Source organism: Castanea sativa, chromosome 5 (genome assembly GCF_040712315.1).
Source record: "Castanea sativa cultivar Marrone di Chiusa Pesio chromosome 5, ASM4071231v1".
In the NCBI taxonomy this organism is placed as follows: domain Eukaryota; kingdom Viridiplantae; phylum Streptophyta; class Magnoliopsida; order Fagales; family Fagaceae; genus Castanea; species Castanea sativa.
In genome coordinates, this window is record NC_134017.1 from 14527535 (window position 1) to 14671713 (window position 144179).

Here is a 144179-nt window from a genome sequence, read left to right on the forward strand (position 1 = left end):
TGAGTGGTTATTGGTAAATATTAAATGATGCAAGTGTGTAAACCAATAAGAATTTGCTATTTTAACAGTTTGTAAAAATGTTGTTGAAAAGTTTGTGACCATAATATTACTTTTAAAAGAATTGATAGCATTGTTAAGGTGAGAAAATGTAATTTTATTGAACAAAATTGCTAAAATTAGTATCTAATAATATACTAATATTTAAAAATATATATATTGGGGCTGGGGGGAGGGTCATTGCCCCCCAACCCATATATAGCTTCCTCCCTGGTTGAGATTGTTAATTAAAGATATTGAAGCCCAATATAATTTTTTTTTCTAGGATAAACCAAAACCTCCTAACTTATAGAAACAAAAAATCATTAAAAAAAAAATTTAACACCAGGTTAGTGTCCAAAGAACACTTGTTAGGTATACAAGTGTGAGTGAAATCCCATATTGAATATTAATGATAAGAGTAAGTGATTAATATAATATAATTAAACAATATTATTTTAACTAATAGGCCAAGAATGTATTAACTCATTGTGATAAATTAACCAATTAATTAGCCAAGTTGATTAATTAGTCAGATTAACATACAATATGCTTGGCAGTACAAACAAATCACCAACTAAAATAAAGTGCAACAAAAAATAAAGTTGACACGGTGATTTGTTTACAAATGAGGAAAACTTCCAAGGCAAAAACCCCACCGGATGATTTTAAGGTCACCACTTTCGAGAATCCACTATTATCACAACAAGCGGTTACAAATAAAGGAATCTCAGTACCTTATACCAACCTACAGTTGAGCCCTTACCCCAATACACAATTGGACTTGTTCTGTAGTGACAATCTCTCCTTTTAATGCACGGCTCCTAGTACGTGACTAACCAATCGATACTCAGATCCCAGTACGCGACTTAATCACCAATTTAAGAAAGATGTTAGCTGTAAAGTTCTTCAGTTCATCAACACGATAAAGATCACAAAGCTGCTTGGTCACAAAATCCAACGGCGTAAAAATGCAGTAGTTTCTTCAAGAGAAAGATGAACTAAGGCAAATTAGGTTTCCAGTCACAATTTACATGAACACAACTTTGCTTCACACTCGTGCAATTATGCAACCTTTGAAGGCCCTTAAAATAATCATTATATATGTTTAGAGTTGTGAGAAAAGAAATCTCAAACATCTATTCACGGATTGGATAAAAATCAAAACTAAAAATCTATTTTTCATAACTCTCGATAAATAGCTTATCTATCCAGAAGCTGTCGAACTTCAGGCTGAAATAGCTTTTTAAACCTCGATAGTTACTAACTGTTGAGCTTTTAAATCTAGCACTTCTTCACTTGTTTCTTGGACAGATTTGCATGGCTTTGACACTTGATCTTGAAACCTTGTTCCTTGAAGTATTACACACATCCTAAATTTACCCAATTACAAGTAAAGTGCGTTTTGTCAAAAGATTAGCCAATTTTAAATAACATATATTCCTAACATGAATCACATATGTCCTAACAATCTCCCCCTTTGGCAATCCGTGATAAAACCACAACAAATAAATGAATATATGAGAGAATTCATAAATTACTCAACTCATATTCACTTGTTAAGTACAATAAAATCTATCCTAACACAAACTCTTGAAAAACTTTGCAAGAAGAGAGTTCATGGTAAGAAAGACTTTGACAACTTGTATTTCTAAAACACTTAAATAAAACTCATCAAGACATCTTTGTGTGAAACAGAAATAAAAGATTGCATATAATAAATAAAGAAACATGTGTATAAAGATAGAAAAGAAACAACACATGGAAAGATAGGTGTAAGAATTGTAATAATAACTTCAAATGTATATATATCAACAAGTACAAGGTTTGTTATTACAATATGATCACAAGATCTAAGGTACAAGAGTAATGTATCTAAAATAGAAAGAAAAGAAAAAGATACATCAAAATCCTCACTACATCCCTTTTAAAAAAAAAATATGAACACTTAAGAAAACTCCCTCTATCTCCTAACTAATCCTCCCCCTATGAGTATGACTACTCTTATCTCAAAACTACTCCACATTTTTGTCACAGGTGACAAATGGTAAGTACATCAAGTAGACATCTCATCATCATTAGGTAAGCCAGCATCATCATCATCATCCTCATCAACATCATCACTGCCGAAGCCACCATCACTCTCATCCTCGGACATAGGTGGAGATGGAGAAGAAGCAACCGTGAAACCATCCATGACAGCCTGTCATTGTGAGATATGACCAACACAGGTATTCACTTGACATAACTCATCACTAAGTGTGTCAAGGGGAGCATCCATGTGCACAAGCTGTGCCATGATGGTCTCAAGAGTCACTTCACTTGCTGAAGACAAAGGAGCAGAGGAGGATAGAGCGGTAGAAGCTAGAGGAGTAGCCGTCTCGATTTGAGTCTACCTCAAGCAAAGTTGTGCAAAACTCCGCTTAACGGTAGTGGCATCAATGGCACACATGAAAGTGAAGTGGGGAGACTTAGGATAGGAGATAGAAAAATGGCGAAGGAGCCGCATGATAGCAGAAGGGAAGATGAGCTTATCACAGGTCGTCGTATCCCTATACATATTTATGAGGTAGAGAATGAAGTGAGAAGGGAAATCTATGGTAAAGTCCTCAATGAGGGATAACAAAAATCAAGCACGAGGCTCTGTGATAGTGTTATAGTGAGAAAAAGGATGGAGAACAAAGGTCATAACCATGTTATGGAACCTCGGACCTTGAGCAAAGGCTAAGAAACGGGTGAACTGACGATCACCCCAAGAAGAGGGTGTCTCACAGAAACGAGATGAGAGTTCATCTTTGGACATTGTCCTCAGACGCTCACAACTAGGATAGTTAGGATGCGCTACCCTAGGAACGTGTAGTACCTCATATACAATATCCGGAGTAACTACCATGCGTATACCCTGAACACGAGTGACAAACTGGGGTATAGAGTAATTAAATCTGTGTATATTGGAGTAGAACTCCTGTATGATCACAGAAGGGCATGTGACAGGAATGCTACAAAGTGACTCCCAACCCCTACTGTTAATGATAGTGGGAAGGTCAGTGTCAGAAAAATCAGACAGAATGACTTGATGTTCCGAATGAATGCCTCGTCTTAAAAAGTTCTCAAAGAAGTCCAATTTGGTCTTCTCATCAGAGAACCGTACGTGAAACGGAGTGGGGTCAGAAGGAGAAGAAGATGAAGATGCCCCGGAACAAAGAGGATTCCTAGATAGAATAGATTTACTTTTAGATGCAATGATGCAACTAACGTAAGAGGGAGATAAAGAGAGAGACAATCAGAAAAGTATCAAGAAACAGATATATAAAAATATATAGAATTGAAGGTATGTATGCATGAGCATGCATGAACATGTGATATGCTAACATAAATTCATCATAAGCTCAGCCCAATCTAAACCTACCAGCACACAACACAGCAACAAAGTAAACACACATCTAAAATGCATGAAACATTTTTATAATGCACATGTGATGCAATGCGTGAAGTTTAAAAGATCGTTGTGACACAAACCCATCCCAAAATTTTATTAAAAACCTAAAAATTTTGAAAAATCCCAAAAGATTTCAAAAACCCCAAAAAGTTAGGTCAAAAGATATGAAATGCATGATTAATGAGTGAGAAAGCATCATACCAGAGAGGAAAGAAGATCTTGAGACCGAAAAATGAGTGGGGAAGAGGTTAGAAGTGAGTGAGAGAGGTTTTGGGAGGTGAAGAGTCTAAAAGTGTCGAGAGAGATTGAGCAAATGATAGAAAAAATCGCGACGCCTCTTTATATAGAATCTTCATAAAGCTTGATCGATCGAGAGCTATCGAAATCTATTGAGCTTTAAAGAGGTGCTTTTTAGCTGTCGAGCCAGCAATTGAGGATCTAACGAGAGGTTTTCACATCAAAGAAGTTTGATGGATCGAGGTAGCTATCAAGAAGACAAAAAGTTTCTCGATTGATCAAGCTAGCTATCGAGAGCTATCGAGATTGCGATAAAGAAAAGCTGGAAAGTCACGATAGATAGCCTAACTATCGAGAGTTATCAAGGAGCTGTCGAGAATGGTTAAAAACATTTTTTCAAAGAAGAAAAAAACACAGATACGAATGCAATTAAGCATGCTACTCAACCAAATATCCAAATAGCATTTGAAGCTCTTAAAATCATCTCTCAATGAAGAAAAATGTCATGCATTTAGATCCAAAACACACACACACACACACACACACACTCTAAACAAGTCTAACCAATTTAATATTTCAAAAACAAGTTAAGATAGTTTAGTGAGCATACATTAGCGCATGTAAATCTCGTGATGGCTAAATCACATTTTTCCTGTACATGTATCAAAAGTAGCAAAGAATATTGTGTGTTGTATATGAAAACATCACAAGATTCCATAAGTGTCTCTATGTTATAACGATTTGAGATATGAGTAAATCAATTTGACTTACACACGATCATAACTGTTTGGTGGGGACTATCACCTTCGAGGTACATCCTATAACTCCCACATCTCCTAGAATACACACTTGCAATAATGTTTTAAAGCATTTTGATCTTTTTTCTTTTGTTTTTCTTTGCATATTTTTATTTTATTTAGCATATCATGCATGGGCATATAAAAGAGAGAAAATAAATACCCAATGATGTTAAGCCTTTTGACATTGCACTTTTGCTATGGTGAAGCATACAGATGTCATTTCATGATTGGCAGGCAACAGTGGTGAGATGGTTATTTATGTCTTTCTCTTAGAATTTTCTAGTCCTTCCCGTCAGAAAAAGTGATACGAGTGTTAAGTACAAGAAATCACTTAACCTTACCCATCACAAACACGAGCCACAAAGCTCACTTGCTTAGTTGTGCATAGAGATGCTCATCTAAGTTACAAAAGATACAAAGTTTTGAAATTTTTGTTTCATTGGCTATTCAAGGTACATAAGTACCAATGTATACAAACACACACTGTTTTTGTATTTTTCTAATTTTTCAATTTTTATAAATGAAAAACAAAATAAAATCACTCAACTTATACTCACTTGTTGAATACAATAAAATCTATCCTAACACAAACTCTTGAAAAACTTTGCAAGAAGAGAGTTCATGGCAAGGAAGACTTTGACAACCTGTATTTCTGGAACACTTTAAACAAAATTCATCACGGCATCTTAGTGTGAAATAGAAAAAAAAAAAATATTGCATACAAGTAATAAGAAGAATGTGCATAAAGAGAGAAAAAAAACAACACATGAAGAGATAGTTGAAAATGTAATAACAACCTCAAATATATGTATCAATAATAAGTACAAGGTTTGCTATCACAAAGTGATCACAAGACCAAAGGTACATGAACTAAGTATCTAAAAGATAAAGAAAAGAAAAGATACATAAGTCCTCACTACATCCCTAAGAAAGTATTGTCATAAAGACCAATATAAAAAGTATAATTCTATTTTCTTTTTAGTATAAAAGTGAAGTCTTTAAACTCTCATTGTATGACAATTTCCTATTGAGTTTTATGCAATATTCTTTGTATGAAAGAATAACGTCTGATTAAATTCATAATGTTAAGAAATAAAATTCTTAATGTTAAGAAGTTATTTATTGAAAAATTACATATAGAAATAAAAAGTTCATAAGATAAATAAAATCAATTATCTTCATATGGTATTGAATTATTCCTTTCTCATAAAACATGATTTTTTTTTTTTACTTATCAAAAAAAAAATAAAACATGAATTTTTTTTTGTTGACATTTAAACAAAATATATACTATTGTAAATAATATCTTATTAACACAAAATATGACATGCATGTTAAGAATGTATTAAACATGTAATCAAACTATGAGATTTTAAGAATATGAATTTCGGTATAAAGTTTTTAGGTGGTGTAAAATTTCTTAGAGTTACACTATATATAAGTTGAACTCAATCTTATATATATTCAATCCATAAACTCAATATTTATGAATAATTTTATGCTACAAAAAATTAAAATTAAAATATTTAATTGATGAGCTAAACTATTTTACAAAAAAAAAAAAAGGAAAAAAGAAGAAGTTATGGTAAAAAATTTAATACAAAAGTTATGGTAGTAGAACACCCCCCCCCCCCCCCTTCCAACCCCCAAAAAAAAGAAGAAGAAGAAGACACTTTTGACATTTTTAGATTTTTCTATTCCTTCGTTGATGTCATATTTTACAACAAATATTCTAATCCCTCCTTTCACTTTTTATCCTGAATGATCATAATCTAATTTGGTGCAAAAACATATAAATAGACAGTTGATTTCTTAATTAGAGTTGAATAATTGTAATAAGCTTTTTTTTTTCTTTATTCTTTTTTCTGGCTTTAGTGGATTGTGAATCATCCGAAAATCTGCACATATATTTAGGCTTTGGACCATCAATTATGTAAATGCTTCATTCTTTGATATAGTTGAGATTCTAGGTGCTTCGTTCTTTGAAATAGTTGAGAATATCATATTTACTAGAGCAAAGCATACTATTTAGTATTTAGTTCCACAACCAAATTTGGCAATTCATCTGTGATACCTTCCCCTTTTTGTAGCGCGTTTCTTTACAATCATATACATGTAAATCTAATATTCTCAATCATTTCAAAGAAAAAAATATATCATAAGTGTTACAAATTTTATTACATGAAGAATGAAGCATAAGTGAAAGAAAATCATTATTGAGGAATTGTTGTGACACGGATAATATACTTCCTTAATCCAGCAATTGGTAAGTCTAATTACTTCATGCTCAACTTATATATCTATATATATATATATATATATATATATATATAGACACACACACACACACACATATATATAAGTTGAGCACGAAGTAATTAGACTTACCAATATATATATATCTATCTATCTATCTATCTGTGTGTGTGTGTATAATTTTGTTTTTAGAGTTGCAAATCCTTTTGGTTAAAAAAAATCATGCATGTTACTTTATCTAATAATTTGAATTTATAAGTTAGATAATTAAAATTATTGTCTGTTTGGATAAAGCATCTCAGCATTAAATAAATTTGGTTAAATTAGGCTTGATCTTGGGTACAAATTTTGGTAATTTTTTTGTCTCTCTCTTTTTTTTTTTTTTTTTTTTTCAAATTCTCTAATTTGACATTGTAGATATTAATACTAATCAATTAAAAATTTATTATATATAAATATTGTCAAACTTTCTTCTGCACTGCACTAGTTAGCAATTATTGTTAAACTATAAAATGAAAACTTTTGATTTTTTGTTAACTTTTATAATGTAGTGGCAAAAGCTTTTGGAGATTTACCATGTACTTTCCACATCATCATTCTAATATATAATTTTTAGTTTGGTTTTTTGAGTTTCAAATAGTATTCAACTATGTTTGTTTAAACTAAATAGAATTCACCATATTTTTGGACAAAGCACCCAACACTAAAAAAAATCTAATTAATTTCTTTTGATCTTTTCTAAGTAAATTATAACTAAATTAGGTAAGTTATTTTTATACAAACTCTCTATTGACAGATTTATTTATTAATAAAATATTTATCATGTATAAAATCTTTCATAGAATTTTCTCGTATATTGCATGAGTTAGTAACTAATACAACAGTATAATAAAAGTAACAAACTAGAAGTCTGGTTACGTAAAGTGGTAATATTTTCTCTATGACAAGTGGTTATATTCTCTTAAAGCCAAGGTAATTCCCTTTATTTAAATTGTATAATTATTTTAAATTTTTGGAGTGTTTTCTAATTAAACCTTAACTTATAAAACATATTAATTAAAATCATTAAATTTTAAATCAATTAAATCCACGCACTCAATGAGTAACTATTAACTAAAATCAACCAATATTCACAAAAGTTGTGACTAAAACCTATATAAAGGTATACCAAAAAAAAGACCCTCTATTGTACGATATAAGAATTGTGAAATTATTTAATAATATCAATTGTTGTCATCAAAATTTAAAATAAAATTAACATTATATAGGTTCATATCCAAATCATATTATATCATATATTAGATTAATATAACTTCTACCATACATGGTGTAGTTGCAGCAAGTCAATTCCTTCTTTTTAAATATTTTTTTTCACTTTTGATTTTCCATTATTTTATATAGAACACAGTAATTAAGTAAAATAAAATAATCAACACCGTTGCTCAAATCAAACATTATTGTCAAAGTTTAAAATTAAAAAAAAAAAATACAACTCGGATTAAAGTTTTACAACTAAGAGTTTTTATAAGTTTGAAATTTAATTTGCTACTTTATTTTATATTATTTTAACAATCTACTATAATTTTTTTAAAAAATTATATTTTGAGTTGTACATGTCATCCTTTCACTATATAATTGTATGTTAGTATTAGAAGTCATATAACATAATTTCTCTATATGAGGACGAACTGGTGGCGAGCAAATAAGCGGTGGATATGGCTCATTCTGGCGCTAGGGGGAATCATCATCGCCTTTTTGTGCTTATTATGCTATGCAAAAGTGAAAAAACACATAGCGGAAGGTAATTGCTATTCTTACCATAGATTTTTCAAATATATTATTGATGATAAAGCAACACAAAATTTTCAAATTATATTTTGCATATTTGTTAATTAGGGGAGAGAAAGAAGAAACAAAAGATACTTCTACAAGAACTTAGAGGTAATACAATATCGTCCACTGTACGTGACAAAGTGAAGAAATGAAATAATGATAGGCAAGATAGCCATGAATTGCAAATCTTCAGCTTTGAAACCATTTCTGCTGCCACAAGAAATTTTTTCAACTAAAAATAAATTAGGAGAAGGTGGTTTTGGACCAGTTTATAAGGTCTCTCTCTCTCTCTCTCTCTCTCTCTCTCTCTCTCTCTCTCTCTATATATATATATATTGTGTGTGTGTGTGTGTGTGTGTGTGTGTGTGTGTGTGTGTGTGTGTGATACACCAAATTGTGCTGATTAGATTGGATTGAATTGTTTGAGTTTGTATTATTCGGGTGTGTGATGAGTCGCATATTGGGTTTTTACAAAGTGGATCTTGGGTTTTTGCAACCTCGATTGCAACTTAACTAACCATTTTGGAGTGTCAAATTAAGTAGATGTGACTAGTGCTTTTCTCGAGTTGTTACCCATGATATTAGAGAAACTAAGCAAACTTGATAACATCATGTGGCTTGGGGTCATTGCAATACAATGTGGGCCTTGATAAGGTAATCAAAAATTTAAGTGAGGGAGATTGTTATTTCCCAAATTGTGTGGATTTGATTTGATTAGATTTTTTGAGTTGTGTTATATGGCCATAGGCTGAGTCGCATATCAAGTTTTTGCAAGATAGATGTTCAATATACAAGTAATTACAAGGAGCCCTAATTACAACTTGACTAGTTTTTTTGAGGTATAATTGCAAATGTGACTAGCATTTTCTTCGAGCATCACACATGATTAAATTTGAATATGATTAAACAATTAAATTATTTTTATGTTTTTTAAATGGGTGGTATGATAAAAAGTGGAAATAAAGTTTGAAATCAAGACAACACATTTTAATACTATTATAAATTATCAACCATACACAAAGCTTATGCAGAAATCTAAGAATTTACACCATCTAAATATTATTCAAACTAAATGTACCACCTTGACCCAATGCTCTCTTAATTTATTTTTCTGGTACAAAATTTGCACTTAAGAACTAGCCCAGCTCACTAATACAATATGTCAAAATCAACACTTGAGTTTTGGCCAAGGGCAAGGTAGAATCTTGATAGTAAATTAAATAATAAAAATGGAAACTGGTTTAAGATAATGTAAGTGAGATTTCACTATTGAAATATATTTTCAGGCTGAATTATATGATGGGCAGAAAATTGCAATAAAGAGACTCTCAAGAAGTTCTGGATAGGGATTGGTAGAGTTCAAGAATGAAGCTATTCTTATTGCCAAACTCCAACACACAAATCTTGTAAGACTGTTAGGGCCTGGCATTTAGCAAGAAGAAAAAATGCTAATCTGTGAGTACATATGCCCAACAAAAGCTTAGACTTCTTCCTCTTTGGTAGGGTGTATGTTCATTACAAGGAAATATTTTCTTATTGGATATTTGTTTTTCTATTATACACAATCAATTACTACTTATCATTTGCTTGCAATTATTTTCTACTTTTGAGTTAGATTCTACTAAAAAGTCTTTATTAAATTGGAAAAAATGCTTCAACGTCATTAAAGGCATTGCTCAAGGACTTCGTTATCTTCACAAATATTCAAGACTAAGAATAATTCACTGAGACTTAAAAGCAAACAATATTTTTCTTGATGAGGATATGAATCCAAATTTTTTTGACTTTGGCTTGGCTATAATATTTGGGTTGAAAGGATTAGAAGAAAACACAAATAGGATTGTTGGAACATAGTAAGTATTCATTGCATTTCAAGTAAGCTAAATTTAATTCTATTTGTGTGTATGCGTATATGTTCTTATTCATACACTAAATTTTATTGGTCAATTATTATTTCAGTGGTTATATGTCTCTAGAGTATGCCATGAATGGTGTTGTTTCAATAAAAACTCATGTATTTAGCTATGGAGTCCTACTATTGGAAATCGTGAGCAGTAAGAAAAATAATGGTTGCTATCACTCTGAGTATCTGCTCAACCTTATAGGATATGTAAGTTTCTCAATTAACTCTTCTAAATTTATACACGAGATTTTGATTATAATAGTTAACATTGTGTGTACAACTGGTCTTGTATCAGGCATGACAGTTATGGAATGAAGGGAAATGTTTGGAGCTAATAGACCCAACAATAATAGATGAGTCATTCCCTTCATCTGAAATATTCATGTTGGTATTTTATGCGTACAAGACCTGGCAACAAATAGACCTACCATGCTAGATGTTGCAACTTGCAACTATGCTTTCAAGTGAAACTGTTCAACTCCTTCCTCCAAAACAACCTGCATATCTTATCAACATTGTTCAAGAAAAATCATTAGAGGTTTCTAAAATTAAGCCAAAAAATTGTTCCATAAATGATGTTACAATTTTAGAGATGAAAGCAAGATAAATACTAAACAAGGGTGGTTACAAGACCACCTTGACTTGCCAAAAAAAAAAAATCATTCTTGTAAAAAAATATTTTATAGAAACATTTTGTTTTAAATTAAACTGTTTTGTCTACCCTACAAAAAGTTATTGACCACCCAACTTGAGAATCTCAAGAATTTGGGTTCAACAAAAATAGAATAATGTACGTCCATAGTACTTTTATAATAATTTTACAAAGAATTATAGGTGACTAGTTGTTACTGATTTTAAACTGGGCCAACAATTGACATTACTTTCTTACCTGTCAATAACAACTTGTCACGTAGGATCGTTGAAAAATATTATAGACGTAGCATTTCTCAAAAAATAATTTTGGCCCCTCAAACATAATCCTTAACCCTTTAAATAAATAAAAATAAATAAAAGCCTAAATAATAAAAATAAATTCTTTTTTGAGTAACAATAAAAATAAAAATTATTTAGCCTATTCCAAACCTATGTAAATCCTTAACCTAAGATAGCGGACTGAAGCAAAGAAAGTCAGAAAATTGTGATTTTCTCCCGCCTAAGATAAGATTTCTCCCCTAAATTTCAAGATCCAGTTCCTCTCTCTTATCACAATCTTACCTCTTCTTCTTCGTTGTGTTTTCTTTGTTGCGCACCTCTTCTTTTTGGTTTTCTCTAGCCACTGTTCTGCATCTTCTTCATTTCTCTCTCTCTCTCTCTCTCTCTCTCTCTCTCTCTCTCTCTCTCTCTCTCTCTCTCTCTCAGTATCTTATTTAGCATTTTGTTTCTTTTATTTTATTTTTGTTTTGTTTTGGGTGTCTTTAAACTAATTACACCATTGAATTCAAATTAGTTTTTAATACAAAGATAGCTACCCTCACGTGAAACTGAGTAGTGAGTACTAATGAGCAAGGAAGTCAATACCGTACCGGAGGCTGTACCGGTTTGGTTACCGGTACGATATATTTCGAATACCGGTCAATACCGGTATACCGTTTCGGGTTTACCGCTATTTTATATATACACACATACACACACACACACCAAAATCTCTAGAACCATGTTTATAAACATATAATATTTCACTTATATTATAGTAAATATAAAAGTTTATTATAAAACATTACCTCAATTCATAACAAATTATTCATAGTTTTAGACTTTAGTATCAAATAAAAGAAAAAATAACACAATATAAAAAATAGAAAGCTTAGTTGTTCATTGCATACTAAGAAAACAAATAATACTAAGAAGTTAATGTAAATAAGTTACCATTATGCCTTTAAAAAAATTCAAAAATTATAAAATAAAATAAAAAAAAAAAGCTTTTTTTGTACCGGCCGGTACACCCGGTACCGGCCGGTATTGCCCGAAATTTGCCGGTATGGCCGGTACACGGCCGATACGACCAGTATTTTTTCCGGTACAATATAGAAGTGTACCGGTACCGGTACGGTATCGGCCACACTGCTAATGAGTCTTCCATTAAGGAAATAAATTGAAGCAAAGTAACAAGAATTAAAGAAAGCAAAAAGACCACCACGCACCCTTGGTACGGTGGTCACTCCACAAATATAAATGCTTGTGGGATGTAAGGGGCAATGGTCGGGGTTCAAGTCTCTAAGAGGGAGTTTTACACACATATACACTTAGATTAGGTTAGAGTAAAAATTATCTTGTATAAAAAAAAAAAAATAAAAAAAGAAAAGAAAGCAAAACATGTAGAAAATAAAATTGAAAGCAAAAAATAATGATAATAAATAAAAAAGAGATAAAACATAATCAAAAGGAATGCTAACCACAGCACGTAGACTAAAGTAGACATGTGAAGGCTTACGTTTTAACATTTGAACTAGTCGCTAACCCGTGCTATGCACGAGATTCTACCTATTTGTGAGATAGACTAAAATAATTTTATAAAATCTTAAATTGATAAAGAAACTACATCATTGCATGATTTGCTATTGTATGACTTCAATTTGTGTAAAAGTTTGATGAAGAAGCCATTGCTTGAAATACCAAAAAATATTAAAGAATCAGATTATTCACTACTTAGAAATTATTGAAACAAAACAAAATATATATGACTAAACAATATAAAAATATAAAAGAATGATGGGTTACATTCAAAAGAATAATTTCAATTAATGCAAGCTTTTTTATCTTGTACAAAACGGCTAAAAAGAGTTTGGTTGTTCATGTACAAAAATTACTTTTTAAAAAATAAATGAAAGACCATAAATTTTTTTTTTTTTAACAAAGTAGAGGAGAAGAAAATAATATAAGAAGAGCTCATACCTCTACTCAGCTTTAAAAAAAAATATTGGGGTTTGCATTGCTTTTATAGTATTCATGATTATCCTTGCAAAGTTTGAGTTTAAGTTGGACTTGTTAGAGAGATAGAGTTTTACTCCTTGTTAAACTTGGACTAAACAAAAATAATTTTGTTTTAAAAAAATGATAATGATGCCTACGTTGTTGTATAAGAAGTTGCAGTAGAATTCTTCTATTATCCTAAGAAGTTGAACTTTATCAATAATTGATGACTTTTATATTTATCCAAATAAAGCCACGTTTAGGATAATCTTAATATAGGATTTATTTCAAGTTTTTTTTTTTAAATTTTTATCAACGTTTGAGTTTGAGTTTAAATTAGACTCATTAGAGAGATGGAGTTTCACCCCTTGTTAAGTTTGGACTAAGTAAAAATAATTTTGTTTAAAAAAAATGATAATGATGAGTTTAAGTTAAGTTGGACTTATTAAAGAGATAAAGTTTCATTTCTTGTTCAATTTTGTACTAATAAAAATAATTTTTTAAAAAATGATGAGTTTGAGTTTAAGTTGGACTTGTTAGAAAGATAGAGTTTCATTCCTTATTAAGTTTGGACTGAACAAAAATAATTTTATTTAAATATTGTGCTAACATGGAAAATTGTGAGAATTTCAAAGGTTTCGGTTACATATATATAAATATAAGGGAGTTTAGAGAGAGAGTTAATAAAATTGTAGAGTTAACAAAATTTGCATGGGTGGTTGAGATATCATTAAAAAAATATTTACATTCCGTGTAGTGATTTATGAAAATTCTTTTATATATATATTGATAACTCCAAAATAATATATTGATATTAATCGGTATCAAAATATATCATTCATTTAATTAAACCGAAACAACCTCCACTATGAAATTGACTCTTTATTGTTCATTTGGACTTTTTTTTGGGGGAGGGGGGGCTTGTACCTTGAAATCTTAGGTCTGTCCTTGCAACTACCTACCTAAAAACAATTAGCCTCTTTCATGAAAACAATTGTAGAAGAGCCAATGGTAGCCAAAAGGAAGATGGAAAGCATTTCTATCAATGACGTTACAATTTCAGGGATGGATCCTGTTAAGTTACGGTTTTTCACATAACATTTATGTTGACTTTATCTCATGACAAAAAATGTTGTAATTTCGTTAATTTATTTCCTTTTATTTTGAGGGATTTAATTGTAATAAGTTTAGTATTAAGTTGGTAAAAATCTAATCAAGACAGTTAAAGGTCACATGAAGAGCACATGCCAGAAGTTAAAGAGTCAATGAGTTTCGTGACTCATCTCACAACTTGGCCAACTCGCAAGATGACCCATGAAATGCACTGATAGCTACACACCCACCTTGTTAGAGAGAGCTACACATCCTCAAGAGAGAAATCCTTAGTCTCTTCTCCTTTCCTCTCCCATTGTTATACCATTGAGAGGAGGTTTGTACCCAAACACAACTCACACCTATTCATAATGTAAAGAGTGCTTTGAAACTTGAGAAGCACTGATATTTGCCAAAATAAGTTGGTGAGGCTTGGCAGTGCAATCAAGCGGTATTGCGGGATCTGGGAAGCTAGTGAAGACAAGACTCCAAGAAGTCTGTTGGTAGTTGGAGCTTGGAGGGCTCAAGTACTTTTGGTCGATTAGGCTTAGAGGGTCTTTTTGGTATCCTTGTATTACAACTTATTCACTAGTGGATCATTTTGACTTGGAGGGTCGCAGAGAAGTTTTTTGCCAAGTTCTTCTATTTCTTCTTTGATAATGCATTGTTGTGTTATCTTAGGTTTGCTATTCTTTTATCCACTGCCCTTTCCATTTTAGTTTGCACTTATTTGTTCATCCGTGCAATTGTTGAGTGCTTTGATTAATTAATTTTCTAATCACATATATTCCGCATCAAGTGTGTTAACCATAATATTAATCAATCCATAATTAAAATTGGGGGTCTAAATAAGCTCTAGTTATTTGCAATATCGAGCTTTCAGATCCTAGATAGATGCACTAGTCATTTACAAATGTATGTTCATTTAGGGATAGACATGATGGTATTTTTTTTTTTCTATATATTTTCAAATGTAGAAGGATTTCTAGTAGGGACTATGTTTGTTCGCTTAGACCCCTTAAGCCAGATTGTTTAACCTAATTAATTAACCAAGTTGATTATTAGGTTTATTATTTAGATCTAGGTTAAACAAGCATATATCATATCATGCACAATAGTGGAAAAGTAAATAACACTATGATATGGTGACCAAGGAAAACTAATGAAACGAACCATTTTAAGGTAAAAACTTAGGACAGATTTGATCTAGCTATCCTCAAGGTAAAGCAAATCCACTATAAAAAAATCGAAATTTTTACAATAAGATTTAACCCTAAATTTATTGCTTTCCTCCAATAGTAACTTACTGACACGACTACGTGCAAGCTCTAAATCCACAAACTCTTTCTCTCCTTGGATTTACTGCAAACCAAGCACCCACGCTTGTGACTTTGAGATCCTGCTCAAAGGTTTCAGATCACCATCAGTATTTGATCTTATAGCAGCAACTATGTTCTACCACGGCTTGATTGTAGATCTTGCTCTAGTAGATTCTTGTATAGTTAGAAGATACAAAACCTATTAGATCTCACAAAGAATAATAAACAAGTCTTTCAAAAGTCTGAAAAACGTAGCTAGGATTTCCCTTTTATATGTGGATATGTTAGAATGAAACCCTAAACGTTTTCGCGGATTAGGGCTTGATTTAAAATTCTGCAGAATTTCTTTTTCTGCGATTCTTGATCGTTCAAGCCTAATTCTCGATCGATCGAGCTTGGCAGATTGTGAGTTCCCTTTTTTGCAATCAGCTCAAACTTGAATTTTGAAACCTATACCTTTAAGCATTGCCTAACACATAGACTAGACATGTTTTATTCTCGGTTTGCCAACACATACAAAATATGATTATAAACATTTAGTCCTAAATCTTCAAAACCTAATAGACTATATGTAATTAATTTTCTCATTCTATGCTAAAAAGAAGAATTATTTGATAAACTTGAACACAGATACCTATCACCGTCATGTGTGCTTGGTCTCCCCCAACCAAAATCGAGCATCAACAATAAGGTTATATCTTTTGCAACACTAATTTCACCAATTAATTTTATTAATTTAGATCAATTTAATTGGAAACCATAATTTTTTTTTTCTTATGCCATGCCAAAGAATTTTTTTTTAGAGAGAGTTTCAACTTATAACGTCTACTCCTAATGATAGTACTTTATCATTAGATTAAGACACTAATCGATTTTTGCTGTAGGCAGAGATTGAATCATAGAGCTCTTATTCAACCATTAGAGACTTTACCAGTTGAGCTAATTAGAACCCACATGCCAAAGATATTTGATATTGCGATAGTTGGTATATGTATCATGTCTAAGGTCATACCATTCAATATTATTACCAACTGATGAGTCCAAAAAATAACGGCATCGTCATTGTATAAGGACAAACCCGAGATACATTATGCATTAGTAAATGCCCACAAGCCAAACGCCAATGCAAAAGTTAACCACATCATAGAATTTGAAGACCATTTGTTTCCATAGATGACACCCATCTACTCTAGACTCTGGAGATCTAAAATGAAATGAAAAGAAGCATGCAGTAAATTGATGAGTCTTTCAAATTGGTTACAGAACTGTTAAAACGAACAAGGAATAGGTTATTAATCGACTAGGAAGCATAGATACAGATACTAGCACGGGTACAAGTACAGGTAAGAAACAGTGACACGACAATTTTTGAAAAAATAGGAAGCATGTATGGTTCTCCCTCTTCTGTAAAAGAAATGGTGCTCCCTCCTCTATAAAAATTAGGACTAGACAATTTTTGAGAAATGGTGCTTCCCTTCTCTCACATTCATAGTGGACATCATCATGAATTTAATGAGTAAACATTAATTTTGATATCATGGTTTTACAATAATTTTGAGCCAGCTCTTTAATTTTTTTTTTTCTTTTCGTTTTTTTTTAAATTGGCTCACTTACTTTTCTTAATGTTTACTTCATCGATTGTCTTTTATTTGATTTAAAACGTTTGTCATTGTACTCATGTATTGTAACTTGTAAGGTGGAGTTGTGGATCACTCTTTCATGAATTATTATTTGCCAATCAAGTTTGTTTGGATGTTTGTCACATGGAGTGATGGACCTGGTGTCCCCCCTAGATATTTTTCTCTTTCTATTTCCTTTCATTATTTGGGCAATGTTTTTTTTTTTTTTTTTGATGTTTTTTTGATAAATTTGATAGTTCTCATTAGGAGGGGGATTTTATATGTAGACATTTCTTCCGAAAACATTAAAGATGTTAGTTGTTGATCTACTAAACTCTTGTAGTTTTCTATTAGTTCTTGGTCCACTATGTGAAACATTTTTTCTAGTTACTTTATGCCCTCAAATTAAGCTCTCCTTTATTCATTTATCTCTTTGTTTAATATTTTTTAATCTTAATAAAAGATACACTGGATTAATCATATTTTGAATGGAAAAGGGAAATATTAACAAATTTTGAATAAAAATAATAATCAACAATTTTATATCTCAAAAGACAAAAGGAATATATTAAAAAAAAACATATAAAAGTTTAAGTGAGTGTTATTTAAGTGATATTAAATATATAAAAAAATACTTCAATAAATTTTTGTTAATTTATATATTTATGTTATACAGTAAACATAAATACATTTTATGTTAAATTTATATCATACCAAAAAATTTGTTTATTCTTTAATTATTATTTTTACTTATATTAACTAACATTTGAGGATCATTTTTTATGAACTTTGTCTTTTAATCTTACTCCTGACCCCAAACTAAATTCTTGGCCAATTCTGACAGGTGTATTAAATACTTTAGGAATTAGGAGTAATGCTCCTTCTCTCATCATACTCATAGTAAGTCTCGCTAATTAAATTTATGAAAAAAAATATTAATTTCAATGTGATTGTTAGAAAAATGTGTTGCCGTTATGACATTGAATTGTAAATGTCGCGTTATATCAGACATATGAGATTGAGTATGTTCTTGTGATTCGAAAATAGATCTAGTCAACTAAGTCTTTGTCTGTCTCTCTCTCTCTCTCTCTCTCTCTCTTAACATGACATTCATTCTTTTCCTCTTAGAATTTGTGTGATGTGTTGTATGACTAGGCATGTATCATCAACTCACTTGACACTTAACAATCAGGTTACTCACAAAGATGAACAAGAAAATCATCTTGAAAATATACTCAAAAGCAAAGGATCAAAATGAAACTTTTAAAATATAGTTTTTCTGTTAAGAAACATATGTTAACTTAGCGACAATTACGGGCCTTATCACTATTAATGATCTGGATCAGCGAGCAATAGGTAAAATTTTAATATGTTCGGTGTTAAAATTATCTTTTTTCGGGTGAATTTTGGGGCTCATACTTAGAAGGCTTTTCACACATTTTAAAATTTTTCGTTCCAGTTGAAATTAATGAAACTTTAAAGTAACAAAATAGAAGTTTACCAAAACCAAAAATTTTTGACATTATTGACTAGGATGAGTCATGTTGTCTCAAACAGTGGCTCTTCCACGTTTAGTTGCAGAAGTTGAAGCTGTGGTAGTGGTGAAAGCTTTGGAATTTTTTTTGGAAATAGTTACCATAGAGATTCTGAGGGAGACTCAAAGCTAATAATGAACGCATCTCTATTGTGACCTCTTACATAACTTAATTGAGTTCTCCTATAAAAAGACAAAAAAAGTTTGGACTTTATTGACTAGGTTAAATTATATCACCAAAAAATTTGAAAAAGGAAAAGCCAAAAAATTCGTTGCAGGATTCAAATCATTATTGTCTATAAGTTTTTTCTTGCATAGGCATTGATGCATTTAAAAATAATTACGCGCGCGCGCACACACACACACGCACGCGCACACACACACACACACACACATATATATATATATATATATATATATATATATATATATAAGTTTAATACAAGGTATATTTGATTTTCATTTATTTTTTCCAACTCCTGAGACATCTTGTAAAGATATCGATTGAGATAATATGCAAATAGCTCATTCCTAGTTGCATCCTTTTTGTAAGTTATTAAAAAAAAAAAAAAAAAAAAAGGTTAATTTGGAGAAACTTTAATGAGTAATGACAAAGGCACGCACCTCAAACGTGTAATTCATAGAGGTAATGCTACCTTCTAATTACTATAACAAAAATTAGAAAAGTAACCTAAAAATGGAAGTCAAGTGTGAGCTAGTTCATGGACGTTCAAGAGAAAAAGTAATGCCCCAATGAAAAATGCATATTCTCCTTGATAACAAAAGGAGGTTTGTTGTCAAACTTTATGGTGTCCCAAATATTAATTTGAACATATGGATAAAATTCTTGCTATTGGTTCTGCTCATCATAATTGCCATACATGAGAGAGGGTTTGGTGATGTAGGTAGTATCTTTGCCTAGCTTCTAGAGGTCTTATGGCTGAGCAACTCCTGTTTCCTTGATGAAAACTTTTCACATTCCATAGATATTTTGTCCATTAACTTGGATGGAAAAGAAGATCATGTGTAACTCTCGTGACCTTTTGCGTATGTGGTACCACATGAAAAGACCAAACTGCTGATTTTTAATCCCTTAAAGCAAAGTTTTCGTGGTACCACAAGAATTGAATTTGTTAAATGATTTTGTTTTAAGTTTTGAAGCTTCTAAATAGGCTGTAAAACAAAAATGATTCACTCTCCATAAAATTGAGATTTTCTTTATTTTTAGTATATTGGAGAGTTTATATTTGTGGATTCAAAACATCTCTTTTCTTTTATCTAGAAAAAATACTAACCCATTTTTTCTACACTTTACGTTCTGCATCACATGTCTCGCTTTTGAAATTAGTTCCCAAGAAAAAGAAGCCAATATAGATAAGGCTTCATTAGCTATGTGGCTTGGCTAGGTGGCCATTTTATAGTGGTGATGGCCTGATGGGTGATTATAGAATAATGTTATAGACACAAAATATTTACAACAATTAAATTTGCAAGTTTTTATTGCTCCTTATTTTGACCTATTACTAATGTTACTTTATTATCTATCATTAAAAACTTAATGACCTTAACATTTGTGAAATATTTTATGATGTCAAATTACCTCTTCAAAGCCTTTTTTTTTTTTTTTTAATTTTTATAATGGTTCATAGTTCACAATCTTGTATTGACTCTCAACTCCAATCACTTAAAATATTTGAAAAGTAAACTAAAATGATGTGTTTCTATCATTACTTAACCAAAATGTCAAATAAATTCACATTTTTTACAATATGCTTAGGATATTTTTTTTTTAGGGGGGAATCCACTATGCTTAGGAGATTAAGCCATGATAGTTCATTTTTCCTTTTACACTTTGTTTTAATTTTGGTAGGTAAAAAAAGTAATATTTTTGTTACTATTAGCACATTTATTAAGCTTAATATAGGGTTTATACATCTATCAATTTATAAAATACTTCTTTGAATGTTGAAGATGTTAATAATTTTTTTTACAAAATTATAAAACCTAACATAATATATAGCATGTAAAATAAATTTGAGATCCAGACCTCTCCTTCTCATTTGTAGTCCCTACTCAACGTCAAATTTCAAACTTCTAACAATACCCTAGTCCGTTTCTCAAAAAAAAAAAAAAAAAAAACCACACCCTAGATTCAATGACCCGGTCAAGTTATATAAGGGCCCCACAACAATTTCAACTTAAATGCGTAAATGTCGGGCTGAAAGCTACTCTCTGGGCCTGGGGCCTAAAGTCAAGAATTGATGTTTGCTTCGTATGACTTTTATCCTACTCTTGGACTCGGACTCGGCATTGGCATTCAAAAAAAAAAAAACACAAACAAACAAACAAACAAAAACAAAAAGAAAGCAAAACATTGTCCTATACTCTTCAAAAAGTTCCCAAATCACGCTAAACCCCCAGCGTTTGGGATTTATCCTCAACATTGTGATATGGGAATCTTGAATTTAGAACACAAATAGACAGTTCAGCTAAAAAAAGTAAAATAAACCATATTAAGAAATTTAAAATTGGAAGTCCCCATTTAAAATTGACCGATATACGTAGTCCTCCAAGTAATACTAACACAAATAGACAGTTCAGCTAATAAAAATAAAATAAAATAAAATAACACAAATAAATAATTATTTTTTAAAAGTCATGTTAACGAGTATTCTTAGAGAAATTAATAATAAACCACATTAAGAAATTTTTAAAACCACTTTCATGGAAAAAAATTAATTACTATATCATTTTTTCCATAAAATATTTTTTTAAATAATTCTTAAACCAATGTCCTTATGACATTTATTAACATTTTCTTTTTTTAATAATAAAAAAATAGACAGTCTTTTAAACAGCATTTTGTTAACTACGAAGGATTTTATTTTTAAATAAAAAAAACTAATATATATTAAGAGGAACATATCATGTAACGAATTCAAAACATTAAAACTCGTAGAATGAAATTATAAAACTTTAATTTATTTGCATGCATATTTTGTGATGTGGATATATTAATTTTTTTCTTAAATTTTTTATAATTTAAGTTTTTTTAATGATCACTCTAAAATAAATTTCTTAGAGACGCGATAGAAATTAGAAAGATATATGGGTAGGGTGAGGGGTCATCCTCTATCTCTTTCCTATGAATAAAAGCAGGCAATTGATTGACAATGACTAAAAGTCTTTTGTTAGTAACACAAGTAATCGATGTAGCTAATAAATTGGGCCTTAAATAGTAGACATCTTCCTTCTGAGTAGAGCATAATATGCCAATAAAGATCATCATGGATTACGCCCTAGAATTAATTCTCTTTTTGAAAGCATGGTGTGTGGTTGTTTTCATGATTGGTATTCTTGGCAATTGGAAACTAGCTAAAGGAGACAATGAGCATGCTGGAAGAAAACTTGTTGATCATGTTCCAGGTATGCCATTCATCTTGAAACCTCGTTGAGTTCTTTATCTCTCTCTTCAGAAACTAGCTTTTAGACATACTTGCTTGAACATATTCCCAAAAATAGCCATAAATATTTCATTTTATTTTTGCTTCTAATCGAATGGCAGAAAGTTAAACCCATGAGATTTTTTAAGATTTTTTTTCCCAAATTTTATAATTCAATAATACAATGGATCAGGGAAGATTTAAATCTTGAATTTCTTAATAAAAGAGGGTAGGCTATATATGTGTTAAATTCCTCTTCCAAAAGCTTAAACTATTGAAAAATAATTTTTTTTAAATTATTTAACCACATAATTCTAATAAATGGATCAGAGAAGATTTAAATCTTGAATTTCTTAATAAAAGAGGGTAGGCTATATATGTGTTAAATTCCTCTTCCTAAAGCTTAAACTATTGAAAAATAATTTTTTTTTAATTATTTAACCACATAATTCTAATAATATGCCACTGACTTACAAGGATGTTGACAACTACTCAACAATCTTACCAAAATGATAGAGATATCATATATTAGCGCGAGTTTGTTAAAATTAATATCCTATGTCAAATCATTGGAGGGTCGGATTAGATTGAATCATGGATCGTAAGATCCTGCAAAAAACTCGTTAGTAACTTTGTATGTTGATTATAAATTTATCTAAAAATAATAATAATAATAAAGTTTTGCATCAATATAATGTAATTTGTATATTATACATTGCTACAACTATAATAACAAAACATATAAACTTAATTTTTTTAGAGCCGAGAGACTCCATTGCATAGCAGAATATGAATAGTTTCTTATCATGTACTTTCCTTCAAACTTTTCAAAAATTAGAAAGCTTTATATATACAATGAATTTTTCACTCAAAATAAATAAATAAATAATATCACAAACTCTCTATCACACACTCACTTCATGTGCCTACATACTACAATCTTGTTTTTGTCATTGGACCTCTGTAATACGTAATCAAGAAGAACACATAAGTAAATGTTGCTAGTTTCTTTTCTTATCTATCTAAACACGTGTAGCAGAAGCCAATACAAATGACGACCCGAAAGTCACTTTTTTATTTTAAGAAAATAATAAGTGACCCTGAAAGAGAAAATGGTGTTAAGTGTGACTATGATATTATGTGAGAGGGACGTTATCATTGTTGCATGACCCAAAAAAAATCCGTGAAAATAATATAATTTTTCAAATTAAGTGCTTAAAACTTAAAAAGGGATAGCAAATTTTCGCAAAGAGCATATGGAAGGCTAGGTGCATAATCTATCGCAATTTTTTTTTCTTTTTGTCAATTTAATTATTTGGAATTTCAAACTCAAATTCTTCTTGACTTTTCCATATTGATTGGCATTATAAATCTAGGATTCATAAGCATTGATTGTGGGGCAACCAAAGATTACTTGGATGATGGCACTGGTATATTTTACAAGTCAGATACGGATTTTATAGATACTGGGACAAATTCCAACATATACCCTGAGTACCAAATTTCAAATCATGATTATGGGCGGCAAATAAGAAATCTGAGAAGCTTTCCGGAAGGAAAAAAGAATTGTTACACTTTGAAACCTGAACAAGGCAAAAATAGTAATTATCTTATCAGACCTTTCTTTTATTATGGAAATTATGACAAGAAGAATGAGTTTCCAAAATTCGACTTATATGTCGGGGTTAATTATATCTACACAGTGGATTTCAATGGGGTAGATTCTACAATTTATGATGATACGATTCATGTTCCCACATCTGACATCATATATGTATGTTTGATAAACACTGGGCTTGGAATACCTTTTATTTCTGCCTTGGAATTACGTCCTTTGGACAAGTCCCTTTATCCACTTGACTTAGGAGTGTTAGAACAGGGCTGGCGATATGTCCTGGGCACAACCACAGGTCAACAAGAGGAATTTATCAGGTAAGTCAATTACAATTTTGTTCTTTGATTTTCTTTTTATTTAAAATGTCAAAGTACAAAAACTATACCTGAGATTTGGCTCAAAGCCAACTATATCAAAACTATTAAAAATATTCAATTTGTTCTCTACCCACTAAAGTCACTTAACACTATTTAAAAATTCTTCTGATCTTCATTCTTCCTTCTCTATCTTTGGCTTCTATTTATTTATTGTTAGCTAAAACATTCCCTTACAGTGGTGGAGTTTGAAAATTTTTCTGCGAGGCAAATTATGTCACTTTTTTTTTGGAGAAATAAACAAACACACATACACAAGGGAGAGGGAAGGGGTTCTAACTTTAATATTGCCTTAACCTATGCAGTGTATATAAGAGAAATATTATAATAATAAAAATTATCTCGTTGGCTTCTATTTATTTGTTGTTGGCTAAAACATTCTATCGTAGGAGAAATTATACAGTTCTCATAGTGGACCATGTTATTTTTCCATTGTTCCACTAAAAAATTCTCATATATTTAAAATTGTTGAGTCAGTAGTTAATGTTTATTTTAAAAAATTTCTAACTTAGCAATTTTAAATAGGTGAAAATTTTTTAGTAGAATAGTGGACAAATAACTTGGTCCATCATGAAAATATTATAATTTCTCCCCTTGTAGAGTGGTGGAGCTAGAAAATTTTTCCTGGAGACAAGTTATGTCACTTTAATATGCCTTAACCTATGCAATATAATATAAGAGAAATATTATAATAATAAAAATTATGAGAAAATATATATTAATGAATGACAAAGATAGAATATGTCCCAAATTTTTTACCATAAAATTCATAGCATTTTTTCAGAACCAAAAAAAAAAAAAAAAAAACAATTATGCATTCACATATCTCTAAATCCAAAGCTGTACATGCAAAATGAAAATGAGTTGTAAGCCTAGAAAGAAATAAAAAGTTTTCTATCTATCAAAAAAAAAAAAACTTTTTTTAGGAAATAAAAATAACTTTTCTAAAGAGATTTACTTTCTTAAATATTTTCATAAACATATGCTCTAAATACTCCTAAAATGGATGAGTTATATTTGGCAAAAAACAAATTGAACATTGGGGGAAAAAAGAGAGACATAAATACTTTAAATGAATGTTATTATAATATTCTTTTAATATAAAGAAAGTCATTAATACTTAGATCAGTGTTAGTGCTTCCGGGGTGTGGGAGGTAAGGGCCGGGATCCAATTGTCCATATGGAAGTTTCACATTTATATATACTTAGATTAAGCAAGAATAAAATTCTATCTCAGATATTAAAAAAAATTAAAATCAATAAATAAATAAAGAGAGTCATTAATACTTATATGTTTTTATGAACATATGCCCTAAATACTCCTAGAATTAAAAAATTATAAGGTAAAAAAGTAAATTTAGATGCACAAAGTGTTTGAGGGTTTAGGGAGAAATGATTCGAGTTATGAGGTTAGTAGTATATTGTAACTATATATATATATATATATATATAAAGCTTTCCTATAATTATATATATAGCCAATTTAGTAAAAATTTAATCAAAATTATAATTTTTTATCAAAATTACAATTACTATGAGACTTATGCTATCAAAACAGGTTGTTGGAAGAAAGCAAAAAATTTAGAGTATGAAAATTTTGAAAGTATTAAGTGTCATTTGTGCTAAGGGAACAAATTAAATATTTTAAAAGCCTTGATAATAATTGATATTATTGTATAAACTCAAAATTCAGGTTGTTCACAGTTTCTTATATTTTACCCTGTATATATTGTTCATATTATGTCAAATTTGAACATTGTTTTTTAAAATGTCTCGTCTCTGAAATTTTAACGTGACAATCAACTTTTTCATGTCCTATCTAAGGTACAAGAACGATGTTTATGATCGCTTGTGGTATGCTTATGGTGCGTTATCAAACTCAGTTCCGATCAATACCTCCTCAGTTAGTGACATACAAAACAACAATGATAGTTATAAACTACCATCAGAAGTATTGAGAACTGCTGTCCAGCCATCTAGTGGTTATCATTCCTTAAGCTATAGTGACCCGCCCGGTTATAACTCTGGAAACTGGTGTGTTTGCTTTCACTTTGCTGAAATTGTAAAACTTACGCAAGGAAAGAAAAGAGAATTCATTATTTCTGTGAATGGGGGAACCTATACCTATACCTCAGAGCCAATAACGCTTGACCATTTAAAGCCACTGTCCATATGTCTCAATCGGATATTCAAAGGCCATTTTAGTTTTGTTATTAATGCAACAATGGGGTCTGACCTTCCTCCCATCCTCAACGCGTTTGAGTATTACTACGTATTTCCTTTATCTAGTCTACTCAAACCAACCAACTCAAGAGATGGTACGTACCTTTATCTAATTATTCTCTTTCTTGAGTTGTGGTGTGTCTTCATATTAAAATCATTTTCTCTTTCCATTATGTGTGTTTGTTTCTAAAAAAAAAAATTATTCTCTTTCTCTTTTCCTTTTAAAAGTATTTAAAAGTTTGAGATTAACAGAGATTTATTTGATTTGAGCTAAACAAAACAAAAGTTGAATGGAAATATTAAGGGATACATGAGCCAAAAATGATATGTCTGTCAAAAATGAGAATATTAAAAACTACTATAAAGTTTGTCATAAAGACAATATAAGAAGTATAATTCTATTTTTCTTTTTAGTATAAAAGTGAAGTCTCTAAACTCATTGTATGACAATTTCTTATTGAGATTTATACAATCTTTTTAGTTTTTATGAAAGAATAATATCTGATTAAATTCATAATGTTAAGAAATAAAATTCATAATGTTGAGTTATTTCTTTCTCATAAAAAGTTTATATGTTTTTCTTTCTCAAAAAAATAAAAAGTTCATATGTATTGAATTATTCCTTCATCATAAAATATGATATTTTTTTGTTAACATTTAAACAAAATGTACATACTATTGGCACCAAATTTGACATACATGTTTAAAACATAGTAGTTTGATTCATAAACTTATTTTTTATATATAATTTTATACTCAAAAAATTAGAATTTAAAATTTTAATTGATGACATAATTTAAAATTTTTTACCAAAAAAAAGTTTTGGTAAAAATTGTAATACAAAAGTTATGGTAGTAGAACACCCCCCCCCCCCCACAAAAAAAGAAGATTTTTCTAAATTTTGGATTTTTCTATTCCTTTGTTGATGTCATATTGTACAACAAATATTCTAATCCCTCATTTCACTTTTTATCCTGAATGATCATAATCTAATTATAGTGTAAAAACATATAAATACACAGTTGATTTCTTAATTAGAGTTGAATAATTGTAATAAGCTTTTTTTTTTTTTTTTTCCTGGCTTTAGTGGATTCTGAATCATCCGAAAATCTGCATATATTTTTAGGCTTAGGACCATCAATTATGTAAACGCCTCATTCTTTGATACAGTTGAGATTCTAGGTGCTTCGTTCTTTGAAATAGTTGAGAATATCAGATATACTAGAGCAAAGCATACTATTTAGTATTTAGTTCCACAATTAAATTTGGCAATCCATCTGTATCATAGTTGTCAAAACGTGAATCGTATCATGAATCAATTTTTTATTTTTCTGTATCGTGTATCGTAAGATACACAAACACTTAATAAAATTTATAAAAATTATAGAGATACATATATAAATGGTATATTCATTATAAATTTTAAATATATTCAAATAATGACTAATATATTCATCACTTATGTAATAATATTTAACAAGCTAACTAAATAAATCAAACTTGCATGTGTTTATAACATACACATTCAAATTGCTAAAATTCAAAAGTGATAATATATTACAAATGACCCAAAAATAATAATTTATTTTCATCATATTGCCTAATAAACATCATCTAAGTCAATGCTATCATCATGTTTATCATTTTGCAAATTTATTTCTTCATTAAAATTTTCTTCATCATCATTAACATTTACTATCTCTTCTTGTTCTTTTTATTTTAATAATTATAAAAAAAATATTTTTTCTTGGCATTCTATTTTCTTGGACTTATAACAGTAATGAGAAAAATAAAAAATAATTATACTGTCAATTATATCTTATTCATAGTATAGAAAATAAATTTTCAAATATTAAAGTGAAGTGTAAATGTGTACTATGCAGTTCAAATATTATAAGAGAAAGAGAGGGGAAAAAACTTATGAATATGTTATTTTATTATGCCAAATTAAGTAACCTAATAATTTTGTGTTAAAAACAAATCTAACAACTAGTTAGATTCAAATAAATGTACAAATTTTAACAAAAAATCTTATTTTAAAGTATTTGTCTATGTATCATATGATACGTACGATTTTACAATACAATATGATTCATACGATATGCACACTACATCGTACGATTCATAAGCACTTACAATACACCAATACAATATGGAACTTTTTAAACACGATATGTATCGTATGATACTGACAACTATGTCTGTGATACTTTTCCCTTTTTGTAGCGTGTTTCTTTACAATCATATACATGTAAATCTAATATTCTCAATGATTTCAAAGAAAAAATATATCAAAAGTGTTGCAAATTTTATTACATGAAGAATGAAGCATAAGTGAAAGAAAATTATTATTGGGGAATTGTTGTGACACGGACAATATACTTCCTTAATTCAGCAATTGGTAAGTCTAATTACTTCGTGCTCAACTCTTATATATATAATTTTATTTTTAGAGTTGCAAATTCTTTTGGTTAAAAAAAACATGTTACTTGTTAGGACATATGTGAATCATGTTAAAACATATATCATTTAGAATTGACTAATCTTATGATAAAATGCACTTTACTTGTAATTGGGTAGATCTAGGATGTGTTTAATACTTCAAGGAACAAGAGTTTAAGTCCAAGTACTAAAGCCATGCAAATCTATCCAAGAAACAAGTAAAGAAGTATTGTATTTTAAAGCTTGACAACTAGCTCGACAGATTGTATCTATCGAGGTTTAAAAGGCAAATTTACCCTGATGCTCGATAGCTGCTTGACAAATACCTTGTCTATCGAGAATTACGAAAATCAGTTTTTCAGATCTGATTTCACGCATATCTATGTGTATGTGTTTAGGTTTTCTTTTCTCACAACCCTAAACATATATAAGGATTATTTTAAGGGTTGTCATAAGGTTGTTGCACTTGTTGCAAGCATATTGTGACCAGAGATAATTTGTCTTAGTTCATATTTCTCTTGAAGAAGTTACTGCGTTTGTACGTTGTAGGGTTTTGTAACCAAGGAGTTTCGTGATCTTTATTATGTTGATGAACTGATGAACTTTGCAGTCAACATCCTTCTCAAGTTAGTGGTTAGTCACGTACTTGGATCCATACATCGATTGATTAGTCACGTACTAGGAGCCGTGCATTGAAAATGAGAAATTGTCACTACAGAACAAGTCCAATTGTGTATTAGGGTAAGGGTTCAATTGTAGGTTGGTATAAGGTACTGGGATTCCTTTACTTGTAACAACTTGTTTTGATAATAGTGGATTCTCGGGAGTGGTGACCTTAAATTCACTCGGTGGAGTTTTGCCATGGTAGTTTTCCCCATTCGTAAACAAATCACCCATGTTAAATTTAATTTCTACTACATTTAACTTAGTTGGTGATTTGTTTGTACTACCACGCATATTGCATGTAATTGAATCTATTTAATTCACTAGGCTAATTAATTGGTTAATTTATCACAAGGTGTCAATACATTCTTGGTCTATCATTACTTTTATCTAATAATTAGAATTTATAAGTTAGATAGTTAAAATTTATTGTTTGTTTGGATAAAGCATGGTCCTCACGCTTTGAATTTGGTTAAATTAGGTTTGATCTTAAATAAATGTGGTTAAATTAGGTTTGATCTTAAGTACAAATTTTAATTATATTAGATAAATTTTTTATCTTTGTTCTTTTTTTCTTTTTTTTTTCACAAATTCTCTAATTTGACTTTGTAGATATTAATACTTATTGTGGCGGGCAAAAATAAGTCAAACCAAAAATGGGTCAAGTCTGTTATTTTTGCTCACACAATTAATTTTTAGAGGTTCGATGCCTATCAACCTTGAATACCCCTGTTTAGATGAAAAGTACTAGTTGGAATTGGAAAAATTAAGTATACTTGTGCGAATATTGGTTAAAGATAGCCTCGGAAGGCTTGTATTATGCTCAAGTTTGGTGCGAGAAAGTGATTGCAATTGTTCTCAGTTTACAATGGTGATTTTTTCTCTCCCTTTCTCCCACATAGGCTTCTTTGTCTTATATAGTGTGTGTTTGGCTCCATCTTAAAAAGCCAGCTTGTTTTACTATTTAGCTTATTTTTGCTACTATTCATGAGCTCCACTGTACTTTTTGGTACTATTCATTGGTCCTACTGTACTATTTCAGCTAAATTTTACCTTTATCTATAGTACTTTTAGCAAAAGATTTTCAGTTTCAACAAAATAAGCGGATCTCAAACAGACCCATAGTCACCTAAGTTGTATCTTAGCCTTCCATTTGGAGGGTCAGGGTTCATTTCCCTTGATACTTGTCCCATCAGGGCCTTACTAGAAGGCTTCTAGACCAGGCTATAAGTTCTGTTGACACTATTTTTAGGGGTCATTTTCTCATTAATGCGGCCAGTTAGGTGGGTTCAGAGTATTGAATGTGGAGGTGATGGATACTTTATTTGTCTTCTTCCCTTCCTAGCTCGACGACAAATCCTCATTCTCTTCCTCAATTTGTGCCCGACGGCCCTTAGCATTGGTCCTCGCCCCCCTGAGGACATGTCGGTATCTCGGGGTCCTCGGGTGTTATAGTCTCCTTGTACCAGTGGTGGGTTGTTTATATTTTCCCGAGGTCTTACTATCAGTGCTTTCCGAGGTCTACCCTCCCTGACATTAGCCTTATCCCATCTATCCATATTCGCAGATTCTTGTCCTCCCACAATAGCCCCCCAAAACCTCATTTCCCATTCTTTCTAAGGAAGGGCAGTTTTGGTAATTGTGGGGAGGCATTTTGGCACGCTCCTGATGCGTTCCCATGTAGGGCTATCTTTTCAACTGACTTAAACATGGTCCTGACGCTTTGAATCCACGACACAACAGTAAATGCTATGGACGGCTCCCTATTGCCTACGTTCTACGGTAAGATTACGATCCTACAGTCCTTATTCTTAAAATTAAAGGAGTGGGAAAATTGCTACCCCTTTCTTAGCCCCTATAAAAAAAGGGGATGAGGGTGACTTTTCCCTATTTTTACCTTTAGCAAAGAAAAAATTAGTCCCCTTTTTAGATAACTCGTTCGAGGAGTCCCTCTTCTTCTGTTTCTTTGTAAGTGTCTCGTAATTCTTCTTCTTATTAGAATCAATATCTCTTTTCTTTCTTACTTTTCTTAAAAATGGATAGGTTCTTTAGCTTAGTTGATACCCCCGAGCATAAGGAAAAGTTTAAGAAACGGTTTAGGATTCTTGGTGGTGTCAACACAGAACATTGCCACTTAGGAGAGTGGTATGAGAGAAGACCTTCTGAGGCTACAGTAATTCCAATGATAGCATTTATAGAGGGAGGGAATGAGGATTCCCATGGGTAGAGTAACTAGGGACTTTTTTTGTGTCTTTTTAGACTCTGTCCCACTCAGTATGCCCTCAACATGTTTAGGATATTAGGTAGTGTAGACGCGCTAAATGAAAAAATGGGTGTAAACCTCACCCATCATGATGTAAATTGGGTATATAGCTACCAGAATCATAAGGAGGCAGGCTATTACCTGAAAACTGGGGTCCATGCCACTAAGTTAATTTCTTGTCTCCCTGACACAAATAAGGGCATGGACGATGATTTTCTTATTATTTCAAGGAAGTGGCAAATGGACTGCACTACCCGACCAAGGATGGCACATCAGGTGGGGTGGTTTAGGAATATCCTAAAGATCTTAAACTTGTAGTTGCTTGGAGAGGATATATATATATATATATAGTTCTCCATCTTTTTCTTTATTCTTTTCCCTACCCTTGTTTCTATTATCTTTTCTTCAAATAAGAAGAACACTGCTAAGAGACGAAGCTTGGTGAATTTCGATGAGCTTAACTGTATCCTGAGATCCGAGATATTTCTCCATCGCTACGACCAACTCCAAGTTGCGCACATCATCCTTGGTTTTAAGCACATCTCCATTTTTATATGTTATGTTGCCAACTCTTTGGAACAAGTACTCTTGTTGCCTTGAGACATGGCCGAGCTTCGTAATCTAAAGAAGCATGAGATGTTCCTATGCCTAAAGAGGGACTTGGCTCTGGTATGTACGCGTCCCATTTTTTTTATATGTAGGTATACCCCTTTTGACGTCTGCTTGGAGGCTTGACTATTAGCCTTTCCCTTTTCTTTTTCTTTTTTTCAAAGGCAATGCAAGCTACACATGTTGCTGAGAAATGGGGGGACCAGACTCTTTACAAGAAGAAAGAGGAAGAGTCCAAACGTTATACTGCTCAGAAGACCTAGGCCCAAACTGACAAGAAGCTAAAGGAGACTCTTCTCAAGTTGACTGAGTGTAATAAAGCTCGAAAAAGTGTAGAGGCCTTCATAGAGAGCTTTGAAAGGCAAGCCCAAGAGTAGCTTCGTCACCTAAAGAAGGCTGAAGATCAACTGGCTCTCACCCAAGTAAAAATTGAGGAGTTGACCAAGGAGCTAGGGAAAAAGCTGAAGAGATTGCCAAAGTCGAGTAGGCGGCCTACAACTTGGGGTAGAAAGAGACCCATCTCAAATCTCAGATCACAACTGTTTGTCGGGGTTTACACCTTAGGACCTAGATTGAGGCTCTGAATGCTGCAGGGGTAGATTAGTCCTTGGAGCTAAGGGATCTGGAAAAAGTATTTTACCCCGCAAGTCCCCAACTATTAGGGTCAAAGTTGTTAGCCCTCAAAGTAGCACTGCTCTTTCAACCCAACTGACTTGTACTAAGGTCTCTAGTCCTGCTCCATGTGACAAAGCCCCAGTAGCTCCCTTAACCTCTTCTGAGAAGGAGGTCTCTGCCTCAGACAAGAGTTCTCCTTTGGTGCCACACCCCTCCACTAAAGGGCAAAACTTCCAAAAAGGCCGAGAAGGAGAAAGAGCCAAAAGAGTAGAGGAAGGAGTTGCCGAAGTAGGGACTAGGCATAGATTTTGAACTAGGTGGCTGATTGTACTCCTTTCTTATAGAGGGAATTTGTCTATATAGGGCTTTTTTGCCGTCATTTTGCTTGTGTTTTGCTTCTTCTTTTTTGGGTACTTTTCTGTATTTTTCACCTATTAATGAAGATCTTTATTTTGATGTTGAGTGTATGTGTTCCTTTAATAATTCTAGCCCTTTTTGGTTAATTTGATTTGTGTTACTTTGCTTCTAAGTTCATACCAATTATATTCTCTCAAAATCGCTCTTTGGCTTTGCTTAATGTCCCAACGAACCTAGTATGGAGAAGGTCCTATCTTCAGTTAGCAAAATTAGGCCTTAATTTACCCAAGGCAAGTGATCAGAGGAATCAAATCTTATCGAGGTTCTGTTTAACCCTTAAAAAAAATTAAGCATTAATTTACCCAAGACAGGTGCTCTGAGGAGTCGAACCTAGCCGAGGTTTTGTTTAACATTTAGAGAAGTTGGGCATTAATTTACCCAAGGCAGGTTATCCGAGAAATCAAACCTTGCCCAGGTTTTGTTTAACCCTTAGAGAAGTTAGGCATTAATTTACCTAAGGCAGGTGATTTGAGGAATTGAACCTTGTTAAAGTTCTGTTTAATCCTTAGAGAAGTTAGGCATACATATACCTAAGATAGGTGATCCGAGTCAAACCTTGCCAAGGTTCTGTTAACCCTTAAAGAAATTAGGCATTAATTTACCCAAGTCAGGTGATTCGAGGAGTCAAACCTTGCATAGGTTCTGTTTAACCTTTAGAAAAGTTAGGCATTAATTTACCCAAGGTAAGTGATCTGAGGAATCAAACCTTGCTGAGGTTTTGTTTAACCCACCCTTAGAGAAGTTAGGAATTGATTTACCAAGGCAGGTGATCCGAGGAATTGAACCTTGCCAAGGTTCTGTTTAACCTTTAGATCATTTGCTTTGAATACATAAAAAAGAGTAAGAGAGAAATTCTATAAATACATCAAAATCATATATACGAATGTTTCCATATGTAAACTTTCACATTAGTAATAATATTTTCATAAGTTATTTACACTCCACGGTCGTGGGATTGAGATCTCATCTAAGTCTTTTAGACGATAAACCTCAATTTGATTATCGAGGTCACCCGATAGGGTCCTTCCTAATTAGTACCGAGCTTTCCCCAAGCAGGATTCTTCATATTCCCAACCACCCTTCTTAGGACAAAGTCCCCTAGTACAAATGTTCTTATTTTTACACCCTTCTCATACCCTTGCCTTAATTTCTGCTGATATTGCGCTAGCCTGATAGCAGCGACTTCCCTTCGCTCTTCGACCAAATCTAGGTTGTTGGAAAGAAGTTGCTCATTGTTGCTACTGTCAAATTGTTTAGTTTAATGTTGGAAAACCCATTTCCAAGGGGATAACTACCTTAGAACCAAATGTCATGGAAAGAGCGGTTTCACCAATGGATCTTCTCGGTGTCGTGCGATACACCCATAACACATAGGGTAGCTCATCCACCTATTTACCCTTAGCTTCTTCCAACCTCTTCTTCAATCCATTCACGATAACTTTGTTTGTAGCCTCTGCCTGGCCATTGCCCTGAGGTTATGTTGGGGTGAACTATCTATTCTTTGTGCCTAAATCACAACAATATCTTCGAAAGGCCTTGCTATCAAATTGGAGCTTGTTATCCAATATGAGAGTGTTCGGGACCCCGAATCTTGTATATTTCGCCATACAAATCTCTTTATGCCCAGATCTCGGATGTTGGCAAGAGGCTCAACTTCTACCCATTGGTGAAGTAGTCAGTCGCAATGAGAAGGTACCTCCAATTTTCTATAGCCTTGGGGAACGAACCAACGATATCCAATCCTTATTGCACAAAGGGCCACGGGCTAGTTAGAGGATTGAGCACTCCACTTGGTTGGTGGATGTTTAGGGCATTCCTTTGACACTGATCACACTTTTTAACAAACTCTTGGGAGGACTTCTGCATGCTCGGCCACCAATAACCTTGTGTCAGAGCTCTATGTGATAAGGACCTACCCCCCGTATGACTACCACAAACTCCTTCATGAATCTCTTCCAACAAGGTTTCAACTACCTTAGGGTGGACACATAACAAATACAGTCCTGGGATATGAGCGTTTGTACAATTTCTGTTCTTTTGAAAGCCAATACCTCGGCACTTTTCTGCGAGTTTTCTCTACCTCAATTCTGTCCTGGGGCAAATGTCCATCCTTAAGAAGTGAGACTATCGGGTCCATCCAACTAAGACCTACTCGTGTAAAGTTCATTTCCACTGTTGTTTGTTTGTTATAGGCAGGAGTTACAAGGTTTTCTACCAATCTAATCTTCGAAAGTCTCTCTCCAACTGAGGTAGCTAGAGTTGCTAGCGAATTAGGATGAGAATTTTGACTCTAAGGTACTTGCTCTAAAGTAAAGGATTCAAAGTTAGCCAGCAACTACTTCACCTACTTAAGTACCACCGCATCCTCAGATCCTTTACCTTAAATTCACCCCAAACTTGCCCAACTATGAGTCTTAAATCACAATGAACTTTCACAGGTTTTCTCCCCAGCTTCTGAATGACAACTAATCCTGCTTTGAGGGCCTCATACTCAGCCTCGTTGTTTGTGGCCGTGAAGCTTAATCTTCAGGATTTCTCTGATGTAATCCCTTTTGGGGAGATTATCATGATTTTGGCCCCCGAACCCTTTTGGTTAGCTGCCCCGTCTACAAATAGCTGCCAAGTTTGTTGGGATGAGATCATGTTTATCCTTAATCTTTCTTCGGGCATTGCTACCTCTTTCTTCGGGCATCACTACCTTTTTGGAACCAACCTGGTTTAGGTTTTTGGTAAACTCCGTTATCAAGTCCGCAAGGACTTTTCCTTTCACAACCTTCCGAGGTAGATATCAAATATCAAATGCTCTTAACATAGTTCCCCACTTGGTCACTCTTCCAATGTAATCAGATCTCCAAAGCAGCGCCTGCAATGACAACTGGGTGAGGATAGTGATTGTATGAGCCTGGAAATGGTGTGGAAGTTTTTTGGTGACATAAATGATGGCTAGGATGGCTTTTTTCTAGAGGGAGATACCAAGCTTCGGCCTCTAGGATGGCTTTTGGATCCTTTCTTCAATTCATATCAAGACCAAACTTACTGCATGTGATGTAAGTGCTCTATAAGCATACAAGACCTCCTTTTTCTCTGGCCTGGACAGAATTGGAGGGTGAGCAAGATATACCTTTAGATCCTCAAAAGCTTTGTCACATTCCTCAGACTAGGTGAAGTCCTTCCACTTATGCAATAGTTGGAAAAAGGGCCTGCATCGGTTGGCTGACTGAGATATGAATCTATTCAAGGCCACCGTCGTCCTAGTCAAACGTTTGACTTCTTTAGGATTCCGAGGTGAATGCAAATTATGAATGGCTTTGATCTGGTCGAGATTTACTTCAATTCCTTCATAGGTAATCATGTAACCTAAAAACTTTTCTGATCTTATACCGAAGGAACACTTGGAAGCATTTAAGCGAAGCCTATGCTTCCTTAGGACTGTAAAAACTTCATCCAAATCAGTCACATGCTCCAAAACCCTCTTACTTTTCACCACCATATCATCGATGTAAGCCTCTACACTTTTACCCAATTAATATTCAAACATCCTAGTCACCATTCTTTGGTACGTGGATCCGGCATTTTTCAAGCCAAAAGGTATTACCCGATAATGGTAATTCCCTGTTGGGGTAAGGAAAGCATTCTTTTCTTAGTTTGACAGTGCCAATGGGATTTGATGATATCCCTGGAAAGTATCGAGGAAGCTCATTTTGGGGTGGCCAAATGTCACATCAACAAGTTGGTCTATCCTCGAAACAAGGAATGGGTCTTTGGGGTATGCCTTATTAAGGTCCATGAAATCAATACACATTCTCCATTTCCTGGATTTTTTCTTAACAATTACTGTGTTGGCCAACCACTCAAGGTAAAAAAACCTCTTTGATAGCCCCAGCTTGCTTAAGTTTGCGGACCTCCTCCTTAACCCCATCGGCGTGTTCCTTGGAAGACTGCCAAGGTTGTTGTTTCCTCGAGATTGCCTTTGGATTTATATTCAGGTTATGGAATATGAATTCTAGATCAACTCCAGTAGTTTCGTACGCATTTCAAGTGAAAACATCTAGATTTCTCCTCAAAATATTCACTAATTCCTCTTTCTCGTTTGGTGGGAGCTCAATCCCAATTTGGAAGTACCTCTTCTTGTCTTCATCGATGACAATCTTATCCAACCTTTCACATGAAACCGAACAATTGAGGAGGCTGGTAGGATGGGCAATGATTGCTATGAGGTAGGAGTTGACTCCGAGGAGCCTATTTCAGATGCTTGGTGCCTGATTGCCGCTACCATGCACTACCTGGCATCCTAACAACTCTCTAACACCTTCCTCGGTAGGATTCTTCAACATCACATGCGGAGCCAAAGATATAGCCCCCATAGCATGAAGCCATAGCCTTGCTAGGATGGCCGTATAGGGTAAATAAGCCTCCACCACAATGAAGTCCACATTCACCACCTGCTTTCCCATTTGAACAGGTAACCTGATCATGCCCTAGGAACAATGGTTTTTCCATCAAATCCGACTAAGGGGGTGTCATATTTACTGCGACCTTTGGGCTTGAGTCCTAGGCCTTTGTACAAGTCTGGATATGTGATCTCGACCCCATTTCCCTAATCAATCATTACCCTCTAGACATTGAATCTTGTAATTTACAAGGTTACTACGAGTGCATCATCATGGGGCTGAATCGTTCCCTCCTTATCAGCCTCGGAGAACCCTAGGATTGGCTAGTACTGCAGCATGAATCTCTTAAATGTCACACCTTCCTCTTCTGCCTTTGTCTATGAAGATATCGTCATCACTCCCCTAACAAAGTTGGGATCAATTCTTGGTACCACAAAAATAACATTGATTATTCCAAGGGAAAACCGAGGAACATTGCCTCTCTGAGACCCTAATGTGGGCTGGTCTCCTTGAGTGGCAGGCTGGTGCAAAAATTGCCTCAATTTACTAGCTCTAACCAAGTGATCGAGGAAGAGCTGCAAAGTCCTGCAATCCTCCATTATATGACCTCGGTCATGGTGGTACTGATAATACAGATTCTGATTTCTTTTGGTGGGGTCTCCTCTCATTCTATTGGGCCATTTAAAGTAGGGCGCACTCTTTATCTTTTCTAGCACCTGGTAGATTGGCTCTTTAAATACTGAGTTTACCATTTGGGGTCCACCGAGGTTGTGGGGTGCCTGATTGAAAAACTCTCTCCTTGGACAGGACGGTGTATACCAACTAGCTTGATTATCTCTTCGGTCAGGTGTAAAAACTTTAGCATTTCCCTTACTTTGATTTTGATCATCTTTGAACCTTTTGTACTCTTCAATTCGATCCATTAACTGATGCATGCTTCAAGGAGGCTTCATGGTAAGAGACTTCTAGAGATCGAACTGCGTAGGAAGACCCACCTTGAAGGTTATGACAGCTACATCCTTGAAAATCCTCCTTAATTTCACTGTAACGCTCCAAGCATCTATTAGAATAATTTTTGAGGTTCCTTCCTTCCCTCATAGAGATTAAGAGCAAAGAATGTAAAGGCCTCAGAACTCGACTACATGTCACAAACCTTGCTTCAAATGCCTTGTTTTCTCCTCAAAAGAGCTTATAGATCCCTCCTCAAGGCCATTAAACCATCTCATGGCAACATGGCCGAGGCTTGAGGGGAAGACTTTACACATCAACGCCTTGTTCTTAGAATGGATGGTCATCCTATGATTAAAATGGCTTACATGTTCAACAGGATCTATCTTGCCATTATATATTGTGAAAGTGGGTTGATTGAAGCGACGAGGGAGCTCGGCTTGCTCAATACATCTGGAAAAGGGTGTGCAGGATATTTGAATAAGTCAGTTTCTCATGGCATCATTTCCTTGGCTTCTCCTAGGTGGGGTCCCTGACCTCTTACGATGATGCCTTTCACTAGAAGTGTAACGGGATAAATATGTGAAAGACTTACTAGGTGGAGTTTCGCTTCTTCAATGGTAACTTCTGTCATCCCCAAAGCTAGAACTTTGGCTTGGGGTGGGAGTCCTCTCTTCCCTTATCCGACCTCTTGATGGAGCCGTTGGCATAATTGGTCCACTTTCCTCTAGAGATTATATACCTCCTCGTCATGCGAGTTATGACTAGCATGGTGTTAACCGGTGTGTTCAAAATGTATAGGTGGAGCTCTTTCACTGTGAGTGTGGGCCATATCATGGTCCCTTCTTTGTTCAAGATTTATGAATTGGTCCCTGTGCTGGGACCCCACAGACTCCAATGAACCACTTCTTTTGGGATTGACCATACTAACAAGGTTTTTACTTAAGGGTACTTAGAAGATATTCCTGCAGACGAGACAAATTGTGGCGGGCAAAAATAAGTCAAAGCAAAAATGGGCTAAGTTTGTTATTTTTTCACACACAATTAAATTTTACAAGTGGGATGCCTATCAACCTTGAATACCCCTATTTAGATGAAAAATTCTAGCTGGAATTGAAAAAATTAACATTAAGTATACTTGTGCAAATATTGGTTAAAGATAGCCTTGGAGGGCTTGTATTTTGCTCCTCGGGTTTGGTCTGAGATAGTGATTGCAATTGTTCTAAGGTTACAATGGTAATTTTTCCCTCCCCCTCTCCCACAGAGGCTTCTTTGCCTTATATAGTCACCTAAGTTGTATCTTAGCCTTCTGTCAGGGTTCATTTCCCTTGATACTTGTCCCATCAGGGCCTTACTAGAAGGTTTCTACACTAGGCTATGAGTTGTGTTGACACTGCTCAAGGTTCATTTCCTCATTAATGCGGCCAACTAAATGGGTTCAAAGCATTGAATGTGGAGGTGATGGATGTTTTATCTGTTTTCTTCCATTCCTAGCTCGACGACAAATCCTCCTTCTCTTCCCCGGTTTGTACCCAACGACCCTTAGCATTGGTCCTTGGCCCCCCGAGGACATGTCGGTATACTCAGGGTCCTCGGGGGTTATAGTCTCCTTGTATATGTGGTGGGTTGTTCATATTTTCCTAAGGTCTTACTGTTAGTGCTTTCGAGGTCTGCTCTTCTGACATTGGCCTGTCCCATCTGTCCATATTCTTGGATTCTTGTCCTCCCACACTTATCAATTAAAAATTTATTATATATAATTGTCAAACTTTCTCCTGCATTGCACTAATTAACAAATATTGTTAAACTATAAAATGAAACTTTTGATTTTTTGCTAACTTTTTATAATTTAGTGGCAAAAGCTTTTGAAGATTTATCAATTTCCACATCATCATTCTGATATATATTTTTTAGTTTGGTTTTTAGAGTTTCAAATAGTATTCAACTATGTTAGTTTAAACTCATTAGAATTCATCATATTTTTGGATAAAGCACCCAACACTAAAAAAATTCTAATTAATTTCTTTTGATCTTTTCTAAGTAAATTATAACTAAACTAGGTAAATTATTTTTATGCAAGCTCTCTATTGACTGCTTTATTTATTATACTTATTGACAAAATATTTATCGTGTATAAATTTTTTTTATAGAACTTTCTTGTACATTGCATGAGTTAGTACCTAATACAACAATATAATAAAAGTCACAAACTAGAAGTCTAGTTACATAAAGTGGTCATGTTTTCTCTATGACAAGTGGTTATATCCTCTTTAAGCCAAGTTAATTCCCTTTATTTAAATTATATAATTATTTTGAATTTTTGGAGTGGTTTCTAATTAAACCTTAAATTATAAAACATATTAATTAAAATCATTAAATTTTAAATCAATTAAATCCACGCACTCAATGAGTAACTATTAACTAAAATTAACCAATATTCACATAAATTGTGACTAAAACCTATCTAAAGGTATACCAAAAAAAAAAAATCATTCTAGGTGAAATTATAAGGCCTACATTGTACAATATAAGAATTGTGAAATTATATAATAAAATCAATTGCTGTCATCAAAATTTACAATAAAATTAACATTATATAGGTTCATATCCAAATCATATTATATCATATATTACATAATATAACTTCTGCCATACATGGTGTAGTTGCACCAAGTCAATGGCTTTTTCTTCTTTTTTTCCATAGTAACATAGTAATTAAGTAAAATAAAATAATCAACACGGTTGCTCAAATCAAACATTATTGTCAAATTTTCAATTTTTTTTTTAAAAATACAACTCGGATTAAAATTTTACAACTAAGAGTTTTTATAAGTTTGAAATTTATTTTGCTATTTTATTTTATATTATTTTAACAATCAACTATAATTTTTTGTTTTAAAATTATATTTTGAGTTGTACATGTCATTCTTTCACTATATAATTGTATATTAGTATTAGAAGTCACATAACATAATTTCTCCATATAACTAATCATAGGTATATTAAATTGATTATTATCATATTATTGACTAAGTCATATTAATGTAATGTAATTCTATTTTGGAACATCTCATGATGAAATAGGGGACCAGCCAGCTATGTGGGATGGCAATACGGACGTGAGGACGAACAGGTGGCGAGCAAATAAGTGGTGGATATGGCTCATTGTGGCAGTAGGGGGAATCATCATCGCCTTGTTGTGCTTATTATGCTATGCAAAAGTGAAAAAACACATAGCGGAAGGTAATTGATATTCTTACCATAGATTTTTTAGATATATTATAGATGATAAAGAACCACAAAATTTTCAAATTATATTTTGCATATTTATTAATTAGGGGAGAGAAAGAAGAAACAAAAGATACTTCTACAAGAACTTAGAGGAAATGCAATATCGTCCACTGTACATGACAAAGTGAAGAAACGAAATAATGATAGGCAAGATAGCCATGAATTGCAAATCTTCAGCTTTGAAACCATTTCTGCTGCCACAAGAAATTTTTCAACTAAAAATAAATTAGGAGAAGGTGGTTTTGGACCAGTTTATAAGGTTCTCTCTCTCTCTCTCTCTCTCTCTCTCTCTCTATATATATATATATATGTGTATATGTATGTGTGTGTGTGTGTAAGATACACTAATTGTCTGATTTGATTGGATTGAATTGTTTGAGTTTGTATTGTCTGACTGTGTGATGAGTCGCATATTGGGTCTTTACAAAGTGGATCTTGGGTTTTTGGAGCCTCGATTGCAACTTAACTAACCATTTTGGAGTCTCAAAGTAGATGTGGCTAGTGCTTTTCTCGAGTTATTACACACGATATTAGAGAAACTAAGCAAACTTGATAACAACATGTGGCTTAGGGTTATTGAAATACAATGTATTGATAAGGTCATAAAAAAAATTTAAGTGAGGGAGATTTTTATATCCCAAGTTGTGTGGATTTGATTTGATTAGATTTTTTGAGTTGTGTTATGTGGCCATAGGCTGAGTCGCATATCAAGTTTTTGCATGATAGATGTTTAATTTACAAGTAATTACAAGGAGCCCTAATTACAACTTGACTAGTCTTTTTGAGATGTAATTGCAGATGTGACTAACATTTTCTTTGAGCATCACACAATTTGTGTGTATGATTAAATTTGAATATGATTAAACAATTAAATGATTTTTTAAGTTTTTTATATGGATGGTATGATGGATCGTGGAAATAAGGTTTTAAATCAACACAACATATTTTAATACTATTATAAATTATCAACCATATACCAAGCTTATGTAGAAATCTAAGAAATTACACCATCTAACTATTATTCAAACTAAATGTACCACCTCGACCCAATGCTCTCTTTAGTTATTTTTCTGGTACAAAATTTGAACTTAAGAACTAGCCCAGCTCACTAATACAATATGTCAAATCAACACTTGAGTTTTGGCCAAGGGCATGGTAGATCTTGGTAGAAAATGAAATAATAAAAATGGAAACTGATTTAAGATAATGTAAGTGAGATTTTACTATTGAAATATATTTTCAGGGTGAATTATATGATGGGCAGAAAATAGCAATAAAGAGACTCTCAAGAAGTTCTGGACAAGGATTGGTAGAGTACAAGAATGAAGCTATTCTTATTGCCAAACTCCAACACACAAATCTTGTAAGACTGTTAGGGCTTTGCATTCAGCAAGAAGAAAAAATTCTAATCTATGAGTACATGCCCAACAAAAGCTTAGACTTCTTCCTCTTTGGTAGGGTGTTTGTTCATTACAAGGAAAATTTTCTTATTGGATATTTGTTTTTCTATTATACACAATCAATTATTACTTATCATTTGCTTGCAATTATTTTCTACTTTTGAGCCAGATTCTACTAAAAAGTCTTTATTAAATTGGAAAAAACGCTTCAACATCCTTGAAGGCATTGCTCAAGGACTTCTTTATCTTCACAAATATTCAAGACTGAGAGTAATTCACCGAGACTTAAAAGCAAGCAATATTTTACTTGATGAGGATATGAATCCAAAAATTTCTGACTTTGGCTTGGCTAGAATATTTGGGTTGAAAGGATTAGAAGAAAACACAGATAGAATTGTTGGAACATAGTAAGTATTCATTACATTTCAAGTAAGCAAAATTTAATTCTATTTGTGTGTATGAGTATATGTGCTTATTCATACACTAAATCTTATTGGTCAAATATTATTTCAGTGGTTATATGTCTCCAGAGTATGCCATGAATGGTGTTGTTTCAATAAAAACTGATGTATTTAGCTATGGAGTCCTACTATTGGAAATTGTGAGCAGCAAGAAAAATAATAGTTGCTATCACTCTGAGTATCCGCTCAACCTTATAGGATATGTAAGTTTCTCAATTAACTCTTCTAAATTTATACACAAGATTTTGAATATAATAGTTAACATTTTGTGTACAACTGGTCTTGTATTAGGCATGGCAGTTATGGAATGAAGGGAAAGGTTTGGAGCTAATAGACCCAACAATAATAGATGAGTCATGCCCTTCATCTGAAATATTGAGATGCATTCATGTTGGTCTTTTATGCGTACAAGACCAGGCAACAGATAGACCTACCATGCTAGATGTTGCAACTATGCTTTCAAGTGAAACTGTTCAACTCCTTCCTCCAAAACAACCTGCATATCTTATCAACAATGTTCAAGAAAAATCATCAGAGGTTTCTGAAATTAAACTAGAAAATTGTTCCATAAATGATGTTACAATTTCAAAGATGGAAGCAAGATAAATACTAAGCGAGGGTGGTTACAAGACCACCCTGACTTGCCCAAAAAAAAAATCTTTCTTGCAAAAGAAGATTTTATATAAACAATTTGTTTTAAACTAAACTATTTTGTCTACCCTACAAAAAGTATACTAATGTATTCTCTTCTACTAATGTGTTGTTGTGTGACGTGGCGCTTTATTATTGGTGGCGTAAAGCAGCTCTTTTACGCCACCTCCGGACAGAATGTATTCTCAAAATAAGAAAACAGTCTATCAGGCTGTGGCGTAAAACACTGGTTTTACGCCAGCCAATAGACTCCTGCCACGTGGACAATTACAACAAAAATAAATATTTCAGCTCAAGAATTGATAACTCAAAGCCATTAAATGTATGGTTACTTATCTCTATCATTATTGTCCATATAAGCAAAGGGGTATCCTAATAAGAAACAATTACATATGAAAGCTCATTCAAGTTGCAACTATGATCCTGATGATTACCAAACTCACATTAGGCATTCAAATCAGCCAATGTTCTGAAATTTGGAACTTACTCTCGGTTAATGCCAAAGCCAAGAGACCTATACACACACCAACTACAAGCAGGTCACTTTCAGTTCAATCACTGCACATACGGCCGTAGCCAATATCCCAATTTTAAAACCCAAGCAAAATCAGCAAGCTTTATACTTAACAATAAAACTTAGTCATCAGATAGATCAAAATTGAAACAAAATGAGATCCAAGGGTTCTGTAAACAAAAATAAAAATTAAAGAAAAAAACAGAGGGACCCGTAACACCAACTATAGTTACCACAAATCTATGGCAAGGAAGAGAAACAAATTAAAATGAATAAGCAGCCTCCAAGCTTGAAAGACCAACCATCACATAAGGAGAAATTTAATTGGTATAGTATTTTCTTACCAGATGAAACAAAATTTCCCTAAACCATTGAAGACTATTAGGAATAAAAATACGTTCAAGATTTTGAACGTATGCTAGATGTTTTGAACGTATACTATTATAAATTTGGAACCGATGTTTCTCTATTATAAGTTTATACATGATAGCCAATGTAAATTCTACAAATAAATAACAAAATTAGAGGTCACAATAACTCAAGCATAAAGTTTTGCAGTAAAACTACCTTCTGATACCTTTGGCTAGTAACCATCGCTAGATGTTCTTGGGAGAAGTAATAAGTTGGCCTGTGATAATGATTGCATTGCCATCAAGTGCAAAACTGACAACACCTCATACCAAGCATTAGACATGCCTGTTTCCTGCAAAAGTATTGATTTATATAAAAACATCAATTCCACTGAACGGAGGAGGGATGTAATGACAACTAGAAATGAAAGGCAGAATAGAAATTTGAAAATTGATAGATTAGTCCTATACTCCCACCTCTGCGTCATCCTCCTGATTTACGCATACAAATTGTACCTTGTATTGTAGATGGCTTCCTACAAATAACAGATACGCACCACTATTATGAATTATCCAAAACAGTTAAAACATTCAAATCATAGTGGCACTAATACAGCTTTACCATCTTTAACTAGTCCTAAAGAACAGGCAAGTAATCTTCCAGAGCCTGCTGAAGATCAGCTAAGGTTGAACCTCCTACAAACAACAAAATTATCCAATGTTTCAATAACTGAGGTCTTACAATTAGTAAAGCAATATCAAGTTTTTTCTATAACGATACGAGTTCTCAGAGCAGATAGGCGCTCCACTAAATTATTGGACAAGTGATCACCCAATGAGTGGGAGAAATCAACAGGTTTAGGAATCCGAAAGCCAGGAACATACACAGAAACATCCCCAATATTCCCTGGCCTCCTCAAACATCCACAGGTTTGATAAACCCATAAACCCAGAAAAACCCATCAATAATGTTTTCTCTTCTCAAAATCACACCCAGCAATAACAAGTCAAAGACTAATAATATTAGCACAAAACCTCAAGCTATTAGTAATGACTAATATTAGCACAAAACTAGCAATACCCAGAACCCTTAAACTCCAATTCCAAAACCCAAAATCCCAAACACAATTGTACTGAACTCATAAACCCAGAAAACAGAAAAACCCATAAACCCAGAAAACAGAAAAACCCATCAATAATTCGAAATCCAAATTGGGGAAAAGGGAAAATCATGAAAAAAAAACCTTTGGATCGTGGCTCACGGCGGCTCCGGCATGTTTCCAAGCTCCACGCACAGCTCCGACGACCTCTGTGGCGGTGAGCTTCGGTGTGTGGTGTGGTGGAGGTTTGGACAAGCAAAGGACGACACAACCCCAGAGGAGGAAGCAAAGGGCACGGCGAGAACTCTTTCTTCTTCAAAATTGTTCTGCTCCGACGATCTGTGTGGTGGCGGTGGAGGTTCGGCGTGAAGGAAGCAAAGGTGAATGGCGTGAGATTTTGTCTGAGGTGAATGGCGTGAGCTTTTGTCTGTTTGGAGAGGGATTTAATAAATTGTCCACGTGGCAGGAGTCTATTGGCTGGCGTAAAACCAGTGTTTTACGCCACAGCCTGATAGACTGTTTTCTCATTAAAGAAAGCAAAACATGTAGAAATTAAAAATGAAAGCAAAAAAATAATGATAATAAATAAAAAAAGACATAAAACATAATCAAAGGGAATGCTAACCACAGTACGTAGACTAAAGTAGGTGTTTGAAGGCTTAAGTTTTAAGGATTCAGATCTTCTAGAGTTCTTAGGGTATTCTACCAGGTAAATTTTTTAAAATTCTCACCCCTCATTTAAAATTAATGGTTTAAGATGCTACCACATCATCAATCCACTAACTTACTCTTTTAAAAACACAAATAAGAGATAACTTTAAGAAACAACCGTGAACCTTAATGTGAGGAAACGGATCTAAACTTTTTTTTTTCTTTTCTTTTTGGATGGAACAAATCATCAACCCACAAATTACTCCCGCCATTTTTCCCATCAGAATCCAAAAGACATTCTTGGGCAAGAAGGAAACCGGACTTGAGATTAAAACTCTCCTACATCCTTGAAATATTCAATACTTTCAATCACAAATGATGGATTCACCTAGCTCAATCCCTTCAAACCGTCCATGGATGACCATTGAAAGCCCAATGGAGGCCAGGTATATTAGCTATCTTACTCTCTCTTTTGCCTTTGTTCTCTGTCTATTGTCTACTGTGCTATCTTACTCTTTCGTTTTTTTCGTTCAAGAAAGGCTGTGTTTTTTTGGGGCTATATCCTCTACCTACAAGGTGTTTGATAAATGTTCTAGATAAGAAATAGAGCAGATAAAGAAGATAGTTGTACTAGTTTGGGCTCTATGGTATTGTTGATTTTTAAAATTATTAGTCTTTACTTTGTGTTTGCCCCACTCTGTTTATAATTAAAAAGCCAATGCCTGGTTGCTAATGATTTGCATTGGACAGATAAGATACTATCTCCTATTTAAGAGTTTAATTATTGGAAGTCTTTGTATCTCATTATCTTTTGAGTCTGAGATTGTGGGTTGAGTAGTGACTTGTTCTATTATTTTTTAGGTGATCGTGTACTATGTCAAATTCAGGTTTAAGTGAATCGGGATTGTGACTTAAAAAAATATATATTAAAAAAAATAAAAGATGAGAGGATAACGTGCCAAAGTCCATACATGTCTAGACTCTAGAGTATTAAAAATCCTTCATGATCAGATTTGTCTTGTACTAGTACACAAGAATTTTGTTTTTATAGTTTTGTTTGCAAACTATAGTAGTGGCTTTTTTGCTTATGAGGTATCGTTTATGATTAAAATATTTGTTTACGTTGTTGTTTACTTGTTTTGTTCAGTATCGACATTGTGAAATGTGACGTGAGGCTTATCATTGAAATATTTCCTGTGCGCATTGTTGTTGTTTTGTGAGGTAAGGTTACTTTACCATTAACATATTTGCACCAAGCAGTTGTTGCGCATAAAAAGATGGTGGATAACTTATCATTCAAGAGGCGAATTATTGGTAGGAAGTCGTTGTGTCACATTATCATGTGATTTTGAGATTGTGAGTTTGAGTAGTGGCTTGTTTTATTATTTTTGAGGTGATCCTGTGCCATGTCAAATTCTGATTTAAGTGAGTCAGGATTTTAAATTACAAAAAAAAAAAAATAATAATACATTAAAAAAAGGAGGATAATGTGTCAAAGTCCAAGAGACAAGAGTACTGAAAATCCTCCAAGATCAGATTCATGTTGTACTAGTACACAGGAATTTTGGTTAAATATGGTTGAGAAGTGCTATGGATATAGTATTTCTTCAAATATGGTTGAGTAAAATATAGATTTGACTACAATGATTTGCTTTGTGTTTTTGCTAATTTTTCTAATGATTTGCAAGCTGTTGGATTTGGAAATCTGCTTTGGTGCTTTTCTTTTCATGTTATTGGGTTTTGCTATTGCGATGATTGTTTCAAACTTGTCTATTTAGTTTGAGTATATTAGTAATGGGACCTTGGTATATTAGTAATATTTGAAATATTCAGTTTCAGTTAATTGGAAATGAGTTTTATTTTTTATTTTTGTTGTATTTTTATAGGATGATGGACAATCCTTATCAAAGCAAGGATACCATGAATGATTGTACCCCAAAGATTGGTATGGAGTTTGATACGTTAGAGGCAGCTTCGATGTTTTGGAAAAATTATGGAAACCAAATGGGGTTTAGTGTTTGAAAGCATTATACTATTCAGTTACCTAATTCAATGGCATGGATGTCATATGAAGGTCTCCAGGATCTTAGATGCCAAAATAGTTTCATTGAATCATTAACGGTGAACTTGTTCATTAAGCTTTTTTAAGCTATTAATTAGTGGCATGTTCTTTTATGCAATGACATAGATGACACCAAATCATTATAATTTCTTGTAGGGATTGGATGTTGGGTTTGATCAAGCACAAGTTCCTTTGGGTGACAGAACAAATAATTATGATGCTCACATGAATTTTCTTGGTAAATGATTAACAAATGATGGAAAGTGTTTTTTTTTTTTTTTTATTTTTTGCCTTTACTAAGTTGTCAAAAGATAACCTTGGGTTTTTGAAATATGTACAGGTATGTGATTTTGATGCTGTCAATGCTATGGACGTTGTAAAAAGAGAAGAGGAGACAAACCTTTGTTAATGCCGCCAATGTTACATTTTTCTTTTGTTAAGATTTTCCTTGTTGTAAAAGAGAAGAGGGGATAGACCGTTGTTAATGCTGCCAATGTCACATTTTTCTTTTGTTAAGATTGTCTTTGATGTAAAAGAGAGGAAGGGATAGACCATTGTTAATGTTACCAATGTTACATTTTTCTTTTGTTAAGATTGTCCCTGTTACAAAAGAGGGGATAGGCCTTTGGTACGTAGCATTTTCCCTTTAAAACAATTGTACCTTGTGCAAAGTTGAAACTTCTAGATTTTAAATCAATATTATTGGCAATTTGAATGTTTAGCAATAAATTACATTATATTACATGTATAGTTTACAAGCACCTATGAAATAACAAAGTAAGATAAGAGTGATAAAACCGATATTATTGCCAATAACCATTCATTACATATCTATAACTATTGAAACATTGGTAATACATGAAGCATTTTAGCCACTATTGACACATATTCTTCTTAAATATTGTGATCTCTACTATTGTCTTTTTTCCAAAGAACTAAATCCTAAAAGCCACTGTGAATGCTACTCAGTGATAGCCACCCGCATAACTAGTGTGCAACCATAGATCATCAACATCCAAGCTTTCAAGTGAACCTGAAATTAGAAGCTGGAAAAAAAAGAAGTGTCAAAGTGGGACCGTATGATACATTAAAATAAGTGTCAAAGTGTCAAAGAAGACTCAAAATTATCATTTGAGTGAAAATAAAGGGTAATAAGCACTTATCAAAAAAATTTCATCATACAAATTTCCCCAAAATCATCATACAAATTTTATTGAATCCATGTGAAGAACCAGTCAATTCAAAAGTTCTAGATTTAATTAAAAGTCATGAAAAACATGTTTTTGTATAGATTGAGAAGACTGAACCCGGGTCTAAGGTTGAAATGCAATTTTCAAGTCACCACATTGACAAAAATTGTTGAATAGCTCCCTCTAAACCTTTCACAACATTTTCATTGAGTGCAATTTCAGCACGGCTAACATATATATATATATATATATATATATATATATATATATTTGATAAGTGAAATAGCAGTCCTTTTTTTTTTTTTTCAGGTTTTAATAACAAATGCAACTAAAACCCAAACAGCATCTGTCAATAATATATTCCCACATAGACCCATCCAACCCTTATTGAAACCCCAATTGGTCTTCTTTCAACAGAGGCCAACCAATTTCTTTCCTCCATAACATCCACCACCAAACGCCAAAAGCCCCTACCAAAAAAAATTCAAAACCTAACATCTTAATAAAAGTCATAAATTGTAAAATAAACCATCACGCCGGTCCAAATATCAAATATATTGGTTTTCTCGATATGCCTTGTTTTCTTGACTCTTCTAAGTACTTGTAGTGAGCAGGCTTGTATGGACCCTCTACAGGGACACTAATGTAGTCAGCAATGGGATGATGCCTACAACCAACTTCCCAACTTCTTTCCATTTTTACTAAGAATCATTCTCATATTGCTGGAAAATTTGCAAATTTATTATCATATTAAGTAATGGATAAATTTCCAAATAGTAGCCCATAGTAAAAATCACTTTTCATAATTTTCTAACATTGATATAGCAGCTAAAAGAGGTGAGATCTTAAGCTAAAACCATCACCTGGCTTCCCATAAACAGAGGTCCATAAAAAGGGGGCACAAAAATAGATCAAATTGTACATCAATATCTTACCAAAGCAATTAGTGAACTAGTGACTTCGAAGTTATATGATTATAATGCGAAAGCCATATAATACAATTAATTAATTAATTATACCATCCATCCTTTCCAGTCACTCCTTTGCTTGGCAATGGACTGAAGTCTTCAACAACCAAACGAGGATACTGGCTCTGTGTAAATCCATAGATTCAGGATAAACTATAAATTCACTTTTTTAGAATTTTCAACGGTCAAAGGGTACTTAGTAAAGCAGAAAATTCAGAACTAGTATTGCAGACCTGATTAAAAGTATGAATTTCTACATTTGTGCCAGAGTATCTTATCTGACATAGTACATGATCACCTAAAAAATAATAGAACAAGTCACTACTCAACCCACAATCTCAGACTCAAAAGGTAATGAGATACAAAAACTTCCAATAATTAAACTCTTAAACAGGAGATAGTATCTTATCTGTCCAGTGCAAATCATTAGCAACCAGGCATTGGCTTTTTAATTATAAATAGAGTGGGGCAAACACAAAGTAAAGACTAAGAATTTTAAAAATCAACAATACCATGGAGCCCAAACTAGTACAACTATCTTCTTTGTCTGCTCTATTTCTTATCTAGAACATTTATCAAACACATTGCAGGCAGAGGATATAGCCCCAAAAAAACACAGCCTTTCTTGAACGAAAAAAACGAAAGAGTAAGATAGTACAGTAGACAGTAGACAAAGAACAATGGCCAAAGAGAGAGTAAGATAGCTAATATACCTGGCCTCCATTGGGCTTTCAATAGTCATCCATGGATAGTTTGAAGGGATTGAGTTGGTGGATCCATCATTTGTGATTGAAAGTATTGAAAATTTCAAGGATGTAGGAGAGTTGTAATCTCAAGTCCGGTTTCCTTCTTGCCGAGGAATGTCTTTTGGATTCTGATGAGAAAAATGGTGGGAGTAATTTGTGGGTTAATGATTTGTTCCATCCAAAAAGAGAAGAAGCAAAAAAAAAAAAAAAAGGTTTAGATCTGTTTGCTCACGTTAAGGTTCACGGCTGTCTCATAAAGTTATCTCTTATTTATGTTTTTAAAAGAGTAAGTTAGTGGATTGATGATGTGGCAGCATCTTAAACCATTAATTTTAAATGAGGGGTGAGGATTTTAAGAAATTTACCTAATAGAGTACCCTAAGAACTCTAAAAGATCTGAATCCAAGTTTTAACATTTGAATAAGGGAGTTTGGAGAGAGAGTTAATAAAATTGTTGGTGGGTGGTTGAGGTATCATTAAAAAAAATATTTACATTCCGTATAGTGATTTATTAAAATTCTTTTCTATATATAGTGATAACTCCGAAATAATATATTGGTATTAATTGATATCGAAATATATCATTTATTTAATTACACATGGCATGGAGTTATAGAATCATCCACGTAAAGCTCCTTCTATGCACTTTACTGCATGGACGGACTTATTCAGGACGAGGTTCTTGCAATCTTTGTCTACTTGGTTTTTCCACGGGCGACCTCTATGGATGAAGCTGGAGTTGTATTTTTATACAACATCAAAATTAATTAATCATAACATTTTAATTCCTCCATATGAATTTTTAGCTTTGTCATAGTACAACAATATGATACTTCCTCTTTCACACAATAGTGGGTATAATAATATTTTCTATTAGAGTACTGAATAAATAATTACATTTAAGAGTGAGAGTTGACTCTTCTTTAGCAATCTTGGAGCTCTTTACTTGTCAGAGTCTTTATTTTATTCTATAATTTTTACAAAATTTGAGTTTTTATTTATAACTAGTTGCTAACCCGTGCGATGCACGGAATAGTTATATAAAATATGCAATATCAATAACTGTTCTAAATTCCTAAAAACGAAAATTAAACTAAAATGTAAGTTAAAATATATACTTCGCCATATATATTTAACTATTAATAAGACCACACATTACATATGCAAACTTATCATGATTAGCAATTATGTTGCAAAGAGAGCATGCAAGATAGGAATAACAATTAGATCAATATAAATTCGAAATATGAAGATGCACCAACAGGGGGTGGTTGAAAGAAAATTTTAAAATATGTCTTTCTTCACTTGAGACAGTCATAATCCTAATGCATTTGGAATTCAAGAAGGTATTCAACATTGACGAAAATAACTACAAGTGAAAAAAATCAAATCAAATGCAAACCTATTTTAGCTATCTTGTAAAATTAAATTTAATGCAATTACCTATGTTGGGTAACTTTTTCTTTCCTTTTTCAACTAAGAATAATATCAACACAAAATATAAATAAGAAGAACCATTAGGTGAGGCGGCTATGATCACATGTATGGGTTTTGAAGGTGTTGAAAGCTCTACCAATTGATGTAATCCACAAATCCACTGAAGTACCTGTAAATTCCAATCGCAAAAACAAAAACAGTTTTATAAATAAGCAAGAGACTCATAGTTACCACATTAAAGTAGAATTCCTATAACAATTATTAACAAAAAATTAAAAATTATTAAGAAAGTTGCTATGGAGGCGTAGTTGTACCAAAATTCATACACTAAGCCCAATACAGCTATTGAACTTCTATCTTCAAAGGCCACAATATCAAACCTCCCCCACACTACCAATAACTAAGCCTTCACTCAGCAAACGAAAATCCATAGTAAAGAAGTCATCGGCGAAATCCATAGAGATTTGCAAAACTGAATTTATAACAAAGGGCACAAATCAATGATTAAAAAAAATGAATTATTGATTTATAATCACAGAAATTTTCATCATGTAATAATATTAATACAATCAGGTCATGGTAAACAAATATATAAACTTGACTGCAAGATTTAGAATTGTACGCTATCATTGAAGGTTGAAAAATCAGCAATCATAAACACTTGCACCACTCATAAACATGTATTGTCAGTTGCACAAATTTGTAAAAATCAGCAATCAAGTATTATTCAACACTTGCACCACTTATAAATATGTATTGCCGGTTGCACAGATTTGTAAAATTGCTAATGTTTATTGAACTAAACCCTAGAAATCAATATAAAAAAAATTAGCAAATAGAAAAAGCCTAACCTTGATTTGATTTTTCAGATGGAGCAACCGGAGAAGGAGTGCTAAAGAAGGAGAAAAGTATGAATGGCTGAAACCCTAGCTCAAAAAGGAGAAAAAGGAACGTGTAGTAAAATAATTTTGTTAAAAAAAACGCGAAGTTTAGTTTAGGGTTTCGATGTGATAATTGCTAGGGTTTTGAGGAGGGAAGAGAATCCTAACAGGAGTCTCTTTCTCTCTTTTTCTCAATCCTAACGTTTTTTTTTTTATGTGAGTTTTTTTTTTTTTTTTTTGAATCCTAAAGTGAAGTTAATTTTAAGATTTGAGATGGTAATTGCTAGGGTTTTGAGAAGGGAAGAGAGACTCCTAAAAGGAGTCTCTCTCTCTCTTTTTTTCTTAATCTTAAATTTTTTTTTTTTTTTTTTTTTTTGTACGTGAGACTTTCTTCTTCTTTTTTTTTTTTTTTTTTTTAAAACCTAAAGTGAGTCTTTTTTCTTTTTTTTTTTCAAATTCTAGCGTGAGGGAATTTTTTTTTTTTTTTTTGAGAAATAATGATGCCCATTCTCTTCTCAATATTTTGCTTTATTATTATCTATAAATAATAATAATGATGTGGCAAGTTCTGAAGATAATAATAATTTTGTTTTTAAAAAAATGATAATAATGAGTTTGAGTTTATGTTAGACTTGTTAGAGAGATAGAGTTTTGTTAAGTTTGAACTAAACAAAAATAATTTTATTTAAATAAAATAATAATTTTATTTAAATGTTGTGCTGATGTAGAAAATTGTGGAGCTAGCAAAGTTTCTATTTTATATATAAATATATAGACTATAATTCTGAGTTTATCTAACTTGATTAATGATGTAGCATAATCTTACCAATTTTTTATAGGCATAATCTAATCATTTTATTATAAAAGAAATATTAAAATTTAAAGAATTCATAATATTGTAGTAGTAGAGTTCCCTAAAAACTTTAAAAAATGTTAATTAGCATATTCATTCTCATTCAGAAGACCCATTGACCCGGTAAAGTCATATAAGGGTCCCCACAACAATTTCGAATTCAATGCATAATTGTCGGGCTGAAACCCAGTCTCTGGGTCTGGGCCTCTGGAGCCCAGAGTAAAGAATTGATGTTTGCTTCGTATGACTTTTATGATTTTATCCTATTGGACACGGCAATCGAAAACAAAAACACAATAAAAGCAAAAAATTGTCCTACTCTTCAAGAACAATTTTAAAACACAAATAAAGGTGGAGTTTGGATAGCGCGTTTTCTATGTCCGCGTTTTGTTTTTTTTTTTTTTTTTTTCCTCCAGCCGTAAGTGTTGACCCAATCTTCTATGAACAGTGTATTCGTGCACTGTTTACGGATCCACAAATTTCACTTTTCAGCAACTTTTTTATTAAAAATGGGTCCTGCGGTACTATTCACACATTTTAAAATTATTTTACTACAGTGTTTTCAGTTTTCAGTTTTTAGTTTTCAGCAATAAGTTCTATCCACGTTTGAAATCCCACCATCCCATGTGAGGGTATAAAAGTAAATCGATCTTCAGATATTTAAGGGACATTTAATTTGAACTCAAAAAAAAAAAAAAATACTCGTTTGAATTCTCACTATCCCATGTTTCACTTTCACTCCCACACAACTTTTTCACTCACAAATTTTTAAATTTTAAACTACTCTTAACTTCCTACTTTATCTAACCTGTATTGTTAATCAAATTCAAAACAAGCAATCCCAACTCTTCCTCCTAAACTCACGCCTTATCCTACTTTCAAAAAGTTTCTGATAAATACTTCTAAAAAAAATTAGGAAGTTAAAAATCAAATTATATATTTTTCTCTCCATCCTTCCACGTTTTAAACAGTTAAATAAATAGAGATATGCTATGATGAGAGGTTGGCAGGGGTTTGTGGCATAATACACAAGTTGAGGCTATGGAGGATTTTTGGTTGGGATTTTACAAAGGCTGTTGTGATGTGGCCCGTGGCCGTGATGGCTTTCGTTGGAGAACACACCTTGGGATTGCACTTTTTTTGGTTTTGAGATTTTGTGTCTTTTAAAAAGCAGAGCTGTTAATTTTCTATCTACAGGCTTTACTTTCAGATCTAAACATTTTGTTCTTATGGGTGTCACGTATTTTTAATTAGGAAACTGAAAAATATATTTACTAGAGAGAATGAATCTAATTTTATATTATATGTACATACTACATGGTTTGAACCTAAATCTTTTGAAAATATATCAAAATATGTCAAATATTAATTGAGCTATAACACTCTTGGTAGGTTAGTTTTATCAAATATAGCATTTATCAAATATAATTTTCATAAACACCCACCATAAGTAGGTCGATCCCTACAAATCGTGTATAGCCTTAGGTGTCTTCTCAAAAAAAAAAAAATGTCTAGCCTTAGGTGAAGGATCCTTACACTACAAATTAATATGATTACAGTGAATTACTAATTTCTTGATAATTTTTTAATGTTTTGTAATAATAAAATTCCTTGTCTAGTGTGATAATTCAACAAACTTGGAATTGAGATGTTAGGTGTATTGTTAAATTGGTTTGTAAAATAGATAAATGATATCGTGGAATCTTGAAGAAATTACACATAATACTCCCTTTGATGGAACGAAACTAAACCGTTAGTTTTTTTGTGGTAAACCTTGAATCCGCAATGGTTCATTGAGTCCATAAGGGTTATTGAATCCACACAAAAAAAAATAAATAAATAAAGGTTCTACAATTCACCAGAGAAACAATATATAAAAGTATAAATTTTTATTGATAATAATATTTGAAAAACATTTACAGACTTAGAAGCATATTTAACGGATTCGTAAAACTTGACTGATAATAAAATATATTCTAAAATAAGTCTTAATTAATATTTAACTATAATGGGAACTAAATTTGACCTAAAAAGTATTAACAACAACTAAAAATAAAGAAATAAATACCTTAAACTTAAAATAATAAAAATTACATAAAAATATTAAAATAAATAAATTATAAAAATTAAATAGTAAATTATGTCCTACATCAACAAAGTAGTGTACAATGATATAAAATATATCATTTTTTACATCTTCAAATGTAAATAAGGTAAGGAGATGCTTTGGCTCGTGCAACCCCAACATGACGTGGACATGTGACCAGCGTTGGACACACAACCGTATCGCATTTATATCCATGTAACTGGATCCAAACCGTGTACTAAAAGTTTGCTTCATAGGTCAAGGGTGTCGGTACAGAAAGTCTTTTTTTGTTTTTTTGTTTTTGGTTGCTTATCTGTACAAAAAGTCTTTCTTTTGTTTGTTTTCTATTTTTCCATCATGGATTCCTGTGCTAAGAGAGAGTAATCTACATCTAAATAAAAATAAAAATAAATAAATAATACTCTCTCTCTCTCTCTCTCTCTCTCTCTCGCCAGAATAAATAGAAGTAGGCAATTGAAATTGGTGAGATTCATGAGAAGTCGTTTTTCATTGTCGCTAATAACATAGGTCTTAAAATATATACTACTCATCATCTTCAGTCTGAATTGAGCATAATATGCCAAAAAAGAATAGCATGAATGATGAACTAGGATCAATTTGGGTTCCGAAACCGAAAGCTTGGGTTGTTGTTGTTTTGGTGATTGGTATCCTTTGCCATTGGAAGCTAGCTGAAGGAAATATTGAACATTCAGGAAGAAAACTTGATGATTATGTTCCAGGTATGCAATTAATGTTGAAGCTCTACTATTTTTTTTTTTTTACCTCCCTAAACTTTCGTTAGGAACTAGCTTTTAGGACATAGTTGCTTGGAATATAACAAACTTGTTGCCACAGCGATTGCGAAGGCAAAAACTTTTTTTTTTTTTTTTTGGTTATAATAATTATTATTATTTTATGAAAAAAAGCTTTAAATTATGGTCACATTGATTTGCAACTTTTTTTTTTTAGTTCCTTTTCATTCTCCAGCAATCGATACAAAGATCACATATATATTAGAAAAAAAATATGGTCCCCTTACTCCTTTGTAAGTTTGTGCAAAAAAAAAAAATTTATTGAATGATGTTAAAATTACTACAAATTTTATTATAAAAAGCTTACAAATTGATGTGATTAAAATGTACTTAGTTTCATATAGATAATATAATAAATGAATATTTGAATTACTTTTCTATAATTGGTAGCGCATTTTTTTGTGAAACTTAAATAGAAAAATTTGAAGTAATATATAACTATAAATATATATATATATAGTACACTTAATAATCACTCCAATTTATAATTTTTCACAACCATATGTCACCAACATTTTTTTTTTTTGCTTAACTAGTTAATTGGCCTCTCTTAGTGTAGCTACAACATTTAGTGTTCAAATCCCTTTACTCATTTGTAAGTTTGTGTAAGTTTTGAAAAAAAAAATTACAGAGGCCATATGGAAATTTGAAACTTGAACAACCAAATAATATCACTCACAAATTCATGTTTGGTTTTAAAAAGAAAGGCTATTAACGGTTTAAAACAGGATTTCATGTAAATTAGCACAAAATTCTTAGTAGTTTTAAAACTGCATGTAATTATTTTTAAGATTAAGAAAAAGGTAAAAGGGTAGGTATTTAATATGGCCCACTCTTTTTTATTTTTAATTATGTTGAATTTTGAACTGAATTCTACTTGACTTTATCATATTGATTGGAATCTATAAATATATATATATATATATATATATATATATTTTTTTTTTTATCTCTTTCTTATTTGGCATAAAATTTGTAGGGTTTATAAGCATTGATTGTGGGGCAACTAGTGATTACTTGGATGAAAGCACTGGCATAGTTTACAAGTCAGATAAAGGTTTTATAGATACTGGGACAAATAACGAAATATCCCCAGAGTATTACTATTCAAATCCTGATTACGGGCGGCTAACGAGAAATCTGAGAAGCTTTCCGCAAGGAAAAAAGAATTGTTACACCCTGAAACCTGAACAAGGCAAAAACAATAATTATCTCATTAGGGCTTTTTTTCATTATGGAAATTATGACAACATGAATAAAATTCCAAAGTTCGACGTACATGTTGGGGTTAATTATTGGACCACAGTGGAACCAAGTGCTGTAAATAGAGCAACTTTTCCCGACATGATTCATGTTCCCACGTCTGACATCATATTTGTCTGTTTGATAAACACCGGGTCTGGAATTCCTTTCATTTCGGCCTTGGAGTTACGTCCTTTGGACAAGTCCCTTTATCCATTTGACTTTGGAGCGTTACGCCATGGCTGGCGATACAACACGGGCACCACGGTTGATGAGGAGCTTGTCAGGTAGAATAAGCTATAGCTTCTTTCTTTGTTTTTATTTTTATTTTTGTTCATAATAGGCACGGACCATAGAAATTATTTAAAAAAATTTATATATGAGATTTTTGTTCCAAATTCAAAACAAAAACTGTTATTAATAAAACAAAAAAATCTCCTATTAAAAAAAAATTTCTTTGAAGACACCTATACCCACACCAATTCACATGTCTTGCATATGTGTCAACTCATAATTCATGCATAAGTTGACACATCATGCTAGTGCTTAGCTTCGGTTGAAAAAGATAACAAAAACTATGGTTGAAAATGGAAGTTCATTATTATGAGCAAATTATAATGTAGTTCAACATTTGGATTCCATAAATTGTTAAATCTTTTTTAATTTTCCTAATTAAAAAATTAAATATTCTAGAGTACTCACATCAGTGATTGTATAATAGAAAAAAATACCACATTTTAGCCAATCAAACTCAAAATTCACCAACATCAAGCTCTACAAAATTTTGTAAAAATACATGGCTGCTGCAATAATGACCATGTAAATTTATATTGGAACTATTGATTTTGCTCTTAGTTTTTTGTTCTTTCTTTACGAATTCTGAGAATGAAGAAAAAGACCAGATAATGTTTATTGTGTGTAAAAAAAAAAAAGAAACAATTAAAAAATCAAGAAAATATGATATTTTATTGAAATATAATGTAGAATAGATAATATAATGTGAGTGTGTAAAATAGAAAAGTTAAATTCACATACTAAAATAAATAGAAAATTTTGCACAAGCTAATGCAGCAATATACTTATGAATGAACTTTTTTTTTTTTTTTTGGAATGTCTTTATGTACTTAATTATGAAGTAATTGTACATTTGTACTTATGCGCAATTTTTATTATAAGGGTCCAGTTAATATGCTTAAGGGCATTTATTAACTATTCATAATAAGAAGCTTTTTATGAAAAATTGAAAAAGTTGTCAGATCAGTTAATTACTTTTTTTTTTTTTTCATAAAAAATTTTATAAAATAGTTTACTAACATATGTTAGTAAAACCCCCTATTATAATTGCAGTTTTTAATATTCTTTCCAATCCTAGGTACAAGAGCGATGCTTATGATCGACTTTGGTATTCTGGTAGTACGTTATCCAATTGGGTTCCGATCAATAACTCCTCAGCAATTGACATACAAGGCAGCAACGATAGCTATAAACCACCATCTGAAGTGTTGAGAACTGCTTTCCAGCCACCTAGTGGTTACCATGCCTTACTTTATGATTGGAACAACTCTGGAGACAACTTTAAATGCTATGTTTGCTTTCACTTTGCTGAAATTGCAGAACTTACGCAAGGAAAGAAAAGAGAATTCATTATTTCTGTGAATGGGGGAACCTATACCTCAAAGCCAATAACACTTGATCGTTTCAAGCCACTGTCCATATGTCTCAATCAAATATTCCAAGGCCATTTTAGTTTTTCTATTAATGCAACAACAGGGTCCGACCTTCCCCCCATCCTCAACGCCTTTGAGATTTACGGTGTAATCTCTCCCTTCTATCTATTTAATGCAACCGACTCAAGAGATGGTATGTACCTTTTTTTTCTTTTTTTATAAATAATTTGATAGTCGGAAAAAAGCCAATTTGAAATTTGGATTTTGTTTTTTTTTTGGGGGTTAGAAACACCAGGAAATCTTGCTCTTATAAATAAATGATAGTGTGTTTTTATTTTTTATTACTTTTAAAAAAATTCTAATGGGCCATGGAGTAAAGTTTTGTATGAAAGCCTATTTTTAGTATGAAAGTAAGTGATGTGCAAATTGGTTATTTAAAGACTTGGTTCCATTACCTCAAGTGCACTAGACCCATTGTGATGGCAACACATAGTTGAAAGTGAACACTTCTTGTTATTTTAATGGATCCAATAAACTAAAGCATTAGACTTAATCTTTACCCTATTTAAAAAGCCAGTGGTCCCCTTCCAAGCAAACTATATATAGTTGTGCCGCACCGAGTTTCAGAAGAAAAGATGCTTTTGAGTTTCGACAATTTTGGATTTTTCTTTTTTATTCCTTTATTGATATCATATTGTTTAACAAGTATTCTAAATTTCCAATCCCTCCTTTCACTTTATTTTGAATGATTATAATCTTAAGTAATATTTTCTGTAAACAACAGTGGCTGCTATCATGGAAATCAAACAAACTTCAAAGATCTCTAGGGAAGACTGGCAAGGAGACCCATGTTCCCCAAATAAATATTCATGGATTGGTTTGACTTGCAGTTCAGATTATACTCCCAGGATCATTTCACTGTGAGTGCATTTTCAACCCATGTGAATGAATGGAAATTCAATTGATATATTTATTTTCTATATTTCATAACAAATATATTTATTTTATAAAGAAAAAATATCGAGTAGGAATCCATTAGAATAGCCGGACCATTACAAAAAAAAACTGCTAGTAGTTTTAAAGATGCGCCATTGAAGAAAACAAGATGGAGTTGATCACATTTCAAATGATTTGTAAATTATGAAGGATTGGTTTCTATCTAAATATCTAATGGAATTGGATGAAGATGAGCCCAAATGTTTACGCATGCTAACCAATTGAAAATTGCAGCATTAAAGTATGCAATCATTGAACAATTTAAAAATTCAGATTCTAAAGCATCACTCAAACTCAGTTCTCATAACCCAATTCTTGTAATTTAAAACTCGTCTATATCTCATTTTCTATTCTCTATTTTTTATCTTAACACATTCCCAATTTGTTTAGCTAAAAAATTTGGCTTCAGTTTTCAACTTAAAAACTCAACTTTAACTCAAAATGATGGAGCCCACTCATCTACTTGGGTCAGAACAGTCTTCCCTTACCCACGAACATTCTCTCTCCAATTGAGAGTTGAGACAACCCTATGTGAACTAAAGAGGCCAAACCGAGAGGCCAGAAGCCAACTTTAAGCTTCCACGCCTCCTACCATCACCGGCAACCCACAAATCCACCAATCAAAACCCTCAAAAACCCTAACCTAACACTGTTGTTTTCCATCCACCACCTCACAAATCACAAAAAATCAAACCCATCCACCATAGCAGATTCACTCACACCACCAAAACCTTCAACACACAACAAATTACCCCATAAAACCTACAACCTCTAAATAAAGAAAGAAAGTTCTAAATAAAGAAGTAAATAAATAAATAAAACCCACAAACGCAGATCACAACCCAAATCGGTGTGCTAAAAAAGAAAGAAAAAGCTGAGAAAAAGATGAGAGCAAAGAAATCTGGGTGAAGGAGAAAGAAAGAAAGAAAAGAGAAAAGAAGAAAAGAAAAAATAAATAAAAGAGAAGAATAAGCGTACAAACTAAAAAAAAAAAAAAAAAAAAAAAAAAAAAAAAAAAAAGAAAGAGTGTAGGCACCTGATTTTTGAGGTGGACTTGACAATGTGTGGGTCCTATATGTTTTCCAAAATTTACAAAAATGTCACATAACTCAGTTTTTTGAGGAATGAGGCATGAAATTGAAGACTCGTTTAATATACATGTTTAAATAATAATTTTTAGTTTTATTTAAAATATATATGAGTAAAAAAGTGTATAAAAATACGTATAATATTATTTAAAAATTTAAAACATATGTTTAAGAATTTGTACTAACAGCCTATGAATTATGGGAACAAAATCAAACAAGCTGAATTATAGTGGGTCTCAAGAATTTTAAGAATTGAGCGATGAAAATTGAGAATTTTGAGTGATGATTTTGCCTAAACCAAACACCCCCTAACATAACGGTTAACTTCATATAATGTTTTTTTATTCAAATCCCTGCTATCTATATTTGTTAACGTGGTGGTTGTTAATTGCCAAATAAGCGTTCAATATTTACAACTAGTCCAATTAAAACATGTTGCATCATTTAAAAATACAAGTCATTGAATAAAAAATATCAATAAACATTTACTGGTTAATAAAACAATTAAAAATAATAATATTAGATCTCTCTTGCATGGATCTTCAAATTGGAGAGGCTAGAGCCCAAGGCGGCTCAATGATAAAGCAAGAGATGCAGTCGCCTAAGGCCCTAAGTAAAAAAAAAAGCTCCCAAATTTTAACCAATAGGGTTATTTATAATCAATAAATAAAATAATATTGGTTTACCAGATGAAAAACTAATGAAAAATATAGGAAAATGCAACGTTCATAATATTTTTTACAACACTTTTACAACTAATACTAAGTAACAGGTTGTTACAACCTGTTATTGATAACAAAAAAATAATTATAGTGATATTTTCAAATAGAAAACAAAAAAACAACTTAAAACCTAGGATTTTTTGTAAAAAATATTGTGAAAGTTGAGCTTCTAAAAAAAAAATAATAATAATAAGAGTTTAGTTAGCACCACTCTTTTACTTATCACTATCAATTTGCCACATCAACAAGTATGAAAGATTTTATCAATATTTTTTCTGCCTATAAAATTTCTATAAAAAAAAAAATTGTGCATAATTCATGTTAATTAATAATAATTTTGTATCTAAAACAAGATAATTAATTTTTACCTTAAGCTCCCAAATGCATCAAGCTGCCCTGCTAGAGCCAAAATTGATCTTCAAATCAATTGCAACCCATCTTGATTTTTTGAACTCGGCCTCACTTTTTTTATTTGGGTTCAGGATCTTGTCGTTCAAGATCTAAGATTTGTGTATTGGGTTATCTTTCTCTCTCACTTCCCTTTAGACCTCAAATCATTGATCTTTTCAACCCTAGCCAGTGGCCATCTCCAACCACCAGTTTTTCATCCTCAGTGATCGTTTGTGATCGCTGGTTGTTTCAAGCCTAGCGACCATCTTTGATTACTAATGTTTTAAGGCCCGTGTACTTGTTTGTTGTTTGGTATGAGTTTTGTTGATTTTTCTTAAGGCCTCGTTAAGTTGCAGACAAATATATTGGAAAACAGAAAAAATAAATCTAAGACCAATACCGAAGACTCTTGATTGGGGCAACGTTTTATGTTGGGACGGCTGCTTATGGCTACTTTGGTATTAAATATGGGGTTGATATGGGGTAGTGATCAATGGTGTGTTTTGCGGTGGTTGTGACTTTAATTTTGAGATAAAACCAACTGAGGTGCTGTGGCTATAGGGTACTGTGGCTGTGACTGAGAGGGGGTTCCAGTTGAGCCTTTCAATGTTGATCATGGTGTTTGAATATGCATGAGGTGACTGAATAAAGGCAACCGGAGAAGAAGAAAAAAACATAAGAAAAAAAAAACTATTTTTTACTGAGGAACCACAATTTAACTTTTTACAAGCACTCTAAGAACAGGCTATATGGCGTGATGTTGAATGCCAAAAAATATTTGATTGTGTTTTCTTTATCACCAATTAATTTTGAGGTAGAATGATATGACTCGCAATTTAACACTAATAAATAATTAAAAGACATAAAAGAGATATTATTTTCATAATGTAACAAAACTACGTGTTCTATAACCTTAACATTAGTCATTCTGAGTTGAGATGGCACATAACTGCCACCTTAACAATAGTCATTAACAAGAGGATTAAAATATTAACATTAGGGGGCAAAATCATAATGATCTCAAACCTATAAGGTGTAATTACAAATTAACAATTTAGTTTTTTTTATAAATTACAATGCTTGGATTTGAAATTCCTGTAAGCTATTGAGCTATATGAATGTGATAGAACTTTTAAGGCAGGAAACTCAATCTATTTGAAGTTGTCTTTGCAAAAATTTAACTGAGAACAAGCTTTCTAAAATTTCACTGCAACTCTTTTCATTCTGCTGTAATGCTCAAAAACACTCATTATTCATTTGTTTTGTGTGTCTGTGTTTGTTTGATTTTGCAACAATGGCATCAACTCTTTCTTCTTTGATAAATTACAAGCAGGAACTTGAGCTCATGCCAATTGACAGGGGAGATACCGATTTCACTCTCCAACCTCACAGCACTGCTTTACTTGTAAGTAAAAAAGGGAATGGGATATTATTTTCGCACTTGAGTTTGATGTGAGTGCACCAAAATTTAACTTTTCTTGTACTCTATTTATCACAACTTACTATGTATTTATTTGACTTTTTCTATAAACCACTCATATTTAAAACGGAAAAAAATTCAATTATATAACATATCATGATTGGTGGAATATAAAGTGGAATACAAAAAGTGAGACATAGGTTTTGTATTCCAATGTTTCCAGTTCAAGTGATATCTTAACATGTATATGTGAGGTTATAATATTCAATATGAGGATGTCATCACTCGCCAAGGACAAAACCATATAGTTTAACTTCACATCCATGGATAGCTTTACACTTTACCCGGAGTTATTGTTAAATGTTCACATTTATTTTTTTTCTTTGGTCAATTTCAGGGATCTATCATACAATCAATTGACTGGGAACATACCACAATTTTTAGCACAACTGCCAAATTTGAAGACCCTGTAAGTAATTGAACTTAAAGCCTTTTATATATATATATATATATATATATATATAGACTATTCTATTTTCCATCAACGAGACACCTTAAAAATATCATGGAACCCATCGGCAATATTTTCCAAATATCATGTCTTTAGAAGAAAAAAAATATTTAGGAAAGTAGCACACGAACGAAGTTAATTAGTTAAGTAGATTGTTTTTAGAAGTCGAGTTTGTCAAACTCAAGTTCCAATCAGTATTAGTGCGTACTATTTGGAACTTGAGTTTGTCAAACTTGAGTTCTAGCCTAAACTCGAATTTGACAAACTCGAGTTCCAAAAGTAATCTACTTAACCAATTAACTTCAGCCATATGCTATTTACCAAAAAAATTTCTAAAATGGTACTATTCAACAAATTTTACTGGAATCCATCACTTGGGTACTACCTACAAGTAAGAAATGACATTTTATTTTACACTATATTTGCGAGCAGTAATTTAAGTGGAAACAAGTTTGATGGTTCAGTTCCAGAGGCTCTTATACAAAAATCTAGGGATGGATCATTGATCTTGAGGTTAGTTTTTCATGCTATTTATTTCATTTTTCTTTAACTTTTTAGTTGTTCTAATTTCAAGTTCCCCCCTCCCCTCTAGCTATTGCTTTCTAAACATGCAAAACCTATATAGAGGTTTTATGTTCATTTGTATCGTAAATTTGATTTCATTTGTGTGTGTGTATATATATATTTATGTTAATCTCATTTATCTTTTAAAAAATGAATTTTCATGGCATGTTTCGAATATGCAAGTCTTGGCGAAGTGTCAGATCTTTGTCTCTCAGCTCCATGTACGAAGAAGGAGAAGAAACAAAAAAAAGAGCTTATTGTTGTGGCACTTGTTGCAACATCCGCGATAATTTTGGTTCTCATGTTCATTTTTTGTGCCCTAGCTATCTATAAAAGGAAAAGACAAGGTATGTCTTCCTTTTTTTTATAATTGTTATTACAAATTTACGGTACACAGCACACAAAAGTTAAAAGTTGCAATAGTAAATTAAAAATGGTAAATTATTATATATAAAAAATTAGTTGTAATAACTTATAATTTTGTGTTTCAATAGAAGCTTTAATATATACCATTCTACATTAGGCAAATTTGTTGCAATAAATATTGCAATAACTTAAAATGAAGAAGTAGTTGTAATAACTTGATATCAATTGTTTTTGTATTTACTTGTAACGAAAATTTCAAAATGATAGTTTATTGCAACGAAGTTATCATTATAGCTAGTAACTTGATATAAATGATTTTACAATCTATTACGATAACAAATATGAAATAATTATCTCTTACATAAATTGATTATTACATGACATATATATTATAGCATTAAATTCGTCATTAGAATATTTAGAGTTTATTGAAATGGAATTTTCTATTGCACGAACCTATTATCTCAGATCTTATTGAAACACTTTCTATCAACTATTGCAATGACTTTGATGTTAATGCAATGAATTTTTTTTTTCCATTGTAATAAACATATTTTCTAGTAGTGGAAGCTTTGTTGAGGATAGAGAAAGTTTGCATAGATTCTCAAAGAGATTTGGTTTAGGTCATATTGGTCACTCAATAGTTCTTCCAGCAATAATTCTCCATTTAAATTTGTAGTAGAAATCTATGGTGATAGTGTTGCTTGTGGTGGTTAAACTATGATATTTGTGGGAGGCAAAAGAGAAATTTGTGGGTATTAGTATTTCTTTATGTAGGTTTAAGTAATTCAAGATTAAGGGAACAAAAATTCCTTTCACTTTTATTGCGTGTGTTAAATGTGATCACTTTCTTTTCTGTAGACGTGGCTTTAAAATCCAACTTCAAATTGAAGAATACGCAATATAACTACTCTGAGGTTGTGAGAATAACTAATAACTTTAAGACCATTATTGGAGAAGGAGGTTTTGGAAAAGTATATCTGGGCATCCTTAAAGATGAAACTCAAGTTGCTGTTAAGTTGCTTTCTCAATCATCAAAGCAAGGCTATAAGGAATTTCGAGCAGAGGTTAGATCATGACTAAGAGTGCTGTATTCTCTTTCATTATTTGAAAATAACAAAATTTTCAAAATTGTATTGGAAATATGATAGTATAAAACATGAAACTATTTGAAAATTTTAACAAATGTCCTAAGAGTGCTGGATTCTCTTTCATTATTTGAAAATAACAAAATTTTCAAAATTGTATTGGAAATATGATAATATAAAAATGAGATTATTTGAAAATTTTAACAAATGTTCTAAGAATATTGATTTAAAAAATAATTTTAAAAAAATTTTATGTGAAAAGAAAAAAGCATCTAATTTTTTAACAACTTTTTGAATGTAGGCACAACTTTTAATGATAGTTCATCATAGAAACTTGGTCTCTCTCGTTGGGTATTGTGATGAGGGTGAAAACAAAGCGCTCATTTATGAGTACATGGCTAATGGCAACCTACAAAAACATTTGTCAGGTACAAATAATACTACTGTATTCAAGGTGATTCATTTATTACTCAACATGTGTGAACTTATCAAAATAAAAGCAAATTAGTCTAGGGCAAGGTTGTTTCATAAATGCAGTTTGTAATTGGTAGTGTCCACCAAGAATGTATATCTAGCTTTCCACGCTCCATATTTCCTACTCAACATGAAATATTACTTCTACCTATGAAAATGTATTTAAGTAGTTTTTGGTGGTCAAGTGCATGTGTTATGTTCGATGACAATGCTCACTCGTTTCTTTCATAATGGAAAACCTAAGTTATAATGACTGTCGTAGGCAAATTATATGCTAATTATATGGATTGTCTTAGTGATGCACCAAATGTCAAATGCTATTTCAAAATTTTTGGGGGCTTATTGGAATTTCCCCTAATTATGATACAATTTTATTGTCTCCCTTTAACTATCAGAAGTAATAAGCACTTTGTTCCTTGCAATTAGGATTTTCACCAAATTCAATACAAAGGTCAAATTTTCTATTAAAAAAAAAAGGGTTTGACATATTTTTTAATTTTCCATTAAATTTGACAAAAATTCCAAAAATGGGGGAAATTTTGCATTGAGTTTGACAAAAATCCCAACAAAAAAGGAGGCAAAATGCTTATTACCAACTGTTAAATAAGAAAATTATTCAGTTTTAAAGTTTATGAGCCATTATAACTACACTATCGTCGTTAAGGGAGAATTGCAATTTCCCCTTTTTTTTGTGGGGAAGGAGTTTGAAAAGATTTTTTCATGATACCCTAATTTTAGACGTAAGTTTGAATGCATAACGTTTTTTACAAATTTTTTTAAAAAAAAACTACTAATATTGATGCATATTAAAAGTGATGTCAATAGTTGTCCTAGGTAAAATTAATATTACTCCAATCACAACAAGTCATATTAACAACTGTGGAAAAATAAAATTATAAGAAAATGTTATGTTCTTAACATTACTAAAAGTGAAAGATTGCAAAGGAATACATTGGGAAAACTAAGTCTCAACTAAATATTTCTTCTCTATTCCAAAATATATATATATTTGTGTTTGTTGATCATTTCAGAATTATTATTTATATTCTAGTGTGATTGCAAAACCAAATTGTCTTCCTTAACAACTGGAACTAAAGAGAAGTTGATACATTTTGGTTGCAGTGACTAATACAAATGTCTTAAATTGGAATCAGAGACTTCAAATTGCAGTGGATGCAGCACATGGTTAGATATAGATCAATCACATTATTATTTCTCTATAACATATATTTCTTTGTTTGCATACTAATTGCTTATTGGTGAAGTTGCAGGGTTGGAGTATCTACATAATGGTTGCAAGCCACCTATAATCCATAGAGATTTGAAAACCCCCAACATCTTATTAACTGAAAACATGCAAGCAAAGATAGCTGATTTTGGGTTGTCTAGGGCTTTTGCAACTGAAAATGACTCTCATGTGTGCACTGGTCTGGCTGGTACACTAGGGTATCTCGATCCTGAGTAAGTGTAAAGACTTTATGCATTTTATATACTTTTTAGCCATAGTTAGAACATATTTAGGCAAGCCCCATTAGTGTTTGGGTGGTCTCACACCATAATGCAATGTGGGGGTTTTAGTGTTGCGGGGATAGAGAGCAAGACCACACCTACAAGATCATTTTTTTTATTCATTAAAAAAATTAGAATATATTTAGCTTCAAGTGGTGTGTACGTCATTGCTAATAGATTTAGCAACACAATAAACCTTATTATGTTGAAATGTTCAACTACTTATATCTTTTATCCTTGATTACAAACTGGCAAAAAACAGGGCTAACTATACTAGTTTGGAGGAAGTTTAACGTTGTTAACATTTTAGGGGTTGTTAGTTCACTTAATTTAGTCATGACCAGATCACTTGTCACTTTCTTATGGTACCACCTACCCAATTTGGAGGAATTCCTCCAAACTAGTTTGCATCCACACGATCATTTTTTTTTAAATATCTCTACTAGTGTTATTTAAGCTTCTACTTCTGTTTATTAATTCCCTCTCTTGAATCAAATCATTACTTACTGGTTCATTAATCGCTCTCCCATACCCATGAACAAACCAACTCAAACGATTCTCACTCTCATCTTTAATCAATAAGAGTCACCGCTAACTTTAAAAATATTTATCATTTTGTATTATATTTCTTCTTGGATTTCACTTATTTACCTTAGCAATCTCATTTCAACCATACTCAATTTGTAAACATGTTAATTTTTAAGGATCGAACATTCAATACCATAGAATAGCTGGTTCTATAACAATTATAATTTTTTAGTTAACTTAATAGGTATTCTACAAACACAATACTTCTTATGTACTTTTCCACTTTCTCTACCTTACTCTTATCTTATGATTCATATATTCTTAGAACTCTCGATCCTTATGAATTCTTGATTGAATATATCAAGAGTATTCATTCTTTGGTACCTCTTGATTATAACATTTTACAGCATCTTCATGTCGTTTCTACTTTTGCAAAACTTACACTCCATGTACTATGTTTTATTCCTTCTTAATCTAAAACTTTTAGACTCTCAATCACGCCTCCAAATTTATAACTTAGCATTGATTACACATCTAGTTTCATCTACTGAAACTATATCACTTGTTTTTCCTATTTCCAAACTCCTCAATGCATCATTTTCCTTGATCACCTAATTCTTAAACAAACCTAAAGTTTTATCCTCAACTGATTTACTCAATTCATTTTCTTCTATGGCTTCAATTAATAAAATGTGTCAAAATAACTTTTTGATCTCCTCTTCATTCATTAACACTAGTTGATCTTTATCGTTAATACACTTAGAAAAATCCAAGTCTCTTGTTTTCCTTTCTACTAGTCTTTGCAAGTTTAAGGATGCTCTTTTATCCATCTTTTGTCACCAACTACTATATAATTCACTGTAAGCCTTAAATAAAGCTACTTGGGCCAATTTATATATATATATATATATATATATATATATATATATATATATATATATATATATATATATATATTATTTGAAGTTCCTCATTCCACCACCAAGTTTCCTTAGTCTGTAGCCAAAATCATTAAGATTCTCTAAGTACTCCCTTAACCACTATTTTAATTCAATTAGTTATTTGATTTCGCTGCTTATCAACATCTTTGCATAGGAACCATTTGCTGTATTTGATTGTTCTATCTTTAACCACAACAAAAATCACTTTTATTTTATATACAGATCTCAAGCATCTGGAAAATTAAACAAGAAAAGTGATGTTTATAGTTTTGGTATTGTTCTATTTGAGCTAATCACCGGTCGTCCAGCAATAATGAGAAAACATGAAAAAAACATTCACATACTTGATTGGGTTTATCCTGTGATTGAAAGTGGGGATATTGGAAGTATAGTTGATCCAAGGTTACAAAGAGAATTCCACACCAATTCTGCCTGGAAAGCTGTGGAGATAGCCATGTCATGCGTACCATCAGTTGCAATCCAAAGGTCAGACATGAGTCAAGTATTGGTAGAACTAAAGGAATGTTTGGCTCTGGAGATGGCTCATGTAAGAAGCCAAACAATGGAAATTGAGAACAATGAGACAACTTCAAGCATTCCACTCACAATGTCCTCCATGGAGCTTCAATCAGATATAGCTGCCTTGGTTAGGTAGTTATACTAAACAAAAACTTTGTGGTAAGGAGTTCCGCCTATGCAAATATGACAAATTATATGATAATACATTTGTATTTAAGAACTTCTTAATTATATACTTATTTTTTTTCTCACTTTTTTCAGTTAAGTTCAAGTGATGTATAATGATGTGCTTCTATAGCTTTTGATGGGCATATAAGATACAATTGATGCATAATTTTTATGGTGAAATAAATTTATTATTATTATTTTTATATGCAAAAGAAAAATTTTTTTCTTAATTATTCAGAACACATTGCCGTTGATAAGTTGGTACCATAAACCATGGAATATGTATGCAAAATGTATTATAGTGACTAATCCACTAGCCCTATATAAGTATATATATGTGCCGCCAAGAATTTTGTAACTTAACTAGCTAACATTTTCTAATATTTTCAACATAGACATACATAATTCAAAGCCAAATAAAGCAATTGGTGTCATTTTGCTGTGAAGACATCATTTTTATTGCAAATGCATTTTGCCCATTTTATGTCCATTGGCTTTATAAGTTTATTAGGAAATATTGTAAGATTATTAATTTGAGAATATTGAGGACACTATCCATATCTCTCAGAGTGGTACTCCTTTCTTACATGAATTATGAGTCTCATTTTATATATATATATATATATATATATATATATATATATATATATATATATGTTATAAATATAATCATAATAAATAAATGCACGCATCTACATATACCTTTTTTTTTGTTAAATTTTATAATTTGATAGTTACAATAAAGGGAAGAGGGATTTGAACCCAAGATGTCTTATAAGTTTATTAGGAAATATTGTAAGATTATTAATTTGAGAATATTGAGGACACTATCCATATCTCTCAGAGTGGTACTCCTTTCTTAAATGAATTATGAGTCTCATTTTATATATATATATATATATATATATATATATATATGTGTTATAAATATAATCATAATAAATAAATGCACGCATCTACATATACCTTTTTTTTTGTTAAATTTTATAATTTGATAGTTACAATAAAGGGAGGAGGGATTTGAATCCAAGATATCTTAGAAATATTAGAAGATGCCAACTAGTTACTAGTTAAGTTACAAGGCTCTTGCCACCTACACATACTTTGTGTATACACATAATGCACTTTCAACTAAAACTGTAAAAGAACCCATAAAAAGATAGTATATCAATTATATTGTGTTTATTTGTTGGGATATTTTTATATATGAATAAGTCAATTTTGCTTATAATTCTCATGTTATTATTATTATTTTGTTAATATTGATACAATAAAATTTTAATTTGTAATGTCCATTCTATGATGATTGCTCTTATCATTAGGCTAAAACACTAATCAGTTTTTGGGTATAGATAGGGTCTAAATCTTAGATCTCTTATTCGATGATAATAGACTTTACTTGTTGAACTAACTAGAATCCACCATGTAATAATTTTTAGTAATTAAATAATTGTCAATTATAACTTATGTTGGCTTTTGTTAAACCCATAAATGACAATTAAAAACCATATAATAACCATTTGTGCATCTAAAATCCAAGATTTTAACTTGAAAATAATACCAAATTATGAATATTATATTATTTTCAATTTTTATTACAATACACTTATTTTTATGAAAAATAATAAATTATCACGTAAAGAATTTTGTTCTTACCACTTTGAAATGTAATAATTTTTTTTTAAAACTCTATTTTAAAATTTTTACCTCCCCCCTTTTTTTCTATCTTTATTTATTATTAATTTTTTAAAAAAACAGTGGAATAATTCATTCATTCATATGTAAACAATTTTGGTACAAAGCCTCCAAAGCAGGTGGCAGTGAGTCTTCTAACCAATACAATCCATCACTAATGTTCCTAGCATAACGAGCTAAAGAATGTGCTACCATATTCCCCCCCCCCCCCTTCTTTTAATGTAGCTGATTGACGCTAATTGCAGCCCACGGAGATAGCATTGGATGTGCTCAAAGATGTGTCCCAGAAAGGAATGATTACCTAATGTACTAGAGATTGCCTTCATCACATTAACATTGTCACCTTCAATGACTAACTCTGAAAAACCAGCATCAATGGAGAACTCTATTGCTTTTCTACATGCCAAAGCCTCTGCTTATTCACTGCTGTTAACATAGGGCCCATTGACAGACATTGCAGCCATCACTTCTCCTTCTGTATTGTGGATTATTGCACCAAAGCCTGAGTAATTCAGCTCTATAAAAATAGTTACATCGAAATTAAGCTTATATATCGATGGAGGCGGAGGTTGCCAAATATTCCTGTCTGCGCCATGCTTGGAGTTATCAACTGCTCTTGTGCTTTTCTGTATTCCTCCAAATAATCCAATGCTCTTTTGTTCAGCCACCCCGAATCCTTTATCTACCCCCCATGCACAATTGTGTTCCTCTAGTTCCAAATGAGCCATGCTTGAATAAGAAACAATTCAAACTTAGCTATAGATAACCTATCCAATAGAAATTCAAACAAATGGAAAAAATACCAAGATGAACATTAGAGCATTTCTGCAAACTGATGGAGCTTCCTACTCATACATCTTAAGTAACACCGCATTCCCAAATCACATGAATTGCAGATTGTGGCAGTCTTGTGCAGCATTGACATACATTGTCTAAGATGATTCTTCTTTGAATAAGGTTTACACCCAAAAACCTTTATTTCGTTTGGTACTTGCAATTGCCACAATCTTTTCCATACTTGCTGACCGCCTGGACCCTTGAGCATTCAACCCAATCATCTTTTCTCATCACCTTCCTTGCTACATGGTACCTGGACTTGACTGAATACATCTCATTCCTATTATGTAGCCACACAACTGAGTCAGACACATCCCTACGGCTTAGAGGAATTCTATAGATAGCCTCGGCCTCCTCCTTGCTGAACCTTGTTATAATAGAATCACGCTTCCAGCAATGTAAATTAGGGTCTATAAGGTTAGATACTAGCAACTCCTCATCATTCTCATGTATCGGGTAGAGGATTTTATTTTTTGGGTAATTTGGAATCCATTTATCTATATTCACTCTGATGGACACATCATTCCCTACTCTCCAACAACGGTCACTCTTCAAAATTGGCAAAGCTGAAATAATACTCTTCCATGCATAAGAGCAATTTGGTGAGTCAATTGCATCTAGGAAGTGGCATTGTGGAAAGTACCTAGGTTTGAAACATTGGAACAGAAATGAATATTGGTCATGTGGCATTCTCCAACCTTGCTTTGCTAACATAGCAAGATTGAAAAATCTCAAATCCCTAAATCCCATCCCTCCTTCACTATTTGGCTGAGAAAAATTCCCCAACTTTTCCAATGGATTTTCCTCTCATTCCCAATTTGGCCCCTCCAAAATTATGCACACAGTGCATTTAATTCCTTGCATAACTTCAATGGCAATTGAAACACCCCTATAGTATGTTGGAATGGATTGGGCTACTGCCTTTATAAACAATTCCTTCCTAACCCTTGATAACATCATGCCTTTCCATCCTTGTAATTTTTTCCAAACCCGATCCTTTAGAACAGAAAAGGTTTGGTATTTTTCCCATCACACCAAAGTAGGTAGACCCAAATAAGCTTCAAATCTCTTCACCTGTTACACACCTAAAGCTACCATAATCTCTTCTTTTTGTCTGTCTAGGGTATTACTACTAAAATACACCAATGATTTCTCCTTGTTGATGCATTGACCAAACGCACAAGCAGAGATTTGCAACATATCATTAATCATAGCAACTTCACCTTATGTGGCTCGGCGAAAAAGCAAGGAGTCATTAGCAAACATCAAATTAGAAAATTTTGGCGCCCTTCTGCATACAGATACACCATTAATGCACCTCTCAATTTCTACCTTTGCTAGCAGTGAAGTCAACCCTTCTGCACACAAGAGGAACAGATATGGCGAGAAAGGACCGCCTTGGCAAATCCCTCAAGATGGACTGATGTTCCTATGAGGTTTGCCATTAATGAGAATAGAGAAGGAAGGTATGGTAACACAACCAAACACCTAGCTAATCCATTTTCTGGAAATCGCATCTTAGATATTATGCCTTGTAAGAAAGGCCATTCAACCCAGTCATATGTCTTGTTAATGTCAAGCTTCAATGCAAGCGAGCCTTTTTTTTGCCTTTTTTAATAGAATGCATAGTGTGCAGAGTTTCATAAGCCACCAAAACATTATCAATGATGAGACGTCCTGTGACAAAGGCATTTTGAGTAGGCGAGATAATAGATGGGAGAATTTGTTTCAACCTGTTAGCTAGCACCTTGGAAATAATTTTATAAATAACATTGCACAAGCTAATGGGTTGGAAATCAGACATTTTCTTAGGGTTCTTCACTTTAGGGATTCGCACAGTATTAGTATGATTAATATTAGGAGACATGATGCCAGAATTCAAATAATCCAACACAACAACAACTATATTATCACCCACTACATGCCAAAAATTTTGATAAAATAGAGCATTCATACCATTAGGTCCAGGAGCCTTCATTGGTTCCATTTGAAACAACGCCGCCTTAATTTCATTTGTAGTAAAATCATTGGACAGTATCTGATGCATGTCTGGGGTAATCTTGTGTGCCATCGCATTGAGACACTCATTAATCTAATCACACATACCCGTATTAAACAAACTATCAAAATAATTAGTTGCCACCTCAGCCGTATCTTCCATTTCTTCCACCTAGTTCCCATCCACATATTTTATCCTTGGATGTGATTTTGCCTTCATTGTTGGGATGCTTTGGTGAATTTTTTTTTTTTTGTATTTTGATTCCCATGTTTCAACCAAGCAACTCTAGACCTCTGGGTACAAAATATCTAGTACTTCAAAAGTAGGTCATCCAAAGTTTTGCTCACACCCAAATATACAACTCTAGATTCCTCAGTGATCTCTGCAACATTCAACTATTCAAGCTGTTTTTGGAGTTGCTTAATCTCTTCATTATTCGAATTAGTTTTTTAGGATCCCCAAGCCTGTAACTTTGCACCACAAGCATCAATTTTCTGTTTGATTAGAGCTAACCCATGCATACCACTCACATTTGCACTCCATGCTTCTTTAACTATTGTCTCACACTCCTCCCATAGCAGCCATGCTTCTTCAAATTTAAATCCACATTTTCCCTGTGATCTATTCTTCCCATAATTCTGAGTTTGAATAGGGAGATGATCCGATGCATAGGGAGAGAGATGAGTCATTGTACTCAGTTGAAACTTCTCTCTCCATGCCTTTGTTGCTACTGCCCTATCTAGTCAAATTTTCGTGTTTGCATCTCCAGGTCTTTTGTTATTCCAAGTGTACGAGTAACCCCTATAACCCAAGTCCTTGAGTTGACAAAGCTCCAAAGCTACACAGAAAGAATCAACCTGACTCATCTGGGATGGCTGCTTGCTTAGTTTTTCTAAAGACTGGAGTAGCGTTGAAATCCCCAATACAAAGCCAGGGGCCATCCATAAATGATCTAAGATGGGACAATAATTCCTAAGACTTGTGCCATTGACAAACCTTTGGCCAACAATAAAAGCATGTTAACCACCATGCAAATGAAATTTTTTTCTAAATAATATTAAATATCAAAAAATTTAGTTAATTATCACATTTCAAAACAAAGTTGAAAACTAGCATCTCGAGTGTTTAAAACTCGAGTTCCAAGATAAAACTCAAGTTTTTGAGGCTCGATTTGTAAGTGATTGGGTCTAAGCTGGAAAAAAATCCACGTGGAACTTGCGTTTTTAAGACTCGAGTTCCACTATTTTACCAAACTCATAAATATCACCAGTAAAGAGATTACCTTGCAAGTACAGGTTGCGCAAGCAGCAAGATCAGAAGGAAGTGAACCAGTGAGAGCGTTGAGATGAAGACTGAGAGTGCGGAGACGAGTGAGGTTTCCGAAAATGCCATTGGGAAGTTGGCCTGAGAGAGCCACACCAAGAATACGAAGCACTGTGACTCGATTTTGCTCACAATGGTGGGTGACTTGTCGTTCTTCTTCAGCGCTGTGGATGGTCCACCAGATCTTCAGAGCTCTAGATAGTTTCAGATCGTCCACTGTTCCTCTGCTTCTCCATATCTCCGTTTTGCTTCTCTAGATTCTTCTTTCGGATTTCTATGGAACTTGAGTTTGAGAAACTCGAGTTCCACGTTGATAAATTACTCTAGTTCAGCACCAGAACTCGAGTGTTTGAAGCTCGAATTTGTCACCGAACTTGAGCTTCAAACTCTCGAGATGCTATTTTTCAGTTTCGTTTGCCCTGCATGCTAACTTATTATATCATTTCCTCTCACTACGCTAGTTGGAAAATTGCCTCCCATTCAAATTCATCATCCTCCTTTACTTTTGCCAGGATATGATTTGATGTAAAATTAACTAAGTCTAGCTTCACATCATTCTTCCAAATCAAAACCAATTCTCTCCCCGAATCGGATGTTTGACAATTATCCTATTTGGAAAAGGTAATTCTCAATAAAGTTTTTCAATATCTTTATTTTTTCAATTATAACTTTTAAACCTTAAAAAACATTGACATTGTTAAAAAGATTTAATTCTATTTTTTTCAATGAAATTTGATATATAAAGAGATATATCAGCAAAAAAAGAAAAATACAGGGAAAGACACACACATATATACTAACTCCACCTTTGTATGAAAGGATGAAATATTAGTTACTCTGGTTTCACCAACTTTGGGGGCCGAAGATTTTGGAGCAATGCTGGTAAGCCTTTTAAGACTGATCCTATTTGGAAGGGGCATGTTGTTTGGACATTGATAAATGAAACCCAATTACGTCAATGTACCAACAATTAGGCCTCCATCCATTGAAAAAGTAAGTTGGGTTCTTTCTTCGATTCAAAATGGCCCAAAGGTTCTATTGTTGCTCTTGAATTCACACATCCATCTCAACAAAGGCTTTGAGACCTTCATTCCAAACTGTGATCAGATAACTAAACTGCCACCATGCAGCACAGGACAATCATGGCCACTCACATTGATTAGAACCCCTCTGGGTGTTGCAGCTTAATCTGGAATACACAACCAAAAAAAAAAAGGGTATTCGTTTTTGCTAAAGAGAATTAAGCTTTTTGTCGATGGGGATTGCAAAGGAAGATGAACTTCAGTCCGGGTTTACCTTGATGTCTTCTTAGTCCAAACATCTATGTTAAGGCATGAAAATAATATTTTATTTTGGTCATTAGCCACTTTAGTATCATTTATCACTTAACTGCAAAAATTAGTTTGACACAATACCAAAAGATTATTAATAAGCCTTCATATTTGACTTTAACTTTAACTTTAATGCGATACCAAAATCATAGTTTACCAAAAATTTTAACTTGCTCTATGTTTGATTTCGCTTTTATATTGTTAATGTTGTCTATTTCCATTAGTAATATGACTATCCATAATATAATTTTCTCTTTACAACAATAAAAATACTGCATTTCACAATATTTTAGAACTATCATGAAATAGTTAAACATAAAGGGCACCTAACGGAGAACATAACCAATATAAAAATAATATTAAATATGAATTGCTAAAATGAAAAAAGAAAATCCCAAATTTTAAAGGCCAAAAATACACTTTACTCTTTTTTTGTTTTTGATATTTTTCCATTTGCACAAACTATGCCACCTTCCTATTTTCAAGAATGTAAAAATTATATTATAAAACATTGGACTCACGTATGAAAAAAATAAAAATCCATTTAAAATTTTTTTTCCAAGTATATATATATATATATGAAAAATTGGATTAAGATCACATAGTTTCACCATAGAGTTGTGATTGATCATAAGATTATAAAAGGATGAAGTAGATTTTGTCACAATAAAAAATTAACAAAATCAAATTCACTTGTTTCAAAATGAATAAGAAGAATTTTAAGAACTTTAGAATAAAGTTATCCCAGATAATCTAAAAGATCTTATTGTAAAAAGTCAATACTTACTTTATGTTTTAGTTGAAGTATATATATCATGATTTTTTTTTTTTTTTTGAGGTGAATATATCATTAATTTTTATTTTAGTTTCAATGTTAAGTGAAATTATTTAGATATTTTATTATTATATAAAAGATGGGTTTAAACTTTAAACTCATTGCCATTATGAGGGGAAACAAAGAGGATAAATCTGCATATAGTTGCAGCATGTAACTTAAAGAACTAATCTTACTTATGTATTTGATTTACATGAGACTTAGAAAAAGGCAAACAGAAACCCAATTAATTACTCATAGGAGGCCTTCTAAAGATCTGGCTGGCAGCAAATAAAAAATAAGAATAACTTAGAGACAACGAGGGGAAAGGCAATGGAGATAAAAATAATACCATTCTTGTTCAAAACTAGAACGACATTCATTTTATTAAAAGGAAATAAAATACCTTTTTTTTTTTTTTTAGAGAGTTTCAACCTATAGTGTCCACTTCTAATAATAGTTCTTTATTATTAAACCAAGTAACCAATTGGTTTTGGTGCAAGCGGGGATTGAACTCTAAATCTCCTAACTCAACCATTAGATAATTTATCAACTGAGCTAACTAGAACCCATAGATAAAATACCGTACTTTTTCAACGCCAAAATAGCATTCATTTTGTAATATGATTGTGGCTGTTGTTGCTGCCAGTCACAGTTCTCTATTGTAGCTAATTGCATAAAAACTAGCTCAAAGAAATCCTGTCGTTCATATGCAATGCATGGCTGTGTAAAGCCTTATGTCATTCAGTTTTGGTAATTTTTAGTAATATATGCAGAACAATAAGTCTAAGAACATAACATTTTTGACAACTAATGACGTGGCTAGTTGTGGTTTGTGCATAACAAGAAGTCTAGGAACATATCAATTTTGACAACTATGGACATGACTAGTTGTGGTTGGTGCATAACAAGTGTAATGTCAATGATAGACCTAAGTGAAAATAATGTTGCTCCAATTACAACAAGTCATATCAGAAATTATTAGAAAGCAAAGATATTGTGAAAGATATTGTATGCCTAATGTTAATTATGAAGATAGTGAAGAACAGACACCTGCTAACCAAAACCAATCATTTTACTGATTCAGAGTGTACTAGTTCATGAATTAACCAAATCAGTGACTACTTATATTTTAAAGTCTCAATAATGTGATCCGATTATATTTTAATCCTTTGACCCAAAAAAAAAAAAAGGAGAAAGTTTAGATACTAGAGCTACAGTTTTAGATAACACTAGACACTGATGTAGGATTAAGCATACTCATCATCCGCCACTTGCTTAACATACGTTCAACAGGTTCCCAAGATAGTCTATAACTGGTTGTCTGGTGCAGAACAGTCGGAGATGACTTCAACCAAGGAATCCAGCCAAATGTCCTTTTACCAGCGGCTGCTTCAATGTTTTCAATCTTGACACCCTTCAGAAAGTGTCGCCAACATTTATTTCGAGTGTTGTACGTACAGCAGTTTGGATTTTCTACTCTGTGCATCATCTTTTCATGCACCAACTATACATCAGGGAAAAAAAGAAAGAAAAAGGAATTCAGTTACAATTGTTCCCAGGAGGCACAAATTCAAAGTTATTCTTCCATAGCACCCATCAAAGTTATGACAGTTCATACCATGATGTGTAGAGAAAACACACACACACACACACACACAAACACCATACAGATGCACAACCCATCAACCATGCATATTTGCGTACAAAGGGAAGTCTTCGCTAAAATCATTTTTGACAGCATGACAATGTTATATGTTACAGCTCTGTGAGATCCTATCTACCTTGGGGAATTCACTGCTGGGAGATGATACTACTGATAGAATCTCTGGGTGCCATGTCCTCAACAAATTATCCAATAAATCTTCAAGGCCCATTGATGGTTTGATTATTTCAAGCTTCAGATCAGATTGTGGAGGAAGCAAAATTTCTTCTAAATTTTCATGTATAATGACATTCTGAGGACAAGCAGGAAAATAAATTTTGTCAGATGTAGTATGTTGATAGGGGTTCATAATTTTTCAGAGAGTTAAAAAGGCAAATACCTTTTTGGAGCGGACAACCAATTTTAAGCCATTGGAGTGTTTTAACTTCTCGAGAAGTTTTCTCAATCTAGTAAACCAGAGAGCATCCTCACCTCCAAGGTGGTTATAGCTACGTATATGTACTGGTTCAAAAGAAAATTTGGCCTCCTTTAATGATAAAGGATTTGAAAATGAGAAAGGCATTCTATCACCCTTAAACTCGAATGAAAAGAGATTTGGAGCATCTATGTCAGCCTCCACTAGATTTTTGCATCCTCTCAAGACAAGTCTTCTAAGCCAAACACTCGAAATCGTTATGTTCTTCAATTTATTGCATTTGCTTAGGTCCAATTTCTCAAGGAAAGGAAAACTAGCTAACCGATCTTGAAACATTTCATCTGTCATGTTGCCATCCTCCAATGTTAATCTTTTTAAAGAGAAACAAGCAACCAAGTCAATTTTGCAGTGCATGGATTCCTTCCCACAATACCAAAAAGTTTGAAGATATGGAGCTTTGACTTCAATCTCTTCCAGTCCATGGCAATGGTGTACCTCAACCCTGTCAAGTTTAAGAAGACCTGAAACCCGCAGAACCTTCAACCCTGTGCAATGTATGAATCTCAAATCCTCAATTAAAGGGCAGCAGGAGATCAGATTGTCAATAATCTGTTGATCAACACAGACCTTGCGGAGATACAATTTTTGCAGTTTTGGAAGCTTTATATCGCAGTGAGATTTTAACATACACCCATGTAACCTTAATCCAGTTATTGTTTTTGAAGCAAAAATAGTTGGGGGCAACTTGTAACGTTTACTTTTCTTGACAACATGGAGATCTAGCTCTTTCATGTTGTTTTCAATGGCAATGTTGATCCACTGCTCCATATGAGGGGCCAGTTCAAAATCATATCTGGTAATATGTAGTACCAATTTCTGTATGCTTAATTTTCGCTCAAGGTGGCTCTTCAAAGAGTTGTCAACAAAGTCAGTAAATGCCCTTTTCATGTTCCTTATATCCTGACGTCCCTCTTGTTGCTGAATCTTGTGTTGGTCAAATATCAAAACGGAGAATGAAGTCCATATCTGCCTCCACTTTCTGGACAAGATACTTGTTCGAGCTGCATCTTTTGTATCATTAAGGAAAGAAAGGATGTGATGGATGATGTATTCAGGCAACTGGGAGATTAGATCCCTGGATTCAACTCTTCGGTCCAGCTTGTCTACATGTTCCTCACTTAGCTTCCTTCTTTGCCCAATAGTCTTGTCAATGGTGTTGAAACTTCTTCTCATTCGTTTCCCACAAACAGTAGGTGTCTGTGAGACCAAATCCATGGGGATGGTTCTCTCATCCACAGAAACGGAATCTTTTTTCTTTTCCCCAGTACACATTTTCTTCCTTGAACTTTTCTGAAGGGCTCTTCTCAGCATCTTTTCTTATCCTCTTCTTGGATCCTGTCTGCAGTAGTATTATGTTACATTAGGATAAACTTTTCCCCTCGTGATAATAATATTCATGAAAGGAGAAAAAATATTACAAAACGATTGAATTAATCAAAATTAAACACCCTGGGCAGGCATGGGGTTTAAAAAATTAAAAAAAAAAAGATAGACAGACAAAAAGAAAGAAAAAAATAGGGGGAAAAAACAGTTAGTAAAAGACTAATTTAAAATCTGCACAATGCAAAGACATGAAATTGATTACTACCATTCGAACAAAATCCTTAAAGCAATTTTTGTCACTATTAAAGCTTTCAATGGATTGATCTAATGGAAATTTTACATGGAATCCAAGATTTCTAAGAATGGCACAAAATTGAGAAAGTGGTTGAGGATTTAAGAGCTATTATAAGGAATGAAGTATAGAGGGTGGCAACTCTTTCCTTGGAGAAGTAAATGAAGAGTCAAGGCTTCACCAAGAGTGGGAATTTTCATTTGTATGGCAATATTAGGGAAGATCCTTACAACAGATAAGGAGAGAATGTGTGGAACAATCATTGCAAATTGGTGCTATTTTGTAAATTAAACTGGGACAGTGGATCATCCAATTTCTTCACTGTGACATTGCTAGGGAAATGTAGACTTATGTGTTTTCTTGTTTGGTGTTAAATGGGTCATGCCAAGAACAGCAGTTGCATTATTGCATTGTTGGAAAGGATGCTTTGGTAGATATTGTAGTGGTGAAATTTGGAAGGTAGTTCCTATGTGTTCAATGTGTTAAATGGGCCATGCCAAGAATGATGGTTGATTGATAGCATTTCTGGAAATGAAACTTTTGCTGATATTGTAGCGGTGAATTTGGAAAGATTCTGTTTTGCAATGTGGTGTCTTTGGAGAGAAAGGAAAGCAGGTGCAACATTTCTTAAGGTAGTGAACCATCAGTAATGAGGTTGAAGCTTTTGTCCTTGTGATCTCTTCATGATTGGACAATGGATAACGTTTCATTTTCGCTTTCAAATTTGTTGGAGTTCTTTGATCTTTTAAATTTTTTATGCTAGATATCATTTTGGGTTTTTTTTAGGTAATAAAACTTTTTTTCAAATATGGTGAATATCATGTTCACGATGGTGAACATTATGATCAAGAACAAAAATTTAAGCTAACAGAGTGTATGAATTCATTTTGGGTTCTCCTTGTATACATTTTGTGTACTAGAGTTGTGCCCCTATAGTGCTTTATATTGAAGTTTACTAACACACACACACACACACACACATATATATATTAAATCGAAGCTTTCCATGGTAGCCTCTTCAACAACAGAAGTGAAAGTGGGAAGAAATTCCCCACTATGCAATTGAAGGATACATTATAATATGTTATGACTTCTCATTTTAATGAACAAGCACAAGCATGGTGGTTTCATGAGTGTTGCAGAAGGTAACAAGACTTCCATATAGTCAACATATTAAAAGACAGTTAACTGTAATAACTCTTAGACACATGTGAAGAAATTTAAGACGTAAAGGGTTTTTGGTCCCAATGGGGGGATCAGTTCAGTTTTAGAAATTATTTTATTAAAAATGCTACTTAGAAATATATCACGTGAGGACTGCAAATAATGTATTTATAGTTTATACTCTGTGGATGCTTTAAAAATTAAAAATGTTATGCAACATGCAAAAACCTACTTTCTGAGTCCATTACATCAATGCCACTAAAATTTATTATCTCATTAACTGCCCCATTATTATTATTATTATTTTTAAAAGCACCCAACAAAACAAACTAATATGATTTGAACCTCACAATTAAATTATCACAATCTTCATAATAACATGGTTGGCCAATTTGCCAATCCCAATTGCTAATTGGATATGCACCTTAGGATCTTTATAAGGATTAACACACAATGTTTATATAATCCACTTAAATACATCAAACAAGTTCCAGAAGAGAAAATAAATGTGTCAACTTAGTTACTAACAGTAATCTATATATCTATATATATAATAATAGGTTGAGCTGAGAGAAACTCAAATTAAAATTTAAAATTAGACTCCAATTTTGCGTCATGTGTCCTAAGTTATTTAATTTTATAGAGTTTTATTTTCTAATTTTAGAATCAAATGTGAGACCATATCATAAATATTCATCCAAGTAAGTTTTTAAGTACAAAAACCAAAAAGTCTAGAATAAATAAATCGTAAAAAAAAAAAAAAGTGCTTCACATTTTTTTTTTTTTAAATGAACAGTTTACATTATATACTTAATAATGTTCTTACAAGATTTTTTAAAGAGTTAACAAAATATAAAAATAACTATCAATAATATTTAAATTATATATGTAGGAATTATATTATGCATCTTATTTTATATCTTTAAGTGTATCCATGCATATGCATGGGGTTACAAGCTAGTTAATAATAAAGTTCCTAATTTGGGGAATCTAAGAATCACTTAACCAAAGATTTGAAAGAAAATTGGAATGAATGTCAATATATTATACCTTTAGACTCTTTTTGCCATTAGATCAGACACAAACATTCATCAATACTAGAAATGCACTAGAAAAGATACCCTAATCGCTATTTTCCATGAAATGCCAACATTATGCATAGTCCTCAAACCAATAAATTCTAGAAAAAATACACTACAAAACAGGGTGAAGGGCAGGTCATGAGACTAAAGCTCCCAGAATTATAAAATCATGCATTTCATCTGTTATTCTTCAAAGAACGCAAGAGCGTAGACAAGAATGACAAAACACAATGAAATTTAATCTCAAAGGCAATAGTTGAAATTAGTCCCAAAATTATGAGTTCCCTAACAGATTTATAATAACAATGAACAATTGAAGATCTCCAATACCAGTAGATAATCAATCAGATATATTTTTAAAGAACACAGTAAACCAGAAATCCAAAAATAAGAATGAAGACAAAAAATTAAAATGATTCAGGTAATCGTTTTCTTATGGGTTTAAACCAAAATCTGATTGTGAATCTTGAAGACAAAGACAAGTGCTATTGCTAGACCACATTCCTTAGTAACTAAGGTTAGCTGCATTATACATGCTCAGTCTATTACTCTATTTTCTTTGTAGCTCTTGCTGCAATGTTTACTTATTAAAAAAAATCATTTCCTGTAATCTTTTAAATTTGAAATATTTTTTATACTGATAATAACGAATTCAAGGAAAAACAATATTAAAAATATAATTCAAAAGCAGAAGAACAAAAGGCAAACAAATTTGAATCCCCAGAAACTCAACTAATGTATTATTTACAGCAACTCTCCATTCAATTACTTCAATCCTCTACCCATATAAGATATTAAGACTATGTTTGAATCAAAAATTTTCAACAAAAAAAAAATTCCCAGCAAATTTTTTAACTAAAAAGTCCCAATTTTTTCAACGAATTACTGACAAAGATGCTAAATTTATTCACACAAATCCATCAAAACAAACACAACCCAATTAAGCAACCGCATTAAACTCAATTGGGTATGCGTTATTTTTTGTGTATGAGACCTCAAACAATTGAGATAAGCAAACAAACCAAAGCATAAAAAGAAAAGAAACCCTTTTTTCTCAAGAATTATAAGATAGTGCAAGTAAAATACAGAAACACATACATATGATGTGAAGAAGAAAACGATGAAAGAGGAAGAGCACTGAGGAAGTTACCTTGTCGAAAAGGACTGTCCCTGCAGAGAGAGAAAACGGTGCTAGGATTATGATCTACTAGCCAGGATTGTGTTACTACGACTTTTCTTTATGGGTTGGGCTGTACTTTCTTTTATAATTGCGAGTTTTTGTGGGCTTTCCTCTAAGCTATACCACAAGCCCAATCGCAAGTAATATTGCGTTTCTTTTTCTTTTTCTTCTTAAAAAAAAAAAAACCTAACCTATATATATTGGAATTGGATCAACCGCATTCCCCGCCACTGTTACACTCGTTCACAGCAAAATCAGTGAAACTGTGAATACAAAGCTTTTGAATTCTCTCAGGTTCGCTATTCTTCTCTCAAACATCACTTTTTTCTAGTATAATATTTCTTCTCTAAAGCAAACGGCACAATTTAGGAAACACGGGAACATCATTTGAGGCGACGTACTTGTACTGTAACAGATCATACCTGTGCTGTAATAGGATGTCCTACCATATTATGTTATAATTTTCCAAAAAATTGTGCGTTTTGTCCATGTCTGTGCATCCTACAGCCACACAATTCTCCATTAGGAAAAAAAGTTCAATCCAATATTTTGTCACAATCAATTGACGTTACATGTGAATTGTGTTAAAAAAAAAAAAAGTGGGTTGGGTTGGTTTTTTTTTTTTTTTTTTTGGCTTTCAAAACTATCTGTTTTAGTCACAATAACAATAACAAAGCCTTAGTTTTAAAATTTGGTATCAGGTATGGATCCTCAACAATAAAGTCTTGTTTTCATAAATAAGTCATAGTTTCGAGACATGGGACTGGCTCTTCCATGGTTTTGTTTTTGATGGACCTAAAATTTGCAGCCTCTTGTTAGCACATTAACTAGTGTCATTGGTGAACCACTACTGTTATCTCTTAATTTCAGCTTGGTTCTCTTGGGCCTGGCTAAAATTATTTGAGAATTTTTAAATCTTACGTGGGTTTTAAAGATACAGTAACTTATCAAAATTGAATTCAAACACTTGGTTGCATTGACCAATAAAGCATAAACATTATTATCATATTTAAGGATAATTAAATGCAATACAATTAGGTGTTTGAACTGCACCTAAACTAAACATTGCTATTAGTTTTTAACTTTCTCTTGAAGTATGAACACAATTTAGCTTTTAAGTTGAACTTATTGTGATTTGTTCCATATCCAACATGGTGGAAATGATGACAATCTTACGTTCTGTTTGTTTCAACAATGATATTTTCTAAAAAATGAGTCATTTTTCAATAAACATTTTCTATAAATCTATCTCATTTTCTAATGTTTGGTAGCAACTTTAAATGAGTTAAAAAACAACCTCCTAATTTTCTTTATTTAGTTTACTGTAATGCTCTGTTTGTTTCTGATAGGGTACTGGTTTTTCCCAACTTGAAGCCGTCCATAGAGGTCGTCCGTGACCCAACTAGTATTGCAAGCACCCATGAAAACCTTACCTATAACTATCTAGTCCAAAGAGGAAGAGCCTAGGACGAGGTCCTCGTGACCAGGGAATGAGACGCTCGTCCAGGGTGTTGGCAAGCTCGTCCTTAATAAATTCGTCAGTAAACGGAACGGCCCCTATTCATGAGCTAAAGACACTCGACAAGGGGACACTAGGACAAGGGTATCATACTTAGGAAAATCTCCGAGTATAATGTGACAATTCCTTATTTTATGCGTAACTTCCAGGTATCCGTTGTAGTACATAACTCTTGAACCGTTGTGGAAGTTATTTTTAAATCCTTACGCCTCCTTGAATCCAGGGGAGGTTATAATTGCGATAACCGTCTATTAGAACACTATATAAACGCTTATTCAGACAAAGCAAATGTACATTTTTTATTGCTCCCAAAAAAGTTGGAACTCCAAAAATATAGAGAGAGAAAACTAACTTTGCCATTGGAGGGTTCTTGGCCGGCAGCCCCGGTCACCTTTGATCGCTTTTCTTTCTTTTTCTAGGCCGTTGAGAGAGCAAGTGGTCCTTTCAAGTCCGAAGCATCCAGCCTACTGATTTTCTTTGCATTATCAGTTGCCGCCGTCTGTGGGAAAGATAAAAAAAAACAAACGAGCACTGTTCACTGTTCTTTTCATTCGACTGTGTTTTTGTTGTCAAGGATTAGCCTTTCCCAGACAAAAGGCTGAATGGTTCGAACAAGATCAAGGGCTACGAGCCTAGGCCACCAGGAGAGTAGGGATGCTTCTAGCAACCCCCTTTACGATCGCAGGTCAGCGCCTGTCATGCAACCGCCTTCCATTCAACATATACAATCCATTGCCGCCGCTATGGCAAAACTGACACGTTAGAACCAGGAGTTGAATAGGGAGACCAACCTCAGGAAGCAGCGCCAAGATGGGCACGCGGATAGATGGGCACCGAGTCAGGAAGGTGGAGGAGAAAATGTCGAGTCCGAAGATCAGACAAGGGGTACTGCTTCAAGAAGAGTGCCACACTTGGAAAAAGAGATGGACCAGATGAGAAAAGCCATGGATGAGATGAGGGAAAACATGAGGCGGGCGAACCCAGTGGATGATATGGTTCACCGAACGGACTCCCCTTTCACGGCTTCCATCAACAGTCACCCCCTACCTCCAAAATTTAAAATGCCTTCTTTGGATTCGTATGATGGAAATCGCGACCCGTGCGATCACATTGCTACCTTCAAGACGACCATGCACCTTCAAGGGGTCCCGAACGAGATTATGTGTAGAGCTTTCCCCACTACACTTAAAGGACCAGCGCGGGTGTGGTTCAGTAAAATACCCCCAAACTCGGTAGGATCATTTGAAGAGTTGAGTAAGTTGTTTGTCAATAATTTCATTAGAGGACAGCGCCACAAGCGTTCCTCTTCTAGTCTGCTAACTATAGAGTAAGGGGAAAATGAGAGTTTGCGATCCTTTATCACCCGGTTTAATAGGGAGGCCTTGACAGTGGATGAAATGGATGATAAGTTATTGCTGGCTGCTTTCCACAATGAGGTCAATTATGACTTATTCATTCATAAGCTCTACGAGCAAGAACCACAAACTATGGCCGAGCTCGTCTATTCGGCCCAGAATTTTATGAATGCTGAGGACGCTATCATAGCCAAGAAAAGAAAAAGGGCAGAACGCTCGGAAGCGGGTCACCATCGTTATTCGGATCAGGGACCTCGTCCAAAGATAAGGATGGTAAGAAGGCAAGTTCCTCCTCGAGGAATTAGCAATATATGCCCCTGACTATGCCACTAGAGCAGGTTCTTATGTAGATCAAGGATGATCCGTCCTTGAAGTGGCCGGATAAAATGAAGGGAGATCCTAACAAGCGTAATAGGAGCAAGTACTGCCGCTTTCACAGAGACCACTGGCACGATACGAACGAGTGCTTTGACTTGAAGCAGCAGATAGAGAATCTCATCAGACAAGGAAAACTGAGGAACTTCCTTGGACGAGACCAAAGAGATAAGAAAATGAAAGCCAAGGTGGAAGAAGCATCACGTCCCCCACTCGGAGAAATAAGGGTAATTATAAGAGGAAACTCGACAGCGCAGTCATCCAAGTCAAGGAAGACATACCTGAAGGTGGTGCAGAACATCCAGCTGTCCGGACGACCTGCTAGGACGAGGGAAGTAGACGAGCAGGCCGTTATGTTCACGGACGAGGAAGCAGGACGAATTCACCACCCACACGATGACGCGATAGTTATCACCCTACTCATCTCTGACTACATGACTAGGAGGGTGTTGATAGACAATGGCAGTTCTGCAGACATTCTCTACTACCCCGCATTCCAGCAAATGTGGCTAGGACGAGATCAGCTTCGAACAGTGAATTCGCCATTGGTAGGATTCAGAGGAATGAAGGTGCAACCGGTGGGCACCATCACATTACCAGTGGTCGTTGGAACATATCCACAGCAGATAACCAAGGAGGTAAATTTTCTTGTTGTTGATTATGCATCGTCATATAATGCAATTATTGGAAGACCAAATTTGAATAGCTGGAAGGCAATAACCTCTACTTACCACTTGTCCATCAAATTTCCAACCGAGCACGGAGTAGGCCAAGTACAAGGAGATCAATTGGCCGCCAGAGAATGCTACTTAGCTATGCTAACGATGGACGAGCACATACAAGCAATGAGTATAGACGGGAGAAGGGTCGCGGCGAAGCCCACTGAAGTATTAAAAGACATCCATTTGGACGAGAACCAGCCTGAGAAGTTTGCTAGAATTGGGGTGAGCATGGAAGAGGGGGCAAAGCACGCTTTGGTCCAGTTTCTGAAGAAAAGCCTCGATGTCTTTGCATGGAGTCATGAGGACATGCCTGGCATTGATCCAAGTGTCATTACCCATAGCCTGAACGTGTGTCCTTATTCAAAACCAGTGCGTCAGAAGAAAAGGATTTTCGCTCCTGAGCGAGACAATGCCATTAAGGAAGAAGTACAGAAGTTGGTCGCCGCGGAGTTCATCCGAGAAGTTTATTATCCAGATTGGTTGGCGAACGTGGTCATGGTCAAGAAAGCTAACGGCAAGTGGCGAATGTGCATTGACTTCACTGATTTAAACAAAGCTTGCCCCAAGGATAGTTACCCATTGCCACACATTGACTAGTTGGTGGACTCGACGGCAGGTCACAGAGTGCTTAGCTTAATGGACGCTTTCTCAGGTTACAACCAGATACAGATGGATGAAGCAGATCAGGAGAAGACGTCATTCATTACGAGCCAAGGGTTGTATTGCTACAAGGTAATGCCCTTTGGTTTGAAGAATGCAGGGGTGACTTACCAAAGGCTGGTTAACCATATGTTCCGTCCTCAAATCGGGCGAAATGTGGAGGTTTATGTAGACGACATGCTGGTAAAGAGCCAGGACGAGGATAAACACTTGGACGACCTTCAAGAGACTTTTGATACATTGTGGGGGTACAACATGAAATTAAATCCAAGCAAGTGCGCTTTCGGAGTTTCGTCGGGGAAATTTTTGGGGTTCATGGTGTCGCACAGAGGAATTGAAGCAAATCCGGACAAAATTCAGGCGATACTGAACATGGAACCACCAAAAAATATCAAGGAAGTCCAGTCTCTTACCGGACGGGTCGCCGCCCTTAACAGGTTTGTCTCGAAAGCTACTGATAAGTGTTTGCCTTTCTTTAAAGTCCTTAGGAAGGCATTTGAATGGACGGACGAGTGTCAAAGGGCCTTCCAAGACTTGAAGACATATCTCATGACAGCGCCGCTGTTGAGTCCATCTGTACTCGGGGAAGAGTTGTATTTGTATTTGGCAGTGTCCCCACACGCAGTAAGCTCAGTGTTGGTCAGAGAAGAGGGGAGAGTCCAGAAACCGGTTTATTATACAAGTCGTGCAATGAGAGGAGCAGAAGGACGATACCCGATGATGGAGAAGCTAGCCTTTGTACTGATCACGGCTTCCAGGAAGCTGAGGCATTATTTTTAGGCTCACATCATCAACGTCCTAACAGACCATCCCATAAAGAAGGCAATGAACAAGTTGGAAGCTGCTGGACGGCTAGTATAGTGGGCTGTTGAGCTTGGCGAGTTTGATATCAGATACCTCCCAAGGAGTGCGATAAAGGCGCAGACATTAGCAGATTTCATCGCAGAGTTCACCCCCAGCCAGGATGAGCTGGACAAGGACGAAAGTGTTGAAAAATGGGTGATCAATGTCGACGGATTGTCCACACTGTATGCAGGTGGAATTGGGGTTGTACTGAAGTCCCGTGAAGGTGACAGGCTAGAGTATGCAGCCCGTCTACAGTATCAAACTACTAATAACGAGGCTGAGTATGAGGCTCTACTCAAGAGATTGGAATTGGCTAAGTCTTTAGGGGCGGAGTCGGTAATAATCAGAGGAGATTCTCAGCTAGTCATTAACCAAGTAAATGGAATGTGTGATACTAAGGAAGATCGAATGAAGAAATACCTCAACAAAGTGAAACGACTCGCACGAAAATTTTCGGCTGTAAGTTTTGTTCAACTACCCAGGGAGTAAAATACGGAAGTAGACGCCTTGGCAAGAGCAGCTTTGGCAGGAGTTACAGGGGTCTTACTACCTGGAAGCTCTGGACGGACGGAAGTTAGAGCATCCCTAGAATGTGGAACACCTAAGGAGGTACTATCAGTAATGAGCAGGGACAAGGGAAATCTAAAGCAAAGTTACAGCTATAACCTATGTTCACTTATACTTACTGTTGTGTTCTTACTACTATTATGGTGTGTTATGAATAAAAAGTGCAATAGTTCTTAAACTTTTGCACCGCTTACAGACCAGCTTATGAAAGACGAAGTTATGTATTTTCCTTGAGTATTTTAATAAGGCACTAGCTTATAAGCATGTGCCACGTTCGTGAACAATGTTCATGTAATAATATGGTTTGGATTTCTTATGTATTTGATGCATAGATCTAGTTTCCATAATAATACCCACAGAAAGGGCAAAAGCCTAAGACGAATAGAAATCTTCGGACGCAGAAATACTCGTCCAAGGCTTTCCTTTAAATAAGGATAAAGCAAAGAGAAATAAGTCAAGGCATACTCGTCCAAGCTTTTCTTTAAATAAGGATAAAGCAAAGAGAAATAAGCCAAGGCATACTCGTCCAAGCTTTTCTTTAAATAAGGATAAAGCAAAAAGGCTTTCCTTTAAATAAGGATAAAGCAAAGAGAAATAAGCTAAGGCATACTTGTCCAAGCTTTTCCTTAAATAAGGATAAAGCAAAAATGCTTTCCTCTAAATAAGGATAAAGCAAAGAGAAAAAGACAAGTCCCACTCGTCTAAGAAAAAAGGTAGGCGCTATGGCATAACAAAGACGAGAAGCTAGTCAAGATGCCTCAATATATTGAGACGAGTAAAACATAAAATCCTTGTGGAAAGACGAGTAATAATTGCCTAAAGGACAAGCAAAAGCAATGCAATCATCATTATCGTCCTAAGTGGGTCGTCTACGAGGAAATCACATAGACGATCATTCAACACTTAAAACAATAGCATAAATGATAAAAATAATGCATAATCTCGTCCATGAAACTACAGTAACAAATGAAAATAAACATTCATTAAAAATCAAAGGGTAGAAGACCACCGTCCAAAACCCTTATAACATAAGTCTTAAAAGGCAATTGTTAATAAACTCGTCAAGAGTACTCTATACAACGTAATTGTGCTTTAATAAATTTAAAAAAAAAAGGGGGAACCCTTTGAACAAATAAAATCTTCAGGTAGCAGAGGCATCAGGCACTGGGGTCGTCCTGGGCAAGCTTGGTCGAGGCATCGTCTTCAATATTGACATATTCAGAACTAGTCTGAAGAAAAGAACTAGCAGCACCCCCTAATTGAAGGACGATAGAGCTGAAATCAACCTCTGGAAACTTCTCCTTCGCCTCCATGCGAAAATCTTCAAATCCAACTGCATAGTTGGCGTCCAAAAGGTCGATTAATTGCTTTGAGGCCTTAAATTCCTCCACAGCATCCTTCTTAGCCTTCTCAAGAGAGTTGCTTAACTCGTCGGTCTTCCTCTGAAAGTGATCAAGACGAGTGTCTTTCTCCACTATGTCAGCTTTTAGCTCCTCGACGAGGTTCAGCAAACTCTTGGCCTTGTCCTTAGCCTTAGCCGCTGTTTCAGCCCAACCTTTGCAGTCGTCCCTGACTTCCTGTATCCTCCTTTCCAATAAAAGCCTCGTTTTATCCAGCTCAGTAGCCTACCTGGATGCGGCTATGAACTTTGACATGGCCTGCACAAGCAATTACGAATTTTCATATTAAGCAAAGCAAATAAGCGTAATGACGAGGAAGATTAAAAAAAAAAAACGAGAAGAAGTTTATATCAATTACCTTGAAAAGGTCGTGGACACCTAAGTGTTCAAAATCTTTCAAGGACATGTTATAGCACGCAGCCACGTCCTCGCCAGAAACTGCCTTTTCAAACCTTTCCCAAGCCAAGTCCTCACTCTCAAGGAGGTTTGACGCAACTTCAACAGGAGGTTGGGACGAGATAGGAACACTAGTTTTAGACGGAGGAGGGTGGGTAGGCTTAGACGACTACACGTCAAGAATCTGAATGGACGACGATTGAGATGGAGGAGGAACAGGGACAGCAGGAGAGACAACCCCAGGCTTGGATGACCTCCTATGCTTCGCTCTCTGGCTGGGGAGGTTTTCAAGATTAATAGCCTTCGACAGGCTTCTCTTGTCACCAACAGCAAGACGAGCTCTAATTTCAGCGTCTTGCCTAGTGGGCTCGTCCACAACTCCCTTACCTTTGTTCTCTTTCATGGTAGCCATCCCTGCAAAAAATAGATGAATAAATCAACATATGTACCAATGAAAATATGATTAAGGTGATGACAAGACGAACAAAATCTCGAGGCAAGAACTTACGTCGACGAATTGTGATTTCGTGAGCTAGGGCTTCTAGAGAGGGTTCTGGGCCAAGTCCCTAAGTCGCAAGACGTTGAAGGGTAACCAAAGAATGGAAGTCCCTCTCTGGGTGAAGACGAGTCTTTTGAACACATCCCAAGTAAAACTTGTTCAAAGACGGCCTTCTAACACCTGCAGTAAGGACGAGAAGCTTAGTTAGTGTAAAAAGACATGTGATAAGGGTAATGTTACAATGGTGATAAGCATACCTTCAGGACGAAGGTTCCCTAACTCTCCTGTATAAGGGGCAAATGGATCCCTGCCCACCTATAGCGCGCCCCTTGAAAACCTAAGACGAAGAAAAACTCCATCTTCCAATTCCTATCCGATGTAACCAATGACTTTATAATCCTACAATCTTTTCTCCTGGCTGTAAACTGATAAAAGCCCCGGGATTGGCCAATTTCAGAGGGTTTGTAGCAGAAAGGAATTTGTCCACGGTAAGAGGACAATCCCCTTCAAAAACCTCTCTCCACAAAATTTGCATAGAAACGATTAGTCTCCATGCATTGGGATTAAGCTGACACAACGCTAAACCCAATCTAGTGAGCAACTCCCTAGCAAAGGCATTGAGAGGCAACCTAAGACCTCCTAGGAGATAGCCTTCATAAACTCCAATGCCAAAATGGGGTTGGCAACACCACTCGTCATGGACGGCCAACCTAGGGTTTAGCTTGTCTGGAATTTGATACCAACTCCTAAGAGAAGCTAATTTCCTCTCGTCTGTCTTAGCAAGAACCCCCACAGCACAACTGTATATGGTCTCAACCTCGTCCTTTTGAGTGGACGAGGGCGCACCGGAGGGACCAGCCCCAGACCCAGACGCCACTCTCGTCCTAAATTCCTCTTGGAAGACTTCTAGGGGAACCCCAAGAACCCCAGAAACATACTCGTCTGTGGTAATACCCCCACTACTACTGCTATCACTGCTAGAACCACTGTAACTAGTTGAATTGTGGTATCTGTCTATCTTCCTATCAACACTATTACTAGACGAAGAAAAAACTTCTGACATTGTGGAAATTCAAGGGAAACCTAAAGACGAGCGTAGAGAAAATACCTGGCTCTAGACGAAGGAAAACTAGGGACGCTGGAATACTTCTAGATGAGTCGATGGACGAGAAATGTCAAACAAGAAAATTTGGAAAAATGGAAAAGGTATGGGAGGAAATCCACTATTTATAGGCGTTGAAAAATGAAACCTGGAACGAAGCACTCAATCAGGAAGAACCACGTGGCAACTTCCTCAAAAACTCAAATCCACACAACGGTTAACCCATATAATGATGACACGTGGCGCAATCTGGAGCCACTGGAACCCCATCATATAGATCGAGACACGTGGGGTGGCGTAATGAGACGTGTCCAAAAACCAAAAGCTTTGGACGACCCTTGGACGAAGGGGCAACTGATAGGGTACTAGTTTTTCCCATCTTGAAGCCGTCCATAGAGGTCGTCCATGACCCAACTAGTATTGCAAGCACCCCTGAAAACCTTACCTATAACTATCTCGTCCAAAGAGGAAGAGCCTAGGACGAGGTCCTCGTGACCAGGGAATGAGACGCTCGTCCAGGGTGTCGGCGAGCTCATCCTTAATAAATTCGTCCGTAGACGGAACGGCCCCTATTCATGAGCTAAATACACTCGACAAGGGGACACTAGGATGAGGGTATCATACTTAGGAAAATCTCCGAGTATAATGTGACAATTCCTTATTTTACGCGTAACTTCCAGGTATCCGTTGTAGTACATAACTCCTGAATGGTTGTGGAAGTTATTTTTAAATCCTTACACCTCCTTGAATCTAGGGGAGGTTATAATTGCGATAACCGTCTATTAGAACACTATATAAACGCTTATTCAGACAAAGCAAATGTACGTTTTTTATTGCTCCCAAAAAAGTTGGAACTCGAAAAATATAGAGAGAGAAAACTAACTTTGCCATTGGAGGGTTCTTAGCCGGCAGCCCCGATCACCTTTGATCGCTTTTCTTTCTTTTTTCAGGCCGTTGAGAGAGCAAGTGGTCCTTTCAAGTCTGAAGCATCTAGCCTACTAATTTTCTTTGCATCATCAGTTTCAGCATTAACGTTTTTTGGAAAATGGTTAATTTTTCGAAGAACATTTTCTAGAAAACTATCTCATTTTCCAGTATTTGATAACGACCTTGAAAATGAGCTTGAGAATGTATTTTGGTGTTTGGTATGCAATTTTTTAAAAATATTTCTTGTATAATTTAAAACATGTATATTATGTAAACTAACTAATGTAATCATTATAAATAAAAAACCAAGAATGAATTTGGTTTTTATACTAAAATTTTGAAAATATACAATCAAAATTAATTAGTTATCAAATTTTTATGTTCTCTACCACTCATCTTGTTCATATATATAGATAGTAACGTACTTACGTACGTACACACACACATATCAACCATTTGCTTATATATATATATATATATATATATATATATATATATATATATATATATATATAAATTTGACAGGGGAATATATTTTCAATAAGTATAAATAACAATAACTTTTAATTATCTACTCTTTTTGTTGGTATACTAATTGTTTATTATGATCAACTACAAGTATTCAATATTACTCTAAATTATGTATTTACATAATGTATTGCATAATATATCATCACTGCATAGTATCTGCCAACAAAAAAAGTTTTTACCAACAAATGCAATTCTCTTAAACAATTATCATTCATTATGTAACAATATTATTAGTCCACGGTAAATATTGTCCCATGTAAAAGCAATTTAGAGCAATATAGGTACTATGTTTAAAATTTTTATCTTTTACTTCATTCATTCTTTCTTCTTCTTTTTTATTGTTTTGCACTTTATGTATGAAAAAGAAGTAACTTCTATTTGGAGAAATAGTTAGAGAGAGAGATCTATGGGAAGAGGAGAGACCAGAGTTAGTGAGAGTGAGAGTGTGAGGAGAGAAAAAACAAAGGAAAGAGAGAAAAAGTGAGAAAACTTACTATGAGAGAGAGAAGACGCCAAAAAATTATGTTTCCCACAGCTATAGACGAAGATAATATTTATAGAAGATGCAACGTGTGAGAGAGAGATTGTTTTCCAAAATTTTTTTTGGAAAACAACTTATAGAAAATAAGCCTTATTTTTATTAAAGTTTTCCGTTGACCAAAGATAGTTTTCCATTGACCAGGTTTTTTTTGTGCTATCAAACACTGAAAAATGTGGAAAACTATCTTTACAGAAGGTTTTTCTGTGAAACAAACATAGCGTTATTGTAATTTGTTCCATATTCTTCTTGACCAGTCTTATTATAAGGGATTAAGGGTGCTCACAAATGCCCACGCTCTGATTTTAGTCTATACATCTAAGCATAACTTTTGGTATACAATTTATCAAGCTTGTGAATTGAAGGTTAAAAGCTAGACAAGTATAGGGAGAGATCATGTTGAGAGACTGCTAAGTTTGCAGCCTTTTTCATCTGAAAATATGTTTAGGGAACTTGGAAATTTATGGTAATATTTGCCAAGGGTGCAAAAGTCAATTTCTAGTGATATCAACCTTTCTCATTGGTGCCAGGAAGTATAATAATCATCTTCTTTGAACTCCAAATGGTGAGGGCGTATGCAATGAAAGGGAAGAAGCGAAAGAATAGGGAAGAGAGGCATGACATAGAGCAAGATGCAAAGAGAGCCATTACAGAGAACACAAGTGATGGTGAGGAAGAAGGAAAAGAGGTGGAGAATGGACTTGAGGGTATTCCAGTTGTCCCAAGGGACCAGAATAATACTAACAAAGCCAGGGTCATCTTCATTCTGGAAAAGGCATCTTTGGAAGTTGCAAAAGTTGGAAAGGTCTGTTAATTATATTGGAACTTTTTTTTCATATGTATGTTGTAAAAGATGAAATTTTTTTGGTTTTGGTCTGTGTGAAGGGGTTGTTTTATGGGTTTTAGGCTTTCTGGTATGGTTGCAGTGCTTTCTTTAATAAATTTTTGTCAGAATATATACAAATTTTGATTTAGGTTCTCTGGGTTTTGGGTTTAACCTATGCTTTATGGCTTTTATTGGGATTTCTTTGGGATTGGTGTTTCATCGTTTCTTGCAATATTTTTTTTCTCTTTTTGTAACTAGTTTTATGCATACAGAGTTACCAACTTTTGAACTCAGACGACCGTGCATATTTCTTAAAGAAATATAACAAAAATCCTGCTGATTACAGGCCTGACATTTTTCAACAGGTTAGTGGACTTTGCAATTATGGAGTTGACATTATGCCTCAATTATTGCTCTTGATATTTTGACTTTGGCGAACCATACATGATCTTAAGGCGTTGTTGTGTTCAGGCTCTCCTAACTATTTTGGATAGCCAACTTAATAAGAGTGGGATGGTGCAAGCCGTGTATGTGAAAACTGAGAAAGGTGTCCTTTCTGAAGTCAAACCATATACTCGTCTTCCAAGGACATTTAAGCATTTCTGTGGCCTTATGTGTAAGTTCAACAGTTCTCACCTAAACATCAAAAAGCATGCTGATATTGTCTGTGAGTGTGTTTGTTTTTTGGTTGGGAGCTCTATTTGATGTTTTAACTTCTTTTCTTCTCCTCTTGCTACCTGCACTGCAGCTGCTACAACAACTGAGTATTACTGCTGTTGGTAAGCGTGAGAAACTTTTGCGTGCTATCAAGAACCCTGTAAGCCGGTATCTACCTGTCAACTCTCGCAAAATAGGTGAGGTTAATGTTGTATGATTTTTCCTCTGTCATCTACTCTGTACTAGAAATGAGGTTAATATTTGCTTTGATACCAGGCTTATCACATAGTTCAGAAAAATTGGTTAATATAAACAACTATGTGGACTCTGCTGATAGTGATATTGACCTTGTTTTTGTGGTAAGCTCAAAATAATTTTAACACTGATACATATGTTATGTTACCAAAACTTGGAATTTTTTCCCTAATATCTGGGTTTTCTGGTTGGTGCAATGGCCCATGGTAAAATTGACAAGCAGGACACATACGATTTAATATCAAGTATGTTTTTTTCTACGTTGTTTGCTTATCCAAGTCCAAATAGTCACATCCTTTTTGTGTGCATGTCAGTGTGCTTTCTTCATGTTGGTGTGTATCTCTTCTTTCAGAAAATTTGAATTTGCCTTCACCACCACCACCACCACCACCAACCCCCCCCCCCTCTTTCAAAATTCACCACCATCACAACAACCCAAATTTATTCCTAGAAATGGAGGATGTAGGTGGCTTTTGTTTCTGCTGACTACCGAAGACATACAGCTATCTATTTAGAGATTCGAATGCTTCTCAAAGAAACTCAGACTTGTCAATTGAGTTGTAGCTAATTTTCAAGCAGATGATTTCATGTATTCTTTTCTCTTAGGTTTCAGCATTTGTTTCTGATTGAAGATATGAATATGCCTAAAATGTGCATTTCAATAAGTGTTTCCTACAGATAGAAATGCGGCTGATTTGTCCTTACTTCTTTGACATGAATCAGGTAGGGTAGTTTCCACCTGTTCTTGCCCACCTAATGCAGGATTATCAGCTGCATCATTTGTTGGGTACAGGAAAATTTACTGTTCTGTAAAGTTCAGTTATCTCTTTTGTCCATGAGTGAGCATTCAGTAGGTTCTCGTCTTTGCAAAACTGCCTTCTCGAAGTCTATCATAATTCATACATGAGATTTTCAAGTTTTCTTAAATTATAAAAGTGGAAAACCATGGAATTTTGATTAGTATTGAGTGAAATGGGGCAAGGATGGCTCAATTTCAATTGCAGCCTGAATCTGAGTTGGTTGACCATGCATATATCATTCCTGCTTGAACCATGGTTACTAAGAACCCAGACTTACCACCGTAGAAAATTTGGGTTGAACGGTCAGGTTTTCCCATGCACATGCATAAGGCATGCACATGACTCACTATCTATGTTAGAAATCTATGTTCGTATTACTCGATACAATGTTAAAAATCAAATATCTTTTAACGCAGAATTAGGTGAGGTAGTAAATTTAGTCTTCATTGGTTGAACTCGATATAATACTGAGTTATAATGTCTGATGCCAAATTGAATCAAAAGGGCCTTTACAAGGAGGATTTTAAGGTCATTTGACATTTTTATAATTGTGTAATCTCAACTGTAATAATAAATTGTCATATTGTTTACAGACTAGTAAAACTACATAGTGTTATTTATGACATTTCCAATCAAAATATATCTGTTTTGATTTTTTTTCTTTTGATGTTTTAATTGCATGCATCAAGAAATACTCCTTTCTGTTTGCTCTTTAAAGTTTAGGAAAAAAGCTTGAGAGTTTGTCTTGGATATCAGAGAATACAGATAATCTGATTTATAATCATTTTTGTTCCACATTGAGCATTCTGTGGGGTTGAAATTGTTCCATGGCTACCTTTTCTAACAATGCTTGAGAACTAATTTTTTCAGTTTTGAGGTTCATGTTTCCTTTTTCTTACTGCTCTATTGAGGATAGTAAACCGTTGGGAAGCTTAGCATTATCCAATCATTTTATTTTTCCTTTGGAAACAGAGTCCAAGTATATCATTGATTCTTTTGGAACACAAACATTATATTTTCTGTTTGTAACTAACAAGCTCCAATTTTTTCAGTTTCCGATCTCCCTCTGAGCGCTGCATACTGCATTGGAAAGATTACCAATGCTTTCGAGACAAAGCATAACATCTTGTGAACCCTACTCACTCTTCTAATATTTGCCAACTATATGATAGTGTATTCTTCCAAGGAAAATACATTTATCAATCAGAGAAATATGCGACTAGTTCTCAGGATTTGTTAGTAGTTTCATAGTTGCAAGGGATAATAATTTTTTTTCCTTTTTAAATGAAATTTTGTTCTGCAAATAATGCATTTGCGCATATTAGTTGAGAAGTCAAGATAATTGAGGGGCAGTAATATGGAATACACTAGGCTGACTGGCCTTGATATCTAATGTGTTGAATCTAATGCTCTCAATCTATTAGAAGCATATATTATTTTGTTGTATCTACTTCGTATCTGAAAATCTGAATATATACTTTGACCTTGGTTACTATCTCATTGAAATGTCCTTCCACTTTAGTCAAAAAAAAAAAAAAAAAGTCCTTCCACTTGATTGAATTAGTGTCCAATTACTCTTCAAAGTTTGCAAAGTAACAATTCTCCGTTGCTTGTACAAGATTGATTAATTCTATGCCTGGAGACTTTGTGATGCATAACCATAATCTTTTTACTTTATATCCTTCCATACTACTTTTCACATCTCACTTGAATCAAGTCATTTGAAAGTTGCCAACATCTGAATGCTTTACAAATAGTAATGTCCACTTGATAGTCATCTTAATTTGATACCTTCTTTAATATCTATCAACCTATAGATTCTTCTAGACTTATCACATATATCGTAGCAACCCATCTTGCAGTCACTTGTCTACTATAAAATTGTCCTTGAACAAGTGTGTGAACATTATAAAATGTTTTCACTTGCAAAGAGCCTTAGGTAAATTCTTCACTTCTTTCAAAGGATAACCCTATTTAATTCTATAAGATTGTACAGCCTCTTTAATTAAACTTTATATTATCATTGTAAAGCATGCCCAATTCAAACTGGAGATTTCTAATTTTTTCCCTAAACTCAATAAATCTAGGTTGGTTATCATCTTCTGAATTGTGTAGGGCTCCAAGCAAATCTGCATCCTCATAATCAGAGCGCAAGATAATTCTGCCATGTGTATGTTTACCAATGCATGTAAAAATTTGAAATTCAAAAAAAATTAAAATATAGCTGCGATAGAAGCAGAAACAAAGAAGTTATAAAACTACACCCATTCTCTTGTGGAGGAGTTAAATGGTTAGAAAAAAAATACCTGCTCATAAAATAAAAGGTAATTTTTCAAACCTCATATATATATATATATATATATATATAGTTGGGTTCAACTTACACTTAGTGTGTGTTTGGATACCGCTAATTTTGCTGAAAACTGAAAACTTATTGTTGAAAATAAATAAAAAATAATTTTTGAGTTACTGTTCACTGCTAAAAATATTGTAGTTTTACCTTAATGCACTGTTCATGTCCCATGAACAATGCAAGATGCGCTAGTAAAAAAAAAAAGAGGCAAAAATGCAGACATGATCCAAACGGACACATAGTGTAACTTTAAGAAATATTATACCATCTAATGTTTTTTTTAATTGGATGTAAATTTTGACAAATCCACTATTAGATTACATTATTTTCGTATATTCTCTATACTTAAGAAATTTCAAAGTGATTAAAGATTAATAGTCATGTCATTAATCAAGATTATTTTTATGAAAAGTATTTATAGATTAGATAGTTGAAATAGCAGTCCTGCTTGAGAGATGTGCAATGGTGATGATATGCAATGCAATGCAAAGCAGGTTAGGACAAATGAGAGTTGCAAAATGGGGTGCCTACACAAGGAAACATAATGCATTTTATATTAGATTAATATATAGGGTAAGATATTTTGTAAAAATTAAAAGTGTGGTTGGAATTGATTTTTAATGCTCCATACAAATGGTTCATCCTTTATATGTCTTAATATATAAGGTAAGATATTTTGTAAAGATTAAAAGTGTGGTTGGAATTGATTTCTAATACTCCATACTAATAGTTCATCCTCTATACATCTTAAATAGCTTAAAGAGGAAGAAAATATAAGCAAATTCATAGTACCTACAAAACACTGTTTAAAGTTTAAACCATCATGATAGAAATAAATCATTTGAGAAAAGCAAAAAGAAGAAAAAAATTTGTACAATACAAAATGTAGATTATGTTTAATATATTTTGTACTTACAAACAAAAAATTATTGTTCATTTCATTTGTCTTTTTCATCGATTTTATTTTTTAAAACTATGTATTTTTTGTTTTTGGATATTAAAGAGAGGAATTATACAATTTTTTTTTTTTTTTTTTGGTATTGAATCTTAGCTGCATTTTTTCAAGTCAAGGTTATTATTTTTGAACATAACATTTTCATGTTTTAAATATTAGGGAGAGAAAGTTTGGATATAATTTAGGCTTAAATACACTTTTGGTCCCTACATTTTGAGTCATTTCTTGATTTGGTCCCTAAACTAATTTTGCTCCCTAAAATAATTTTGTTCCTAGGTCAATCCCCGAAATCAGAAAATTGATTCTATTTTAGTCCCTGCTGTTAACCCACTAATAGAAAATACAAACATAACAAACGAAATACAATGTTTGCTGACGTGGCTAATAAAATTATAATAAAAAAATATATTTAGCATTTTTTAAATGCCACATCAGCATTTAAATTAATTAAAAAAACCAACTCAAAAAATTTAAACTAAATTAAAAAAACAAACCTTAAATCTAATTTCATTATTTTTTTAATAAGAAAATAAGACCTTGTTCTTCACGTTGTTCCCAAATCCAAGAAATAAACCCAGCACCCAAACCAATATATGACAAATCCCGAATCTAAATCCAGCAACGAAATAAATCAAAGAAATCAAAGAAACCAATAGTGCATTTCGAAGAGAACAAGAGCAAACCCAGAATCAAACTTCACCTTCTCACAATCAAACCCACCACCACCATCGATTAAGAGCAAGTCAAACCCAACCAAATAAACCCATCTTTTAACAACCAAACATAGCAACAAGTAACAAAAAACTCAAAGAAAAATTCTATGGTTTTTGGGTTTGGAGCAGATCCAACCGCATCATTTCTACCTCCACAAATCCAACAAAATCGTCTCGCACCACCAACCCTAACTCCACCAAAACGATGTCGTCAAACCCCACTGTTTCCGCCTCCTCAGCCACTACGTCAAACGACGCTGTCTTGACAAACGACTACCTCATCGTCGTCATCGTCCTTATCAATCGAAGAGAGATTTTGGCCTCGTCACACTGTTCTCTCTCACGCAAGTCGAGTTCATTTTTTTGGCAAAATCCATTGGTCCCATTATTTTCTCTGCATCAAGAGAAAAGCACGATTAGCTCGCCATTGGTCTGCTTGTGAGCTCCGGTGCGTGGTGGAGAAGAATGTTGAGTGAGCTCCGACGATGGACCTACAGTGGAGAGTGAGAGATTCTATCCATGGATGGTGAAGAGGGAGAGAGAATTTGAGATTAATCTTTGATAAGATTATCTCAAAGAGAGAATTTGATTTGTTTGGATATTTGGTGGAGGACCATCAAGATTAGTTTTTTTGAGATTATCTCAAAGAAAAAAAAAAGATAATCTCAAAAGATAAAGCTGCTATAGTTTTTAAAGCTAATGAGGTTAAAGAAAAATAAAAACAAAAAGGCATAAATGCACTTTTAGTCCCTACATTTTGACCTGATTTCTATTTTGGTTCCTACATTTTTTTTTTACCACTTTTAGTCCCTAAACCAATCAACGGGTCTCATTTTAGTCCTTTCGGTTAGTCAACTAACAGAAAATGCTGACGTGACTAATGGCACAGTAAAATAGTAATTAAAAAATATGTTTTAACATTAAAAAATTACCACGTCAGCATTTAAATTTAAAAAATTAATTTATTAATTTTAACTAAATGAAAAAAATTAAAAACAAAATTAAAAACAAAAAAATCACATTAATTGAGATCTGAGATCTTAGATTGCTTGAACAAGAACAAAAATCCAAATCAAAGAACACAATCCCAGAAATTAAATAAAAAAAAAAAAAAACAACAACAACAACAACAATCAACCATTCAAGACCGAATTCTCCCTCAGTCCCAACCCAAACCCAACCCTCTTCTTCATGCTCAGATGATTGCTCCACCTCGATGACCCACATGTTTTCAGACGAGTTCTTGACTCAAAACCTTATAGGTTTCAAGCAACTAGGTTCAATTGGGCTAAACCAACTATCCCCATCTCAGATCCACCAGATCCAAACCTAGATCCACCTCCAAAACCAACACTTTTACCCACAAAATCAACAGCCACAACATGGTTCTTGTTCTTCAAATACCCTTAGCTTTTTGCCAGGCTTAGCTTCCCAAACCTTCGTCACCATGGCTCTTGTGTTGGCGGCGATTTAGATCCTTTTTTTTTTGTTTTTTTGTTTCTTTCAAAGCTTCACCTTTGAGAAATTCATAGGTATTGAAGGCCTTATCAGTGGCGAGCGACAAAGAGAGAAATTGAATGAAAGAGAAAGAGAGAATTGGAGGAGCTCCGAAACCGAGAAGATAGATAGAAAGACGATGGCTCAAAACGCACAGACTAGGACCTAGATGGGGACGAGGACCATGAAGTTGAAGTCGAAGTCAAAGTCAAGGCGAGCCAAGATGTAGGTCCAAGATGAGAGCTAAGACGCGGGTTCAAGTCGAAGTCGAACAAGAACTTGTGGGAGTAGATTTTGTCGGAGATGAGAGAAGAGAAAGAGGAAGAAAGAAAGAAGACTAAAGAAAGAATGGGAGGCAGAGAAACTAAGAGAAAGATCTGGGGAAGAAGAAAAAGATAGAAGAAAAAGAAACTTAGATCTGTTATGTTTGGGTGTGTGTTGTTATATTTAAATATGGGTATGTGTTCATTGTGTTATTGTTGAAGATGAACTCAGATCTAAATTTATGAGTTTTTTTAATTTTAATTTTGCTGTTGTTTTTTATTTAAATTGATAAATTAATTTTTTTTAAAATTAGATACTAATGTGACCTTTTAAATTTCTGGGCAATCAAACATGTTTAGGGAAGAACATGAAAAACATGAACAGTCATGTTCTTCCCAAAAACTAATGAATTTTTTTATTTATTTTAATGTTTATTTTTAATTTAATTAATTATTGTATGTAATTATATTTTTTTTTTATTCCACCGTCAGCCACGTCACCCTTTTCCGTCGGTTGACTGACGGAAAGGACTAAAATGAGACGCGCTAATTGGTTTAGGGACTAAAAGTGGTAAAAATAAAATTTAGGGACCAAAATAGAAATCGGGTCAAAATATAAAGACTAAAAGTGCATTTACACCAAACAAAAACAAAAATAATTAAAAAGATAAGAATTTTTTATTTTTTTAAGAAATTATTTTAGTTTAAATTAAATTTAAGGTTTTTTTTTTTTAAATTTTATTTACTTTTTGTTAAATTTTTGAGCTGGCCTTTTTCATTAATTTAAATGCTGATGTGGTATTTAAAAAATGCTAAATATATTTTTTTATTATAATTTTATTAGTAACGGTAGCAAACAGTGTATTTTTTCTGCCCTGTATGTATTTTCTGTTAGTAGGTTGACGACAGGAATCAAAATAGAATCGATTTTCTAATTTTGGGGACTGACCTAGGAGTAAAATCAGTTAGAAACCAAATCGAAAAATAACCTAAAATATAGATACCTAAAATACATTTACCCCTATAATTTATTTTCTTTTATGTTTTTAAGGTTGCATGGGTGAATAGTGGGTACCTAACATGTTGGTTAAAAAGTACATTCACAATCTTAGCGATTTGATACGTACATTTTATTTTAGAGAAATGATATGTGCAAAACATTTTTATAACAGTTTTACAACAAATCCTAAGTAGCAGATTGTTACTGGTTATTATTGTTGTGGGCTTCTTTCTTTTTTGGGGATTTGTTACTCTCCATGAATTGTTTTTAACCTTCCACCTCACACATTACTACAGACTAAAATCAAGCACAATTTAGATAATTACGAGATAGAATTTTTCCTATGGAGTCAAATTTAGTTCATATGAGAGAGAGAGAGAGAGAGTACATACTAAATATAATGGTGCTTCCCAACATGCATTGTGTAACATTCTTCTAAGCAAAGTCCATGAACATGGACACCTTCTGATTCTTTGTTTTTGCATTTAGCCAGGCATCGAATAACGACATTAAAATCTGGGTTATATTCATAGTTCAAAACGCAATGACGAAAACTCCTTATTATACATACTTCTTGTATATAACTTTGATTTTTCATCTTTTCTAATGCATGCATGCACTTTATAAATTCGTTCTCAATACAAGCATGAATTGAGTGATGAACAATATCAAGTTTTGAAAAATGAGAGAGTGGGATTGAAGCTGAAAAGGGATGAAAAGAGGAAGACCCATGGTCGGTGGCTTGCATTTCAAAGAGATTAAGAATAACAAACACCATCATTCCTAACAAAAGTTTACTCATAAATTTCTTATCCATTGATTTGCTTCCACTTAAGAAATATTTTTATTTAAAAGCTAAATTTAGAATTGAAAAAACTAACCTTTTAGTTCTTATATCATATATGCCATTGAAAGATTATAACATTTTTGAGACAAAACTATAAAAAAAATTATTTAATCTTCGAATATTTTTGTTCAAATAAATATATATTTTTAATAATTTTGACTTTTGGAACATGTATAAGCAGTTTAAAGTAATGTGACTTACATTTTTAATAATGTCGATTAGCTAGGGTCAAAATATTTGAAAAACTTTTTACGTGAACAGAGTAATTGTTCTCACAAAAGCTATATGTGCTCCAAACTCCTAAGAGTGTGACAAATATCACGTAAACATGTGCGGATGAATGAACCACAAGTTATAATATATATATCAAAGAAACCATTTCAAAAATTTTGAATGATGATTTTGGTTGGCAAAGCGTCATATATATTAGAGTATATAGAGTACAAATTATTTTAATAGTAATTTATGAAAAGAAAATGCATATAAGCAATCTAATTATTTTGAATTTTAGAATGTGTAAACAATCTAAAATAATGTGATTTACAGTTTCCATAATGTCGTTTGGCTAGGGTCAAAAGATTTTTAAAAAATATTACGTTAACAATTGATTTTCTCACAAAAGCCACACATGCTCATTAGAGTGCAATAAATATCAAGTAAACATATGAGGATGAATGAACCACAAATGACAAATCGTAGTATATAATATCAAAGAAACAGTTTGATAGTTTTTGAATGATGATATTGGTTGGCAAAGCGTACGTCATAGATATTAGAGTATATGGTGTTTAAATTATTTTACTATTCATTTATGAAAAAATAATGTATATAGTGACAGTTATATGCAACATATTTTGCTCAAACTTTGAGAGAAGAATTATTCCAAATTTTGATGCGAAATTTAGTGTGAAGCCAAAGGAATAAATTGACTCGATTAAAGAAAAATATGTAGCTTTTGGAATTGAAGTTAATTAATGAAAGGCCCTTTTGGATATACACTACTGTAATATTCTTTATAAAAATAAAAATAAAAACATTCTCCCCTCTCCTTGTGTGTATGTTAATAATACTTAGTATTCTAAATAATAATAAAAAAGTAAATCAATGGAAGATGCTATATGGGAAACCTATATAGATTTATATATAATTCGAGAGATATTAATTGTAAGTGCACAATTTGTACCCGGACCCAAACGAGTGATAGGATCAGGCTTAAAGTGCCTTATACAATGAAATTTGTAGAGTATAGGTTTGAAACCTATGTTAGGGATATTGGAAAGTTGATAAACAAGCTAGAATGCCGCAATCTATGCAAGTAATAGATGAATATGACAAAAAACTCTCCTCGGATGTAAGCCGAAAACAATTTGTATAAACTTTCTTTCTCTAAGCAGAAGGTTACAATTTTTGTTTTTTTTTGTTTTTAAAAAGAGGTTCCCCTCTTCTTTTCTCTCTCGTCTTCTTATAACCTTCTTCCTCTTTCCTGTTTCATCCATGTGTAACACAGATTTTCATACTAGATACTTGTCTCATCCATCACCTTCTTGAAATCTTTAAATAATAGTTAGAAGGCTGAATATTACTATTCAGTGGTCATTTCTCCATTAATGCGGCCAGAGAAGTAGATGCAGGCCCTTTAATGCGGTGGTAGCAGCTTTTTCCTCAGATATTTCTTAAACATTCATGTTTTTAATGGGTGCTTAGATCACACTTTTACCCAACAGATCTTCCAGAATTCTGTCTCTAAACCCTTTAACAAGTCTCATGGCCTTTACTGGGCCCATCTGTGGAGGTACTTCTCATCGGACAACTCATCTACCCCTTGTAGTGGAGACTGACTTGTAGGCTTTGAAAACTCTAATTGAACAAACTTATACCAACTAACCGGGCCCAAGACCCAAAACATGTATTTAAGCATTTTTACCCCCCAAATTAATAATTTTAACGTCTGATAAAACGTGGTCTTTTTGAGTTAAGTGGACTTATTTTCTAAATTAACTATGTATCTTACCCATAAGAATTTCAAAAAGAATTGTAATGCAATTAATATGTAATTAAAGTTATGATTCACGGTGGCTAAGCTATGGTGGCCCATGGAGAGGCACACTATTGCTCAGGTTTCAGGATTAATAAAGAGGACTTTGCATTAATCAGGAAAACCAAAAAAATTGTTAAAGCCCTAATTTCACCTGAAACACAAATTAACACTTTGAATTCATCTCCAACAATTCCACTTGGTCTAATAATCTAGTCAAATACTGTGATAAAAAAAACCAGACCTAAAGTTTGATAGAGTTAGATCAAGGTTTGACCAACTTTTGCACACTTTTACCGATTATTATTTTAAACATGAGTATGCATGTTTGGTTGGATTTTAAATATGGCTATGCTCCCTTGAGTTGCAATTTTAATTCAAATGTTAAATTGGCTTGATAATCCATGTGTTCTGAATTCTGAGTTGAAAATCGAAAATTATGTTTAGAAGATTGTATTGGTTTGCATGTTCCCATATGCTTATGTAGCCATCCTTTGCATGCTTGTTTGGATTATGTGCTTACCCATTTCTCATGTCATCAAATCCATGTGTCCACATGCTTGAATTTTCAATGTACTTAGATGACATGCTACCCAAATATGTATTTACATGCTTAATCTACGTTTTTCTTAGTGTAATTTCTTGGATCTAAATATCAACATGCTTTAATCCATGTTTTCCTTAGTTTTATTTCTTAAATCTAGATATTTACATGCTTTAGAATATAAATAAATGTATAAAATATTTATTTAATCTTAGAATACTTTTTTTTTCTTGGAGAAACATAATCTTAGAACACTTTTGTTCAAGTAAATATATATTTTTTAATAATTGTGTCTTTTGGAATGTATAATAAGCAATCTAAAGTTATGTGACTTATACTTTTAATAATGTCGTTTAGCTATGGTCAAAATATTTGAAAATCTTTTTATGTGAACAAGTAATTTTTTTCGCAAAAGCTATATATGCTCCTAAGACTGCAATAAATATCAAGTAAACATGTGTGGATGAATGAACCACAAATTGTAATATATATAATATCAAAGAAACCTTTTTGAAATTTTTGAATGATGATTTTGGTTTGCAAATCGTCATATATATTAAACTATATGGAGTACAAATTATTTTACTACTAATTAATTTATGAAAAGAAAACACCTAAAGCTATCTAATTATTTTCTAATTATTTTGAATTTTGGAATGTGTAAACAATCTAAAATTATGTGATTTACAGTTTCAATAATGTCATTTGGCTGGGGTCAAAAGATTTAAAAAAAAAAATTTATGTTACCAACTGATTTATTTCTCACAAAAGCCACATATGCTCCTTAGAGTGCAATAAATATCAAGTAAACATATAAGGATGAATGAACCACAAATTATTTTGACACCTCTCGATATTTGTTTGACTTATTCAAAAGGCCAAATTTCAAAATATTAAACTTAAAACTCAATCGATCAAATCTCTGAATCACTAATTCGTGATTTCAACCCATCAAGTGATTAGGGCTTCTTGTTTACAAACCAAAGATATTTAAACAAACCCTAACACACATCTAAAAGACTTTTGAAACTACTCTTGGTGTACATCTAAAGCTTTTGCGGCACTTGCTCTCAAAAGCTTTTACTAGTGATGAAGAAAACCATATATTGATATGGTGATGTTGAAGTTTATGCAATACCAGTTCTTACTTCTTACAAGTGCTGGATTTTTGAATCTTCAAGTGGGTACTTCAAGTTGTGGATAGGAAGTTTGCACGCAACATCTCAATGATTGAAGAAGTCCATGGATTTAGAATTGCATTGGGTAACATTAGTAAATTTTGTTAGGAAATTTAGACCCTCGTTGATAGAATTAGCAAGTTTTAAACCCAAGTTGTTAATTAAAGTTATTATGAATAAACCTTGTTAAAATAGACAAACATCAATATCATGTCAAAATCATGCAGCGAAAAAAATAAATAAAGCAGGATATGATGACCTAAGAAAACCAATTAAACAAACTAGTTTCACAGTAAAAAAAAAAAAAAAAACTTGGGGGAAACTTTCCCAAAAAGCAATCCACTATAGTAAAGAGAAGTTTCAAATCTAGTACAAAACCTTTGTCCCTAGACTCTACAATCCCCGTAGATGAACTTACAATAGAAACCTTCTACCACTTCAGAACTTCCGAACTCTTCAATATATGAATGCCGCCCTTTTATTGCATGAATTCCAATACGTGACTAACCAATTGCACGAATCCCAGTACGTGACTTAATTCACCAACTTAAAGAAGATGTTGGCTGTAAAGTTCTTCACTTCATCAATAATGAAAATCAAGAAGCACTTGGTTACAAAACCCTAAGTTGCAAAAGATGCAATAGCTTCTTTCAGAGAGAATAAGGTATCAGTCACCTTTCGCATGTGTTCTTCTTGTATTCTCTTGTGTGACAGCCTTTAAAATAAGTCTTATATATGTCTAGGGTTGTGAGAAAAGAAACCCTACACAAATACATAAGCATGGGCCGAAAATTAGTTCTGAAAAACTGAATTTCGTAATTCTTGATAGATACCTCAATAGATAGTATCTGTTGAGCCTCATTAAACCTCGATAGATAGCTATCTGCCGAGCAACTATCGAGCTATCTGTCCAACTTTAGTGAACAGCTTTTCTTCACTTGTTTCTTGGTCCAATCTTCATGGCTTTAATACTAGACTTGAACAACATGTTTCTTAAAGTATTAAACACATCCTTGATTTACTCAATTACAAGTAAAGTGCATTTTGTCAAAAGATTAGCCAATTACATAAAATGTTGACATATATTCCTAACATGAATCACATATGTCCTAATAGATTTTACTAGAAATAGAGTTATCCAATGATTGTAAAACTTTTCACTACAAGAAATTTGTGCTATTGCTACGGTTTTTTTGCGGCGGGTGCAAAAAATGCCGCTATATGTCGCATATTGCGGTGTTTATTGGGACCGCCGCTGTACATAGGGTCTATTGCGGCATCCTACAGCAGTGGAACATAAAACCGTTGCAATATATGTGTATTAGCAGCATTTACATAGATATAGCGGCGCTCCAAAATCCTGCCACAATAAATATATCATTTTTCGTAGATACTATAGCGACGGTAGAGAAAAACGCCACAATATGCAATCTGTAGCGGCATTTGTATGACTGTTGCAATAGGGTCTCCTTTTTGTGGCGCTTTTGCTTAGTTATAGCGGTGTGTTGAATCACCACAATAGACCTTTAAATTTCCCCTTGTTTTTTTCGTCTTCCCTCTTATTAGGTTTCCCTTTTCCCACTTATTCCCTTTCCCTTTTCCCTTTTTCCACTTACTCCTTACTCTCACTTTCTCCAAATTTCTACCGCCGTCAACTCCATCTCCACTGCCGCCGTCATCTCCACCTTCAGGTCCTGGGGCATTCATCTCCATCTCGATTTTCGCACTCACATTCTCTTGGCAGAGGACTCGGCCCCACGTGAAAGCCGTAAGTCTCTCTCTCTCTCTCTCTCTCTCTCTCTCTCTCTCTCCTCTATTGTTCTATCACTGTATCTCTATTGTTTGATATCTGTTAGGGTTTATCAAATTCATCTAGATTTGGTCAAGTTACTATGATTCAAACACTGAATCAAATTCATCTATTGTTTGATATTGTTCTATCACTGTACCAGACCACAAAGAAGAGGGCAAGTGGACCCAAGTGTCCTATAACTGGCAGGAGGATCCAAGGGGTATGTTGTTTAAATAGTTTTCAATTTTGTTTATTGGGATTTCTTTAATATGTAGAGATCTAAGCATGTGTTGTTGCTTTGATGATGTGATTGAATGTGTGGAAATAGTTGAAAATGTTGAGTTTTTTAGAGGAGTCTGATTGGTGTTATTGATAATTATTGGTAAATATAAAAAATTATTGAGACCCAGTTGATTTTTTGTTGTCAATTAGTGTTTATGAGTATTGTTGAGTGGATTTGGAGATGGTTAAATAGGAATGATTAAGTTATCTGTGAGGAAACAGTAGTGTATTGGAGTGACTGGGAATGGGAATGGGAATGGTATTTATTCTAAAGAATCATTACTATTATTCAACCTCACTAACTATCATGGGATTGGGATTTATCATTTAAACTACTTAAAGTTTTTACACATTGCCTTCACTGGAAACTACTTGTCAAGTTTGTGGTCACATTTTTTTTTATGAAAGGATTGTGGTCACATATAGTCACATTTAATCAATGTTGACCTACATTGCATTTCTTTCAGAGTGGTCTTGATATCAATGTAGAATTGCTATTTATCTCTCTTTTTTTTGACATGCAACGGGGATTGGTTGGATATTTTGAGAGAGAATTGCAGCAATGAGTTTGAGAAACTGAGCCTAAACAGGAGACCTGACCCAAGCTTTACCTCTATGTATGTTTTTTACACTCTCTATTTCTTTTTATGTCTTATGAAGCAAAACCCGTTTGTACTATATTTGAGAGACTTTCTTTTTATGAAATTATATTGTTGTTGTAGTTGCTGAGTAAATGAATATGGTAAAGAAGAGAAAACTTTCTATATTATTCTTAAATCGGAAAAAAAGGGGTTTTTTGGTTCTATTTTTTGGAGTTTTGGAGGGGTTGATACAATGGTTTTAATCATTGAGTTGTTGCTATGATTTTGGGGTTTAGTCTTACTCTAATTATTTACTAGATTGAACATGATTAAATGAATCACATTATAATTGAAGTAATGTGGATACAAAATTTGAGAGGAAGTATGTACATGAAACTAAAAGTTACCTAAAACATTTATCATTTAAATAAATAAAAACTCAGGCTGACAATGAAATGTAGTTAGTAATTTCAGATGGTATTTAGATTTAAATTCTGGGACTATGATTTTTATAGTTTTTGCTGCCTTCTTGAAACTAACAAAATGTTTAATCTTTTCTTATTATAAACTTTATCATTGAAATTTGATGCATTTCTGAATTTTAAATTTAAGTATGCTTGTCTTTGTGAATGAATGGGTTTTCTTTTTTTGGTGTGTTGTGTTGGTACTAAGTTGTTTAAACTTTGTAGCTCTTGGCAGAGGACCCGGCTTTGAAGCAATTCAAATCCCATAAGAAGAGTGTGAGTGGTTTTTTATTGTTTGTTGTTGTTGTTTGATTGCAACAAAGTTTTAGGAATACAAAGGCACAACAGTAAGTATGCATTGCTAATTTATTGTTGGGTAAAATTTTAAATCTTAGGTTGATTCTAGCTGACTTGGTGCATTTGCTTTTTACATGTGGAATTTGTGTAGCTTGTTAGTGGCTGAACCCGATTGCTTTGTTCAAGGGCATGATGGTGAAGATGCCTTGTTACTAAGGTTAGGTTTCGTTCTAATCTCTCTCTCTCTCTCTCTCTCTCTCTCTCTCTCTACATGCACACACACACACACACACATAACACGACAAACATTAACTGAGTGGTGACATGTAGTTTCTTTCATCTATACTATTATCATGGAAGTGACCATTTAAAATGGAATAGGTACAACCCAATTGGTTAATCCACTTTGCTGCCTACTTTTCAAATATTCTAAAATATAATTACATATTTACATTGTTAAATTTAACTTACAAGAAATACTCTAGAGTCAAGATTAAGGTCCAAGAGATGATAAGATTATAAATTTTAAATTCTTACATATTAGCACATATTTTAAGGAAAATCTACTTGCTTTGTATTAATTCAGTCAAGATTAAGGTCCATAGACTCACTCTCTCTCTCTCTCTCTCTCTCTCTCTCAATAACTTAAAAACATATAAAGAATCATAGTGCAAACATTAACTGTGCTATGCTTTGGTTGAAAGTATGTGATATAAGATGGTATTAACTGATTTAGGAGCCATATATGGTTTTTCAGTGAATAAGTGTGTGGTGAGGATGAGGTTGTATGTATTGCATCTATAATACATACAACCTCATCATATGATATTTATATAGTGTCTTGTCATCGTCAAGTCTCCTTTGCTTTTTACAGGTGAGTGGTGACATATATAGAAGAGCAAATGCAATAGTACTGTTGGGAAGATACAGGATCTCAATCCCTGTTGGTGAAATAATTAAGGTACTTTCTCTCTCTCTCTCTCTCTCTTTGGTTGTGGTGGGTTGTTGAATTGGGGCAAGCAGGTGGCTTGCATGGAGTAGTAAGGTGGTTTTATTTAATATTGGGAGTGTTGACTATTTTGTGTAATATTGAATGATTCTTGTAGAACTGTTTTTATTTGATTAATTCATTTTAGGCTATTGCTAGTAATGATATTATAATTATCAAATGTATTGATAACTTCTCTATGCGTTTAAATTCATTGTTTTGTTAGGAACGTAGCTGAAAGTGAATGATTAAAGATGATTTTTAAAAAAAAATTAAAGTGAAATTGTGTAAATGAAATGTGTATTAACTTTTGCTTTGTTCTTTCATGAAATGACATTATAGGTATTTCTTGTAAACCACTTTATAGCAATGGATAGGAATTGGATGAAACTTACAAATAGAAGGTCATGAGCATATTTAGATGGAGTCCAACAGTTTTTGAATTTTGCATCTAACCATGCACACCCGCATGGAACGATTTCATATCCATGTAAACAATGTGTGCATACAAATTCGTGGCCTATAGATGTCGTACAGGCTCACTTAGTGTCCAAAGAGATTTGTAGGGGTTATAACCCTTGGGTTTTTAATGGGGAATCATCATCTACACAAACTTCTTCTGAAATTCCTAATAGTCATGTCTAAGAAAACCCGATAAAGTATGCCGATCTTCGTGACATGTTGCATGACATGTTCCCCATATAAAATATGGCGTCTAGGCCAATGGAAGTAGTCTCTATTGTCCAACAACCCACAGAAGGTCCTAATGAAGATGCACTTCGGTTTATGAAATTGCTTGAAGATGCTAATCAACCCTGTTATGAAGGTTGTAAGCATTTTAGCAAATTGTCAGCCATTATGCATTTGTACCACATGAAGTGTCTTAATGGTTGGACCAACAAATCATTTACCATGTTGCTACAATTTTTGCTTGATTTTCTTTCTTCAAATGCTAAGTTGCCAAAAGATTGTTATGAGGCTAGGAAGATTATTAAGGATTTGGGCTTGAGTTATGAGAAGATTTATACTTGTCCTAAAAATTGTATTTTATATTGGAAGGAGAATATCAATCTTGAAGCTTGTTCGAACTGTAACTGTTCAAGATGGGAAAGTAATGAGTATAAAGGTTAACAAAATACTAATGCTTCCTCCAAGAAAAAAAAAGAAAAAGAAAAAGAAACCTGCAAAAATCCTATGGTGGTTCCCTTTAAAGCCAAGATTGCAACGACTATTTATGTCTCCTAAAACAACCAATCATATAAAGTGGCATGCCAATGGTCGTGTGAATGACGGGTTATTGAGGCATCCTGCTGATTTTGAAGCTTGGAAATCATTTGACACATCTATGGGTTACTGACGGGTTACTAAGTACATAGAGTTCTCATCCGAGCCTCATAATGTGAGATTTGGATTAGCAGTTGATGGATTTAACCCATATGGAAATATGAGTTGTACTCATAGTACATGGCTTGTCATTTTGATCTCATACAATCTCCCTCCATGGATGTGTACTTACAACCCCTAGTAGAAGAACTGAAGGAGTTATAGGATGTTAGAGTAAAAACGTTTGATGTGTCTTCCAAAAAATCATTCCAAATGCAAGCTGCATTATTGTGGACCATAAATGATTTTCCTGCATATAGTGATATCTCAAGTTGGAGTACCAAAGGTGCTCTTGCATGTCCCCCTTGTAACTATAATAGTCAGTCTCGTTGGTTGAAATATGGAAGGAAATTTAGTTACATTGGACATAGGCGATACTTGGATAGTGATCATAAATTTCGTAAGAAAAAACAATCATTTGATGGGCATGTTGATACGAGATTAGCTCTTATTACAATATCCAGAGGGGAAATCATGTTACAAACGGATTCTGTAGTTGATCATGTGTTTGGGAAGAAAATAGTTAATTTGCCCAAAAAAAGAAAAAATAGGGGAGGAAGCCTTAACTGTGTGGAAGAAGAGATGTATATTTTTCACCTTGCCTTATTAGGAGGACCATGTGTTGCGTCACAATCTTGACGTGATGCATATTGAAAAGAATGTAGTCGATAATAAAATCGGCACATTGTTGAACTTGGATGGCAAGACAAAGGATAACTTGAAGGCACGTCAAGACTTAAAGAATATAAGTATAAAAAGTGAACTTCACTTGGAAAATGTTGGGAATGATAAGACACGTATGCCACATGCTTGTTATCATATGAATGCTAGTGAAAATGATGGTTTTTTGTAAGTTTTGAAGCATGTAAGAGTGCTAGATGGATATTCTTTAAACATCTCATGTTATGTTAAACTCAAAGAATGCAAGATTAGTGAGATGAAGAGCCATGATAATCACATCTTAATGCAACAACTTTTTCCGATAGCAATATGCGGATCATTGCCCCCTGAAGTGAGTAGGCCTTTAATTTGCTTATCTTGTTTCTTTAGGGAGTTATGTTTCAAAGTACTAGATGTGAATGAACTTGGAGCTCTTGAGAAGAGAATTGCAGTGACATTGTGTGAGTTGCAAAGGATATTCCCTTCCTTTTTCTTTATAGTGATGATACATTTAGTTATGCATTTGGCTAGCGAAACCAAAGTTGTTAGCTCAGTTCATTATTGTTGGATGTATCTCATAGAGAGGTAACATGTATAGTAACTTTGTCTATTTAATTAATTGTTTTTCACACCAATTTCCCGTTGTTGATCTTAAGTATTCCAATAGGTACTTGTCAAGACTTAAGTCTTACGTGCATAATAAAGCTTATCTAGAAAGCTTCATTGCAGAAGGGTATATCAAATGAATGTTTAGCATTCTGCTCACGCTATTTTAAATCTGTTGAAACTGCATTCAATTGGCCTGTAAGGAATGTCAAGGAATCTATGGGTATGGTGGTGAGCATTAAACTAGATTCAAATTCATGGATCCAAGCACATTGTTATGTGCTATTCAATTGTGAAGAAATCACCCCATTTCACGAGTAAGTAATATGTCATTGAATATCCTTTCAAGGAATTCAAGTACAATATTCTAACTTACCACTAACACGTTTGTCTACATAGTGTACACATAGTGGAGATCAAGGTTGATTTCCCTTTTCATGTAATCGATGATGTTATTTAAAAGTAGAACATGGAGAAATTCTGCAGCTGGTTTAGGAACTATGTAAGTAAAGCATATATATATATAACTTTATTGTTTATAATAGGTGATGTCAATGTCTATATATAAAACTTGGTTGTAAGACTTTAGATAGCATACTTATAATAAACGTCATTGTCTATATTAGGTGATGTCAATAGATGCATTTGAGAAAAAGAAACTCTCTGATAAAGTCATATGGCTTTCTCAATATCCAGATAATGAAGCAAAATAGTTCAAGCGTTATATTATAAATGGTGTGAAGTTTCACACCAAAGACTCTGAGGCAATTAGGAAAACTTAAAACAGTGGAGTTTATGTTGTTACTGAAAGTGGTGCTACTTATTATGGTGTACTAATCGATATTATTGAGTTGAACTACTCTAACAAGTATCGATATGTACTATTCAAATGTCAATGAGTTGATGTTATTAGTGGGAGAGGATGCAAAAAAGATGAGTTTGGATTTCCCCTCGTCAATTTTTCACGATTGATACACACGGGTGGTCGATTGATTAATAAGCCTTATGTATTAACATCTCAAGCTTCACAAGTGTTTTACGTGGAAGATATGAAACATAAAGATTTGGCAGTGGTGGTCAAAACAAAACCTAGGGAGGTGTTTGATGTTGGCATTAATGCTTCACATGATGATGATGATGATGATGATGAACTGGGAACCTATCTTGAGAATGTCCCTTACAATATAACTACTGATGATGCATGTGATGATGCAAATGACAACCATGCTTAGGCTCGAGTTAATGAAGAAGGAACCATTTATGATACACCGTTGATTAGTGAGGATGAATTGCTTGAACAAGACTTTATTGATGATGAAGAGCTTAGCGATGATGTTTATAAGTCTAATGATGATGAGTCCAATGATGATGAGTCTAGTGATTATGAGTCATAGAGTTTCAAAACCTCTTCTAGTTAGTTTCTTCTCCTTAAACTTGTTTGAAATTGTTTGAAAATGATTAGTAGATTTAAAAGCCATTCGTAGTTTTTCTATTTCTAGACATCTTTCTAGTTGAAGTGGAGCTTTGCTTGATTTTTAGTCTCTCTAATTGGTTCATGTATGGTTCTCTTTGTTGAAATTGCTTAGTCACTTGATACTCTCTCTCTCTCTCTCTGCTTTTGTTTTTGTTTTAAATGAATATTGTCTAATGTTGATTCATGTCTGTGGATTTAGCTCACTAGCCTCTTCTTAAATCTATTTGGTACTTTATTCATAGTTTCATACATTGCACTAGATATAAGCTAATGTGCTAATCTCATAGTTTCATACAATTGAACTACAAGAACTTTACTTTTTAAAAGAAGCATATTATTGAATAGTCATAAGGATGCTATAGTACCCTCCTTTAAGTCTGGTTCAGATTGATATCATCACTCCTAAGCAACCATTTAACTTTCATTATCTACCAAGTACCAAACTTTTGAAGCTAGCCATTAGTTTCTTATGAGATACTATTTTGTAAAGACTTACTAACTATACAATTGCTAAAACCTTCACATACTTTATTTTTGTATCAAACATGATTTTTTGTTGATTCTTATTAGTGAAATTTGAACCGAAGAATGTTTCCACTAGCTGAATTAATGCTCATTTTCACTCTAGAGAATTGAGTGGAATTTAATTAACTCATACCCCCTGCCTTAAAAAATGGAATAATACAAAAATTTGATCATACTAAGAAGTCCAATTCTCTGTCCACAATGATGACTTATTTGGTGAGTTGGGTCATCCAAAAGTTTCTCCACTTCTCATCCCATTGCATGTATTAATCTACATGTTTAATTTATTAAGTGAACAAGCAAAACATGGTCCATTATGCAATTAGTTGAATCTTACAATATAGCAAAGAGAACAGTTTGAAATTAGCAGGTGAGTTTCTAATAAGTACAAGTAGTAGTCTTAGTTGAGAAGCAAAACTAACCACTAGATTAGGAGCATCAGTTTGCTTGCACATGACCCATGGTACTCCTGTTTGGAGATCAACTACCATTTTAGCTATCCAACGAACATAAGAGGGCCCTTTTCATACATTGTGGCATATTGGCATGTTAGATTCTAGTGCATTTTGCACAAATTTCTAGAATTTTGTTATTGTATTATGCCTTGGATCTAAGTTCTTCTAGAACAGGTAAAGAGTGGTATAAAGTTAAGATATTTGAGATTTGTGATAGATAAGTTCTCTTAATACATTAGTGTTTGAATCTATTACAATTTAAGCATCTGGCTTATTTTTCAATTTGACCTTCCATAGTATTCCTTTAAAGAAAAGTAATTGTAGCATCAATGTATGACATAAGTAACTATTATTTTTATTTTTGCATGTTTTTAACACAAAAGCACTTATATGTTGAAGCCATATTGACCTTGCTTGTTTTCATGTGGAGCATATTTAATACCATAGATTAATTGCACCTTCTACTTTGTTTGTGTCTTCTAACTTTTAAATGACTATAGGGCAAGAGCAGTTGCAATTTGAAAGAGATCTTAGGGCTGCACTTGAAGTCAGTTTGAGCATGTCTTCTAGATAATTTTCCAATTCACGTGGCATGGATTCTAAGGTTTGTATAGATCTTAAGGTAGTTTTCTTTTCCCTTTCATGTTAAATGCTTGCATAACACATGCTTATGACTTCAAACTGATGTGAAGACAAGGGCTCAGTTAGAGGAGATTGCACTTGCCAAAGCAGATGTAGCCAGGTTGAAGCAGAAATTTGCAGAATAAGTGACCACTACTAAATATACTATTACCAACAGGCGTGGAGTTGGGACTACTGGCTCTTCTTACAAAATTGTACCAAGGGCATCTTCTTGCAAAAATGTTGAAGGATTTGTTTAAATACTTTGGAACTTTGATAATGGTTATAGACAATGTTATATGTATTTGATAATATATTTCTATATTAATATTACGTTAGTTTGGAGACATATGTGGTATTGTTAATTAGTTGCATTTGTGGTATTGTGTTAGTAGAGCTAAAACTATTACAGGTTCTTTGTAACAGGTCTGTAAAAAAAAAAAAAAAAATAGTGGTTTTAATACATGCTGGAAAAAAAAAAAAAAAAAAAAAACCTTTGAGCGCTGCTAAAGGTGCATATATTATGATTTAAATGATGCTCTATAGCAGCATTTTTGCTTGACGCTAAAAGGTTTGCACATATAGCGGCATTTCTTCCCACTGCTAAAAGTTCAATGAGTCCGTTTTAATTGGTTCCCTATAGTGGTGCCCTTTGCCTGCCGCTAAAGGTGGACACCAATAGCGGCAGGCATAACCCGCCGCTAAAAGTCAATTGACATGAATTCTGACCTCATATGGTGGTGGTTTTCTGCCCATCGCAAAAATCCAAAAATGCCACTAAAAGGTGTATTTATAGCGGCGTTTTTTGTTATCGCCGCAATAAAGCTATTGTGGCAATGCAACACTAGCGGGTAGAACTGCCGCAATAGCCCTTGCCACAATAGGCCAAATGGACCTTTAGCGGCAGTTTTCTTGGCTTTTGCGGCAATTTCGGCCCACCGCAATAGTTTAGTTTTTTTGAAGTGTTTATTCAATTAGTTGATTTATTTTGTCTCGAGGGTTGATAAGATAAACCCCTTAGGTTTTTACTATGGAATTTTATATTCCATTTATTTTCCTTAGGTCACCATATCATCATGTTTAGTGTTTTCAGTTGCTTTTATTATTTGCATAATATTGGTGATTGTTGCATTTGTTGATACCCATTTTCGTGACGCATTTTCTACAAGTCCGATTAAACCAAGCCTAACTTCTTTGCGAGCTCAATTCATTTATTATATTATATTTTATTATTTTAAGCATGGCCCAAGCCCATTCGACTAATTGGGGGAAATTGAAGAAGTGTGGTTTGGAGGGCATGGGTCGGTTCCTTTCGGACCTTTTGCATGAGCTTAACACATACGTGCTACTAAGTGGGCAAGGGACACTGGTAGCACCTTAAGCTCATGGAGGAGGTCTTGTACCTGAAATTTTCACCCCAAAACAACTTTTATGCTCTGGGTGATTGTGGCCCAAAGTTTCTGCCCTAACCTAATTTTGCTATCATATTTTCTTTTCCACCCAAAGAACATAGCTGACCCTAAACTAATTAGCTAGCCTATTGTAGCCACCAAATGCAACTATCAAAAGCCTACAATGACAAGAAAACAATTGCTAATGGAGTCAGCCACTTTATTTTCAAAATCATGCTAAAAGCATGCTAAACTCTTCCCTAAACAAAACAACCCAAGCCAAAACACTAAATTAGTATCATGGGGGATATAAGCCTCTTCCATTACTCAAAAACCAGTCATTAGCAACACCCTAAACACTATATAAAACTCTATCTTCAGCTCATAAAGAAACTAACCACATTCTACCCACATACCTGAAACTTCAAAGAAAAAGCTCATTTAGCCAGTCAACAATCTCACAATTCCAAAGCTTAGGGGTGGAAATATGGGTACAGGGGAATCTTCCCTCTCTTCCTCAACCTCTCTTAATTTCCTCTTCTCGATGACTGTGGGTCGAAGTTTCAGACCTGTTGAACCATGTTTTCCCCATAGAGCTGAAACTTGAGAGCAAAAACCAATTGAGTTAGGAAACATTCTCACAATTCCGAACCGTAGGGGTGGAAATATGGGTGTAGGGGAATCTTCATTCTCTTCCTCACAACCTCTCTCAATTTCCTCCTCTTGATGACTGTGGGTCGAAGTTTCAGATCCGTTATATTTTTATACTTTTTCTGCACTTTTGTTATTAGTATTTTGATTCTCTCTTGTCGAAGCACCATTAGCCTTTTGTTCATTATACATTTGGAATTTCGGGCTTGATTCTCCACAATAAACACTTCTAAAGAACCCAAGTAGAGATTTTTGTCGCAAAAACGTCATCGACAGCATTAACCAAAGGTAATTCATAATTGATCTAATTGACAACTTGACTTTAAAACTAGTTAATAAAAGGTTTAATAAGCTTCTAAAATAAACGGTTATAGACATCTTCCAATTGTAAAATGCATTCAGATGGGTTTTCACTTACAAAGTATATAATATGAAAATCTTCTTCAACTATGTTTTAGCTGTGGTTTAGTTCCTCATGAAACATCCACATGTCCATCCCTTCCTTACATGCATCCAGATGACTATACCCCTTCTCAACCTTCTATCTCCCCACCTCTCCAACTATCCAAATTCTATCATATGACACATTTTGGAAAAATTACACTTTACTACCTTAAATTATACCATAAATTACACTTTGTATCTTAAACTTTTCAAATGCATATTTTACACCCTAAATTATGACTCTTGTTACACTTTGCACCCCGACATTAAGTTTGTCATTAACTTTGATGTAAATCAAAAGTTTAGGATACAGAGTGTAATCAAAATTATAGTTTAAGATGATAAAGCGTAATTTCTTCTGTGTTTTTAAGGGATCGAGAAGAGGGACATTTGGGTAGTTTCATATGATGTCATACTTTTCTATCCAAGTTAATGACAAACTCAATATTGGGGTGCAAAGTGTAACAAATGCTGTAGTTTAAGATGCAAAATATACATTCGAAAAGTTTAGGGTACAAAGTTTAGCCTTCCACCTCAATATCTTCTAATTACAAATTAAATTATTGATTCACATTGAATGATGATTTTTTTTTCTAAATGACCTTTTCTTGTTTTCTCCAATTAACTTTCCCACTTGAATTTTTTTAATATTTTTCAAATTTGGGGTATATTTTTCCATTTGAGGCTTCTAAATTCCCAAATTTGAGGTATATTTTCATATTTGAGATATACTTTCGTAAATGAAAGTTTTAAATCATACAATTATTGAAATTACAACAAATGTTATAGATTTTCATTTTTCCTACGAGTCAAATAACATAGAATATTTTTTTTAACCTATTCCAAAATCGCAATCAAACCAAAACACAAGCAAAACGAGTCAAATCTTTAACCAAACAAGAAAAGAAAATAACAATTGCTTTTTTGGGAAAACGTTTTTCGTCAAACAAACGCGTGGACAATATGACCACAACGGCACAACCAAACAAACCGGCTCAAAATTTCGTATATGTCGTGTTGACTGTTGACTTATCCGAAAGGGTTCAAAGTCTTTTTAAGTCCACACCCATAGTTCTATTCACAGAACTTGCCTTACATTCAGTGTGGCCGATACCGTACCGGTACCAGCCGTACTGGCTAGTGCACCGGTACCGGTACACTTCTATATTGTACCGAAAAAAATACCGGCCGTACCGGCCGCGTACCGGCCTATTTCGGGCAATACCGGCTGGTACTGGGAATACCGGCCGGTACAGAATTTTTTTTTTTTTTTTTTTTTAGTTTTGTAATTTTTGAATTTTTGTAAAGGCATAATGGTAACTTATTTACATTAACTTCTTAGTATTATTTGTTTTCTTAGTATGCAATGAATAACTAAGCTTTCTATTTTTTATATTGTGTTTTTTTTTTCTTTTATTTGATACTAAAGTCTAAAATTATGAATAATTTGTTCTGAATTAAGGTAATGTTTTATAATAAACTTTTATATTTACTATAATATAAGTGAAATATTATATGTTTATAAACATGGTTCTAGAGATTTTGGTGTGTGTGTGTGTGTATATATAAAATAGCGGTAAACCCGAAACGGTACACCGGTATTGATCAGTATCCGAAATATATCGTACCGGTGGCCAAACCGGTATAGCCTCCGGTACGGTATTGACTTCCTTGCTTACATTTCATTTCAGCCAATGACCTAAATGATGTACAGGTAACTTTTTAAATGATATGTGTTAAAAATTAAAATTATTTCACTATTTAACTTATTTTTACTATTATTTATGAGTTTTATTGTACTTTTTGGCACTATTTATAAGTCACATTGTATTATTTCAACTAACTGTTACCTTTATCTATAGTACTTTTAGTAATAATTTTTCAGTTTCAACAAAAATAAATAGTATCCAAATACACCCTTATTGTGTGAGGGTTGGCTTTGATTTTGGTCTACCTACTTTATTGGGAGTACCCTTCAAAAGTTGACCTTCAAATTTTTTTAGGTAGATTGTATCAGTCTGCCATGCCATACACGAGGGACTGACCAAATCAAACTTTAAATAACGTTCATCTAAATGTTCACATTCATCTCTAGAAAGAGAATGTTCACATTCATCTAAATTTTCTTTTGGACGAAGTTAGTTAGGAGGAAAGTTCCTTCTATCTATTGCGTGTTGTTAACAGTCATGGTTGCTTTATTAGCACAGGTTATATATATTAAATGTTGAGTTACGAGTTGGAATGCAATCTTACAAAAGGAAAACAAAATATGCACAGCCCCCCCCCCCCATTGGTTTATTGTTAAAGCACAAAAACTCTTTGAAGTTTTAAACGAAAAACTTAACCCATGTAATGTTGTTTTACGTTTACCGTTAAACATCCATTAAAATAAATGATGAATTGCTCATATGATAACACATGTCTATATTTAACATGTCTATATTTAGAGTTATATTTTCCTAGGAAACAATACCACATGGGGGCTTTGTGTTACACTCTAAATAAAGCCCGAAGGGGTTCAATATTATACAATGAGCTGTTTACACACACACACACACACACAAAAATATCATAGTGGGATTTGGTGTTGTACTCAAAAAAATCAAGGATTGGGTTTTGTGTTTTATAGGAAAACCATGAGAGGGTTTTGTTTATTTTTTCACAAAAAAAAAAATACTATCAATACAAAGCGAATCCTCTAAATTTTTAGGGTAATTCCACCATGGGATTCCCAAAAATTTTCCATTATTCCATCCATATTGAAATGACTTGATTAAATTTTACCAAGTCATCAACATTTAGATAAACGCTAACATTCTCTATTTTGGTATTTATTTAAACTATGATGATATAGAAAATTTATTTTACTTGTTTGAAAATGAATATATAGGATTTTATAAATTCCACAATAAAGCTACCCTAAAAATTTTAGATCTTAATCCCTTATTAATGATTCACAATTGGGCATGTTATATAGTAAATATAAACAATTGAAGGTGGTTTTTTATTCTTAATATTTAAAAAAAAATAAAGGGAAAAATTAATTGTAACCCAATTCTTTAAAAAGTAACAAAGGTTTAATTTATTACTTATTGAAATTTCAAAGTTTAATAAGATTTAATTTGTTACGTCATTAAATTAATACAAATAAGGAATCAATGTTATGTCATGTAGCTAGAGATAAAGTTTTTTGCCATGAGTTTTAGTTAACTTAATTGGTAAGATTTATTATTTTCAAATAAGGGATCTTACTTTAAATTACCTCTACATAATAATAATAATAATAATAATAATAATGAAGAAGAAGAAGAAGAAGAAGAAGAAAAGACCCTCACTAATATCATGACCTAACGGTGAGGAGCAATTATCATGAAATGAGTCACAAGTTTTAATTCCTCTCGTCCCACTTACAACAACAAGAATAAATTAAATGGAAATTTTATTTAATAATGGAAATTTTATTTCTCCAAACACCCAATTTATAAAACCATTTAAGTAGGTTATGTGATTAAAAGAAAACTAAGATACTCTTTTGAAACTCTATCCTTTAACAGTAGTGATAACTTATAACAAACAATGAGTCAAGTTTTGTCTTCTCTCTCACACGGTGAGACATATGTGGGGCTCGTATATGTCTATGCGGTCTTATGTTACTACTCACTCTTCTAAATAAACGAGAGCAAGTCATTTGCTAGTTTCATATATATATGCCTCGCACTCTCGTCTTAATATAACAAATACTAGCATGAACAAAAGTTTGCTGCGAAAGACCAAAATGAATAACGCATCAAATCTAAAAGCGCGTCTCCTCTTTGTTTTAGCCATAACTTTTGTTGGCAACTCAAGACTAGCTGCAGGAAATAATCAGAACGCTGGAAGAAAACTTGATGAAATTCCCGGTAAGTACTTCTTCGAATTTTGGTCAACCAACATTTCTCTCTTCTTCTTCTTTGGTGCTTGCCAAGTTGTCGTGCATTTATGCATGCTTTCTTGTACAACGGAGCGAGTAATTCATGTATTGTAGAGAAGTTTGCTGTGCTAGCTTTCATAGTTAATACAGCCTTCTTCTGTTTTTTACTCGAGCTTTGTTCTTTTTAGAAACTGTATTCCTATGATCAAAATTACTCCACTTCTTTTTTTTTTTTTTTTACTCGACCTTTGTTCCCTCTTAACCTCAAGTTGACTTGAAAGTCTCATGCATAGATGACTCCGCTTGTCTTTTTGCCTTTTTCTATTAACTATATAAAATAGAAAAAGGGCAATGCCCCTCCAGTACACATTTGGTATAGTTGTTGTTGTTGTTGTTTTTTTTTCTTTTTTTTTCTTTTTTACTCGAGCTTTGTTCCCTCTTAACCTCAAGTTGACTTGAAAGTCTCATGCATAGCTGACTCCGCTTGTCTTTTTGCCTTTTTCTATTAACTATATAAAATAGAAAAAGCGCAATGCCCCTCCAGTACACATTTGGTATAGTTGTTGTTGTTGTTGTTGTTGTTGTTGTAGTAGTAGTAGTAGTAGTAGTAGTAGTTTTTTTTTTTTTTTTTTTTTTTTTTTAAGTTTTGAGCAGTTGCTACAGTGCCACTTTAGTTTGTTCAAGTGGCTCTATAACTACAATAGCTAGAGCATTTTTTCTTTTTTTGTCTTCCGTTTGTACTTTTTTTTTCCTTTTAAATATTTATAAGAATCATATATATTGTTATACTGACACAATATTTTCACAATTATTGAGGTGTCAATTTTTTATAAATCAAAATAAAATAATAAAATATGAAACTGTGACCAACCACAATTGAAAATAAATATTTTGTGAAAATGTTTTGACACTTGTTGGGTGAATATGTTAAAACTACGGTACTTTTAGTCTGTTCAATATGTACTATTCATTGCTTTTTTTATTTTATTTTATTATTTCAGTCATCGATTTGTACTCTTTTTTCTATATATGAAAGGAGTGAATAGACTCATAAATAGTGTTATGAATAGTATTTTTGGTTTAGTGACTTGCCTTTTCCCCTTTTTTTTTCCAAGTTCACCAACTTGGTTTGAGTTTTTTTTTTTTTTTTTAGATCTTTATATCTTTACTTTGTACTTGTAATGTAAGCTTACATTGTATACACAGAAAAGTAGCAAATATTATATATATTTAATAAGCTCATGAACAGTGTTATGAACAATATTTTGGTTTAGTGAGTTGCCTCTTTCCCTTTTTTATTTTTATTTTTTTATTTCTTCAAGTTCACCAACTTGGTTCGACCTTGTTTTTTTCTTTTAAATAATTTTTATATGTTTACTTTCTACTTGTAATGTAATCTTCCATTGTATACACACAAAAAATAACAAATATTATATACATTGAAAAAAAATGTACAAATTTTGCAAATTTGTACAGCATTTGCCAATTTTTATGTGTTTACAATACAAATTTGCATTGTAAGTGCAATGTATATTTCTATATATAAAAAGAGTGAATGAAAAAAGTTACACTAATTTCGCTATAGTAGTTTTGGTTTATTTAATTTTCATTGTTTTGTTGGCTACTTTTTTTTTTTTTTTGAATGCATAAAGTTGTAGTGTGTTTGCTAAATTATTTTTGGTTTGTCCAATTCACGTTGTTTCACATTATAATAAAATATTAATATGACAAATTGACACAATATTTTCACAATTGTTGAGGTGTTGATTCATTATAGGTTAAAATAAAATAATAAAATATCATACTATAATCAGTTACAATTAAAAATAAAAGTATTGTGAAAAAGAAGTTCTATATCCACAATAATTTTCACAACACTTTCATAACAAATCAAATATTGTAAATTGTTATTGGTTCTAATTTAAACTTACCAATGAAACGACTTTTTTGCCCACCAATAACAACTTGTAGTAACCTATTACTTATGATTTGTTATGAAAATGTCATGGACATAACATTTTTTATTGTGAAAAATGTTAAGATGTCTTGCTGTCGTCACAATATTTTCAAAATTGCTGAACTGTCAATTCTTTACAAGTTAAAATAAAATATAACAAAATTATAAAGGTATTATGAAAATGTTACGTCATTCTATTGTGTTTTTAGAAATTTTTTATTGCTTTAATCAACTTTGTTGAGCCAAAATTCACTATTCCACATACAATTTTCTTAAGTAAAGTTTTTGTATATTTTTTTCTTTATACACTATTTTAAATAAAAACGCATAGTTTTACACACAAAAACAAAAACAAAAACTTAGGAAAAAAACATTTTTTATCCTTTATGTTTGGGGTAGTTTACAATTCTTCCTTAACCTTTAAAATCAATCAATTTTTTCCTTAATATTTTGGAAAATAGCAAATATGTCATATTGTTATTCTCTCAGTTAAACCCTAATGAAAACTTATAATTCTTAAAATATTTTATTGTTTAATGTCTAAATTACTACCACTAAATTTTAACATCCTAAAAATTTTCTTTACGTATTTTGAGTTTTAAATGATAGAAATTCTTAGAAAGTTAGAATGATGATATTAGGTGTTTTATTTGTTATCTAAAAAATGTTGATTTTTTAGGTTTAAATTTACAAAACTTATAATTTATCTAATGAAAAATTCGATGACACATGCCTTTTGTTATATTATGTTTTTGTATTATTTTTTAATTTCTTAGCAAAACTCAATTGTTTATTGTTGAAAGATGATGATATTCATTATCATTCTTAGAAGTTTTAGAGAGTAGATATATTGTCTTTAGCAAGTAGGTACTAAAAAACTATTATACTTAAATAAATATTTATATGTTAAATAGTTACCCTAATTTTGTGGTTGGTCAAAATTCTTATGCAAATGAGATTAACTTTTTATGACATAATTATCAAAATTCTTAAAATTAATATATCTTTTGATTAATGTAAATCTCTATATACTTTAAAAATTAAATAATTCATATTTTTATTTTGTGATACAAATAAAATCTAGAGTTGACCTTAATTACTAATTTTTTTCCATAACAAGCACGTGTGTTACATGTACTGCCCTAACTAGTTTTTATACAATATCAAGTAAGCGGATGTAACCGTGTTTGCAAATATTACCAATAGATTTGGACGTGAGTGTTAATTAAATACTCGAATTTTTTAACTGGTTTATGACAAGTCGTACAGATTCTATTAGTAACTTTTGTTTTTAAGCATATTAACTTTAATAAATTCAGCAAAAATAAAGTATATTAACTTTAATAAGGAAGTCAAGTAAAAGCAGTGAATATTACTTCTTTTCTTTTTTTCTTTTTCTTTTTTTAATGATCTCGATAAAACTTTTAAAAAGAAAGTTTTCTTCAAATAAAAGACTATATATATATATATATATATATATATATATATATATAATTTGAAGCTTGGGAATTTGAATCTTGAATTTTTTCTTAGAAACAACAAGAGGTGTACATGAGTAATATTATAGTACAGTCACAAATTATTTTATAACATTTTTACAAACTATTAAAGTGACAAATTCTTACTAGTTCTAATCTAGCTAGTATCATATTTTGAGTAATGCTACAACTACAAACTATTTTATAAAATTTTGTAATTTTATAATATTTTGTAATTTTATAATATTTTTACAAAATGTTGATGTAGCTAACTTCTTATTGGCTTTCATCTAGATCCACCATTAATATTAATTTTTCATTTACCAATAATCAATCACCACATTAGCAGTTTGTAAATTGTAAAATAATTTGTATCTCTATCATTACTCTCATATTTTTATTTACTAATAATTATTTGAAAAATACTAAAACTATAATAGTAGTTTGTAAAAATATTGTAAAATAATGTGTATACGTAGCATTACTAAAATCAAGTTAAGCTAAATTGGTGCCTTGTCATACTTTTTTTTTTTTTGAGGGGGTCTTGTCATACTTTTTTAAGAAAGCTAAATCCACACAATCACGCACTCCCTAATGAAAATATTTTTTTTATATGGAAAAAAAGAAAAGAAAAAAAAGACATGGAATTTCCGCCATGACGCCATCTAAAAACTTCCTTACCAGAGCGAAGAAGTTGTACATTCGAGTCTGGGATACAATACAAAGTCCGAGCCCATGTTTTTAGTTCTCACCCAAACTCACACCACCTCTTCCTCTTCTTCTTTCTTCTAAGGCTCCCGATTCTTCCAATCTCTCTCTATTTCTTTGACTGGAGTTTGAGATTGTTTCTTATTTTTCGATCAAAGTTTTTTTATAGGTTTATGCGAACAAAATTTTCTGGCATCTTCAAGTTTAGTTTTGGTGAGGATTTATTTTGAATACAGGATTTTCTTTTAGTTCTTTTGGAGAAGAGTTGCAGTGGGTTAAGATTTCCTGATATTGGGCTGTCAACGTGGGTACCTATTGGGCCCAAACATATGGCCCAATTCCAAGAATGACTTGTTACTATATTTTTATTTCAATTTCATGAATTCATTGTGAAAATTGGGAGAACAGGATTTTATCCATTTCAGTTAAAATAGAGAATTCATTTTATGGTTAAAATTTTATTTCTTAGACCTTATTTAAAATTCATCAAGCTGGGGACCAAGCCCATTGCCCATTGGTCAACACACTCTAGATGCCACCAATTCAGCGGAAGGATGATGTTTGAAGTACCATCTCCTACTTCAAACTTAAAGAATTTCCTAGCCTCATTCCCTTATTTGAGCAAATTTCTCCAACACCAAGTGTTTTGTTGTGGAATTTTAACATTCTAAAAGTATTTTACCCTTCAAAAGAACCACATGGACCAATGCAACCCAAAGAGAACCAACTTTAGCCAAAAGGTTCCAAACGTGTTTCATAACAGCAACCCTGCTTCCAAGAGACCTTAATTTTAAGAGAGGTGCTACGTCCACAACATTTTTACAACAAATCATAGGTGGTTAGTTGTTATTGGTTCAAATTTGAACCTAACACTAAAATTACTTTTTTGCCCCAACAATAACAACCAGTAACCTGCCACTTAGGATTTGTTGTAAAAATGTTGTAAAAATGTTGTAGACATATCATTTCTCTAATTTTAAAGTTGGCACACATGGTCTTTTTAAAGTTTTTTTTTTTTTTTTTGAGAAGTTAATGGATGCCTGAATATTGGTTTATGAAGTATTTTTAGAAATTTTTTATAAGAAAAGAAAAATATAATTGATTTTTTTAATAGCTTTTTAAATTTTTCATAAAAGTGATATTAATTTTTTTTTTAAATTGTCCATTAACAAATGCCATAAAAGTATTCATTAATTGGACTTAAAAAAAAAAAAAAGTGATAAAGCTTTTCTCTTTCTCCTAGGAAGATGTGTACTTATTATTGTACTTGGCTATCAAAGTCAATGTTTTTGACATTTGTAAAAAACCTAGTTAAGACAAACGTTTCTGTTCAAGATATTGCACAATCGATATTGTAATGTTTTTTGTCTAATGGAAAAGCATTGCAATTTCCAAAATGTTCTGAATAGCAAATTTTTTCAAACATGTTTCCATGTTCAGAACTGTTTTTGAAGTCATCTAGGATATTTTAATGTTATTATTTGTTAATTTGTTAGCATGCATACAACGGCCCCTATGCACAGCACAGCATTGTGCACTTAAGATTTATTTCAGAGGTTCATTCACTTATCTTTTGATTCTTTTCGTTCGTTAGTATCGCTGCCCATGTGCATGTTCCATTCATCATTTTTTTTTTCTTGGTCCCTATTACCTCAGCATTTTAATGTTTCTCAAGCTTTAATACAACTTGTCTGTTCAATTGTATGTCTCTTTGACTAGAGAGTCACTATGTTCCTCAACCCGTGTAAATTTGTTAAACACAACGAGGCGGTTTAGGAAGTTGTTCTATCAAATGAATAATTAATTCCTATACACTTGTGTAATAGGCTGGTAGGTTTTAATTAGTAAACACTAAACGCTACAATTTTGGTATAAAAAAAAAGGTTAACATCTGAATAATCTGAAACTTTAAACAAACCAAAACCAACGTTTTGGCTTTCACATACATATACAGTTTTGTCTTAGCATGGGAATTCACAAGGCCACAAAAAGGTAGGTGTTGCAACTTGCAACAACATTGACTCACCCAAGCTTGGAGCTTAAGCTATTTGAAAGTTTTTGTCTTAGGAATTTTGGTGCCAAACTTATTTTATCACTGAAAAACATAGGGTGTTCTGAAACTCATTGGTACCTTATTTGTGGAGACTATATAGATTGCTTATGTCTAATTAACTCCCTCTTTCTTTTTCAAAATTTCAAGGCTTCATTAGCATTGATTGTGGCAGCAATGAAGATTACATTGATGAGCAAACCAAAATCCCTTACATATCAGATAAAGAATTGATAGACACTGGAATAGTTAAGACGGTATCCCCTGATTCACCCAGAAATATTCGACAACATGCCAAGAACTTGAGAAGTTTTCCCCAAGGAACAAGGAATTGTTACACCCTGAGACCAGAGCAAGGCAAAAACAATAAATATTTGATCAGGGCAATATCCTTTTATGGGAATTACGATGGTAAAAACCAGACACCGGAATTCGACCTACATCTTGGGGTTAATGAATGGAAAACAGTGAATTTTGCAAACGATGTTCCAAATGGTGTCCATTATGACCTTATTCATGTCCCCTTGACGGATTACATAGACGTGTGTCTAATAAACACTGGCCGTGGGGTACCCTTCATTTCAGCATTGGAACTGCGGCATTTGGAAAATTCCATTTATCAAACTCAGGGCATGGCACTAGCAAAAATAATGGGATATGACGTTGGCAGGAACCCTTCTGACTCGGACGTCAGGTGAGTCTTTTATACCTTCCTAAGCTAAAAAATAAATTAGTTCAACAATTTCCTGGATCTCATATTTGCTCCATCTTCATTTTTCTTTTCCTTTTACAACAGAAGTTTTTTCTATCACTGAATATTCATCTTCAATAACGTGGTGGCTATAACTCATTCCATTGCAAATCATGAAGAATAATAAAAGGAAACTTCTTTTGAGTAGGATTTTGTACTCACAGGGAAACTATTTTTTGTACTCCCTGAGAAACTTGTTCCCATCAGTTATTAATAATTGATGGTACACTACTCCTTCAGCTTCAGGTTTATAAGGCAGCAAGTGGGGGAAGATCTTTGCAATATGAGACAACAACAAGTTTTTAGAGAGTACGCAATAAGTTTTCCTGGAGTACAAAAATTGCCCACATAATATATATATACAGGATTTATTATAAGAGATTTGAAACAGCTTTTTTTTTTTTTTTTTTTTTTTTTTTTTTTTTTTTTTTCTTCTTCAGTTACCAAACAAGTTTTTAGGTTTAGAAAATAGAAAATAGTTTTTAAGACTTCAAAAAAAAAAAAGTTACGTAATAAGTTTCCCTGGAGTACAAAAATTGCCCACACATTAAAAGAAAACTTCTTTTGAGTAGGCTTTTGTACTCCCAGGGAAACTATTTTTTGTATTCCCTGAGAAACTTGTTCCTACCAATTGTTCCTACCAATTATTAATAATTGATGGTACACTACTCCTTCAGCTTCAGGCTTATAAGGCAGCAAGTGGGGGAGGATCTTTGCGATGTGGGACAACAACAAGTTTCCAGGGAGTATGCAATAAGTTTTCTTAGAGTACAAAAATTGCGCACACAATATATATACAGGATTTATTATAAGAGATTTGAAACAGCTTTTTTTTTTTTTTCAGTTACCAAACAAGTTTTTAGGTTTAGAAAATAGAAAATAGTTTTTGAGACTTAAAAAAAAAAAAAAGTTACCAAACACAACTCCTCTCTTATCTTCTCCCTCCCCGTCCTCTACTTTTTCTCCCTCTTTTCTCTATTCTTCTCATATGCCTGGACCTCCCTTAACACACCTCCTCCTCTGACCCACATGACTTACTGGAGATGCATGTTAAATTTAGTTTGGAAATTCAGAAGTATAATGTAGTTTTAGATCAGTTTAAAACCCAAGAAGGCCAAAATTTGTGAACTTTTTTACTAGTTAAAGTCCTCTGTCACTTGGCAATGGAATTAGGACGTTCTGGTATGAATGTCAATTTGACCAAAGTTCAGCTAATTGAAGCTCATTACGAATTGGATTGACGTTACCTTCTGTAATGATTTCATATTGCATTTGTTTTAATTTCGATTTTGATCTCATATTGTGGCTGTGATTGTTCTTATCAAAATTTAAGCTAAAATTATTTGTTTGATTATGCTTCATTACTACGCATAATATTTTATTCATTTAGTTTGATTTAGGGGTGGGAGAGATTCTGTCGTAGTTTATTCAAAAACAGTCCTTGATTCCTGCTCCATAGAACCTAATTCCATGAACGCACAAATCTGATTTCACGATGTCATCATTTGGACCAAACCCGTGATTGAGGTTGTTTTGTGCAGGACCACGTGTCAACCGCTAGTGGGGTGGCCTCAGGGGTGTTAATTCGGGTTAGCGTGTCGGGTTCGTGTCGTGTCGAGGTAGGGGTATTCGACTAAATGGCTCAACCCGAACCCGACCCATTTAATAATCGTGTCATAATCCTTCAATCCTAACCCGACCTGTTAATAAGGCGGGTTGACCTAACCTAACCCATTTAACACGCTTAATAAACAAGTCGTGTTGAGTTGACACAAATGTAACACAACCCATTTCAACCTGCATAATATTAAATATAACATCCATCTAGAAATAATTTTTTTACATCCCAAAAGGAGTGCATACACTTCAAGTCTTCAACCCATATTCAAAATAATATAATTCAACAAAAATATAACATTCATCTAGAAATAAGTTCTTTACATTCCAAAAGAAGTGAATATACTTCAACCCAAATTCAAAATAATATAGTTTAACAAAAATAAAATAACATAGTTCAACAAAAACAAGTGGGCCATATCATGCAATCAAGAAAAACACGAGGCACATGTGTTCAAAGTTTATTGTACAAAAGCATTATGCAGAAAAAATAAACACATGAGAGAGAGAGAGAGAGAGAAATAACCAGCTTGAGAGTTGACACTTTGAGTTTAGGAATTGGGCATGAGAAGAGTAGTACGGCTAAAATTTAAAAAAGAAAGAAAGAAAGATATTTATATGAAGGTTTAGAGATTTGGGGTTTGTAGGGTTTAGAGATCTAGGATTTGTAAAATTTCAATTTCTAATTATATCGCTTGTAAAATTTTGTAATTACTCACTTTTGTTTTTAAATTTATAATATATGTTGGATTTAAAAGGTATTTGATAAATCTAAAATAAAATGAATATTTATTTGTTATACGAGTTAAATGGGTTGTGTTAAGTGGGTCATTTCAAATTGACACAAATAAATTGGCGTGTTAAATGTGTCTATTGCGGGTTACGCGAGTTGACCCGCTTATAACACGTTTCTTATCGTGTCGCTTTTGGGTCGACCCATTTATGACCCAAACCCATTAAGGCCCAACCCTAACCCAAAAAAACCCATGTCAGGTTCGTGTCGAGTTTGCGGGTTGGGTCAAACATTGTTACCCCTAGGTGGCCTTGCTAGACTCGACTTTGTTTTGGAAGTCAAGCCCGGAACTCAAATTTGGGCATACAAAAACAATTAAAGCCTAAAGTCTAAGAAACAAAATAATGGTGGAGTTTCATTTTTTATTTAGTATTGATTAAGTGATGAGTTGAAGATCATAATAATGAATTGATTAAGGGTCCATTTGGATACCGCTTATTTTGATGAAAATTGAAAACATTGTAGCAAAATAATTTTTAAATGTGTGAATAGTGCCGTGGGACCCATTTTTAATGAAAGTTTTGTTTAAAAAAGAGGTTTGTGGATCCCATGAACAATGCACGGGACCCACTGAAAATCCACCACAGCCACAAAAACGCTTTCTCCAAAAAAAAAAAAAAAAAAAAACGCAGACGCAAACGTAGACGTAATAAGCCCAATCCAAACGCTCACTAAGTGATAGGTTGAAGATCATAATAATGAATATCAGTTGATGAGATAATGAGATGATATATGTCTAATATTAGAGAAGGGTCTATAAAGTAGCATAAGTAAACAGAAGGATAGTGTAAGTCTAGCAGAAAAAATGTAAATAGTATAATAAGTGTTTGGCCGTAGGCTGAAAGAGAAATGAATATCCAACAATGATATGAATCAGAGTAATGTATGTCCAGCAATGAAGGATTAGTAAAGTACTATATGTATTCAATAGTGAAGTATTAATGAAGCAATACTCATCAAATAGCAAGATAGTACTAAAGTAACTTGCATTTAGCAATATAGTAATATTCAATAATGTAAACTAAAGATAGAGGAATAGTGATTTATCTTGTATAGCTTATGGCTTTAGCAATAAGTTACGATAGAATTCCAACAATGAATAAGAACACGACTCCAATAGTGGAGAAGCAGTATTCCACAATGAATTTAGATTGGAGGGGAAATTTTGGGATGAGAGAGAGAGAGAGAGAGAGAGAGTATGTCTAGCAATGAAGGATCAATAAAGTAATATTCATGAGACGGAGTTAGTCAAGCTTTTCCACTTATCATGCACTTAGACGACTTTCCCCTTGATAATGCTCTTTAATACTTAATAAAGTATGAATGGTATTGAAATTCTTGAGAAGGACTTTAGTAAGAGAACTTTTTCCCTTCCATGAAAAGGGTTTTTGAAAGAAAATTTTATGCCTTTCATGAGAAGGGTTTTTGTAGTAGAGTTTGATGCCTTCTATGAGAAGGGCCTTAGTGTCAGAAATTGGTGCCTTTCCATGAGAATGACTTTAATATAATTCTCTTGGAGGAGTATTGAACATCTTTTGAGTGTTATAAAGATTATGAGAAGTATGCAGAATATGTAAAATATTGTGAAGTATACAAATAATAAGTATAGGTATTATTTGAAATATGGAGTTTGTAAGATGTATGGAAGAATGAGAACTATGGAGATTAAAGACTGTGAAGATAGGAGATTAAAGTTGTGAAATAGATTGTCCTTACGGTGATATGTGGTGTTGTGTTAATTAAGATGATAGGTTATGTTGCCTTCCATGAGAACTCATGAGCCTTGAATTATTGAAGTAGAGATATGAGTTTGAGCCCAATCTATATGATGAGAGAGTGATGTTGATAATGTCGTGGGCCATGAGTTCAATTGATGAAGTATGAAATCCAGGCTTTAAGCCCATTTTGTGAAGTAGATAATAATGTGGGCCATAAGCTTATTAGGTGATGTAGAGGAAATGAGGACCGTGAGTTCTCCTCATGAAGTGAAAATCATCTGACTTTATAAGCTTAATTCCATGTACTCGAATAAAATATGGGTCCTTTTGAGCTTCAAAAGAATTTTACCCAAAACTTATGATAATGCTTTTTTCTTTTTCTTTTTTTGAGAAACAAACACTTATGATAATGATGACAAGGGATTTGTTGCCAAATAAAAATATTGGCATGTGGCAAAAAAGGGAGTCCCTAACACTTGTTTGACTCATTTTTCTAAATCCTCCTCACACACACACACACACACAAAAACACAAAAACACAAAAAAACCAAACAAACAAAGTTCAAAATTTTTGAATCAAACCCCATTTCTATGGTGACCAAATCTCACAAGATTATGAATCATAATTGAAAAAAAATTATTAAAAAAAATCAATTAATTGCAGCAAATTCCATTTGACCCATTAGACCGGATTTTAAAAGATAATATCGATCACAAACACTCGAATTCAAAAAACCATGCCTATGCACAAAACCAAAATAAAAGAATGTCCATCAGACGCTTCTAATCTAATTTCATCTTATTTTGGTTTAATTTTATTAATTAATTTTTCCCCATTTATTCATATAAACTTAGAGCCCTGTTCAGTATGAAAGTTGTGATGACAGCTAATCATTCCATTTGGGTTTGAGTGAGAGTTGAGAACAATGGCCAACTAGGTTTATGGCTAACACAATCAAGCTGTTAGCAAGAGTGGTAAATAGGGTGGAGGAGGAGAAGGAGGAAGAGGAGAGCTGAGAGAGAGAAGCGCAAGACTTTCTAGATGATTAGAAAGACAATAATGTGCAACTATGTGAAGAGTATTGATATAGAGAATATAATTAGGTACTCCTAGAATATAATGTAATGGTGCTCTTTCATCTCACATTAATGGTGGACCTCACCAAGAATTTAATGAGTGAACCCCTTACCATGAATGTGAGAGGGCCAAACCCTTCTCATCTCAGTCCTAAACCCTTCTCTCTCTTTCTCTCTCAAACCTCTGGCTCCCTCTCTCTCTCTCTCTCTCTCTCTCTCTCTCTCACCCACACTCACGGCGGCTCCCTCTCTCTCACCCATACCCACGATGGCTGAAGACTCCCTCTTTCATGGCTGAAACCCATTCTTTACACCACCATCTTCCACTCTCTTCTCAAATCAATGCCATGTCAATGTTCATGCTAGCCTTGAGAAGCCTTTTAAGCATGGAACAATACGAGATGCGGGATCTAAAATGCAAACGATCTTGGTCTTTAGGATATGACCATCGTTTGGGAGCTCCTTCAATATTCCCTCTATGTCTATGTTCGCCATTTCGCTTTGATTTCAGATCAGAAGATCGCAAAAGACTATTACAAATTAGTTTGGGAGAAACTAAGAAAGAGAAGAAATAGAAACATAGGTTTACTTACCTACTTAACTCAGCTCGTGCGGTGCGTGCTTACTTTCCTCTTCTTACTTACTTACTGTGGGCAAGTAAGTAAGAGAGAGATTTGGTATTTTTTTGATTTAGGGTTTGTCTCAAATTGGCTCTAATATGGCAATTTTGTTAGTGTGTGCATATGAATCTATGTATGATTGGTAATCTATGATGATTTTTGGGGGGTTTCAGGTTTTGGAATTTGTATGGTTATGTGTGTATGTTTGTGTTCTATGAGATGGTGCATCTGTGTAGTGTGATTTGTGCTCAAATTCATGCTCATGTTAGTGTAATCACAGTGAATAGAAGAGATGGCCTAAGATGAGAAAGAGAAGAGTGAATCGTGCTAAATGGAGTTAGGGATAAAATTGTCTTTTAAGGACCAAATTGGTTATTTTTTAAAAGTCTTGGACCTAATTGATATCAGCCCAAACCTTGAGGGGTTTAGTGGAATTCACCTTTTTTATTTTTTTATTTTTTATGATATGACAAGTGAGGTTTCATTCAATTGATATAAATGAATTTATAGATCGAATAGTAAATAACATGCAATTGATATAAATGTTAAAAACATATAAAACAAGTAATTTAACGATGCGATTTTCAAAATGTAAATTGTATAACAAGTTATAACATATCATGATTGGTGGAGCATAAAAGGTAAAACAAAAAGTGGGATGTAAGATTTGTATCCACTTATAATTGACTAATGTACAATTTGTGCAATATTAATTAAGATAAAGTTTGGCTACAAACTTGGATGTAGTTCAACTCCCACCAAAAAAATTAAAATGATTGTGTATTTTGAAAATCTAAGGGCTGTTTGTACAAGATCTTAAACACATGTTTTCAATTTTCAAACAACATTATACGCATTTTCACACACTTTTTCATCCACATGTATTTCCAAAAAAATTGAAAATTGTTATTTAAACACACATACCAAATGGGCCCCTAATTATCGAATTACATGTTTTTATGTTTTTAACACACATGTCATATTTTATGTCAATTAGATGTTATTTACTATTTGATCAATAAATTTATTTTTTATGGACAGTTTTAAACTATAAAAATTTGAAATATAAATATTTGATTGATGAAATTATTATTAATCTTTGATTTTTTAAAAATTCTGCAAATATGGAGGATATATGGAAAAAAAAATTATCCAATTGAAGATTTGTCAAAATTTACATCTAACAACCTTTTTGTCACAATTTTGACTCGGTAGACTCTGATTAACCATCACAACATCACTTACACATGAATCCACAATTTTTTCTTCACCAATACACTTTGTTATATCACAATTTTTCCACATAAGATATTGAGTGAAATTGTAGTCTTAGACTACAACTAAGTTTTTTTTGAGGAGACTATAACTAATAACTTGTTTGGAAGGATGAAGAATAGAGAGGAGTGGAGTAGAAGGAGGGAGAGTAAGTTATATTACATTATTTGGATGTTTTTTTAAGGGAGGAGGGGAAATGATTTGGATGAGTTTAGAGGGGTTCTAATCTCTTATTTTTTTTGAGAAATAATTACAACATACTGCTAACCCCGTAACTCGAATCCTTTCTCCCTAAACCCCTAAGCACTTTGTACATGAGGAGGTACCAATTCAGTTACAAGGCTTTGGCCTCTCATTTTTAATTCCTCTAAATTGGAAAGATTTGGAAGAAAAGTAGGACATAAAAATATTTGACCAAATGAATTATTAATTTTACCTTTACT

At 33.2% G+C, this 144179-nt stretch overlaps 4 protein-coding genes, 3 long non-coding RNA genes and 1 pseudogene across 9 annotated transcripts in view; 6 read left to right on the plus strand and 2 right to left on the minus strand.

The window, feature by feature from the left end:
• The first annotated feature begins 22243 nt into the window (after positions 1–22243).
• Positions 22244–44854, plus strand: LOC142633781 (uncharacterized). Its single transcript, XM_075808033.1, has 9 exons — positions 22244–22404; positions 23798–24353; positions 26235–26728; positions 42066–42224; positions 42320–42531; positions 43516–43726; positions 43842–44079; positions 44186–44336; positions 44425–44854. The coding sequence occupies exons 1-9, from the start codon at positions 22248–22250 to the stop codon at positions 44737–44739; spliced, it is 2493 nt and encodes an 830-aa protein (XP_075664148.1). The 5' UTR covers positions 22244–22247; the 3' UTR covers positions 44740–44854.
• A 2762-nt stretch (positions 44855–47616) lies between these two features.
• LOC142633784 (uncharacterized) lies at positions 47617–50158 on the plus strand. Its single transcript, XR_012843967.1, has 4 exons — positions 47617–47845; positions 49286–49520; positions 49618–49699; positions 49802–50158. It is a non-coding gene; the product is annotated as an uncharacterized LOC142633784 (long non-coding RNA).
• An 86-nt stretch (positions 50159–50244) lies between these two features.
• On the minus strand, positions 50245–52609 carry LOC142633783 (uncharacterized). The gene is made up of 2 exons (XR_012843966.1): positions 52333–52609; positions 50245–50507 (listed from the first exon to the last, which is right to left on the minus strand). It is a non-coding gene; the product is annotated as an uncharacterized LOC142633783 (long non-coding RNA).
• A 5590-nt stretch (positions 52610–58199) lies between these two features.
• LOC142633782 (putative leucine-rich repeat receptor-like protein kinase At2g19210) lies at positions 58200–72625 on the plus strand (annotated as a pseudogene).
• A 9058-nt stretch (positions 72626–81683) lies between these two features.
• Positions 81684–87863, minus strand: LOC142633790 (putative F-box/LRR-repeat protein At3g42770). The gene is made up of 4 exons (XM_075808039.1): positions 87779–87863; positions 82672–84106; positions 82411–82584; positions 81684–82133 (listed from the first exon to the last, which is right to left on the minus strand). Exons 2-4 carry the CDS (start codon positions 84076–84078, stop codon positions 81849–81851), a joined length of 1866 nt encoding a protein of 621 aa, XP_075664154.1. The 5' UTR covers positions 84079–84106; positions 87779–87863; the 3' UTR covers positions 81684–81848.
• Positions 87864–99807: 11944 nt separating this feature from the next.
• On the plus strand, positions 99808–102915 carry LOC142633984 (uncharacterized). The gene is made up of 7 exons (XM_075808250.1): positions 99808–100050; positions 100344–100436; positions 100543–100686; positions 100814–100925; positions 101005–101085; positions 101169–101228; positions 102836–102915. The coding sequence occupies exons 1-7, from the start codon at positions 99808–99810 to the stop codon at positions 102913–102915; spliced, it is 813 nt and encodes a 270-aa protein (XP_075664365.1).
• Positions 102916–114684: 11769 nt separating this feature from the next.
• LOC142636841 (uncharacterized) lies at positions 114685–123645 on the plus strand. 3 transcript variants are annotated; one of them, XR_012844409.1, is made up of 8 exons: positions 114733–114936; positions 115121–115180; positions 115803–115859; positions 116513–116563; positions 116736–116801; positions 117459–117545; positions 123176–123279; positions 123368–123645. It is a non-coding gene; the product is annotated as an uncharacterized LOC142636841 (long non-coding RNA). The 3 variants fall into 3 exon arrangements; XR_012844411.1 differs by having other exon boundaries at positions 114759–114936; positions 116513–116634; XR_012844410.1 differs by lacking the exon at positions 115803–115859 and having other exon boundaries at positions 114685–114936.
• Positions 123646–129527: 5882 nt separating this feature from the next.
• Positions 129528–144179, plus strand: part of LOC142636708 (putative leucine-rich repeat receptor-like serine/threonine-protein kinase At2g19230) — a 32975-nt gene continuing 18323 nt past the window's right edge. Inside the window, exons 1-2 of the mRNA XM_075810995.1 lie at positions 129528–129681; positions 136036–136579. Of these exons, the coding sequence (XP_075667110.1) occupies positions 129528–129681; positions 136036–136579 (698 nt within the window). The remainder of the gene's footprint in view (positions 129682–136035; positions 136580–144179) is intronic.

What these genes read in the sequence shown, in the direction of transcription:
- LOC142633790 (XM_075808039.1), bottom strand. Translation starts at nt 84,078, where the DNA reads ATGCTGAGAAGAGCCCTTCAGAAAAGTTCAAGGAAGAAAATGTGTACT. An exon ending in TGGTTGTCCGCTCCAAAAAG is followed by an intron (nt 82,585 to 82,671) that starts GTATTTGCCTTT and finishes GCTTGTCCTCAG; the next exon opens with AATGTCATTATACATGAAAA. An exon ending in CCAGCAGTGAATTCCCCAAG is followed by an intron (nt 82,134 to 82,410) that starts GTAGATAGGATC and finishes CCTGATGTATAG; the next exon opens with TTGGTGCATGAAAAGATGAT.
- LOC142633984 (XM_075808250.1), top strand. Translation starts at nt 99,808, where the DNA reads ATGGTGAGGGCGTATGCAATGAAAGGGAAGAAGCGAAAGAATAGGGAA. An exon ending in GGCCTGACATTTTTCAACAG is followed by an intron (nt 100,437 to 100,542) that starts GTTAGTGGACTT and finishes TGTTGTGTTCAG; the next exon opens with GCTCTCCTAACTATTTTGGA. An exon ending in TGTCAACTCTCGCAAAATAG is followed by an intron (nt 100,926 to 101,004) that starts GTGAGGTTAATG and finishes CTTTGATACCAG; the next exon opens with GCTTATCACATAGTTCAGAA.
- LOC142633781 (XM_075808033.1), top strand. Translation starts at nt 22,248, where the DNA reads ATGCCAATAAAGATCATCATGGATTACGCCCTAGAATTAATTCTCTTT. An exon ending in GTTTTGGACCAGTTTATAAG is followed by an intron (nt 42,532 to 43,515) that starts GTTCTCTCTCTC and finishes ATATATTTTCAG; the next exon opens with GGTGAATTATATGATGGGCA. An exon ending in GATAGAATTGTTGGAACATA is followed by an intron (nt 44,080 to 44,185) that starts GTAAGTATTCAT and finishes ATATTATTTCAG; the next exon opens with TGGTTATATGTCTCCAGAGT.